At 54.9% G+C, this 117,115-nt stretch overlaps 2 protein-coding genes across 6 annotated transcripts; both read right to left on the minus strand.

Moving 5' to 3' along the window:
- Positions 1-5,704: 5,704 nt before the first annotated feature.
- Klhdc4 (kelch domain containing 4) lies at positions 5,705-46,715 on the minus strand. Of its 5 annotated transcripts, XM_027933241.3 has the most exons (12): positions 46,559-46,715; positions 39,282-39,373; positions 36,553-36,631; positions 35,160-35,258; positions 25,162-25,298; positions 17,424-17,516; positions 15,949-16,108; positions 10,317-10,392; positions 8,531-8,739; positions 6,904-7,303; positions 6,068-6,190; positions 5,705-5,914 (listed from the first exon to the last, which is right to left on the minus strand). In XM_027933241.3, exons 1-12 carry the CDS (start codon positions 46,655-46,657, stop codon positions 5,901-5,903), a joined length of 1,581 nt encoding a protein of 526 aa, XP_027789042.2. In that variant the 5' UTR covers positions 46,658-46,715; the 3' UTR covers positions 5,705-5,900. The 5 variants fall into 5 exon arrangements, with proteins under 5 accessions (XP_027789042.2, XP_027789047.2, XP_027789044.2 ...); XM_027933246.3 differs by lacking the exon at positions 36,553-36,631; XM_027933243.3 differs by lacking the exons at positions 25,162-25,298; positions 36,553-36,631.
- A 34,436-nt stretch (positions 46,716-81,151) lies between these two features.
- On the minus strand, positions 81,152-107,022 carry Slc7a5 (solute carrier family 7 member 5). Its single transcript, XM_027933247.3, has 10 exons — positions 106,471-107,022; positions 96,192-96,317; positions 88,969-89,074; positions 88,441-88,485; positions 87,780-87,903; positions 87,007-87,110; positions 86,560-86,656; positions 85,313-85,462; positions 83,810-83,987; positions 81,152-82,807 (listed from the first exon to the last, which is right to left on the minus strand). Exons 1-10 carry the CDS (start codon positions 107,003-107,005, stop codon positions 82,752-82,754), a joined length of 1,521 nt encoding a protein of 506 aa, XP_027789048.2. The 5' UTR covers positions 107,006-107,022; the 3' UTR covers positions 81,152-82,751.
- Between the last annotated feature and the right edge of the window lie 10,093 nt (positions 107,023-117,115).

Consider the following 117,115-nt stretch of genomic DNA (forward strand, 5'->3'; position numbering starts at 1 on the left):
CCAAGCACCAGGTCCCACACTGGCTCCCAGTGCAGAGAGCCACATCCTAAGAACCATTTTCTTCCTGTCAGCCTCTTGCCTGCTCCAGGAGGGGAAACCAGATGCAGAGAGGAACCTCGTGTGTTTCCCGAGACCCTGCTACTGGGCTGCCAGGAGTGGGAATGACACTGTGTTCCCACAGCTGAGCAGTGTCCTTCATGGAGACTTTGAGGACTCCCTGCACACTGGACTTCTGTCAGTCATGTAACACGCATGGGTCATTCCAGAAAAACGCTCATCCATTCTTTTGGATTCTAGGTTTTGTAACTGCTAGCACACAGGTTCCCCAAAGATAAAGATGAAGCCTGCATCACAGAGCCCGATGTAACTGAAGGGGAAGACAGTGGCACAGGAAGTTCTGCATGGTGCCCCAGGGCAGTGCTCGCTGCCCAGACTCTTCGGGGGTGGGGCCCACAGGGACACAGACTGATGCTCCTTCTACACAGCCCAGTCCATCGCCCAGCCAGTAAACTGCTCTTTTTTGAAACCCTGCTGCACAAGGTGTGAGCAGACACGTACACTCCTCCCTGGATGGCCTGGAGGCACTAAGCCCAGGATTCCTCAGTGAAGTCTCAGGCCAGGCTGCGCTGGCTCCCCCCGCCACCACACCTCCCTCAGGCTGTGGCACTTGGACAGGGTGGCCACACACCCTGGCCCCAACCCTCCCTGCTCCTCTTCACCCGCAAAATGGCTCCAGTTTAGACAGACTACAGGGCACCCCACATGAAGACGGAAGGACGTGGTCCCGAGCCTGCAGGTGCCAAGCCTGAGGTACCTGGGTGCCAAGAAGAGCATCTGGGAGACACAAGAAACATTTCGGCTTTGGGTGCTTGTTTAGCTTGGGTTTGGGGCTGTCCGACACTTTTGAGTGTCGGCACCAGTATTACTTCTCTGGCAGGCCTGTACCCACGTGGACCTGCGGGCTGCAGCGGCCAGGGCTGCCCTCCAGGGCGAACAGCACCACAGGCCAGGACCTCTGATCTGCTCCAAAACATCACGGGATGGTTACTCATGTCACTTCACCTGTGCAATAAAACACTTCACGACAACAGCGCCAGGGGCACCTCTCTCTCCTAGATAAAGCTCAGTTTCTTTAACTCTTCACAGGTCTCGTCTTCCACCCTTCTTGCCTTTGGTCTCAGAAAATCAGCATAAAGGTGCCTACGAGACCCTCCTACATCTCCACAGCTTGTTGTGCTATGTGGCTCCTGGCTTCCCTGCCGACCGGAAGATTCAGCTGTCGCATCTGCGCCTCACAAACCAGAGTGAACAGACTGCTCTCAGGAGGTCCCCTCCACCTTGCGCAGGACGAGGACCGCCTCCTGGACTCCAGGCAGAGGAGGGAGTGAGTCTGAGCTCTGCTGCCCAGGAACTCAGGTGTGCACCCAGCTCTGTCCCCTTGCCCAGGCCTGCCAGGCAGGCAGTGCAGACTGAGAAAACAATCTTGTCCCCAAGTGCCAAGACTTGTCGCCAACTCAGCCTTAAAAGAAGCAAGAAACAGTAAAGTTGCCTTTGTTTCGGAGAAAAAAGCTGATCTGCATTTTCCCAGTGCAGCACCGTGCCTGAGGCACAACTCAGGGACAGAGATGTCTCAAAGGCAGGAAAACAGCCTGCAGCCCCAAGCCCCTGTGCCGGCCCTTCCTGGGGAGCTGCAGGACAATGGCACCTGAAGAGATGCAGGTAGGAGGGAGCAGTGTGTGGCAGGATGGGTATGGCCCCTGGAGGACCCTGGGCGCGATTCTTGGAGGAAGGCTGGAGCACGGGACCCTCAGCCCGGCCAGGTACAAAGGCTGGCTGTGCTGCTCTGTGAAAGCCCGCCGGAGTCCTGAGATGCAGAGAGTAAGCAGCCCACTGGGGCGTAAGCTGCGTGTGGAGCCTGGGTGCTGGGTGCTGGGTGCTGGGAGGGCAGGGCGGGCGGTACCGTCACACTACCTCACTCTGGCCATGCCCGGCCCACACGCCCTTGCCCTGCCCTGGCTCAGGAACCAACATCCCACCTTGGCTGCAGGTTCCAGTGGGCTCCCTCAGGTCTGCACCCAGCGCCACAGGGGGACATGCGCCTCTAGCTGCCACCACTGCTTGGTGACAGTTGCAGCCCAAACCAGGAAAGCCTCCTAGACCCCATGGTGGCTAAGGCAGGGTCTCTGCTGGATGCTGCTCATCTTCCCTGCAGGAGCACCAGGAGCACACCACGTTCTGCCTGCTCTGGTGACCTTGCCTCACCCGGGATGAAGTTCAGATCACACGGAGGCCGGAGGCACGCCCTGCAGCCCTCCGTGTGGCGGGATGTAACAGGTGAAGGCTTTCCACGGGGCACTGTGCTCAACCTCGCCCGCCAATGTCACTCACACCAAAGGGTTGTCTCCCTCTCTAGGATGCCATCCACTTCACACTGTCCAGCCACCCCTCATTCACAAATGACCCTTCCACAGCTGAGTCCATTTAGCGGCTGCTGGTCAGCAAGGAGGGCTGATCTCCACTGCCCAGGGTGGCTCCTCAGATGTGGACTTAGGCTGGAGGGAGGAGACAGGTGTGAAGGCACAGTAGGGTGGTGTGGTATGCAGGGCACCCTCTATCAGTCCCTCCATCTGAGGCCAAGTGCCCAGGAGTCCCCAGCTATTTGCATGCAGGTCCCTGTGTAAGACCCACCCTCTGGAGCATGCCACACCCCAGCAGATGCAGCCTGCATGCCACAGGCTGTGGGCAACCATTGGGGCCAAGTGCTGTCCACCCAGCCTGCAGACAGAAGCTCCCTGGGGGCTGGGAGTGCCTGGCCCTGAAAGGCTATCCCACCTTTCTAGTGAGCTGCCCCTGACCCACATGGCGTGGTGAGCCTTGCGCGGCCACTGACCCTTGCTGCAGATGTGAAACTGCTGGCCGCAGTGTAGATGCCTTTTTGTGAACTCTGACCTAGAACCGTCTTAATCTGCATTTTTTTTATTCAGTTCTTTCCCTGGTGCAGGTAAACCCCTTGCTTACTGCACCCCCACACATATAGCCAAAGGTGACGTCTGCTGGGCACTGGGTTCTCCATGGAGCAGCCAGTTAGAGTGGCCTCTTGTTTTTTAGCTGGAAACGGCCTGGCTAATTACAAAATGGAAACAAACCTTCTCTAATGAATGTACTGTTTAAATCATACCACTGCTATGTATTTTACCACTGAAATCAAGGAGCACTATCAAAATTAAAGGAAAAGTTTGCTCCTTTTAGAAATAAATGTCATTTGAAACTGTGGAAAACTTGTTTCACCTCTTTATAAACTGGTGTCTTTACTGAAGGTCCTTCTATTGCCAAAGGCTGGACAAACACCAATGCCCGTTCAAGGACTGTGCTTCTGTTAGCCAGCAGCCGCGCTCCTTGTGGCTTGGAGGAGCCCTTGTTGAGAGGAGAAGCCTGGGGAGGGCTGGGCTGTGAACACCAACGGCCCACCCTGGCGTTTCCTGTGTCCTCCTCTAGGCAGCGAGCCCGGCTCACCTCTCCATGGGCTGACAAGATGCAGGATGCCCTGGTCTCTGAAGCACCAATAGGTGACATGGCCACAGCATGGGCCACCTCTGTAAGCAGAGGACAAAGCCAACCAGGGCAGGCAGTACCTTGAAACCCTATTTTAACATCACCAAACCTCCACGCGTGTGTCTCTTCAGTTAGAGGCCTGGTGCTCCCAGCTCAGCAGCTCTTCCACGACAACCCTCGTCTTCCTGCTTCCTGCCCCTGTGGCACTGCCAGCCCCTGGGGGGTCTGCAGCCTTGGGGGCTTAGAGGGGCCCTCAGGGCGAAGACAAGAGGACCGATGGGCTCAGCTGGGCTTGGGAAGCCACCACCCTGGTCCCTGCACCAACCATGCCACCTGTTGTACTGCTGGTGCTTCCACTTTCCCCAGTGACTGCTGTGTCCTTGAGGATGCCATAGTCAGACCTCAGTGACCAGGCGCGGCTGGACGAGGACGCCTGCTGAGGCAGAAGTGCCTACGGCAAAAGGTCCTGCGGCACAGACTCAGGTGCAGACTGCAGTGGGGGCCGGCGCCTGACCTCTCCTTCCATGGGAGAGAACAGACATCCCCTCCTCAGGCAAATTCCTCTCATCAAGCCATCACCTGGTTCCAACACCCCATTACAGCACACTTGAGAAGGCTTTCCGTGTGGCTCTCATTTAGTCACCTGAAACTGACAGGAGCTAGCTATTAACCTCAGGGGGGAGGCTTCCAGCCTTTGGTCCCTTAAAGGTTTTCTTATTAATGTTTGCAGTACTAGGGATTGAACTGGGCACTCCACCAATGAGCTGCACCCTCATCCCCTTTTATTTTGAAACAGGGCCTTCTATTATTGAGGCTGGCCTCAAACTTGCAAACCTCCTGCCTCAGTCTCCCAAGTGGTTGGGATTACAGATGTGGCCACCATACTCAGCTCCCTTGAAGTATTTCTAAGGATCAACTACCCAAAGTTCTTGCTTGTACTGATTCAGAGAGGAAAAAAATGTCAAATTGAATAAACACTACTGTCACATCTAAAAAGCCAAATCAAAACCAAACTTTCAGTGATCAGATTTCCAAGCTTAGCTGGTGGTTCCCTTCCGTTTTATTCAATTCAGCCCAACCAACCCCTCAAGCTCATCTTAACAGCATGACCTATATGGCCAGCTCAGCTGCCCTCAGAAGAGAAGAACAAGGAGCCCCACAAACCCGCTGCAGAGTGACCCTGCTATAGACGTGCTGGCTGGAGTACCTCCTCACGGGTGTGAGGTGCCCTGCCCGAAGACCACCCTGATCTCCGTGGTGCAGACTCAGCACGAGCAGACGATGGAAAAGGGGGCTGTTTCCAGCCAAGCTGGGCCCCACCCTTTCCCATCAGAACTCTGTGCTTGAGCCTACCTCTTGGTTAACTCTAGGGTGACAAACGGGTGACAGAGTTATGCCGCACTACAGAAACCACCAGGCCTGCATGTCACCGTGAAGACATTTGGATGAAAGGGAAAAACTGCACCAGTGTGAAGTCAAAGCCCAACTCACAACTCAACCAGACACAGGAAGCCTGGTCTCCAGCCCCAGAGCAGGCACTGGCCACCATGCTGGCCCACAGGCTTCCGGGCCAGGAGGCCCCACCTGCTCCAGGGCAGTGGTGCTGGGCAGGCAGGCCGCAGAGGCATGGAGTCCTTGCTCTTGGCTTCCCTTCCTTGCTGTCACTCTGCAAACAGCCTGCGCCCAGGGAGGAAAGGCACGGGCGGGGGGGGGGTCCCGCCGCCTGCTCCCCGAGAAGGCTGATGGTGGGCCCGCCGGCATCTGGAGCTCTCTCCCAAGACCCATGAGGAGGCTGCGCAGCAGGAAGGACTGGCCTGGCAGCAGGCCCTCCATGCTGAAGGCACTACGACCACATGAGCACCACGGCTGCTTCATCGACTGCCCGGTACTGAAGACTCCAGTGTGACGATATGGGGTCATAGAACATTGGTGTCCCCTTGTGCAGAAGGAAAACCCCCTCAAAGAACACCTAGTCCGGGTTTATTGGAACAGAAACAGGCTGGCTGGGGTCCCTCAAACTCATGTCTCACCCTTTCTGTGTGGCCTCACCCCGCACGCAGGCAGCCACTCCACCCACCTGGTAGAACCCACAGGAAGGCAGAGGCCTGGCCAGACTGCGAGGACGCTCCAGGCTGAAGAACAGGACTGTAGGCCTAGTTCACACTCAATTTATTTTAAATGACACCTGGTGATGCTAAAGGGCCTCAGCTACCCTCAGTTAACCTCCAGCACTTTCTTCTCCAGAGTGTCAGGCCCCAGGTTGTCCCAGGTGAGTTCCAGCCAGTACTGCTCAGTCCCAGGCGGATGGTCCATGCCACTGCTCCATCCAGGAGAAGGGGTGGAAACACTCAGCTGTGGGAGCCTGGGCAAGCAATGCAGAAGACAGCCGTCACGTGCGGCTGCAGAGGCTGCAGCAGTACTGCCCTCAACAGTGAGCTCGAAGCCACACGGGCGCTGTTTACCTGAGGCTTCCTCAAGAGCACAGAACAAAGGCCGATCCCAGGGAGAATCTCACCTTCCTCCTCCTCGCCGGTCTCCTCCCCGCTGTCCTCGTCCTGGTCCTCATCTCGCCCCTCAGCACCCTCAGCCGAGCTGCTATCCTCCTCTGAGTCTGTATCTTCCAGCCATTCCTGAGTTTCTTCAAAAACAAAAAGAACAGAGACTCACTGAAGCCTGGGGTGTCAGGAAAAACTGCACGCAGGAGCTGGCCAACTCACAGGACTCCATTTTCTTATCCACAACTGTGACGTGAAACCCAATTCCCCTGTCCTGGACACCCAGGGCCAGCAGAGAAGAGACAGCATCTCCCTGGACTTCAGAGCAGAGAGACAGGGGACACAGAGGACAAGCAGACACCACTCCCTCCATGGACGTGGCCTGCTGAGTGACAGCTGGTCCTCGGGAGACAGCAGCAGGGTGTGATCTGGTGCTCCCCAGACACGGAGCCCCGCATTCTGTCTCGAGTCTTCGTAAAAATGAGTTGGGTCCCATGGCAGTCTGAGGGGAAACGGGGACCTGAGGACTCAAGGGGCCAAGGCAGTTTGGGTAACAGAGACAGGGCCACAGGCTGAACACTTGGGAGCTCCGGGACACAGGAGGGTCTATTCGGCTGAGTTCCAGCAGAACCACTAGGTGCACCCACAGAAGTTTTGTCCAGGGCTGGTGTCCAGTGCCCTCTGCGGCCCACACCCAGGCAGGCTCTCAGGGTACCCTGGCCAGGGGCGAGAGTCCAAATCCCCACAAGGCTCCTGGCCCAGGGCAGATATGGTGACGGGGGCAGGCGCACTGGAGACAGCCGGCCCAACAGCTGGCGTGTGCACTCCAGGTAAAGACCCCCCCCCTCCAGCTTACCTGCATCCATCTCCACCAAGACCTTCCACTCTTCCATCTTATGGAGGTCGAGGCAATACAGGTCATTTAGAGTCACCTGGCGGTCACCGGCTTCAAACATACCCCCGTAGACATACAGCAGCCCATGCTTAACGGCCAGCATGGCACTGGAGCGTGGACAGGGCTCCACCCTGGGGCCAGCCTCCACAGCCCCATCCTCCTCCTCTGGGGGCGGGCAGCTTGCTGAGCCTGGGGCTGTGAGCACTTGTTTAATGGTGACCACGGTCCCATCTTCGGCCACCACCTCTTTGACCACCTCCAGGGGCTCGGGGGCACTGGCTGCCCCACGCTCCAATTCCCTGGCACCTTCATGGTCCTCTGCTCTGGCCCGCCTTCGCTTCCTCTTCTCCGACTTGGGGCCCTGACAAGGGAATGAGAGCAGAGTGCCTGACCTGAGCAGCAGAGCAGGGGCGGCCCTGCCCCCAACACACCACAAAGGACTTGTAGGGACAAAGTGCAGGACACCACAGACATCCCTGTATTCTCAGGCAGCAGAGACAGTGGGCAGGCAAGAGTGGTATCTTCACAGAAGGCCACCAGGCAGAACCCCGGCAGTGCCCTGGCTCCTAGAGCCCTGAAGGTAGGTAGCCTGGGGAAAGCCCACCAGGGCCAGCAGAGTGATGAGTGGGTCCACAAAACCTGCTGACCGACAGGTGCCACGTGGGAAGCAGAACCTGCAGTCCCAACACTCCCATGCAGCGTTCCTTTGGGCCCTCTTCCGCAGGACGACCATCTGCCCTGCCGCTGGCCTCTTAGACCTCACTGCAGCCTGCCTGCACCCTTTTGCTAAGGGGTGGTGGTCATTTCCTCAGAGAATGCATCCTCCCGAGATGATGTCTGCTGCCATGTTGTGTTCAGAAGTTCCGCACCACTCCCCACAGGCCAAGCCGGGGCAAAGCCACGCTGTAGGTACTCAGCTCACCACAGGGACACTGCTGAGAGTCTCACCCGAGGAGCACCGGGGGCCTGAGACCAAACCGTGAGGACAAGACTAACCAGCCCCGGGGTCTGGGCAGGAAGCTCTCCACCCAGCAGAGGCCCCACGTGCAGAACCGCGTGTGCCACTCACTCCGCCAGGCCCTGTGACAGCAGTGTGCCTCTGTGGCAGGCGGATGCACTGCAGTGGGCATGTGGGGCGAGATGCTGATGTGCTTACGCAGACGGTGGGGCTGCCTGCAAGTCCCCTTCTGGGACTGCCACCACTATTCTGCCAGTCTCGGGCAGCCTTGGGCAGCAGCTGCTCTGATAAGGAGAGCAGAGAGGGTGATGGGAAACCAGGGACAAGCCTGGGCAGCAGACACACAGGCTGTTGCAGAGGACCACAAGTGCCCTCATCAGACGGTGGCCTGGGCAGCTTCTGGCTCTAAATCAAGGCCAGGACAGCAAGGTTGTGCCACTGGGCACCAGGCCAGAGCCCCAAGCCTGGTCAGCTGGGCTGCGTGTGGAAGCAGGATATTCCCTTTGGGAGGGTACACAGGTGCTCTGTGGGGAGGAAGAGGCACTGAGGTGTGAGGGTGGGCTCTGGCCACCACAGCTGCAGCCTGCCTGCCTGCCTGCCTGCCTGGGCGCTCCACGCCAGAGCTCACACCTTCAGCTGTCCCAGGAACCAGCGGCTCCTGGCAGCATCGTAGAAGTACAGGTCGTTGAAGAACATGCCTTCCAGGCTCTCTTCCTCTTCCTTGTCACAGACTCCCCCAAAGAGTAGCACCTGATGATTCGGGGTCATGGCCACCGAAAAGCCAGACCTTGGAGTGGGCTTGACCCCTGAAGGGCTGATCCGGGTCCATGTCCATTTGCCTGTCCATAGAGAACAAAGAAGGTAAGCAGGGCAAGAGACACAGGAGGCTGGGGAGCCCTGGCGCCCAGTGCTGGTCGGTGCAGGCAAATGGCCGGGCCTCACTGTGAGGCTCCCTTTGCAGAAGCAGAACAGGACACAGTTCCACCCTGGGGCTCTGTCCTTCCTCAGGCCCAGCTGTGTGACTCTTCACGGGCCCTCCTCACATTGCCACCTAGTGGCCAGTGCGGGGAGCGTAGGGGCACAGAAGCGGAGCTCAGGAGGGCTGCCCAGGTCCTAGGAGGAAAGTCCACATCCAGCAGGTCCCTGTGGGCAGCTGGGGGGGCACAGCCCCACAAGGGGCCAGACAACACTGAACCTCTGCCTGGAGCACACTAGACCCCAGGTTGGTGCCTCTTCCTGCTGGTGACGTCTGCCTTGCATTGCCTTGGCAGGTGCCTCATGGGTGTGAGCTCTCAAAACCTGGTCTGTGTAAAGTGTGAGGCAAAGTCCACCCCTTCCAGAAAAAAGGGTAGACACTTTCCCCTAAAGAACTAAAAAGTAACAGCAGACATTCCACTGGGTAGTGTTGGACATGGCTGTGGACACACCCCACAAGTGGGACTCTGGGCCCACTACTCGTGGGCCACGGCCAACTCATCACAACCAGAAGGTATAGAGCTACACCACCAGTGCACACGCACAGGCAGGCAGGACTTTCCAGTCTCTCTCACTGGGGTTGAGCAGTGAGCAGAGTCCAGCCTTCAGGTCCAAGTGCCCTGGTATATAAGGAGCTCGCTGGAGGAGCAAACACCCTCACCTGCAAGTGCAGGACACTGTGGCCACCTGAGAAGTATGTGGTGCAGGACAGTCCTGAGACTGAAGAATTCTAGGGCAGGAACAAGTAAAGCTACTGTGCGTGGCAATCCCCTCATTTTTTTCCTCCAAGGAGGTCAGAGGACACTGTCACATGGAGGCAGCCCTGGCACCAGAACCCAGGCCTCAGACCCCACCTAGCTCTCTCCCAAGATGCAGGGCTACGGCCTGGAAGGTGGTCACTCCATCTCTTCTGGAAGATACGGGATTTCCTGCCTCTCAGGAGGGGAATACTTCAGGAGCATTCCAGAACTCCACCTCCCGTTGTCATTCACTTGATCTTGAACAAGAACAAAAGTTCCTTAAAATGCCAAGAAACGACTGCAAAGCAACAGCACCTTTGCCCTGGCCTCTCACCCCACACCTCCTACACACCTGGCTCTGCACCTTCGGGATCCCAAGAATGTATGCACCCAAAACTGCCTAGAAGGTCCATTCATAGTTATCTCAAAGCACCTCAGGTGTCAGGCGTGGAAGGGACATGGGTGACTGAACGGCACTGGGCCCTTGACAGGTGCTCTGACAGGTCCCCACCCAGTCAGACCAGGCACCACAGCCTTCCTGGGCAGGGTGGCCCAGCCCAGCTCTGAGCTGTGTGCGAGGAGCTCACTGCCACCCCTACATCCACAAGAGGGAGGTGGCCTTTGCCTCTGCCCATAGCCCAACAGGGCCTGCCTCTCAAACCACAGTGAAGCCAAGCCAGCTCCTGCGAGCAGAGCAGTACCTTCTCCCCCATCCTCAGGCTTTAGCAGGAACATGTCTGAGTGCTGGGTACCTCTGTCCACATCTTTCTTGACTCTCTGTAAAAGGAAAAGGAATTGGGTGAGGCCACCTACGGCATCGAGTGCAGCCACCACAGCCCTCAAGCTGGGCACACCTCAAACAGTCCCATCACGCTGGCCATAGCAGCTGTCAGTTGTGTGGCTTGTTCCACGAGGGTAGTCTCACAGTACTAGCAAGTAACCAAGCTCTGTAGGAACATGTGAAGTGCTGAACGGCCATCCAGGAAACACAGAGCTCTGGCAGGGCCTGCTTTTCTTGAAGACCAGCCCTTCACAGCAGCTGGGGAAGAAATGGCGCTAAAGCCAGGGAACAGGAACCTGAGTGAGTTTCACAGGCCACCTACCCTGTGCACTCAGCATCAGGGGACGCAGTGGCACCTGAGGGAGAGGCCACAATACTAGTTTACACAGTTCCACTATCTCTGTCATCATCTAGTCTGGCCAAGATAGCAGAGTTCAGATCAGCCGAACCAGGAAGTCAGGGAAAGGAGAAGCTACACATGACACATCCCTAACAGGGCTCCACTGCCCACTGTCCACCTTTGTCTGCAGCCTCAGCTCACTCAGCTGACCACCCCAGGGCCCTTGGACCAGGTCCCTGGAGAGCCATCAAGAGCATCACAACATGGCTGTTGCTAGGGGGAGAAGAGCCACAACACAGCAGGCAGAACACCGTTCCCGGGGACCAGAGTGACGCGGGCTTCCTGGGCTCCACGGAGACAGCCACCACCAAATGTGAGGTGCAAAGCAATGTGAGGAGGGCAAAGGGACGTGCTCCCTGGAGGAACCTGCTTTCCACAGGCCACTTCAGCCAGTCCCAACAGGCACATCAGAACCAGCGGGCCACAGCAGAAAAGGACAAGGTCCAAGACTGAGAAAGCACTAGGGTTCAGGGCCTGATGGGAGAAGAGCTGAGCACGGGACCTACAGGCGGAGCTGGGAAGTACAGCGGACACCAGTGCCTGGACCAGAGGCTGCTGTGTGGCACTGCTGACGACTTGCCCACCATCCAACCACCCCAATCACCATGGGCAGCTACTCCACAAACACCCAGCTCTTTCTGAAGGCAGAGATGCAGCTGCCTTCCAGACCCCGGCCTGCACACCACTGCCATTCTACGACAGTCATCAGAACCTTAACCTGACCCCTGGACTTTCAAAATGCGTGGTAATTTTTTAAAACCAGGCACAATGACAGCAGAGTTTCCTGGGACACGAGTGTGACCTCAACCAGGGCGGCCTGCACAGATGTCTATAGATATAAAACCAAGGAGGCCATTCCTTCTAAGGGCCCCAGCTACCCTTGCAACTGTGGCCTGCTTGTCAGGGCGCCCAAGTGGCTGCTCAATCACCTTCACCAGGCTAGGCAGTTCAGGCCAGTCCCACGTCTCTCTCAGAGGGCCGCACATGTGCAGGCGGCTGAGGCCCCTTAGCAATGAGAGGTGGGCGAGCGAGGCCAAGGGGAGACTCCCAGCTGGTGAGTGAGCGATCACTCTATAGGACTGGGACTGAGGAGCACATGATGAGGGAGGGTGATGATGAGCAGTGGCCTGCCATGTGGACAACTGCCACGCAGGTGCACTGTTTGAAAAGGCTGCTGCCAAAACAGCTTCTTCCCAAACCTGGAAAGCCCAGCTCCATGTCTAGTCAGCAGGACTGAAAGAACATCCAAGAACTCCGTCTCCCAGTTCCATTTTAAATACTGCTTGAGCAAAGACCTGTCCTCCCATCCAGCCAACAGGCTCTCAGGGGACGCCACATTAGGGTGACTTCTGGAGCCAGCATGCACCCACGCCTCCTCTCTGGCAACTCAGTCCCAACCCTTGCAGCTGAGGATCCCTACTGCCCCGCTGTCCACACTAGACAAGGCCTTGTCCTCTTTCCTTCCCACAGGACGGCGTCCTGAGTGCACCTGAGACCATCTCTACGATAGGGACAGGGCCCAGTGACCACATGAGCAATGGAGCCAGAAGGCAGAGATGCTCTTCCCACCTCTTTCCCAGCAAGCACTCCCTGCTTTGCTGCTAAGAACAGGGCAGACAGGTCAGGGCCGTGCAGCTGGGTGTGCCAGGAGGTGATTGGGATCACCTGTGTCCCCTGCAGCACGGGAGCCAGCATCTCCTAGGACAGTGGCAGAGCCCCGTCACCCAGAGCTGGGGGTCACAGGCCTCAGGAAGTCAGGACTTTTCTTGGCTGAGGTCACATGCATCCTCTAGGGTCACACGACCCCAATGCCTGCTTATGACCCCGGCCATCCAGAAACTCCAATACCAGTAACATTTTGGTATCCTGCTGCTCTCTCGAGGGAGATCTTTTCTCCCAAACCCCAGGCAGACACACCTGAGGTCCATATTAGACAAGAAGAAGGGCACTGCCTTCAGCAGGCCTGTCCTTGGCTGTCCACATGTCCATGGAGGCAGATCACGAAGTACCAAAGCTGTTTCCAAGTACCACCGCTACCCTCCCTGTCCAGGGTCTCCTGGCACCTCCTCTTCCAGGCTGCCTCACAGGCTGCAGAGCCTTAGGAAGCCCTCCCAGTCTCTTTAACAGGAAGACCTCCTATGGACCCTCGACCCCAAAGGCACACTAAGGGATGGCTGCTGCTTGCACACTTGTCTGCCTGCTGGGTCTTTATCATCTTAGAAGTTTTATCTCTCGTCAAGACAGATCCTGTCGTGTTAGGAAGGCATTAGGTGGACCCCAACTGACTAACTCACTGCACAGCAAGAAGAGGACTCCAACACCTGTCAAAAGCACCACAAAGACAGAGTGACAGAGACGCACCCTCATGAACACAGACACAAAGATCCTTCACAGGATAGCAGCAAATTCAGGCACATGGGGAGGACAGACACACCTGTACCAGACTGGGCTATGACAGAAACATGAGGCTAGTTTAACAACAGGAAGTTAATCAAGGTGGCCCGTGGACAAATGAACGAAGAACAGGTACATGACCATTAAAACACAGGAAGTTCACTTAACAAAACCAGACACCCACCACGATGAAGGGCCCCAGCAGACAGGAGGCCAGAAGCTGGACCCTGAAGGACATCTGTGAAGACCTCTGGTGCTGTCCCTGCCAGATGAGGACAGTGCTAGGAGGGCCACCACACACACCTCACCCAATGCCACCGGAGGCCCTGCCTCAGACACAAGGGAACGGGTTAGCAGTCAGGAAGAGCAGGACAGCTGTCCCCTGCACATTATGTGAATGTTCACATGATCTCAGTGCATCTGGAACTACTGAAAATAGCGAGTCTGGTGAGTTCTCACATCACGGAATAAGCACACAGAGGATAAGATGTTTTCAGGCACTAACAGAGAACAATTGGGAAGTCTGATTTCAAGATCTCCCATCACAACAGCATCGATAAAGTAACAAAAGACATGTATGACTGAGAACCACAAACGCTGCTGAAATTAAAGAAAACCAAAATAAGCATGGAGACCATCCACATGCAACAGCTGCAGACTCGGAGATGTCAGCATCCCAGATGTCAGCCTCCGGACTAGAGCGACCCTTGTCACCATTCCTAACAGGCGGGCAGGAGGGTGCCTTCTTGCTTTTTAAGTAGAAACTGACAAGCTGATGCTAAAATTCATGTGGACACGCAAAGAACCTAGAACAGCCAAAACGAGTTTGAAAGGACAAGGGCTAGACACCTCAGCTGCCCACGCTAAGATGTGCTAGGCAGGAACAGTCAGGAGGCATGGGTGGCCCCACAGGGCTGACCAAACAATGGAGGAGGAGAAGGGGGTGAGCCCACGGCAGGGGTCCCCAGGCATCCCAAGGGAAAGCCCTCTGGACAGACGGTGTGGAAGAGCTGACCCCCACAGGACACATGTGGACTCAGCACCTTCACACTCCATAGATGGGGCAAGTCAATGGCAGAACAAAACACAACAGCTGAACTACCAAGTTCACGAAACACGAGAGGCTCTCCCTCACTGAAGGTAGACAGGTCTTCTGAGGTACGGAGAGCAAAGAGCTAAAGCACAACAAACTAGACTTCATCAAGGCAGAGCTTCTGCTCCTTGGCAGAACAGGGCCTGCCTCTTAGACCACAGTGAAGCTTCATGGGCACAGGAAGCCCTGGTGGGGAGCCGGTTGCAGGGAAGACACAGGGACACCAACAAGCTCACGAGGGGCACACAGCAGCAGGGTCAGAGGAATGCGGCGAAAACAGAGAGCCATGAGTGCAGAGGACGCTGCGGGACCCACAGGCAAGTGGTGCCGGGAAGGCAGAGCAACAGAACTGTCAGGCGGTTAGGGTATAACCTGCAAGCCCAGCTCCACTCAGGGACCCAGAAGGTTCCCTCCCTGGTACTTCTTAAGAGAAACTAAAACATTGCCAGGCGTGGTGGCGCACACTTATAATCCAGCAGCTTGGGAGGCTGAAGCAGGAGGATCGCCAGTTTCAGGCCAGCCTCAGCACTGAGCAACTCAGTAAGGCCCTAGGCAACTTAGCAAGACCCTGTCACAAAATAGTTTTAAAAAGGGCTGGGGAATGTGATGTGGCTCAGTATTTATGCGTGCCTGGGTTCAATCCCTGGTACAAAAAAAAAAAAAACAAACAAAGATTGCATCGAAGTGCTCATGCAATGTCACACACAGTTGACTGAGAACAGCACAGGAGTCCATCAACACCATGGAAACAGAGGTGTGGGGGCAATGACCTGAACACGGCACAACAGGCACATCTAGCAATGAGAAGAAGCTCAGCACGTGCCTCTGGGGGAGGCAAGGGGTACAGGAGAGCCTGGCAGGATGAGGGTGGGCCATACCACACACACATCTATCACACCCGCAGGTGGCCTTGCGGTCACAAAGCACCAACGATCTCTACTTGATGGTGTGCACTCATCAGCGTTTGCACTTTCCTGTGAATGATGTAGAAGATGACTGATAGGTGGGTACAGAGTGTGAACAGACCCCTGGCCAAACCAGCTCAGTAGAACAGACAGCCCAGGGCCTGTGTGGGCATGCACGTAGTTGCTGTGCAGTCTGCAAGTTCACCGTGCATTTCAGAATCTCCAAAAGCAAAGGACTTAAAACAGCCATGTGATTCACAACCTGTTGAGGCTGGCCCCATGCAGACAAGCAGCAGGGCAGGAGAAACTCTGCTGCTGGCAGAGGACAGCCCACAGCCCCAGGAGCACACGCCACAGACCAGGACTCCAGTGCACATGCCTAAGAACGTGCTGCTGGTGCCGCTTGCAGATATAAGAATAAAAGTCTGTCAGGGGGGGTCCCCAGGAAGATCAACGAGCACCACCTGTTCTATGACAGAATACCACATGGTTGTCAGTCTCTAGGCCTTAGGGAGAAAGACCTCAAACAGAATTAGTCACACTGCAGTGTTCTAGGACGATTCAGACTAGACCATCAAAAGGACTTAAAAATCTCAATGTAGGTAAGACAAAGAGACTGACGTTATGTCTATCCATTTCAAATTCAACAGAGTTGTTTATATTAAACAAATGTCATCCTCTCATTTAGAAGCTTCCATTACTGGTGACATTGACACACAGCAGACCGAAATTCCTCTACTTCCTGCACACCAGGTCTCACCTGCTTCGAATAGCCCCCATAGATGACTATGCTGCCCTGGGGAGTGACGGACATCTGGCAGCCTGACCTGGGCGTGGGCCCGGTTCCTGACGGGGACAGCTTGCTCCACACAAAGGTATCCAGGTTGAAGGAATGCACGTCATTGTAGTAGATGTAATCCCTGGGTGGAACAGAGGAAAGGAACACAGGCCATCACATTGGGACCACGGAGGACACAGGTCACTGAGAAGTGCACCTGATTTAAATTAAAGCTGAACTAAGTTATCTGTCTGCTCCACACGTAAACTCATACGAAGGACTGCAAACATGTGAGTTTGCATTTGGAAACTAGAAATGATGCCAGCCCACAGAAGCAGATTAACTTAACCTGAAAGTCATACCACATTTCCTCTACCCACTGACAAAATGGCAATCTCCCAGATAATTACATTAGGTTATTCTGTGCGACTATAACACCAACACTGAGTTGTGGTGTCTGACTGAATCACGAGGATGGAGCTATCCACAGCTTGGCAAGAACTGGGGCGAGACCCTGGACTGAAAGGGAGGGGTGTGAATGAGGGGGCACAGCATCCCCAGAACTCAAGGACAGAAGCAGAGTCCGGGTCCACAACCTAGGCAAGGCACGAGGAACAGCCTGGGGCCCCACCTGGCTCAATGCCCAGGGACATCGCACCGAAAGACAGCCCATAGACAGAACTTGGAAGGGGAATGAGGAGACTTGCTGTCACTAGGTAACTGTCACAGAACAGGACATTGCTCTCCAGCTCTGCGTGACACAGCATTCAACAAGAGGCAAAGGAGAGGATCTACCCTGGTCAGAAGTAACCATTCTTCCTTGGAATGGAAAGAGCAAGGTGGCTCGAGAACATGTGTAAAGTGACAAATCCTGCATGAGAATGCAGGTGCCAGGCGGGTCACTCCCCTGCACACCACAGCTGTGAGGATGGGCCACGGTCTGCTGGCTGCCACTCAGACTTACGCCTCCCACAGAGGACAGACTACCTACTCATGCTGGGCGCTGTCAGTAATGGACTTCTATGCTGCAGGTCAGCTAAGAGCAAGAGCAATGCTCCCAAGCAAATGCAGAGGGTTGGCATTTGGAAGTCAAACCACATCTCCTAGAGCATCACTGCTTTTCTGTAGGTCTGAAATACATCTTAGATCATTTCAAACAAGATAACATATAGTTTTAAAAAATGTTCTGATTTTAAAATGGATACAAGTTAAAACCACTGCAAAACTTGATTTATAACCTGGAAACAAAAAGGAAGGGCTGGCTAATCTTGCCCTGCACACAGCAGGTAATCAGGGCACTGCCAACTCATTCCCCAGCTGCCCTGCATGGTTGCCAAGCCGTATGTGCCCAGAGAGCTGGCCCTGCTTTCAGAGGGCAGTATTTTCCATGTTTACTCAAAATGGTAAAAGGTCTGCCCCTAAATGCTCCAGGAAAGACTTCTGCTGTTGGTACCAACCTTGTGCTCTCGTGGAATCCACCAAAAAGGATTAACTGTCTTTTCCATGCCACCATCCGATGTCCACTCCGGCCAGAAGGACCCCCAGCTGATCTAAAATAAAGGGGAGGGGGAGTTATTCCAGTTGCTTTTTAAAAAATGACATTTTACATTTTTTTGTTCTAAGTACTTGATGAGTACCATTTAATTTGATCACAAGCTACTAAAACCATCCTGACAGTCTAGCTAGCTATTATATAACTTCCAGTATAAAACAGAAGAAAATCTCTGTGGCCTTGAAGTAGATAAAGATTTATTGGGCAGAACATAGTAAAGTAGGTTCCATCTAATAAAGAATGTCAAAATGCATGCACCACTGAGCCAGGTGTGGTGGTCACACCTGTGGTCACACCAGCAACACAGGAGGCTGAGGTAGGAGGATCAGCAACTTAGTGAGACCCTATCTCAAAATAAAAAATAAAAAGGGCTCAGTGGTTAAGCTCCCTCAGGTTCAATCCCCAGGACCAACGATCAAACAAAACAAAGCAGACACCATGGAAAGAGCAAGGTAGCAACAGACTAAGAAAAACCCTTTCAGATACCACTAGCAGGCGCACACACAATTCCATCTTAATGCTATAATGAATAACCCCATAAAACACTGGCACAACCGGACAGAGGGCATGCACCCTTGATCCCAGCAACTCCCAGGTCGAGGCAGAAGGTCCCAAGCCTGGGACCAGAGCAACTTAGTGAGGCCTTCTCTCAAATTAAAGGGCTGGGAGTGTGGGCTCAGTGGCAGAGTGCTTGCACACCAAGTGTAATCCCTGGCAGAGAAAAAAATCCATAAAACAAAAACGGCAAAAATATGAATAGGAAGTTCATAAGGTATCGGTGGAAAAAAAAGAAAGACGTAAAAATGGTCAATAAAAATACAAAAACGCTCAACATATCATTAGTGGTCAGGGAATGCAAACTAAAGCCACGCAGCTTCCTGCCACCACCATGGAGCACGTGAGAAGAAACGCCACGTGTCCCATCAGCACTGGAGGAGCCTGAGCCCTACAGTCACTCTGAGGGCTTCCTGATCACCAGGAAGAACTGGGTCCCAAAAGGCTAACACACACTCAGAGGCTTTCTCCCAATCGCAGGGTGCAGTGGAAGGTGGACACTCTGGGCAACACACGCACATCTCCAGACACAGCCAGTGCTGACAGAGCTCCAGACCATGCGTGACTCCACTTAGACGAGAGCTTCACAAGATTAACGTGGGACTGATGGCAGCTGCAGGGGACGGGGCTGGGAAGGAACTTGGTGGGGTGGTGGATATGTTCTGCATCTCAGCTGCAGCAGCTGACACTCACCTACCTGTATACCCAGAAGGTATGCATTTTTTTGTAACTATACCTCAATAAAACAAATGTGAAAATACACAGCAATAAAAAAGCAACAGAAAAAAAGAAGTAATTCTTAAGAATATACAAATAATGGAAACCAAAAACATAATCAACCTGTAATTAAAGAACTACAGATCAAAGTAGACAGACCATGCACCTCCATCTGAGCAAGAGTTTTAAAATTCAGATTAAGATATTTCTCGTCACAGGAAGTGCTTGTAAAACAATAATGGAAAAGCAGGTGACTCAACACATCTCTGAACGGGCTTCTAGGGGCTTCGTTTCTCTCCAGCTTCTTGCATTTCCTGAGCCTTCTCCAGTGAGCACAAGCCTGGCTCACACCAAGAGAGGGCGTGGCTGCAGGCTGCAGCACAGCACAGGGAGTCTTGCCTGGAGAGCTAGAACAGCTAACACCAGGGCAGGGTCTTGTCAAGAGCCAGCAAGGCCACCAGGGGACGATCCCAAGACCATGGCAAGGGATGAGCCTCAACCACCTGGCCCTCCCGCTGACCCCGAGATGGCTCAACTCCAGGCTGCAGAGCGGTAGTCACAACCCGAATCACACATGTTGACACCTATTTCTACAATGCATTATTTCTCATTTATTTTTGTGCACGCTATACAGCTGTCCCCAAAATGCACATGTAAAATTCCACAAATGGCATGTGCCCTACAGAATCTCACAGCCTCGCTGTCCACAGAATGTCAGCGGAAGCAAGCACTCCTCCTGACACTGCATCCTACAGGCCTCAGCCCCTCAGGGGGCCTCATCACCTGCTGATGCCTGAGGGGACCACAGTGTAGCAGAACCTTCTTTCTATTCTAAGGGGGCTTTTCAGGCCCAGCTCCTATATCTTACACTTACATAAGTCTTACATGTAAATTCCATGTTGAAAGATTTGGTTCTTTGAAGATGGATTTGGATGCTGAATTTGTTAACCAATTTACCTGCTTTCTGTCCTGGCTTTCTATTACCCACGAATTTAGTAACCAGGTTTTTTGCCAAAATTCACAATCACAAATACAAAATGTGACAAGGCTCAGAAGAGAGGGTCTGGGGCACACTACGACAACACTACAGGAGGCTTGCTGGGAACTATCTGGCTCTCACCACAGCACAGGCCCAGCTCTCAGTGAGCTGCCCCTGTCCCAAGACAAAGGACAGTGCAGACACCTGCCCTCCACACACTGCTAAGGCACATCAGATGGAAGGAACACCACACACTGGGCACAGGGCCACGTTCCTTTCTGAGAAGTGTTCTGATATGTCACTTTATAAGAAGGATCCAGGGAAGAGACTTTCATTCAACTCTAAGCCACTGTGCTCACAGGTACGTCTACTCCACAACAGACACAGAGGAGACCCTAGATGCTTCCAGTGTCCGTCCAGTAATGGGAGCCAAGGCCCATCGGCCAGCTGGTTACCTCTGACGCACAAGAGCCCATGAGACTGGGGACTGATTTCTGCCAGCTTCCTGTACAGAAAGCCCCTGGGTGTCTCAGCCTCCAGCTTTGTCAGGAATGAAGGACTCAGCCCAATGTTTCGTGGCAGCAGTCAAGTGCCACTGTGTAACTAAAAGAATAATCTATTTCTCTTTGGAAAATAAAGCTACCCCTTCCAAAAAAAAAAAAAGAAAAGAAAAGAAGGCCAGGCTTTTCAATTGCTTTCAGTCCTAAATGTAGAGTCCTCACGAATCAGCGTGACCCACTCAGGCAGATGTCTATATACAGTACAAACATAATGCTGTGGGTGCCAGAGCACTCAGCTCATTGGGTGATGTGCACAGAATGGCATTCCCATGGGGCATACTGCCAGCCATTGTCACCAGGCCACCTACTGGGCCACTGTGATGACATTCACAGGAGATGTCTGAGCATCAGACAGCTACACAGGCTCAGCAAGCAAACAGCCGAGCACTCAGCACACGTGATAAAACTCACAGCTGTAAACACACAGTACAGCCCCGAGGCCTTTGATGGGCAAAGGAACAGCTCCTATCATGACCCTGAGATTCGAGGTCACACAGCTGACCCAACAGGGAACGAGGTCCAGTAGTGCACCCTGCAAGCACAGGCCCAGGACAGCCCAAGCAGGACACAGTGCAAGAGCAGGCCCTTCTGTTCCCCAAAGCACTCCTCTGCAGCTCGGCCCTACTTTTCCTGCACCACACCCACCAAACAAGTGAGGGTATTCAATCCCAGCAGGCAGGATCAGTAGCCATCTCTCAGATTCAGGCAGCCTGGACGTATAATGTCCCTGTGTTGCTCAAACCAAGACCACTAACAGTGAAAGCACCACTGGTACAGTGCTCATTCAGGATGGGCACGGTTCTCCTGTGTGCACTTATACCTCATGGTGCACGTATTACCTTTATTCCTGTTTCACAGATGAGAAAATCGAGGCCCACCTATAAGCCAAGAAGCCCAGCAGGCAGTATATGGCAGAGCCAGAACTTAGACCATAACAGTGTGGTGTCAACCACCATCAAGCTCAGGCCTCAGCACCTGCAGATGTGTCAAAAACTGGCTACCCGTCCTAACACATGTTCAACTTCACATATCCCATGCTCTACCCCCTTAGTGTTGCTACAGACTGGTCACACTCTAGCCACAATGAGCCTCCTTACACAGCAGAACAGCTGCAGACATGTAGCAGGCAGTCCACAACCAAGAGACGTGCAGGCCATGAGCTGACCCAGCTCACCTGGGCAGAGGGAAGCATCTGGGTGCCACTGGCAGCTCCACACTGGGATGTGGCACCACTGACTCCAGCAGACGCCTTGATGCCCTCCGCACAGGGCTGAAAAACACCTCCGACTCATTTTGCTAACAAGTCTTTTCTAGGCACTAACATGTTGACACTCAGAGGGTTTAGCTACAGACCAAATGCTGGATCCTTCCTCAAATCAGGAAGAAACAGCACACACACACACATTAACAAAATTTTCTTGCTCCTCTACTAAGCAATTTGATGCATATAAACATGTGGAAACCACCCAAGTGTCCAATAACAGATGGATGGACACCGAGGCAGGGGACTGTCATTCATCCCTAAGGAGGAACAAAGATCTCACACCTGCTACAATATGAGCGACCTCGATGTGTGACACCCAGTGACAGCAAGCACAAGAGAACAGACGTGTACTGCAGGACCCCATTCATGTGCAATTCCCAGAACAGGCAAACCCACGGAGACAGACAGTGGGGAATTGGAAGACCGAAGGAGGCTGCAAGGAAAGGCATGGAGTTTCTCTCAGGTGGTGGGAATGTTCTAAATGACAGTGCTGCCTGCATACTCCGAACATGCTAAAACAACTGAACTGTACATTTTTAAGGAGTCACTTATAGCATGTCACACAGCAAAGCAGCCACAAAAGCCACTGAACAGGTGCTGTTGCGTGATAGCCTCTGTTCAGCAACTTGGCAGCAGGGGAAGGCGCCTCCTGCTGTCCCTGCCTCCTCCCCAGGGGCCAGGCCCTGGCCCCACGGCCCACCTATCTTGTGGAGAGACATCTGCAGAGGCCAGTGGCCAGGCTTTCTGTTGCTGCGGGTCCAGCTGCTCTGCTGGTGAACAGACAGACCTTCTACGCAGCCTCATGCTTGTTCCCGGCCCTCTCCCTGCAGCCCACCACCGAACAGGAGCCCGAGCCCCACCCTGATGACCGTTCCCTCCCCTCACTGGAGACGACAAACATGGCTGGCACACAGAAGCTATGCTGCCGACTCAACCATGGGCCCTTCTCACTCCAGACAGCCTGAAGGAAATCTCCCAACAGCTGCTAAAGCAGTCATATGTGTCTGACATCCTCAGAGGAAGCGGCAGCTGACACTGCACTAGCACTAGGGTTCTCTGATGGGGGTATGACACCAGTGTGCATCACACTCCCAAGCACAAGTGACCACTCACTGTCAAGGTGATGAATAAACACCCACTGGAACAGCAAGAGCATGAGGCTGGAGATGCCACAGGAACGGGTGCTGGTCACATCAGTCAGCACGGAGTCTGGAAGATGCTTGCCCATCACACAAGGGTGCCACAGCACAAAGCATCACCCTGTGCCGCAGCAGACTCACGGCAATGTACACCGTTGTCTATCACCAGACAAGGAAAGGACAGGACCACCTATAAGCACTGCAGCTGTAGCTTTCAGAACATACCAGGCCAAATGCAGGACAAGTGAATGGACCCCGGCCACATGCAAGAGACGAGTCTCTCAAGATTCACATTCATGAGAGAGTGTATTCTGATGAGCCCGTGTAGTGGATGCATGAGCCCAGCAAGACAAACCCAGCATGGCGGGCCACAGTCACAAGTGAGGTGGACGGGAGAGCCTCATTTTCCTGACTTCCAAATTAATACTCAAAATGAGCTCTATCGCTCCAATCCAAGATGCTCACATGTGTCCCTCCTGGACCAGGGATCGCACCCTGGCTACCAAGGCCAGTATCTCTGGATCTGTCCACCTTCCCTGTCTCCCTCATCAGCAAACACTCAAGCCACTCAGAGTCAGAAACTGCCGCAGTCTGGCTGGGCACAAATCACGAGCCACTCAAGCAGGAACAAACTTTATTTCTGAACTCCACCAGCACACTCCACACACGCTCCCCGGGAACTCTCCCGAACGCCACCCAGGCCGCTCCTTCAGGAACACACCACACACCAACCGGAACTCCCTCTCCCGGGCTCTGCGCGCACTCACTCTCGGAACCCCGCGAGGACTCAACGGGAACTCCAAAGTAGCGGGCGTCCGATGCAGCAAGAGCCATCCTATTACCGGACAGTAAAGGTCTAATATACAATTGAATCAATCCAGCATCATCTTAATGGCTCACCTCTCAACCAATACTATTGGCAAAATGCCAGGGGCCATTCCGACTTGGCTGTGGCTCTCAACAAGAAACCATCACCAGCTAGCTCCACACAGAGATCTGTACAGAAAAAATAAAGCACATAAAGTAGCCATCGTCCTGCAGGCTGCCACCAAGGAGCAAAAAATGGCAGCTACATTTAAGGTTTGCACTCTCACCTGAGTAAAAAAAAAAAGGCTTCCCCAGTTTGTGCAATACACTTTAAACCTCTCCTGTTTTCATAATAGGAAGCATCTAAGTAATGAGCTGCTTACTAGCACCACCTCCGGCTTAAGCCAGCTGCCTCCACATCTTGCAGATGCAATCCAGCCCAACTGCTGGAACACACTGAGGTGAGAGAGACAGTGGCAGGGCCACCCCCTGAGTGACCACACCTCAAGAGTGCTCCTGTGTCCTTGGAAGAGAAACGAAACAGCAAAGCCTGCAGACAGGAGAAAATGTTCATGCCACAAATGGCTCAGAGTGTCACCACAGCCATGTCCCACAGCGGTGCCAGCCAACGGTAGACCTGAGGGGAGCTACCAGGTGAAGCGAAAGCTCTTGAGGACCTGCTACCTGTGCCCACTTCAGTTATGGATGGAAACTGCTGAGGCTGATAAAATGCACTAAACATCAAGAATACGTTTTTCAAAAAGGACCCAACAAGCAAATAAGCACAACTGGGTTTTGAAAGGAATAATTAAAGCAAAACAAAAGAGAATAAACATGGTCTGGGTCTACACAAATTTGAGTTAAGGTTCAATATATATGTGGCAAAAACAATTTTTAGTATGAAATAATTTCCTGGTTGTGGTGCCTCCTGAGTAACCTTTCCCAGTGCCGCACAAGAAAGGGAAGTGCAACTGGGCTCCTCAGCCCTGTGCTAATGTCGGCCTGTTGGAAGCCTGGCCCACACGGCTGTGGGCTGTACCAAGCAGACAGAAGCGGCACACCTTTCTCTGTCTGGGGAGGCAGAGGATATATTACCAAAAGAGCCTGGTAGAGCCTCCGTTCTCAGTGGCTGCTGCCAGGCCCAGCTGCCAGGGCTGTGCAAACCACAGAACCAGCCCAGCTTCCTGAGGAGAAACGTACAGGCTGGTCCCTGCGACCTGCGCCACATTCCCACCCCCACCCCACTCAGAATGAGCACTTCCTTTGAGGAAAGCACACCCATGGGATCGGCTTCGTTTCTGGCATGCTTGAGCCTCAGAACTGCCTTCCACCCCACACCTGGGAAAAGACAGAGGGCCCACTGCAAGGAGCACCAGAGGTGACGTGGGAGGAGCACGGAAACAGGCTCGAACACACTGCCAGTGCAGCCCAGGCACCACTGGGCAGACGGAAGCCTTCCTCATCCAGGCCTCCCTGTGCAGGTCCAAAGAGAGCACGAGCCTTTCCTCCACAGCTCAGTCACCACTGGGGCCTATAACCAGGGCCCCACCAGCCCTGCTCCCTCGTGCAGAACATGGCACAAAAGGGCAAGTCCAGGGCTTAGCTCCTGTCCGGGACCTTACCTGACTTGCTCCCAGGTCTTGGTGGCCAAGTGCAGGACCCAGAGGTCCTTGTAATGGTAGAACTGCTCTCCATCGGGAGACGCAAACTCCCCACCGAAGACCCACAGCTGTCCGCCGCCCTGAGGTACCACCACAGTCTGTCAAAAGAAAGGCAACAAGTCAGGCCAGGCAAGAGAAGCTAGCCAGTCCCAGAGGGCCAGAGAGCTTGGGAACCAGCCAACATCTCCTGCCTCTGGGGGAAGAATCCTGAAATCCTCTGCGAGGCACACTGTCCTCAGTCAGAACTCCACTCCACTTTCATGCCCTCCCAGACTGCAAAATGAGCTTCCACTTAAAGGCACACAATGCCATAGCCTGTTAAAATGGAGCATAACAATAGTTATAACACAAGCCAACCCTACTTTCTCTTTATTAAATATCTACAATAAAGCTGTTTCAATCCTCATTACCCTTTCCTAGCACTACACACCTAAAACTACCCCCAGAAATTAAAAAATGCACGTGTAATACAGAAACATCTGTGGAGTGTCACTAACGTTCACTTGTGAAGATGGAAAGGTAAGAGTGGCTATGCTTTGAAAGGCCCTCTCATCCACACGACAGACTGAAAACAGGCTCTCTCTGGTGCTGTGGTCCTAGGGCTCCACCCTCACCAGTGATCAGTGATGGCAGGGGGGCTTTGTCAAAACAGTGGGTTCTCTTGATGCTCAATGCCCTCTGCCATGTTATAACATAGCACCTAGGTGCTCACCGGAGACTGGCACTCAGCATTGAATTTCCTAGCCCCAGAACTGTGAGAAATAAACCTCTGTTCTTAATACAACTACCCAGACTATGATACTGTGTTACAGTACACAAAATGGATCATGACGAGTGAAAGCTGGGGTCTCTGGACCACTACCATGGGAAGCGTTCCCTGGGCTGAACCAGTGCAGAGGACCTGAGGATAGCAGGGGGCAAACCCACAAGGTCTCCAACAGCTACAGCAGGGGCACTCCTCAACAGTCATTAGACACTGCTAACAAAAAGGAGGACACGGGCTCTAGGCGTGAGGCCCACAGGACTTGCTCCTCTGGGGACTCTGGCAGTAGAGTCTCCAGAGAAAGCCAATTCCACTGCTCTGGGCCCAAAGTGAGGCAGCACATCACGGGGAAGGGCCCAGCAGAGGACAGCTCCAAGTTCATGGTGGTCATCAGGAAGCAGAAGGGGGAAGGGTCACGGGGCAGAGAACTCACCTCCGCAGCCACACCTACTTGCCTACAGTTACCACCCAGTCCAGGCAGTCCATTCAAACCAGGATGGACCCATCAGGCCACCGCTCTCACAGTCCACTCAAGACAATACTCACCCTCTGTTGAAAGATGGAAACAGGCCACTTTCACAAAGCCCAGCACCTGACCACACAGTACTAGTAGGAAACTGTGAACCCGGGAAGGAGAAAGCTCAGACCACGGAACTGCCCTAGAAGTGGCTAGTCAGCACAGCTGGTCAAAGTGGCAAAGATGGGAGAACTGGCAGACAAGGACTTTAAAACACACACTATGTTCAAAGATTTAAAAGAAAACAATGTAAGAGAAATAGAAGCTGCGATCAGGAACCACACAAGTGCTAGGGCTTTTCAATACAGACTACAGAATGAAATATGTTTCATCAGTTCACAGAGCACAGACTGATCCTGGAGACAACAAACAGAAACTACACCAAATTAAACAGAAATTTTTAAAAAACCAGAGTGGGAGAGGGAAAGATTATCAGGCTGGATAACATTAAACAGTCTAACATATATGCAACTCAAAGAAAATCAAAGATAGAGCAAAACTGAACTGAAGGAAAAGCAATAATAAAGAGAAATCTTCTAAGCATCCTTGGAAGGAAAGACAGGTATGAAACACACAGGCGAGTTAAGAACGAACGGCCAAATGGGCAGCCTCATACAGGAGACCTAAGGCTGGAGCCCTGGGGTGGGGGTGTCAAAGGTAGAGTTCTGCACAGCAGGCTCAAGGTTTGGGCCCACCCAGCACACACACACACACACACAAACACACAAACACACACACACTAACAACCACGAGCCTCTCAAAAGAAAAAAATATCATAAAACAGGACCTCTCTCAAATGCTCAAAGAAAACTGTTAACAGAATTCCATATCCAGCAAAAACAACCTTCAAAATGAAGACATTTTTCTCTAGCAAAGCTGAAAAAAACTTGTTTGCAGCAGACCTGTTCAAGAAATGACCAGAGACGTTCTTCAGACTGGGGACATTACCAACAGAAAACCTGGATTTACACAAAGGAATGAAGGGTGCTGGAAAAGGTAAATAAGTCAACATAAGATTCTTTCTCCTTTTAAAATTTCTTTAAAAAACAAGTCTAAATCAAAAAGAGTAACACTGCATTGTAAGGTTTATAAAATACACAGAATATATTTGTCAATAATAGCACAAAGAACAGAAGGAAACATGTGGGCCTCCACCATAGTTCTTCCAGTTTATGAGACGTGGCACAGTATCTGAAAACAGACCACCATAAGATGAGCAAGTACACTGCAAACCACAGAGCAATCACTAAAACAAATGGGGAACTGCTGATAAGCCAAGAGGAAAACTAAAATGAAATATTAAAAGGCAAAAGAAGGCAGGAAGAAACACAAAGTATAGAAATACAGAACAGCTGGGACGAAACAGCAGGAACCTGATGACAGAATCAGTAATTACACTGAAGATGAGGGGAATACACACCAATTAAAAAGCAAAGACCATGGAGTTGGGAGCGGATGTGGAACCAACACAGTCATAGCACTGTTTATAAGAAGTGCACTTTAAATAGTCAGGGGTCAAAAAGGTCAAGAGTCAGAGGAAGGGAAAAGTTGTAGCAGGCAATCCTGAGCCTGAGATAAGGAGGCAGCCCAGCGATAAGGAGGCAGCTGTGTAACCGCAGACAAAGGAACCTGAGAACAGCTAAGGTCATCAGGCAGAGTCAGCAAGACCAGGGAAGAACTAGCCACCACCAGCCACCCCACTAACAAGGCGCTATATACAACAGCTAGAGAACACAAGTGCTTCAGCAACCCGCACAGGACAGGCACCCAGACAGGACAATTTAGGCCAAAACGTAAGTCTCAAACATGAAAGGACTGAATCATACAAGGTGCTCTCCACAACAGAATTAGACACGAATAACAACAGGCCTCTTGAAAAATCCCCAAATATTCATAAATTAAACAACACACTTCTAACCTCTGTAACCATGGGTCAGAGAAGACATCTAAAGCGCCTTACTTCAATCAGAGTGACACAAAACACAGCAGGTCCAGTGTACAAGGAGCAGTGAGGCAATGTCCTAGGGACATGCACAGCTTTAAGTGCTGTTAGGAACCATCTGAAAGAAGTCAGGCCTCCACCTTAGAAGCCAAGAAAAAGTAAATCAGACTCAAAGTGAAAGGAAGGAAACAACAAAGTATAGGAATTATTGAAAAGAAAAATTGTAAATAGAAATCAACAAATCCGACATGGCAGTCTGAAGATCCAGAGGAAAGGCCTGCCCCCCACCACAACCACCAGCAGCCTGGAGATCCGGAGAGCCAGCCACCGGTGCTGGGTCCCTTATTCACCAAAGCATGGCTCCACGGCCCAATATCAAGTGCCTATATAGGCTTGAGGCTGCCACTGCCATGTAACTGGGATAGTGCCGCTTCTGTCAAGGGACAACAATCAGGGCTGGGGATGTGGCTCAAGCAGTAGCATGCTCGCCAGGCATGCGTGCAGCCCGGGTTCGATCCTCAGCACCACATACAAACAAAGATGTTGTGTCTGCCGAAAACTAAAAAATAAATAAATATTAAAAATTCTCTCTCTTTCTCTCTCTCTCTCTCCCTTTAAAAAAAAAAGGGACAACAATCAGGACACCTGGTAAGATGTCACCAAGGTCCCTGTGGGCCTGGCTGCACCAGAGGTTTCTCTACTAGGGGTGCTAACAGTTATCCTGTTGTGAGGTGACAGGGAGTCTTGCCGTGGGGTGGCCTCTCTCTTGTTTCTCCTACTAACAGCCACCTTCCTATGATCACCCTCTCACTAGTCATATAATCTAACACTTCCATATTCCACATCCTACCTCATAAACATCACAGCCAACCCTCTAGGCCCCCCTTCCACCATCAGAAACTGTAAACCATGACACAAACCTATTGACTATAAGGTAGAAGATAACCAAACTTATCCTTTCTGATTATAGTGACAAAACTATAAATGTAAAAATAGAAGCTAACTGACATATGGCTGCACGCTGGGCACACTGAGTGCTGTGATATTGATCTCTCCCTTAAAAGTGAGGTATTGGTAACCTATGGGGACACTATAAGACAATAGGGCAGAAGCTGTGATACCTCGGATCTACACTGCAAGAGAGGAAGACACATAGACATCATGAAAAAACAAGGGAGGAAAGTGTCCCAAACAAACTAAGATACCACAACAATAGACTCCATAGATAGAGCAGTAGGTGAAATGTCAGAGAAGGAGTTCAGAACATACATAACTAAAATGACCTGGGAGTTAAAGAATGACCAAAGGGAGCAGATACATGCAAAAACAAAGAGATAAGAGAGCAAACACAGGCTGCAAGAGATTACTTGAAGAAAGAAAGATTACTTGGGGGGAAAAAAAACAAACAGAAATCCTTGAAATGAAAGAAACAATAAGCCAATTAAAAACTCAATAGATAGCATTACCAACAGACTAGACCACTTGGAAGACAGGACCTCAGACAATGAGGATAAAATATACAATCTTGAAAATAAAGTTGACCTCACAGTGAAGATGGTAAGAAACAACAAACAGAACATCCAAGAATTATGGGATACCATCAAAAGACCAAATTTAAGATTCATTGGGATAGAGGAAGGCTCAGAGATTCAAACCAAAGGAATGTACAATCTCTTCAATGAAATATATCAGAAAATTTCCCAAGCATGAGGAATGAACTAGAAAATCAAATACAAGAGGCCTATAGGACACCAAGTGTACAAAATTACAACAGATCTACACCAAGACACATGAAAATGCCCAGTATACAGATTAAGGATAGAATTTTAAAGGCCACAAGAGAGAAAAATCAGATTATTTATAAGGGAAGACCAGTTCGGATCTCAGCAGAATTTTCAACCCAGACCCTGAAATCCAGGAGATCCTGGAACAACATACACCAAGCTCTAAAAGATAATGAATGCCAACCAAGAATCTTACATCCAGCAAAATTAAGCTTCAAATTTGATGATGAAATAAAAACCTTCCATGATAAACAAAAGCTAAAAGAATTTACAGCAAGAAAGCCTGCAGTACAGAACATTTTTGGCAAAATAGTCCACGAGGAGGAAATGAAGAAAACAATGAAAATCTGCAAAGGGAAGAACTACAGTAAAGGAAAAGCCAACCAAAGCAGAAACCAAGTCAAGCTAAATAACAAACAAAAGTGACCGGTAATACAATTCGTGTCTCTCAACCCTTTTTGATAAATTTTTACACATAAAAATTTTAACTACAATGTCATCTGATTTTTCAGGTTTTTGTTTATTTTGTATTTTTTAATTTTCCACTTCTCTTCGCAAAGTTACACAAATTTTTTTTTTAAAGTTTTAGCATCCTATACGTTATATTTTAACATATAATTAATCTGGTATGTGTATATACATTGCCTGTGATATGAGATGAGGTATATCTTACTTTCTTATAATTAAAAAACCATTATTCAAGAGTCAAGGATGAAAGAGATCAATCAGGGTAAAAACTGTTTAATCAGGTATTTATAAAGATAAGGGCAAGGTTGAGGGAAACCAACAAATTTTGTGAAGCACCTTTCCTTCTGTAGCCTTGGAGAGGTAGGAGGTGAAAGAAGAGAGCGCCATTATGAAAACCTTGTAGAGGTGACCTATGAAGCATGAAGAAACCAACTTAACAGTCCAATAGTCTTATGGGAGGAATAAATCACCTCATTCTACTTTTGAATATTCTAAGTTCATCTCTTTGGTGTCCCTTTCTGAAGGAACTCAACAAGACACCACATAACAGGGGACTTATCATGCAGCCTATAGCATATGTCTCACCAAAAGTGAAAGATGGAGAAAAGAGGGAATATGGCAGCCATTGGTTACATGAGGCCATGAGTATTTGAAATGTGTCTCACCTGAATTGAGGTGTGCTATGTGTTAAATAGACATTACATTCCAAAGAATTATTAGGACAAACAAAATGAACATGACATATCTAACAATTATTTTCTTTGCAAATTATATTGATAATCCTTGGGTTAAATGAAAATATATTAAAATTAATTTATTTATTTTAAAAAAAAAGAAAGAAAGGAGAACAAGGTAACATTCTGTATCTTGACTGTAGTACTATATATCCATTATATATGTTGTCATTTTTTAATATTTGTGTTTTCAAAATTCATATAACTATAAAACTAAATAGGACAAATTGTACCAAATATAAATTATATCTCAACAAACATGACTATAAAAAGAAATCTAGTTCATGAAGTGTTTTAACGGTATTGGGCACATACTAGCCACCTGATAAATAATGGTTATTACTATGATTGATTAAAACAACAAACATCAGGGGCTGGGGTTGTGTTCAGTGGTAGAGCAATTGTCTAGCACGTTTGAGGCCCTGGGTTTGATCCTCAGCACCACATAAAAATAAATAAAACTCTAGATAGGGCAAACAGGTGGGAGGGGAAGAGAGAGGGCACGGGGATAGGAAAGACAGTGGAATGAGATGGACATTATTATCCAAAGTACATGTATGAAGACACGAACGGTGTGAATATACTTTATATACAACCAGAGATATGAAAAATTGTTCTCTATATGTGTGATATGAATTATAATGCAATCCTTTGTCATATAAAACAAATCAGAATTTAAAAAAAAAAGAAGAAGAAATTCTTAAAGAAAACACTGTTTCTGTTTGGATGTAATGCTGAGATTTTTAAGTATCCTGGAACCTTTCTACTTTCTTTCAAGAATGCTTTCAGGGCTAAGGTTGTGGCTCAGTGGTAGAGCGCTTGCTTCACATATGTGAGGCACTGAGTTCTATTCTCAGCACCACATATAAATAAATAAAATAAAGTCCATCAACAACTAATAAAAAAAGAATGTTTTCAGAGTTGCAAGATAAAAGGCAATAGAGTCATTATGTCCCCAAAACTTCACAACTTCAGCACCATCTCCTAAAGGTTCTAGTACAGAAAGGACTGTGGTCATCTACGGCCACCCACACAAGCAGAACGGTTGAGCTGAAGAAGCCAAGCTTGCTGTCAAGTGGCCACTAAAGAGCAAAGCCCAGGGACCAGTCTCCACTCACACCAGCATGAGGAGTCCTGCAGAAAGACCCTTACCACGAGCACAGTAAAAGTAAACCATGACAAACTAAATCTGAACTTCTACCAAACTACTTTTTTACTTATTAAGGAAATGCATGATAAAACAAAATCTCTACTTGTCACCCCAAAAGAATTGAGGAATACAGAGCTCCCCCCTCTCACAAAAGAAACATGCACCCATGGGGAGTCTTCTAAAAGCACCAAGGACGCCTGAGCCAAGCACCTGCCCAGATTTCCCACAGAAATCAGTCTGTGTGCGTGTCAAAGACACCAAAGAAGCTATGCTGCTTTCAAAACACACGGTTAATTCTAGTTCAGCAAGACACACACTGAAATTCTAGTTATTTCAAATAATCTGGCCCGTTCAAATATCTTGAACCAACTCTCTCAGGGTAAAGACCATTATATAGACCTGTCAGTCAATAAACAGGAAAAACATGGGGGAAAACTTTTTGGGTAAGAAAAAAAACAGAAGAATGAAATGGCTAACTAGGGCACTAACAATAGGAGCTTATAATTCAAACCCAAAGGTTTCAAGGCTGGAGACGTGGCTGCATGGTAGAACGCATGCCTAGTATGTGTGAGGCCCTGGGAGCCCCAGCACAACAAAGCAGCCTCAAGATTTCAACTGAGGACAAGTTCAATGTTCTTTCCATTTTGAAATTATTAAACAAACAGAATGGACCATTGTCTGGCAGAAGGACCCAATTTCTCAAAGAACTCTTAATAAGCTCACTGCCAGTTAAAACTGACCTAACCACCAGCACACAGTACTCTGAATCATGCTGAGGTAGGAGAAAAAACAATCATTTGCTAAGAGATACCCAGAGGGAGAAATTTATCTTAAAACATAAGAGGTTCAGGGTCAAGAAGGAAGTCTGAGGATTTACTGTAAAAGCACACTAAAACTGCTTCCTCTGATATCCCTCCCAAATGAGGATCAGTGTTTTCCTTTTAGAGGACACAACTTGATGGTCTGGTTGGAACTATCGCGCAGCCCTCAGGACAAACCTGGCCCTTCTGGAGAGACCCAGTGTCCTGGGCTGGAACTGACCACAGTTGGCTCCCTCACCACTGTCTGTTCTCGGCATTGTCCAGCTTACTGATAAGAGTCTACTCCCCAGCTATCATCTGTGTGACCATTGATGTACTTGGTCAGAAGCAAACAAACAGCTTTTTAAACACCACCTTCCAGACGTGTATGTAGCACATAGGTGTCTAACACTCCTGAAGCTCTGCTCAAGCTGACTAACCACACCACTCTCCAGGTCCTGTGGAGGCCAAACACAGCCTCGGAACCAAGCGCCTGGTACAGGCCTCAACAACTCAGGACACAGAGCAAGGCCTTCCCTTCAGCACCCACTTCCTCCTCATCCCATGAGTCTGTGTCCCAGGCATTTGGACCTCCTTGTGGTTTTAACTGGAATAAGTGGAAAACCTGAAGTTCACAACCCTCTTCCCAAAGGCCAGAAGCAGCAACCAATAGACTCCAACATAAAATAGCATGCTGTGAATGGGTTCTACCACCAGCCTGGGATTCTGCTGAGGGACAGCCAAGTCCATCCATCCCCACACCCTCAGGACCAGATGAGGCAAGAAACAGGAACACAGCTAAGGATTGTGGCCACAACCCAGCACCCACAGTAGGGCCTGGCAGATAAAAGCCATTCGGTAACTCTCTTTAGCAAGGACACAGTGGACTCCTACAAGGCCTGCACCGATGAGTGGCAGGAGCTGTCGCTTAGCAGGAGGCCAACAGTTTCTGTGGCTCAATGGACACAGTGAAATTGTACTTATTTCATAAAAGTGTGTACATGGTGACTCTTCCCCATAAATTACCATGTTCGTTCGTATGCCAGGCCCATCTTAACCATCTGGAATTTTTTAATTCTTTCTTTATGGAAAATAAATTTCATTTCAGTGTGTTTTGGTCAGTTTTCTTTGGGGGAACCAACCATCAAGTGACTCAGGAGACCAACTCTCACTCCTAGTTCTCCAGTGCAGCCAGTTATCTGCCGACACAGTCCAGGCAGAAGAGCTGTGCCTCACACCCACTCCCTGCCTTCCTCCTGGGCAGCGAGCGAGCCCCACTGCTCTCAGGGCAAAGCTGCAGCGAGGACCATGGACAGACCCACATACCCATGGAGCCCAGGAACTCCTTCCTAGAGAGGCAAAGAGCAGAAACAGGCTAACTACATGATAACTCCACACTACTTCTTTGTCATGACTCACTTCATTCTAAAATAATTATTTTCCTTCCTCCAGTGCCCTTTTCCTGGGTATCCCATCTCCTCCTATGCAACACCTAGTTCAGATCTTGGGCCTATGGGGTTCTCTTACTTACAAGAGAAGCAAGCCTTTTCCTAGCCTATCATGTGCCAGGCCAGACTGAGTTGTTCACACGTGGGTATTTCACATGATCTTCACCCCACCTCCCCTTCTCACATGTAAAGAACTACAAGCACAAAGAACCTTAGTAAAGAGTTCAGGTTAGAAAACAGCGGAGCCCAAGAAGATCAGCACGAGGTTACCTGCCCTCCACAGACTCTGCAAGTGTCTACCTTTGGCTCCAGCCTGGGAAGAGGGAGGAAGGAGGATGGTCAGTACTGGTTACCTGGTGAGCACAGCGCCTTGGAGGTGGACCAGGGATGTCAACTTTGGTCCAAGTGTCCTTCTTGATGTTGTAGACATAGAGCTCGTTATACAGAAGAGTCTGTGGGAAGGAAGAGGAACCTCAGTATCATGAATGACATGCTCCAAGAAAGTGACAGCATGTGGGGAGGACACTATGACAAATCCCCAGAAAGCTTGTCCCCTCCAACAACGGACTATAAACCAACACAGGCAGGTAGGGCACTGGTCCTGAGATCTGCAGGGACAACAAGACAGCCGCCCCACAACTTGCTGTAGGTTAATTTGCTTGCCACTCTGAGTGAAAAGGCATTTGACACACCCAACCGACCACATATCACAGCTGAGCTAGCCTGCCGTAAGCGTGCCCAGAATACTGACATCTGCCCGCAGCTGAGCAAACCATCTAAAGCACAGCCCATTTCATAACAGAGTGCCGACATCTCATGTCACTGTTGAACACTGCTCTGAAAGTAGAAAACAGAAGGGCTGTGTAGGTGCTCTTTCCCACAAAGTCAGAGGTCCTGCAGACAGAAGCCAAATGCTCACAGTTTACTGCTCTGAGGCACCAGTCGCCTTGGCTGCTCAGCCAGACCCTCACTCTCCAAACCCAAGCCTAAATTTTGGGGACAGATTGACTGATTTGGCACACTGGGGATTGAATCCAGGGCTCTACCACTAAGCTTCATTCCCAATCCTTTTTATTTTTTATTTTGAGACAGGGTCTAAGTTGCTGACGCTGGCCTTGAACTTACAATCCTCCTGCCTCAGCTCCCCAGTCACTGGGATTACAGGCATGTGCCACTGCATCCAGCTCAAATCTAGTTTTTGAACGCACGAAAAGGCAGAGAAGGCTAAGAACTGACAGAACTCCTCACAGGCCAGAGGTAAGTGAACACAGCTTTCTGCTTCATGCACAGGGCTTTCTAGACTACTCAAAAATAAAAGCCCCACAACTTATTAGCATTATTTTTTATTCGGAACCACCTTGAAGGCTGGAAATACAGCTCAGTGGAAGAGAGCTTGCCTGGCGTGCGCAGCCCCGTGGGATCCATTCCCAGCACCGGAAACCAAGGTTGAAGGGTAGGAATGTGAAAAGCCACCACAAGGAAGAGTAGTCCCGGCAACCACCAGAGAACAAGCAGGCCCACCTCTGCAGGCAGTGCTGGGGACAAACACCCTGCAGAACTCTGCCTGCAGTCACTCAGTCCCCAATTGGCCCTGGTGACTGTCAAGGATGCACCAGGCCTGACACCCAGGAAGTAGGATGTAAGAGAGGATCGTGAAGGTGACGCTCATATCACTGCTTTCAGTTAACTATGCTTCAAATGACACCCAAGAAAAGTTGAGAGGAAAAGAAAAAAGGTATACTTTACTTTTTGGCCATTGAAATATTCACCTCCAAAAAGGATTAACTCATCTTTCTCAGGGTGAGCGGACAGGGAGGCATTTAACCTGCAAGAGACATGAGGCAGAGATGAGCACACACAGACCACGCAACGCCATGCTAGGCCAGGCTCCTTTCCATGAGCATGCTTCAGAGACAGCAGGCCCTGGGGCCATCCTGAGGCCACCAGCCAGATACCGGGTTCATGCACCTGAAGAGCCCTCGTCTGGGCCACCTCACTCAGAACTGGCTGAAAACATGAGCAGGCAGGCAGAAGCTCAGACCACTAACCACGCTGCCTCTGCCAGACCTGCCCTGTTTGGGGGTCTAGCTCCTTAAATCATAATCGAAGCTGCTCCTAAAGCCCAGTATGTCCCAGGGGCCTTCTGCCAAGAAAATGTCAATAACTCTCTATTTCCTGAATACACAGGACAAAATAATAGCCACTGGGGAAGCTGCACACACATTCTGACTACTTCAGTAGAAAGCAGGACAAGAGGCCGTGGCTGTGGCAGAATGCCCTGCTCTCAGTATCCTTGACAGTGGAGTCCCCAGGTGGGTCCACACTACTCATTCCAGAAACTGCTTCTCAAAGGGAAAACCATTTCAAAGTCAAGCAACTGGGGAAATCTGAAACCTCTATTTTTCTCTTGGGGATTTATTATGCACAGAAAGATTTCACAGTCTGGGAAATTTCCCAGTAAAGAGACCAGCATTAAAACAGTGCAGCTGCAGGGGAACAGTCTGGCATCCCTCAGAAGCTAAATCCAGAGCTACGTCATGAATCGGCAGCCCCCAGATGGAAACTCCAGGGGACACCTGCAGCCATGTCCACCACAGCACTGCTCACAAGCATCCACCAGCACAAGGTAGGTAAGGCCAAGCCCCAATGCCAACATGGTGTGGTGCCAGCATCTGAACAGCCTCCACAGCCCAGGAGACAACGCGAGCAGGGCAGCAGGACAGGGAGCGGTCTCATACAGGGCAGGATGTGATACTCGGCCATGCAGATGGCTGCACAGCACTGTGAATGCGAGTTACGCCACAGAACTGAAGAAAAGGTTAAAAACGGCAAACTGTGTCACACACACAACCACAATGACACATTTTTAGAAAAGAACAATGCTTCCCACCCACCCCCAGTTTTGTTTTGTTTAGTTTTCTCTTAACATCTCTTAGTTTTCTGTGGCAAAGTGCCTAACACAAGAATCTGTATGAGGCCCAAAGCAGAAAGTAGCAACAAGGCCCCACTGTACCCAGGCACCACCTAGGCGCAGGCAGCAAGAGGCACAGACACCCAGTGAGTGCAGCGTCCTTGGCCCTAGGCCACACCTGGGCCACACTCAGGGCCATGCTTCTTAGGAACCTGTAACTGTCAAGGGTTCCTAATGACAGACAGCTGAGAGGAGGGAGGTCAGAAGTTATGAAGGCTACCAAACAAGGTCTTCATCTCACCATATGTTCCAACACCAGCTCCCTCTGCCTGGCAGGCATGCCCAGCTGGCACAGGGACAGCCAGCACTTTATATACTTGGCATTTAATCTGACTTTTGGGACAAGCTTTTTCTTTAGAAAAAGTTCTAAAACGTCATCAAAACTAATAATAATAACAACCCATGTTCCAAGTAGCTTTCCTCAGGAGCGCCAGTACCCACAAAGAAGCCTTAAAAATATCCAATCTGCTTCAACCACTCAAATGAAAATGTCCATCTACCAAAGAAAACATACCAACTAAAGGAAAAATAAAACCCAGTCCCCAGCAGAATGAACTAAACAACAACAGGATGTGTGCCTGGGGCTGCTCCACCACCAGCACTCTGCTCAGGGGCTCACTGCACCCTGCCATCGGCCCAAGGGCCCAGGGATGCAGGCACAGAGCCAGTCCTGACTTTGCTGAGGCAAAGACCGCACAGCAGAGCCACCTTCCTGAAGGCTGGCCCAGGCTGACACGCCACCAGGCGGGACCTGCAAGCTGCATCTCATTCTGAGGACTGAAGCAGACATTTCTCAAGTGAACAAAACAAGCCTAGGTTACATGTTCGGCAGTTACACATTTCCCTACTCTTCTCATGAGGATGCTGGGCCTCCCTAGGTTAGGAACTAAAGAGCTTGATGCACTCAATGTCCTGCCTCTGCTCTGTGAGTAACCAACAGAGAAGCAGAGGGTCCCAGACAGAAGCAGAAAATAATCAGCACTCAGAAACTAGGAGGAAGCAGCCAGAGGGAAACCAATGCCTGCTCATTTCAGCCCACACCAGCTCTATCCATGGGTGTTTGAAATCCTGCAAGAGACCCGAGATTTCCTTCACCATTTATACGCTCACTTAAAATGGCAATGTATATCTAATAAGCTTCATGTGAGAACTTAAAGGCATCAGAACAAACACCTGTGATGTTTTAAAACACTTTTAAAAACCTTCAGAGCCAAACAATAGCTTGGGGGGGTGATACTCACCCATGGGTGCCACCAACTATAGTGCCTTTAAACCCACTCTAAGAGGAGCAGCCGTGTTGAGCCATACCCCCAGGCCCCTACAGGACAGCAGAGCTCACAGCCTGTCCCCAGCTTTGCAGAGGCAAGTGACCCACAGCAAGTGCTCATGGGAAATGTTCAGAGTGCTCAGTCATTCCTGAGAACATGTATCCATGTCAAGTCACTTTCCAACTTAGGGGAGAGAGGGAAACAGAACTAGAAGGCAGGGAAGCCTGCCTGCTTACCGTGGAGAGGGCGGGGAACACGGTGTCTCGGTGACCTGGGTCTTCCTGGCATCCAGTGTCTGGAAATGGGCTATCAGGGCTTCCAGGTCTTCCTAGGGCACACAAGCAGCAAACATGAGACTCTTTCTAGAACCTGCCATGGAGCCAAAAGCCTGGCCAGCTTTCCTCCAGGGTCACTTGGATCAGACTGGTCCAGTCACATCTGTGAATCACAACCTGCTCTCCCTGGGTTTGAAATGCACAGGGCTGAACACATTCAGAAAACACAGGGCTGGGGACACAGCCCAGTGGTGGAGCACTTGCCCACCTTAACTTCAGCACCCAGGCCCAGGGTGCCCCCGCCTGCCCCCTGTATGACAACAGTACCTGGTCTTTGTCTTGCTCTTGTCTGTCCTGTTCACACCCCCACCTACCCCCATGATAAAATATGAGCTCCAACAGAGAAGCGTTGGAGACAGGTTGGGACAGGGCCTGCACAGAGGCTCAGAGACCCCTACTGACAGCTGTGGCCGCAGACCTAAAGCTGAGGTGCTGATGCACTGGCACAGCTGGGCAGCTCTGGAGGCCAGTCTTCCGCCCTGCCCAGCCCTCACTCCCTGCAGGCACCAAGTACACCCCATCCCCACAGCTGGTGCAAGGCCAGTCATCTGGAAAGCGGCCTGCAGTCTCCTCTCAAACGCACTCCCTCACCTTGTTCGCACTGAGACCTGGGATCTGCCTCTTTCATTCCTCCCGCTCGCACACCTTGTTCCCACATTCTGCAGAGCTGGAAGTTCAGATGTCCTTCTAGCACTTAAGACACTTTCAGAGCAACCTCCCTCTTACCAACCCAACACTGGCCTCTGCACACAGCTCCATGGGCCTCAACAGTTACCCAAACCCCTTTCCTCAGCACAGGTCAGATAAACAGCAACTTTTAAAAAGTCTACTAATAAGCACAAGGAGGACACAGGAAGCTGACACAGGACAACGATCAATGACCTAGTTAACGAAGTGTGCCTTGTTCTCTGGATCATGTCAGCTCAGATTCTTTCTAAGGGACAGCCCAGGAAAGTGAGCACTGCCGATGTCCACCCTGCCCAGCACACTTTACGGAACGTCTTCAATCTCCAGCACCCAAGAAGGTCACACAAATCCCTTAAAATCCAAGCCAATCTCACTCAACCTTCTTAACCTGCAGGCTTTATCTGTTCAGGGAAAACACAATCTTTGAAAGCAGAAACAGTCTCAGGCCAGGAGTGTAGCTCAGAGGTATGCCCTGCCCAGAGCGCACACTAGAGACAGTTCTTGAGGTCAAGGAATGCACAGAGATTTTTCCAAGTTATGGCCCTGAGGGTGCTCTGATGCAAGGGGTCTGTCTTTCCTGCCACCTCCATCTGTCAACTGTCCACTCAGTCTCTCAGCTCTGTTCTCCCTGGGAGCTCCTTTCTGCGCAGTCCCTGTTGTCTCCAAGGCTAGGCTTACTGAACCTCCACCTTTCTGAGCAGTGTCTTTAAAGCATTTCCACACAGTGCTGAGAAACAAAAAGGCAGCAAAACAACCTGAAAAGGGTAGGAAAATTTCAGAAATCTGCCCAAACCTCTTAGTCCTGAATGATCTATGGCTATAACATCTTTGCATCCCAGACGCCTAGCACAATACCAGGCAGGGAAGTTTACTGAATAAGGTAAAACAAAGGAAACAGATAGATGTCACAGAAACCAAGGAAATCCAAAGTTTCAAGAAGTGGGTAGCTGATCACACCAGTTAAGAGGAATCAAGTAACAGGAGGACCAAAGCCACCCTTCTGGGTTTAAGATGAGGTAGACTTTTTTTTTGCCAGGACTAATTATTAGAGAGATGCAGGCAGGTCAAAGTGTGACCAATTAAGAGTTTGATTAAGAGCTGGCTGACTAATGATGGTAAGGCAGGAAGACGCTGTGCACTACTATTTGGGAGCCTGGCTATGGTGGAGACAGGGAGGGTGGTAACTAGAAGAGCACACAGGGAAGTACACACAGGGAGTGTAGGGAATTTTTGGCAGAGAGCCCAAATACTTCCAGGGTGGTCATTTTGATGCCCTTTTAAAAACTACTCCCATCTACAAACCACTCAACCTCAGCATTGTCAAGAGGCCATCTTCTAGGTCTGGTTGACTGCAGTACTGATAATATCACTCGATCTGCTTGGAGAATAGGCTTCAGGCCCAATTTGGGGGTTAGAGCCCTTAAAGCTAAACCCAGCCTTTCACATATGTCACATATGAAAGGACTTCTAAGTTGGGAAGGCCAAGGCAGGGGTGTAACCAGCTGTCTTTACCTGGTCAGACACCCTCTGGCACCTGGAGCCCAGTGGGAAGCTCCGTCTGTCTCTTTCCCATGCTTCATGTACAGGTCTCTCTACTGAGTGAGCCGTCACTAGAGTCCACCCCAGAGGAATGCCTGGCACCGGGGCTCTTCTACCTGAATCTGGCTTCTAGTTAATGAGATGCTTGCTCCTAATCTTTTTAGTAGGTTCTTTCCTAACAAAAGGACAGGACATTCCGGAACATAAAGATAGGAATGGGAGGCAGCTGGAGAGCCATTTTGCAAGTAAGAAGAAAAGTGAAGGGTCTTCACTGAGGTCCACCATCTATTCCTACCATGGAACATCCAGGCTTGAAGACGACCAGCAAGCTGAGGCAGGACAGAAGAGACAGCTCTAGGTGGACAGTGACTTACTTTTCCTACCCGCCACAGTGAGCCTGATCGATGTGGAGCTGCAGCAGCGCTCAGGCCCATCACTCCCCCAGATTCATCTTCCAGCAGTGCCCACAGAGGCCTTGAGCTGGGGTGCCACCCAGGTGTGCCCGATCTGGACGACTAGGGAACTCCCACTGCCTATGGCCTTTCTGGTGTCAGTAAGCACACTGAGTGGGCCCCAGGGGCTATCAATGACTTCCAAACTTCTGAGAGGGCTGTTTCTTAAGGTCGCCTGGAGGGAACTGTAATAGGGCAGCTAAAAGCTGGGGGTTTTGTTTCTTTTTCAGCCAATAACTTACCCCAGTTTGCTTCTGCCCTGTCTCTATTATTAAATACCTTCAAGGCCTCATTAACCAGAGTAGCTACAGGAGTTTGATGTCCCTGTTCTAATTTTTGCAATTTTCTCCTAATATCTGGGGCTGACTGAGAGATTAAAGCCATGACTATCAGGGTCTCTCTCTCTCTGCTGAGTCAGAGGGACAGTGTATTTTCTGAAACCTTCTGTCAGCCCGTTTAAGAATGCAGCTAGGCTGGGGGTTGTGGCTCAGTGGCAGAGTGCTTGCCTCACATGTGTGAGGCACTGGGTTCAATCCTCAGCACCACACAAATAAATAAAGTATTGTGTCCATCTACAACTAAAAAGAAAAAAAAAAAAAAAAGAATGCAACTGGACTCTGTCACAATTCACAGGTTTAACCGTGCATCGCTTCCTGCCCTCTGCAAAGCAGGTGACAGAGTGCTCTGTCTACTCCCTATGGACAGCAAAGCTGTAACACCACTGGTATCCTCACCTAGGATGGCATCGCTGCCTGCCTTACATACGCTGCCACCTGGGGGATGATACATACCCATAAGCCACGCCTATTCCTTAGCATCTAATTCTAGCTTCCCACCTGCAGGGCAACAATGAGCCAGGTCTACCATCACATCTCGCCAGGTAAGCCGAGATGAATTAACTTTATGAACTCATCCCAGAATCTTTCCTCACATAATCCAAATCTGTTAGGAAAAGGACAGACACGCCACTGAGACTTCCTTCTCAATTAGGTACTTCTCTCAGAGTATAAACCCCATTAGCTGGTCCTAATTTTGTCCAAGAATAAAGTTTCCCAGGAAAGGTCAGGGCTGGTTTCTCAGGGTGGAGTGGAGGGACAGGAGGGGACTGGTGCCACTAAGGAGATGGCAATGGAGGGAAGGCATCAGAGGGGCAGAAAGGGCAGACGACCCTGAATTCAGCCTTGATGGGAAAGGACCTGTGAGAGCAGGTCGTTGAGAGTTTGTTTATGACCAAGAGGTCCTAGTCCTTGTGGTGCCACCCAGTTTAGAAAAATAAATAGGATTCCTCTCCCTAGAGAAAGAAAAGTTGAGGAGTCTAGGGCTCTCAAATTCCCCTGCTTCTTACATGCCGGGGGACTCAAACCCCCCTTTTCACGTGGGCCTGCCAACTACTTTGGGGGACCAGACCTGTGTTCTAGTTAGCAGCTGCCAGGGTGTTTAGCCCTGATAAGAGCCTCCTGTGTCAGGGATGCTGACTCCCAGTACCACAGAGGCCTCTGCACACCTGTGCCCTGATGTGAGCAGGGACTGAAAAATAGAATGAGAAAGACACAAAGAGAAAAAGAGAGAAAGCGGGAGAGTGGGGAAGTGAAGAAAACAGATGGGGAGCTATGCCTGCAAGATCAGGAGGGGAGGGGAAGCCCTGCCTGCAGGAAGAAACAAAGTGACTAGGGAAAACTGAGGGCAGATCGCCTGTCAAAGCAACTACTCTGGAAAAAAGACCTGGGCGGCCACACTGTCACAGTAATATTGCATTAGGGAGTTCCATGTTCCTCTCACAGTGTCCTACCAGACACCAAAATGATGCCCAGAGGCAGACACTGGGATCTTTTGGAATCTTTTTTTTTTTTTTTAAGGTACGTGGTACTCAGGGTAGCTCTGCCATTGAGCAACATCCCTAGCTTTTCTATTTGTTCCTAAGACAGTCTTACTAAGTTGCCCAGGCTGGCCTCAAACTCAGGATCCTCATGCCTTAGCCTCCTGAGTAGCTGGGATTACAGGTATGCACCACCACACCTGGCTGGAACTGGGATCTGTTGATGTGATGACCAGAAGTCAATCTGAGTCAGGTGGGAAAGCACACAGGCGACTGGGGGCTGCAGGCAATATTGGGGCTACCATTTAGGAGAGGAGACTGAGCGCCAACAAGATGACGTCAGGTTGGCTCTCTGAACAAGAGAGGTTTCACTGGTGATTTGCAGGGGTGGGAATCGCACTCAACTCAGGTGTTTTTGCCCTGTGCTAAAGACATGAGAATACACACAGGGCACCCTGACATCAACGATGCAAAGCTGATACTGGCGGAGGGTGGCTCACACCAAGCCTCCTGGGCCTGCTGTCAGGCCAGGATCGAAGGCCTGCTGCACCTTTGCCCTCTCTCTGGTGGTCCCTGTCTCCATTTGAGACACTAAAACTATCATTATGATTCAGTCACAGTTTATTTGCCCACCCTTGCGGCAAAGAACAACTCAGATAACATCCTCCCCACCCTTTCTTTGACAAGTACTACTACCATGCCCATTCTCAAGCCCGTCTTCCTGGGGAGAAGGAAGTTTTTCTACAAGAAGTTCTCAGATATGACTGAGAGCTAAGCATTCACTTTCCTGGATACAGACAAATTAGAATCCAAAGGTGGCTCCACCAATCTATGCTCACCAGCAGGCCATGGAAGCACCCATGGTTCTGCTCCTATGTGGCTGTTATCTGCAGCCATCCAAGGACCACCACGTCCCTGACAAAATATACTGCATTCTATACTCAAGACATTTTACTGAACAAATGGAAGTTTATAGAAGACCTGGAAGAAGAAGGGATTACTGGAAGATGAGGAAGGAATGGGCTGCAAAGAGGGCAGTGGGTGGGATAGGGAGTAGCCCTGGTGTGCAGCTGGCACTGTGCCCCACAGACCAAGGCCACGCATGTTAGTAACCCAATCACATAAGGACAAAGGAGTCCCACTGTGCCTCTTGTTAGGAGTCAGGCTTTGTCCGGATTTCCCAGACATAGGAAAATGTGTACAGCTGGGAGGGGCAGTGTCACCAATCATAAGGATAGGGTGGGGCATCTCCCACCACTCCCCAGTTCTCCAGCAGCCCCACCACATGCCTGCATGCTGAACCCTCACCAGCAGCACTTGTTCCTACTACTCTGGCAACACCTCTTAGCCTCCGCTGAGGCTCCTGATTATCAGGAAGGAGCAGGGGCTGGGTGGTACAGATAGTCTAGTCAGTGAGAGTCTCTCCAGGTGATGATGATAAGCTGTAAGACGAAAAAGAGCCAATCATGAGGAATGTGACTCAGGTAGAGGTGAGGAAGGAAAAAAAAAAAACATAATCAGGAAGAACTTGGTGCAATTGAGACATCAAAATAAAGGTGGTAGGGCTGAAGGAGTTAGCCTGGAGAGGAAGTTGGAGAAGTGTCAGAGGCCAGGACAGAGACAAGCTATCAGCCAGGTGGTCAGGCATGTGGGCTCCGCGGCAGAATTCCCAGCTTCCTCCAAGACTTCCCTGCCTTCTTGACGATCTACAGAACTGTGAAATGATGGGACATCACTCCCATAACGAGGTGTTATATGGCACAACTAACTTGAAGACAGGGAGATCATCCTCTGTGGGGTTGGCCTGATCATCTGACCAGTGACCCCAAGGGTTTGTTTTGAGAATGAATCAAGACTGCGTGCAAGGTCCGAGGGCAAGCGCTCTCTTTGTGGAAGATACTGGTATCATCATCTAAGTCCCAGCACAACTGGGAGATGCAAAATGTATAAAGATGAAGTTCTGAGTACCAAGCACTGCTTTCAGAGGTCACACAGATGAACTGATTCTAGGCAGGAAAGTCCTGCTCCTCTGAGGCAGTCCAGCTAGTAGCAGTGGAGAGACCCAACCCAGACCTGCACAGCCTGTGCACCTAATTGGTCAGGAACCTTAGGTGATTAGATATTAAAGCCAGTTGAAAGTTAAAGACCAACCCATTATGTGACAAATGAGCAAATGGAGAGATGAGCATCTTAAGGAGAAAGGTGCGAAGGAGTGGCCAAGAGCTCTGGACTGGATTGGGAGTATCTGGTCAAATCCCAGCTCTCCACCACTTCAAGGGCGTGTGACCTGTTGTCTCCGGCTTCCCAACTGTCCAGGGGAAGAGCCGGTGCTACCTAAGTCAGGCAGCTGTGAGGGTGAAAGCCCAGAGAGCCCAGTCTGCCACGCCACAAACGCGCGCCACACCGCGGCCGTGACAACCACCTCAGTGAGGGAGGCCTTGAGCACAGGTCAACAGAAAGCACCAAGTCTACCCCACGGACCGCACTGAGGTCCCCGGGTGAGGGGAGGGAGGACAGGGAAACAGGGCAGGGGGTGGCCGTCCACTCGGCGGGATGCCGGACATTTCCGGAGGCTGCTCCGGTTACTTGGCCCCACAAGCTCGCTCCTGGGCGCTGGTGCAGGACCTCCTGCCCCTCAGGAGGAGAGGCCCAGGCCCTCCGCTCCCCAGGCTCGGGCCGCTCACCTCCTCCTTCCGCGAGCGCTTGGACGCCTTCTTCTCCATCTTGGCGGCCGTCTTCTCCGCGCCGCGCCCCTTCTTCTCCTTCTTGCCCTTCTTGCCCATGGCGCTGCGGCCACGGAAACCTGCACACCAGGGAAGGAGCGCGGCCGGCCGGAAGCGGGGCTCCGCGCGCGCGGATGGCGTCACTTCCGGTGGGTCGGCCGCTTCCGGCGCGGGGCTGCAGCGCGAGCTCGGGGCGGGGCGCCGTCGTCCGCCCAGGTCCGAGACCCTGCGCGAGGGTTCCTCGGGCCCCGCGGCCTGGCGCCTCCGGAGCGGGCGGCCCTCCTCGCCCCGCGGGCCGGGCCTTGGGCTGCCGCGCTCCTCGGGGACCGGGCCGTCCCGCTGGCCGCGCGGGGCTGGCGCTGTCGCCCTGAGGCCGAGAAGCTGATCAGCCCCCCGCGCTGGGAACCTTCTAGGGTGTGACCCCGAGGAGGTCGGGAATGGCGGTGGGAAGAGCAGAGTTCCACCTGGGTGTCGTCTTTGGGCTGTGATCAAGGAAATGGGGGCGACTTAAGGACAAGGACACGCAAGACAGTTGGCAAAGGGAAAGCGCGAGTCAGGGAATTACCTGGTTTCTTCCTCTGTGGGTGAGCTGCCAAAGGACTCAGCCCTGGATCCAGTCGGCCACTTAACACTGAATAGCCAAGGAAGGGCGGTGAAACCCAGTCCTTCCAGAAGAATATGAGATTTGGGAAAACAATAAGAAGAAAGGGGAAGCTGGACTAAGGCTTCCACGACTCCACGAGTGATGTGGGGCGCTGCGGAGAACTCACAAAACCTGACCTCAGCCGCAATATAATCCCTAAGATGAACTACCGAAGACTTGAGTCCTCACCATTGCCTGGGGGAATAATAGTACATGCATGCCCTCTAGTATGCTGTGACTTGGAGAACACACCTAATCCTTCCATGCTTTCTGAGAATACTGGGTCACCTCAAGGCAATGCACTTGAAGCAAATTAGCCCTTCGGTTACAGCACGTCTGTTGGCAATGCGTTACAGTGGTCCCCTCTTAATAGCTGCAAAAGGAAGAGTGTAGTCTGTATTGAAGATTTAGAAGGGTCTGGATGATGCAGGGTTTAGTACTTTTATTAATTGAAAGAATCTTGAAGCTAAATTGGAAGACTCTTGGATTACACGTCATGATGATTTACGTGAGATTGAAATTCTCATTACTGAGAAAGGAATAGAATGAAACATCTAAAGTGAGATCAGAATCCTGAAATAATAAAAGGATTAAATACAGGCCCCTAATTTAGTGATATTCACATTTTTGACAATGGATTCTCCAGTGTAATATGTTTTTAGACTATCTTTTATGTGGTCAGGCGCCCTCTGCTGCTTCCAAGTAGAAGTTCAGAAAACAAAAGAAATTCTTAATGACAGACTAAATGAAGGACAAATGCCAACTTTTTACCTTCACAATAATCAGCAAGCCTGGAAGAGTCACCCAGGTGTGGGATATATGAGATGGTTCTTCACACATTTTCCACATGGAAAATGAGAATAATAAACCAGCCCCTACCACAAAGAAATCTTGAGAGAATCGAGTGAAATAACAAAACATCAAAAGCAATATACAAACCTTAGAGTCTACATGCTGTTGAGTGAGGTCATGATTCTGACCTGACTGACAATCATTTAACAACATTAGTTGAATACTGCAACACGTGGGACATGTACTAGGCCACATGACACACCAAACACAAGACCCAGCTGCCCCCTTCAGGGAGATTCTGTTCTAGTGAAACAAACATATGAAGATGCTCCCCAAATGCTTTGTAAAATAAAACAAGGAATAAGAAAGGAGGGAAGGAGCCAGGCACAGTGGCACACACCTGTAATCCCAGTGGCTTGGGAGGCTGAGGCAGGAGGGTGGCAAGTTCAAAGCCAGCCTTAGCAACTTAGCCAGACCCTGTCTCTAAATAAAATACAAAAAGAGGGCTGGGGGTGTGGCTCAGTGGTTAAGTGCCCCTGGGGGTGTGGCTCAGTGGTTAAGTGGGTTCAATCCCCCATACCATAAAAAGGGGGGCGGGGAAGAGAAACATAAAATCAAAGCCATTGTTTCATATATTACACCCAGTTTTTCAGTATTTTAAGGGAAAAAGGTAAATTCAGTCTCATTGCTCCATAGTGGCTGAAAGCAAATTCTCACCTTTATGGGGTGTTTTTAATATCTAAATATCTGGGTATCTTTTCGTGTTTTGGTACTTTTTTATTTTTTAGTTGTAGGTGGACACAATATGTTTTATTTATTTATTTTTGTGGTGCTGAGGATCGAACACAGTGCCTCACACATGCAAGACTAGCACTCAACCAGTAAGCTACAACCCTAGCCCCAATTGGTACTTATTTCCAATTAACTTCTTTTGTAATTGAGGAGGGTACACTTCATGATTTCAGTCCTTGTAGATGTACTGAGGCACAGTTCAGAGCCATCCCATGATCCTAGAGCATGTTCCATGTGCTGATGGCTGAGTTTCATTCCTTAACTCTGTGATGAATGGCATTCTGTAAGTGGAGGTTAGGCCCAGTTGATTAATACTGGTTGTTCAAATTATGTATAGCCTTATATATTTTTACTGAATCTTTTCTTCTTGTTTGAATCAGTTCCAGAGTGGGAGATGCTAAAATTTCCAACTATAGGTATCTATCTATCTATCTATCTATCTGTACATCTATTTTTGTGATATTGGGGACTGAATCCAAGGCTCTCTACTATTGAGTAACATCCCAGCCCTTTTTATTTTTTATTTTGAGGGAGGGTCTTGCTAAATTTCCCAGAACTTGTGATATTATGAGAAAATAATTGTGTTTCTTTTATGCCGACATGTGTCATTGTATTGGCCACGGAGCACCTAGTAGAAGTTCAGAAAACAAAAGAAATTCTTAATGACAGACTAAATGAAGGACAAATGCCTCCCAAGTAGCTAGGATTACAGAAATACACCACCGTACCTATCTTATTTTGCCCATTTTTTTTTTGGGGGGGGGGGGTTATTTCCTTTTTGATGAGCTTGAGAGCTATTTAAACATTTTAGATCAATTGCTTCATCAGATATGTAATTTAAGAGTGTATTTATACACTCTTTTATTAAGAGTATATTTCAAGGGCTGGGGTTGTGGCTCAGTGGTAAAGCGTTCGCGTTGCACATATGAGACCCTGGGTTCTAGCCTCAGCACCACAAATAAAATAAATGAATAGAATAAGGTATTGTGTCCAACTACAAGTAAAAAATATTTAAAAAAAAAAAAAGAGTGTATTTCAAGCTGGGTGGGATGGCGCATGCCTGTAATCCCAGCAGCTGGCGAGGCTACGGCAGGAGTATTGCAAGTTCAAAGCCAGCCTCAGCAAATGCGAGGCAATAAGCAACTCAGGGAGAGCCTGTCTCTAAATAAAATACAAAATAGGGCTGGGGATGAGGCTTAGTGGCTGAATGTCCCTGAGTTCAATCCCCAGTACAAAAATTTAAAAAAGTACGTCTTTCAGAGAACAGAAGTTCTTAATTTTGATAAAGTACAATTTATCAACTTAGGCTTTTGGTATCATCTTTAAAAACATTTAACCTGTCATAGGATCCTAATATTTTCCCTTAAATTTTCTAAAAGTTTTATAGTTATTTATTTTATAAATAAATCTGTGATTCCTTTTGAATTAATTCTTGTTTGGGGAACAATGTATGGATGAAAAAGAAATATTTTGGCATGTAGCTTTTCTTCCACCATTTGTTGAAGAGATTGTATTTCCCCAGTAATTGCCTTTTCACCTTTATCAGAAATCAACTGAGCCAGTTGCAGCAGCCCACAGTTGTGATCCCAGTGACTTGGGGGTCTGCGGCAGGAGGATCACAAGTTCAAGACCAGCCTCAGAAACTTAGCAAGGCTCTGTCTCAAAATAAAAAATATAAAGGATTGGGGATATCTCTCAGAGGTAGACTATCTGCCTGACGTGCACGCGGTCTTGGGTTCAATCCCTAGGATTAAAAAACCCCAGGTTAGTTTGTTGTTTTCTGTGCAGTTCCATCCATCTGTCGCTCACCGTCACGCCAATGCCACGCTGTCTTTTTTTACAGTAGCTTTCTGATAAGTCTTAAAATCAGTTTATGTTGGTTCTCCTTTATTCTTCTTTCAGAGTTGTTTGTAGTCATATAGATTCCCTTGTGTTTCTTTATGTAGGCTTATCAATTTCTACAAAAACAACCTCTTGGAATTTCAGGTGGGATTGCATTAAATCTATAGGTCAATTTAGGAAGAACTGATTTCTTAACATTCAGTCCTTCACTTCACACTCATAATATGTTTATTCGGGCCTTTTTGAAACTTCTATGAGGTTCTTTCTTTCCATATGGGTCTTGCACATAATTGTTAGATCTATCACTAGGTGTTTGAGCTTTGGTGCTATTGTGAATGGTCTTAATCACTTCATTTCAATTTCCGTTCATAAAATGTTGCCAATGCGTTGAAGCACAGGGGTCGTTCATATCGACCACGAGTCCAGCAACCTCAGTCACTGATTGCTCAAGCAGCTCTGGGTGGACTCCACGGCCTGCTCCCGTTGGTGAACATGCAGTCTGTGATTAAAGACAACCTGACGTTTTCCTCTCAATCTGGCTACTTTCTTTTTCTTTTCTTTTCTTCCTGCAGGGCTAGAACCTCCACGTTGTGTTGAGTAGACGTAGGAGGGACGTTCTCGCTTTGTCCCCAGTCTTAGGAGGAAAGCATTCTATCTTTGTGGTAGGCAAGATTCAAAGATGCCCCCAACAATTGCTGTCCCATAGTGTCCCAGGACTGTAGATTATGGACATTTCTCACATAGGAAGGGGCTGGCGTGGCACAGTTGACTGTGAGAAAGGGAGATTGCCTGTGGAGCGTCTGACAGGAGGGACTTAAAGGGGGCCCAGCCTTCATGGTGAGGCTCCTGTCAGGAGAGGAATCCCATGTGGATTCTCTGCCCCTGCCTCTGAAAATGGAGGGGCCATGTGGCAAGTAAAGCAGGTGACCTCTGTGGGAAGCCACTCCAAATTCATGCCCCTGATGCACCACGGGGATCTGCTAGATCACTGTAGTCTGGCACCAGGGCCATGACTTGTGACTCAGGCTTTTCCCTCGCTTGGATAATAAGGTGTGACCCTGGGAGTGGCTCTAGGAGTAGGGCACCAGAGGGGTTGAGCCTCACTCGCCTGTTCCCTTGTAATTTTACCCCAGCCTCATTTGAATGTCTTTTTCCCAATAAAGGGTTCAGCATGTGCTCCTCTCTCTTTCTGCGGACCCTTAAGGTCAGAGGAGCTGTCACAGGACCCCAAAGGAAAAGGTATCTCTGTCTCTTGTGTGGTTATTTCGTGCAGCCCAGCTCCCCTGGAGTGACCCTGAGTGTTTTTGTTGCGAGGAACGCGGCAGATCCGGGGCTGACAGCTAGCCAGGGGTGGCAACCTCAGTCCTACAACTTCGAAAGGCAGTTCTTCCACCACCACCACACGAGCTCGGAGGAGGACCTGAGTCATCGTGAGCACAGGGCAGGCAGTGCCTCAGTGCCAGCTTAGTGAGGCCAGGAGCAAGAAGCCCAGCCACCCCCCTGTAGACATCCCGCCTGTCAGCTGTTGAGTGGCATGATAACGACCGTGACCTGGATGAGAAAGTTCTCTGTTATTCCTTATTTTTCAAGAGTTCTTACGAGAAATAGATGTTGGATTTTGTTAAATAGTTTTGCTATAGCAGATACAGAACATGTAGTTGGTATAGGATCAATACCATCCATCTCTAGTTGGTATAGAATCAATGATATCCATCCCATAGTTGGTATAGAATCAATACTACTTCTGCTTGGGTGCTTAGGAGAATTCACCAGTGAAACCAACTTGGCCTGGAGTTTCCTTTGGGGGAAGTTTTCTAACTGCAGATCCATTTTCTTTAACAGATATGGGGCTGCACAGATTGTTTCTTCTTGAGGGAGCTTTAGTAGTTGCTAAATTGTCCATTTCACTTGGGTCATTGAATTCATTGGCAAAATGTTGCCCATAGTCATCCTTTATTATCATTTTTCTGTCTGTAAATCTATAGTAATGTTCCCTCTCTCATTCCTGATATTGGTATCTTTTGCTCTCTCTCTGATACCATTGATTCCCTTCTCTCCCTACACCCCGTTGATCTGTCGAGGTCAAGTTGGAGGTCTATCAACTTCATCAGTCTTCTTGAAGAACTTCGCAGATTTCCCGCTATACTTCTTGTGTTTTCCTTTCTGATCTTTATTATTTCCTTTCTTCAGCTTGCTGTGGGTTTAATCTGATGCCTTTTCTAGTTTCTTAGCCTTGAAGTTAAGTTCATTGTTGGGAGATCTCTGTGTTTCTCCGTTTCCCTTTGAATGTTGCTGCAGGTCTTTCCCAAATTTGATGTGCTAGGCTTTGATTTTCATTCAGTAGAAAATACTCTCTGATCTCCCTTTCTTCTTAGATCCAGGGGCTACCTAGAAGTGTGTATTTGCAGATTTTCCAGAGATCTTCCTGGAAGTAATTTTTTTCTCTGATGCTTTCATGATTATGTCTTTATTATTCTGAGTTTCACTAAAGTATATCTGGATACTGGTTTGTTTTGCTTTATCCCACTTGGCATTGGCTGCTCTTGTGAATCTTGGCTGTATCATGTCTGGGAACTTCTCAATCATTTTCCCTTCAGAGAACCATTGCTCCCTGTCTCCTCCTGTGTGTCGCCCAGCAACCGCACAGTGTCCCCTCCACTCCCTGTCTCCTCCTTGTGTGTCGCCCAGCGACCGCGCAGTGTCCCCTCCACTCCCTGTCTCCTCCTTGTGTGTTGCCCAGCGACCCCGCAGTGCCCCCCTCTCACTTCCTCTTGGGTCTCAGCCTCTCTCCTTCAGGCTCCATGTCTCATCTTCTTGCTGCCTTTTGGTCAGTCTGCTGGGTTCTTGGGTTCTTGTCTTAGCCCCAGCAAGTTAGTCTAACTGTCCACATAATTTCAACCCTGGTTAATGACAGCTGATGATAAAATGGGACAAAGTTGTATTTATTTCTTTCTTGAATCTGGTGGATCCTTTTATAGTTCCGCATTCCCTGTGGATATTTTCAACCTTGTCTTTTATTTTGTCGTTTTGTGGTTCAGTAATTGTACTCATTATCCTTGGAGAACTGTCTATGAGTATGCTTTGAAGGGTTCCAGTCCCTCCAGTGAGGAACCACTTTCACAGGCACTTCCAGTCCAGATTGTGGTGTAAGGCCTTTGGATAATCCAGCTGGGGCTAATTTTGGCTGAAAGTCCCAGGAAGGGTGGCAATGTGGTCAGTGTCTTGGGGATCCCCTCTCCACCGGGCACACAGTGCTGAGTGCCTCCTCGGGGTTCCTGGCCTTTGCCACTCCGGCAGAGCTCTTGAGACCTCAACAGAACCTGGCAGGTCTCCCTGGGATCCCCTTCTCTGGGTCTTGGCTTTGCCTTGCCCTTGGAGGCTGTTAAGACTGGCTCATGTCTATAAGCAAAAGGGGTCTCAGAGCCCAGTGACCTTTCTTCTTTTTCCTGTGGTTTCTTTCTTTTTCTTTTTTTTTTTTTTAGTTGTAGATAGACGCAGTATCTTAATTTATTTTTATGTGGTGATGAGGATCAAACCCAGTGCCTCACACAAGCAAGGCAAGTGCTCTACCACTGAGCTACAACCCCAGCCCACCCAGTGACCTTTCTTGATATCTACTTTCCATGTTCAGGCCTGGTAATTTCTTACTTCCTATTTAGCTTTCTCATGCCTTTAAGAAGACCTGTTTCAGTCTTTATCCCACATTTTTCAATTATTTCAAATGGTAGGAACAGTCCAAATAACCTAGTTGTATTTGTCTATTTTTTTGTTACTATAGTGAAATAATAGGCAAATTACTTTATGAAGAAAAGAGGTTTAGCTCAGAGGATCAAAGTTTAAATATCAGGGTGCCAGCTCTGATAGGAGCCCATGGAGGATGGTGGGACAGAGTGCACACAGGAGGAAGAGATCACATTTTAAAACAGGGAGTCTGAGAGCAACTCAAAGTCAGGCTTCCTTTTCTAACAATGTACTCTCCCAAGAGCTCAAAATCCCACAAAAGCTGGCTTCATCCCGTCTGAGGGCAGCTTCCCAGTGACCTAAGGACTTCCCATGAGGCCTACCTCTTAAAGGTCCCTCCGTCCCTCAGCATCTCCACACTGACAAAGCTCTCCTGAGTCCATGGGGCACCATAGGAGTCCACCCTAACCCTGGAAAGGCAGCTCTACTTCATTTTCAAATGGAGTTTTCCAGTGTGTCATTAATACATTTGCACCTTCAAATTTCAGAAAATGTGAACAGAAACAAAGAGAGACCTCAAAGGCACTTAGAGTCTTCCCTCCCCCCGACCACTGATGACATCTGGGGTAACTTCCTCTGACTGATAGCAAGCCATGATCTCTGTGGCTTCACTCCCTGCTCAGCTCGGGGCAGGGTCTCCCGACTTCTTACCGTTATCACTGGATCTCAAGTGATCACATGAAGATGAGGACGTTTTGTAAGTCATCAGATGCAACGACAGGAAAGAGAGAAACTCCAAAACTAGAAAACAGTGCAGAGACCAGAAAAAAGACAGAAGCCATGCTGGACACCTGGTCACAGCCCGACAAGCAACCTTTGACATGGTATTGAAGGTGAGCATGGTGTCAGGAGGCATGATGCGCTCCCAAAGGCCCGCAGGAGGCTGCAGACTCGGGCCTTCCTGGTCAGTGGGTCCATTACCTACTTTCTGAAAGATAAGCACTGGCTTCTAGGTCCCCATCCACCGCATCGTGACTTCTGCACAGTCCTGGTCACCGAGGGCTGCTCTTCTGTGTATTAATTGAGGGAAGGAGTCAACACACCATTTACATGGAAAGATCCCCCCCACCTCACTAGCCTTTAGTGTTTGGGCATTTTAACAGGCAAGTGACCGTTTTGTTAGTATTGTGATTGGTGTTTCCCCGATAATGGACAGTGGAGAAATGCGCACACTGTGTAAAATCACTAGTCAACTCTCGCTTGTTGCAGAGGGGCCTGTGGGAGACTGGGACACCCGACACACTCGATGGGACTGGAGCAGAGGGAGCATGAGGCCCTCGCAGGGAGGTCACCTGTGCTCTGTTTTGCTGGGGTCACTTCCCACCAGTTTCCTGGAATAACCTAGTCCCTGTTTTCCTTTCAAAGTTGTCAGTGTTTCCAGGACCCAGTGATGAGCGCTTCCCTCTGCTCTGCTCCTCCCTTCTCAGGATGGAACAAAAGGTAAAAAAAAAAAAGGAAAGAAAAATAGACAGAGGTAAGAAATGAGTGAGAGGAGAACTGACTCCAAAGTCTTTAATGGGGATGTTAGAGCCAGAGTGACAGATGTGCAGAGATACTCTCAAGCTCCACAAGGTCAAGACCAAACCCGTGCCTCCCTGAGAATGCAGCCGACCAGCCTCTCGTGCCATCAGCTGTAAGGGCTCTCGCTGATCCTCTGTACCTCTGTCTCCACTCCTTGATTCTTCATTTGCATCTCACCTGAGTGCTGCTATCAAAAGCATGTGGCTCTTGGTCTTGGAGAGGACGTCTCACATACAGATGAAGACAATATTTGACCAGCTCACGTGTTCCCTTCCTCTGACTATGGCAGGGACATATTTTCTGCATGCCTTTCTGGGCCATTTGGGGACTTTCTTCATTTATTAATGATTTATTTACATTTAACGAATGGGGCAATGTTTTTTGTCCTGGGGACACAAAGGCAAGTGACACAAGGCAGGAAGGAGGATGGGGTGAGAGAGGATGGAGCAGTGCCATGAGAGGAAGTGCTGTTACTGGGAACATCTTGGGTTACTTGGAAATCAGAGGCCAGCGATCTGTTTCTGGTTTGTCTATGAAATACTGGACGATAGGTTGCCAAGTCTTGGATCGGGTTTCCTGGTATGAACCCGCCATGCCTTCTGCAGCTGCCTGCCCGGGATTCTGGTGGAGGGCGGCCTCTGCTGCATTCACCTGTCCTCTGTGGATTGCATCATTCACCAGCTGGGCCAAAACCAGCAGGATGTGGTTAGCTCCACGCCGGGATGGAGGTTTCAGAACCAGCTTCCATGAAGGCAACACCTGGCCCCTCCAGATGGCCTGCGGCTGAACAGCAAGAGAAGTGCTCTTCTTGAGAATGGGGAGTCTTGCAGTCGTCTGTAGCCAGACAGCGGCATTTCAAGGCTGCTGCTGTAAGCCCTCAGCATAGGTTGCTGGCTCTGGGGTCACCGGCAGGGAAACTGAGCTGGCTCCTGGGCTGAGCAGGATTACAGTACCAAGTGCTCAAAAGGGTGATGTTGGAGGGATTTTAGAAACTGTGGTGGATTGGGCAGCCATGCCTATAATTCCAGCAATTCAGGAGGCTGAGGCAGGAGGATCACAAGTTCCAGGCCAGCCTGGGTGACTTAGCAAGCCTCTGTCTTAAAATAAAAATAAAAGGGGCCTGGGAGTGTAGTTTAGAGATGAATTGTCTCTGGATTCCATCCCCAATACTGAAAAAAAAAAATTATTTTTTAAATCCAACTCACTGTCAGCACCATCTCCATCTTGCACTGTTGGGCTCAGTATTCTGGCCTTTTTAAGAACACACCTGGAATTAGCAGTTTGCTCTGTCCTGTGTCCAGCATTTCTCTGGTGGCACCTCTGATCACTCCACAGGACAGCAGAGACAGCTGTTTGGGTGGGTTTAGGGGACACACATCTGAAGCAGACATGAGCCTGCCATCTCACGTGGGAGCACACTAGGGTCGCAGTTACCTTGCAGCCTGTTCACTGGCTAGCTGTTGTCATTATGACATTAAAGGACATTAAAATCATTGTTTTCCTGGCTTATGAACCTTGACTTGCTGTGATGCCTCCCCAGCCCCGTCATCCAGTCCTGGAAATTGCGATGCTACGGCCTGCCAGCAGGTGGCAACAGTCACAGCACGTACTAGCATCCACTTTGCTCAGAGGCACACATGAAATATCATACTAATATACGTTGCGTGATAATAGAGAGGTGGAGAGGCATACAAAGAGATGGGGAAGAGAAACCGGCAACAGGTCACGGGGGCTGGCTGTGGCTCAGTGGCAAAGCACTTGCCTAGCTTGGGTGAGGCACTGGGTTCGATCCTTAGCACCACATTAAAAAAAAAAAATTAACAAATAAAATAAAGGCATTCTGTCCATCTACAACTACAAAAACTAAAAAGCAGGTCATGGGTACCATGTAAGCTGAGCATCCTCACCCTGCTCCTGTCTGCCCCTTTCTGAGCCTTGAGGCACCCTGCCCAGAGAATCTGTCACACACTTCACTTGGGGATCACGGTTTTCAGAGGAGAGGGATGTTTTGTTTTCTCTTCCTATCAGATGCTTTGGCCTGAGTCCCAGGCATTTTGGGCCTTTGCCCAGAGACAAGTGACCCTTCCATGGGCTGAAGATGAGCACGGAGAGGACTGAAGCACGAAGGGTCAGCACAGACTCTGGCCTGGGCTCAGCAACAGTGGCAGAGCCCCCTGGGAGGGTTGTTCCTGGCCACCAGTTCCCACCAGCCAGAAGCCATTGCAGGCGGTCAGTCACAGTCCCCGCAGCGCTGAGCAGCTGAGCATCCGAGGCAGACTTACTGAGGTCCCTTGACCCCCCCACCCCCACAAAGCCAGGACCTGTGGGGCCCCAGGGGCTGAAGGGATCTCAGCTTTCTTAGTGGCTCCTTGGCTGATGCAACTCGGCATACAAGTTGGTCAGAAGCTGTCTGCGCCCGGCAATGTCCAGGTCGGCCACCAGAGGTCAGCCCATCAACACGGAAGGGGCCTTAGCTCTGCCAAAACAGGCCGCAAACATTGCATCATCCTCTCCAGGACCAGGAGGGACCCAGGGCCAGCGGGACTGAGCCCATGCGGAGGCTTTGACAGCCTCAGCAGCCTCTCTTGTCACAGCTGTGAGGCTTGCTGCGGCCATCGCAGACCGACTGGTCCCTTGGTGCCGCTGTGCTGGCCAGTCAGGCCGAGGAAGCCAGAGGGGGAGACGGCTCTGAAAAGCAGCTTTTCTGAATCAGCTCCTTCCTCCCAGGCTGAAATGTGGAGGAGCTGCATTTCTGTTCCGTGTGTTTTAAGAGGGGCTTTGTTCCTAGCGCGGTGGCCAGCAGCTTGGGAGGTTGAGAGAGGAGGATCCTGAGTTCAAAACCTCAGTGAGGCCCTGTCTCTAAATAAAACACAGAACAGGGCTGCGCTGTGCCTCAGCGGTCGGTCCAGTGCCCCGGAGTTCAATCCCTGGTACCAAAAAAAAAAAAAAACGGGGGGTGGGGGTGGCTTTGGTGCAGATCTAGTGACCATTTTAAGAATTTATTGAGGAGGAAACAATGCTACCAATTTCCCGCTGGAGCCCAGGGCGGCCAGCAGTTCCTCCCTGCCCGGGGCATGGCTGGACAGACTGTGTGGGGTGGGCCCTCAACTGAGCCAGCTTTTGGCACAGCCGGAACCTTGGGAGCTGACTTTTACCATCCAGGAGGACTGCTGAGGAGGAGGGGACCCATCTGAAACCAGGGACAACTGCCATCCAGAGTCACCAGTGTCTCCTAGGTGCCATGGAGACCAGCGAATCACTGTTCGCGCCTCGTCCTGAAGACAAAAGGAAGCAGCAAGGACCCAGGCGAGCGGGCAGCTGCCGAGGGCTCTGGGCGGCTGTCTGTTTGACTGCGATCCTAATCTTCACCAGCATCATCTTCGTCATCCACACACAGGAAAGGGCAGGCACTGGCTGACCTCTGCCCCCAAAGAGAGCCGCATGTCCTCCTTCGCAGAGTCCCCAGTCGACTCTGCAGTCCCCACACCACCCTTGCCCTCTCCCCCTGGTTCAGCCTCCCACGGTTCTTGCTGTGGCCATTTTGTTTGTCTGTCTGTTTGTTTTGTAGATGGACACAATACCTTTATTCTATTTATTTATTTTTATGTGGTGCTGAGGATCGAATCTAGGGCCTAACTCGTGCCCTACCTACTGAGCTCTAGTCCCAGCCCTTTTTGTGTGTTTTTGATAATTTTTTTTTTCTTTTAGAATAGTTTTAGGTTTGCAGAGAAGTGGCAGCAAGTTCTGAGAGTTCTTCGGGGCTCACCTTTCATGGCCACAGGACAGTGGTTGAATCTAAGAGGACGACACAGGGACGTTGCTGCCAGCCCAACTCTAGCCCCCACTTGGATGTCGCCGGTTCCCAGGAGGAGCTTGTTCTGTTCCCAGCGAGGCCCGAGGAGAAGACAAGGTACATTGACCCCACCACCCGGCAGCTGCCCCCGGTGGAAAGGCTTGAGTGGCACCTGAGTCACCTGCTCAGTGGCCTCTCGGGTGTCTTTGTGGCTGCAAGAGGAGGCCTTCCCTGGCGTTTTCCTGTGGCCCAGACGACCCGCACTGGCCAGTTGTTATCCTCTCTCATTCCTTCTCCCAGACATGCTGGGGTTGCAGAATGACTGGCTTCATTCCGCAAACTCAGGGAACCAGCACAGAGACACTGAGCCCCTGGCTGTGGGGCCAGGCTGCGGCCTCCTCCCAGCCCCCAGCTGCCTCGCTCAGGCTGCTGGGTCGGTCGCATCAGCCCACAGTGTCTCTCCTCAGGCCCAGCCGCCCAGGGAAGGCGTCCTCCCTCGCCGTCGCAGCCCATGCCCACTCCAGCCCTTGGCCTCCTGCCCCTCGCCAGGGCCAGCTCGTGGGGGGTGCGCGGCTGCGCCCCAGCCTTTCCTTTTGTTCTCTGTGGTTTCACCTGCTTCATGTCCCAGAACTTTGGACCAGGAGACTAGGACGGACGCCTTCCTACGCCAGCGTGGAGCCGGGAGAGAGAACAAACTTGTTCTGAAGAGCAGCTAAGGGCTCTGGGTGACCATGACGTGCCTGTGAGGTTCCTGGATCATGACCAACTGGTGTGGGATGTCGGGGGAGGGGGTGTGGGTATGGGGGTAGGACGTGTGGAAACTCTCTGTACTTCCTGCTCAGTTTTGCCATGAACCTAAAACTGCTCTTGAAAAGAAAAGAAAAAAAAAAAAGTCTGTTGAAAGACACAAGCAAGCCCCGTGTGGCTTGGCTATCCTGGGTCGCCCCAGGCTTGCTGGCTCCTGCCCGAGTGGCAGGGTCTGGGCTCTTGCTCCCTGCCCTCTGCCCCACTTTGCAGTCCCCCCTCAGCTGGGGCTGAGACTCTTGCTCAGGCTGCTGAAGGATAGCTGGGCAGTTATTGAGGAGGAAACAATGCTACCAGTTTCCGTGACACAGTCCTGGAGGCTGGGCAGTCCAGGTCAAGGAGCCAACAGGGTTGATCTCCCCTGAGGCCTCTGTCCTTGGCCCCCAGCAGCACCTCCATGGCTGTCCCTTGAGCACACAGGTGTCCCTGGTGTCTCTCGGCCTGTCCAAACTCCCTCTTCTTCTTTTTTTTTTTTTAAATATTTTTATTAGTTATTAATGGACCTTTATTTATCTGTTTGCTTCACATCGTGCTGAGAATTGAGCCCAGTGCCTCACACATGCAGCAAGTGCTCTTCCACTGAGCCATGACCCCATCCCCCAATTCTCTCTTGTTTGAGGACAGCAGTCAGACTGGACTGGGGCCCACCCTAACATCCTCATTGTACCTTAGTCACCTCTTGAAAGGCCTCGTCGCAGAAGCAGTCACATGCCGAGTGGCTGGGTCACAGGCTTCAATGCAGGAATGCCGGGAGAACACAGCTCAGCACAGGACACCCCGCTCTCGTTGACCTTAGTATTGTGAAAGTAGAACACAGATACAGAAAGCCATGCAAAACAAGAATAAATACCCTGATACACACACACACACACACACACACACACACACACACAGAGACCGCTTACCAGGGGTAAGAAAAGAACAAAGAAGCAGCCCTTGTGGCCCACCAGAACCCCCACCGGCCTCACCCCAGTACAAGCCCTCTTCTCTGGGTGCCCATGGGCTTTATCTGGTCATCACCCCTTGCACGCGCTTCCCGGAGGCTCGGGTCCCGTGCGCACCCTGGGGCTGCCCAGGAAGCTCACTGTTTGTTGGCCTGGTGTGGTGAAAGTGTTCTCACCTTTGTGCTCCTCGTCAGCAATCCGTGCTGTGCCCACGCGGTTTAAGCTGAGGAATTTCCCACAGCCTGGGCTTGGCTGGGTATGCGCTCACGGTGCTGGCTGGCACACCACAGCGCGGTCTCCCGCCAGGCTCGCAGCGGTGTCTGCTCCTGGGTTGGACACAGGCACCTGCTGGCACCTTGTTCTGTGATGTCGGGAGCCACGGGGCGTATGAAGTTAATTGACCACTTTATTTTCATCAAATAGTCGGAATAATCTGTGATTTTACAAAGAGGTCTTCTCCCTCGTCTGCTGTTGGATTACAGTGGTGCCCTTCCTACAGCAAAGGAAGACCAGTTCTTACTCTAACTGACCTCATTTTCAAGAGAAAGAATTGCCCCCCGTCACTCTCACGGTGTGACTGATCAGTTCACTTGTTCTCCTCTTTAAATACCGTTGTGGACTCTTTGGGTTTAAACAGATCTGGTGGCTTCAAGTCTGTCGCAGCTCCCGACACCATGGTACTGAGATCCCCCCATCCTGCGGCAGAGAGAACCTCCCCACTCACGCCCGGCCCTGCTCAGGACCCCTCGCAGTCCTCTCGGCTCCCGGCCCCTGAGGCTCCCCCTGTCGACTTTCTGCCAGGCCTGGAAGCGTCCTTTTCCTGGCTCTGGGAGTGGAGACACCAGCTGGAACCCTGCTTGACTTCCTCCATTCTCCACAACACGGTCCCTCTCAAGGACCCGGGGCTCGTTGCTCGCTGGCTGTGTTCTGGTTACACAGACAGTTGTCTCAGGAGAGCATAGTAATGCCACCACCCAGTGTGACTGCTGACAAAGTCACACGGCTTTCAGCAGATGTCCCCCTTGTCCCAATGTCTACATCGCCACACCCACAGCCCTGGCACTTTACCACATCTCGTTTCATGCTGGTACTTCCAAACCTGCCTGTCTTCAGGTCACCAGCCATCCCGGTGTCCATGTCCCCTTGGTCCTTCGGGTGGTCAAAGCCCCTCCCCAGCAGGCTCCTCAGAAGGATCGCGGGGACACGGTTCACAGCACATAGTGTCTCCTCTGTGCTCCTCGCGTCCGAGTGGCCGTTTGGCTGGACAGACTTCAGCTCCGAGGTGCTTTCTGGAGCCTCTGACGTCCTTCCCTCCATGTCCACTGCGGGGAGGTGCCACGGGAAGTGGCTCCTCTCTCCTGAGTCCGCTTGTGGACGGGAAGCCCAGGGGGTGGACGTGGCCAGCCGTGTGTGTCTTGGCCTCCTGGGCTGGAGTTCTGGGGTCCGCTGGCCCTGGCCGTCTTCCTCAGACCCCCGTTATCCGGACGTTGGGCCTCTGCCTAGCTTGGAGCTCTCCCGTCGCTCCTTCTGGGTTTGTTGTGGTTGTTTGAGTTTTGAAGTGTCTCCTCATCACCTTGTGTTTCTCTCAAATGTCCCTGATGGGGTCAGCTACTGCTCTGCCTCCTCTAGGCCAGTCTCCACTGACAGAGGATGTACTTACCTTCCGGCTCACGTCTTGGGTCTGCACCTCGCCTCTGGATTTTACTTGGGCCTTTTCTGTCTCTCTTCCTTCCTTCCTTCCTCCCTTCCTTTCTTTCTTTCTTTTTTTTTTTTAATTTTCTCAGACATTGTAGCTTTTGAAGCAGCAGGTGGCCGTTTTTGACTGTGCCCGTGGCCACATCCTCCTGGACTGCTCCCTGGTCCGCAGTCGTCACTCTGCTCTTTATTCTGGCTTCCCTTAGGGTGCCCTCGCGTGGGAGGTGCTTTGCTGCAGCTTTCTAGGAGAAGTGGTGGCCGTGGTTTGAGAGCAGGCTGGTCACAGGAGCCCCTCTCATCTCACGGATGTCCTTCTGCTGTTTCGTGTGACATCAGCAAGGAGGGCACCTGCCTTGGGGTTTCGTGGTCCAGGATTCTCCCTCACTTTGACCTAAACACTTTCCTTCACTTGCTCCACTGTCTTTGCCCTGGTTCACTCCGACCCACTTCTGCGTCCCTCAGACACACGGGGCCTGCAGGTCCTATTACATCTTCACATAAACAACCTATTTTTAAGTGAAAAGTGACTACAGTTTTGAAAACACGATATGTAGTGAGGACGGTGGCTTGTTTTGTTCCTGCAAATCTCCGTTTGTCCGCATTAACAGAAGAGGCTGGGTTCGTACATCTGCTCCTGCCTTTAATCTTCTGGCCTGTCGCCTGTCACACAGTCCCTGGAAAACCCATCTCCACAGGAGAATCCCTGGGTCCTTATCTTGCCAGAGACTCAGACTCTCTATTTTCATGTGGGGGTTTTGGATTATGCTGCCACTGCCTCTCCCACGAATCCTCCATGAGCTTGTGGTGGGGAGGGGTGAGACCAGGACACAAAGCTGTTCTGTCCTCTTCGCTGTTACCATCTAGGGCTGCTGGACTGGTTGTCTCCATTGAGCAAAGAATTGAAGAACAGGACACGGAGACAGCAAGCAAGCAGCAGGTTTATTGCAAAAGTGACAGGGGACAGACTTCTCCAAAAAGGAGGGGGCTCAGAGCTGGGACTCTGGTGGGGAAGTTTGGGCTTGTTCTTTTTGTGGTCTCCGGCATTTCCTCCCTTCCTTCTGTCCTCCCTTGTCCTTGCACTCTTCACTATTATTGATTGGTGTTCCCTCTGTCCACGTGTCGGTTTTAGTTTTTCTATTGATCCCCTGCTTAGGAGCACAGACTAGAAAAGCATCTGTCTGATTGGGTCCCCCGCCTGTGTCCAGGAGTGCTTTTGTCAAGCAGAAAGTTGACCTTCTTAGAAGATCCTCTCCACGTGGCCCTGGCCCTGATCTCCTCACTTGCCATCTGCCCTGGCTGGCTAAGCCCTTCTATATCTCCCTCATTGCCACATCTATTGACATCATAGAGGAATTAGCCATAGCAATAAGGCAGGAAAAAGAAATAAAGGGTGTAAGGTTTAGGAAAGAGGAATTAAACTGTTGCTATTCAGACACAATACAATGTAGAAAGTTCAAACAACTGACTCACAATCTACCATAATTAATTAGTAACTTTAGCTGAGTTGCTGGATACAAGATCAACATTAAAATTTTGGTTATGTACCAGCAATGAACGAGTAGAAAGTAAACTCTTGAAAGTTACCCTTGCGGGTAGGGATGTGGCCGAGTGATAGAGTGCATGCCAATCGTGCACAAGGCCCTGGCTTCCATCCCCAGCACACAAAAATTGAAATAAAAAAAAAAGCCAAGATTTATAAGAGAAGCAAAAAACACCAAAGACCTAAGAATAAATTGAATAAAAGATGTGCAATACTTCTATGCTGAAAACTGCCAAGTATTGAGAGAAATATAAGGAGGCATAAATAAAAGGAAGGATACCTCTCAATTATTGAGGGGAGACTCAGTATAAAAAGGTGCCAATTATCTCCACATTATCTCTGGATTCAGTGCCATTTTCAACAAATCTCCGATTCTGTGTGTGTGTGTGTGTGTGTGCACCCACAGATAGGAAAGCTGGTTTCATGGACCTTCAAAGGAAAAGAGTCACGGCGGGCTGAGCTTCTCAGGTGTCTAGGAAGGAGGACAGTGGGGAGGTGGACATGTGACTTCACAGGGAGCCAGTGGTGCTCCTGCAATCACAGTTCCTTGGCCCATTCCCAAGTTCTACTCCAGAGCCAAGAGGAAAGCAGGGCATGGCCAGGAGTAGTCCCCCTCTGTGTCACTACTCAGGGTCTATGGGACATTTGCTTTGGGGGGGTCCTGATCCAGCCACCTCCTGCACTCCTGAGACAAACTGGCTGTCATGTCTGCCTTCCCCACAGCCTCCCGGGGGTCACCTGGGTCCTCCAGGGGGATTTGTCCAGTAGCAGGAAGACTCCATGTTGAGGGCAAGGCTTTGTCATTTTTATTAAGAAACGATTGGTGAGATGGGCACAGGGGCGCACGCCTGTCATCCCAGCGTCTCAGGAGGCTGAGGCAGGAGTATCTCAAGTTCAAAGCCAGCTCAGCAACTTAGTGAGACCCTAAGCAACTCAGTGAGACCTTTTCCCTAAATAAAATACAAAAAAAGGTCTGGGAATTGAGCACTCATGGGTTCAATCCCCAGTACCAAAAAAACAAAAAACAAAGAAAACGACTGTGAGTCTTTAGATCAAAGCACAGTGTCAGGAGTTATCAGTGATTTTTGTTTGAGGGCAGCACTGCTGTGACAGCCGTGGCTCTGCAGTGGCAGCTGTATTTCCAGCCCACAATGCATACAGGGCACATGGGCACTACCTTTGGCCAAGTATTGAAAAAATGGCACAAGGAACAAAGGACAGTGTGGGAGTCAGGAGGAGGGAGCAGCTCCCCAGGCTTGTTCTGTCAGGCGGGAGTCGCTAATCCATTGGAATGAGTCCTGGCTGCTCTTGGATCCCTCCGGCTGTTTTATTCCTGGGAGTTCACAGAGGATTCTGAGGGTTTTAACAAGCAAGGCCAGAACTGGGGAACAGGACTTGTCATGAGCTGGCAAAGTCCTGGTGTCGGTGCCAGAGTGGAGGGAACTGTTCCATGTGCACGAGGTGCCAGCCGACCTGCAGGGTCATGGGGTCGGGGGCGCGCAGAAGGCAGTAGAGAGCAAGCTAACCGGGACACAGATGCCTTGCCCAAAACATCTTCGTCTCTGCTGGGAGTCGGGGGCGGGGGCTCCTGACTATGCCTCCTTCCCAAGTCTTCTGAGTTCCCTGCTGGCCCCACAGCACCCCTCAGATGCTCTCCCTAAGCCAGCCAGACCCATGCTGCCTCTGCAGGCCACTCTTCTGGGTCTCCACCGTCCCTGGGGAGATGCTCCTGACAGGAGCAAATGAAAATAAACTCCCACAGTCTGTTCATCCTACTAAACGGGAGCCTGGCACTTCCCTGGCTCTCCATCTACCTGGTTGTGACACACCTTCTAGCCCTGGGTAAAATAATGCCCCATCACATTCCCCAGAGATAATTAACCGTGTTTTGCTGTAATTAGCAGCCACGCCAGAGCCCTCTGAACTTCCTGCCCACCAGATCAGAGACGACAAGCGTGCTGGGGCCTGGCTGGCCTCGGCACTCCCCGTGTCTCTGCCGTCCGTACATCACAGGCTCCCCGAGGTCCTGCTCCCCAAAAGGAGCAGCCTGTGTCCTGCTGCCAAGGCTCAGGTGTCATTCATCCAGTGTGCTCACAAGGCCAACCCCACGCTGGCGCTGGGCCAGGAATGCTATTCTCTGCTGCCAATGGCCGAGGCCAAACTGGGATTGGGAAAGGGCAGGTTAGATAAGTGAGACTCTAAACCCCGGGTGGAGAAGGCCCCGCCAGCGCCCCGTGAGGGCCCTGTCTCCGGGTCAGGAAGGCTCCGTCTGCGGAAGCCCATAATGAGCACTCTGAGGACTCTCACCCGAGGACTCGGCCTGGACCAGCACACAACCCCTTTGTTCTCCCCGACTGTGCCAAACGCTTTGTGTTTCTGAATAGCTGACTGGTCGGCCACTGGACAGTGAGTCTCGCCAAGAAGCGGCAGGGCTGACTTTAACTCTCTAGGGTCTGCCACCAGTGGCCGTCTCCAAGGTCTGCTGCTGCCACCGCGCTGCGGGCACCTCTGCTTGCATGGACCCGCAGGCTGCTGGGGAAGAGGGCAGGAGGGGCAGGCTGATGACCAGGGCCTGAGGAGCTAACTGGACAGAAGACGATTTCCTCTAGGTGACAGGCCCCCACCAGGGGTGGCCATGGGCAGCCATGGGTGTTGGAGATGTTGTGACATGAGGGGGGCCTGTCACTCAGGGGGTGGGCATGGGGAAGGTTCTGGGTTATTCTGAGTGCCACGGGGCTGCTGCAGGGTGGTGAGCAGGCAGTGATGCCAGGGACCCTGTCAGAAAGAGTCAGGCCACTGGAGAGTGATGGGGAGCAGGAGGTAGGGCAGAACGACACCCGAAGTCCCCACGTGCTGGTCCCCAGGAGGAACCTGGGACTGTGACCTTACAGGGCCACAGGGACTCGACTGGTGCAAATGTCAAGGCTCTTGAAAGGGGAGATGGCCCTGGATTGCCCTGTGTGCCACTGGAGAGGCAGAGGTGGAGAGGGCAAGGGCACTGCTGCTGGCTTCCAAGGTGGAGAGTGGGCCCAGGGACAAGGGCAGCCAGCAGCTGCCAGGGGTGGGAAGTGGCCTCTCCCCGGAGACCTGGAGAGCCAGCCCTGCTCACACGGTGACACGGCCATGAGTCGGGGTTTGGGAACCTGCCCCCTGAGCTGTAAGAGGATCTCTGTGTTTAAGGCACTTAGGCTGTGGCCAAGGCCACAAGAGAAGACGGATCTTCCTGGTCCAGGGGAGCTGGCTGCCCAGGTGAGCTGACATTTCCCTCCCCAGCACACTCCCACAGAAAGGGTGCCCCCGAGGGTCAAGCACATGAGGACACTGGGGCTGCTCAGAGCTAGCCGCAGAGCTGGGCCAGCGTGGATTCTGAGTGGCCAGAGGTGGTAGTGGGGTAGTGGGAGGCACTGGCCATCCTGGCCATGCTGCTGACTATGGGCTGTGGACAGTCCCTGACTCTGGTACTCCTCAGCCACCCCCTGTGGCCACCTGTTCCATCTAAGACCCCTGTAGCAGGATTTGAGGAAAACGATAAAGTTTGACAACTGGCAACGATGACCCGCATCCTCACTCTGACCCCCAGAAAAGCCATGAGAGATCTTGAGCAGAGTCTTCTGGACAGTGCCCTGGAGGGAGTGCCAGCAACCTTATTCCACGTCTTGGGTCCCATGGGAAAGCCTGTGCCACCCCAGCTGTGGGCCCTGGGTGAGCGGCCACACTCCCCCGTGTTCTCGTGTGCGGCAGTGGTGGCAGGCTAAGGTGTGCCCACATGGTGTGGCCCCTCAGGTGCAGGATCCTCCCGCCCAGGCCATGTCTCTTGACTCCCCATGGCCCACGGTGCTAGGAACAGAGTCCAGGGCACCCTGACCCTCCCCACCTCCCTGCCTCCCTCCCTCAGCCTCCCAGCCGTCCTGCTCTGCCCCTGGCTGAACCAGCCTCGCCAGGGTGTGAACTGGACGAGGTGACTGCGGTGAACTGGGCTGAGGGATCCGCCCAGGACTTCAGGTCAGGTCCAGGGACAGCCAAGAGGTCCAGCAGTTCTGTCCCCAGGCTCATGACCCACAGAATAGAAAAGAGGTGTGGACAGAACCTGGGCATGGTTGTTGACCACTGCCCACGCACAGGAAGGGTGGAAGCTGGGCAGATGTGCAGCAGGTGTGAACAGGCGGAGGACATGTGCGTCTTCACATGCTGGGGGAGGCCAGCCGCTGAAGGTGGTCCACCCAGCACAGGTGAACCCAAGGCACGGCTCTGAGACCCAACCAGTCACCGACGCCCACCCTGAGCCTCCACGTGGGGAGCCGTGCAGAAGGGGCCGATTCAACGGAACGCAGATTGCCCTCACCAGGGCTGGGGGCACGGGGGTGCTGCCTGAGGGCGTGTGTCTCCTTTTGGGGTGACGAGAATGTTCCAGAACTGGACAGAGGCGATGGTCGCACAACCCTGTGAATGTAGTAGACACCACTGAGTTGTTTAGATTAAAATGGCTAATTCTGTGTTCTGTGAACCTCTCAGTTTCAAAAAACTCCTTTAGAAATTACATAAGAACAACAAGGACAGGGAGGGGCTGAGGTGGCTTGCTGCCTGGGCTGAGCCTTGCCACAGCACCCTGGCCACGGAGGGCCACGGAGGACCAGGGAGTGGACGCCAGGAGGAAGGAAGCCCCAGCACAGGGCGCTGCAGACCTTGGCTCCCCACTCGCTCAGCCCTGTCGGCAGGCCCGGGGCCTGGACCAGCTCCTGGCCGGCATAGCCGCTGCTTCTCACCTGTCCTCAGCCCAGGGAGGCTCATTGGCCGGACTCCATAGGCACAGGTGAGAAACCACGGGCCGAGTCAGAGACCCTCCAGTCCAAACAGGGACACATGTGAAGTCGTCCATTCCCTGGGGACCCGTGAGATCACGCGACCCCGCGCTCACTCCTCCTGGGGCAGAGTCCTGGCCCTGCTGGAATCGTCCGCAGGAGAGGAGGCAGAGTGGAGGCCCAGTGAGGGCGAGGCCAACCACGCTGTGGGTGGACTCCCACAGAGCATTGCCAAGTCGGAGACTAACCCGTGTTTCCTGGAGCATTTGGGACTAAGGCCTGGGGACACCTGCTCAGGCTCTGCTGGCCATAGATGCTGGGCTGTGCCCAGGCCCAGGCTCAGCCCCATGCTCCCCAGTGCACGTGCCCCGGGACCTCCAGTGCGACCATGTTTGGAAAGCGGGTCGCTGCAGGGTTAAGAAGTCAGGAGCAGTCATGCCGGAGTAGGGTGAGCCCTGCATTCGATGACTGATGTCCTGAGGAGAAGGGCACAGAGACACAGGGAAGCAAGCAGGCTGTGTGGCAACAAGGGTAGGTACTGCAGGGGACACCAAGAATGGCCAGCAGCCGCCAGGGGCTGGGCAGTCAGGAGGAGCCTCTGAGGCTGCGGCCCTGCTAGGCCCTGCGTCTTCTGGCCTCCAGACGGTCAGAGGCACAGGGCGTGGGGAGGGGCAGCGTGTGGTCACCAGTCGCAGTGACTCCAGGAAGCACGCAGCCCCACCAGGGACTCCTGGCTGCGCAAGCCCAGGGCACGGGCTTGGCTGGCTCCAAGGTGCCTGCTGCTGGTCACTCCCTGGTGGCATGGCCCGCAGCCTCTCATGCCGTCTCTCCCACTCCCGCTGCCCACATGGCCTCAGCAAGCCGTGGCTCTCTAGCGTGGGCTCCATAGATAAATGGCCGTCTTCCTTTCATATACCACAGGGCACAAGAGCCATGACACCAGGACCCCAAGCCAGCGGGTCCCACTTGGGCCAGTGTCCACACTCTCGGTTTCTGCCAGCCCAGTAGGTTTGGTCCCAGTGCCACTGGGCTCCTCAACTGTGCCCAGCGATGCCAGGCGCATAGCACTCTGTCAGGCAGGTGCGCTGGGCAGCACCTGCCACCCACTGTGACCTTGTGGTCAGCAACCGGCAGCAGCACATCCCGGACGTGTGTCCCTGCAGGGTGTCGTCACGGGGGGACAGGGATCAGGAATGGGAAGGCTCAGGGCAGCACGAGCATGGCACAGGGCACTAGCCTCACTCCAGAGCTGCTGTGGCCAGGGTGGTGGCTTCTCAGGACTGAGGGGACCGTTGTGTTGGTGCCGGAGCCAGAGGACAGAGGGCAGGCCACACCTCTAGGCCGGGGCTCTGCCCTGCCCCCAGCTCCTCGTGGCTGCCGGCTCTGCCTCCATCTGCTCGAGGCCGGCTCTGGGGTCTGTGGCCAAGTCTCCCTCCTACAGGACACCACGGACCGGAGCTCCTGGCACACCAGCGTGACCTGTTATCACTAATTACACCAGCACAGACCCTGTTTCCAAATACGGTCCCCTCCAAGGCGCCAGATCAGGACTGGAGCTCACCTCTGGGAGGCAGGGGCGGCAGGATGCAGACTGTGCCCCTCTCCCCTTTCTAGACTTCCTCCCTGATGCCCTCTGGAGTCCCACACATGGGGCACTGGAGCCAGCTGCAGGGCCTGGACAAGGCAGAGCCACGGGCAGTTACCCTGGTCCTGGTCACCCACGCTGTCCTCCAACACCAGGGCCTCAAGGCTGCTGGATTATGCCCTCCACCTTCACCGTGCACTCGGCCCACTAGAGCGCTCAGTGTGAGGAGATGAGGGGGAAGCCCCTCCTGGAGGAGCTTGTTCCAGGGACACGGGGTGCCTGGCCAGGTGACACTGCCCTGTGGCCAGGTGCCACGGTGGGGTCCGGGTACAGTGGGACATGGTCCTGGAAAGCTCTTCCTGAGCGTGGGACGTGTGCCGGGGAGGGGAGAGGCCAGGCGGGGCAGGGGTGAGGGCCGAGCAGAGCCCAGGCTGGGCCTGACTTACAGGCCCCTGCTGGACAGGTGCGCAGGGCGAGGGTGGGGCAGGGGTGGTGGGTGGCCGGGAGCAGCCGTGCTCCGTGGGGTGTGAGTGGGGCAGGAAGCAGGGCCTGGGGAGCTCAGAGGAATGCTGAGCCTGCTCGTGGGGGCGGAGTGGGGCCCGGCCTTCCCACCCACCCTGTGAGGTGTCTGGGGTGGCAAGTCCCGGCTCGAGGCGGCCCAGACCACAGTTCCCTCCTGGGTCTGCTCTGTCACTTAGTGGACGCTAACCCAGAAGCAGAAGTACTGGAACATCATTTGGGTTGCAGGAGGAGCCCGAGGGCACTTGTAGAGTGTAGCCGTTAGCTGGGGGTGCGTGCCCGCTGTCTGCCACTTCACCTCACAGCCGCCCTCAAGGTCACCTTCACTGGAGGACTGGGAGGCTCTAGAGGTTGGGTGTCTGCAGAGCTGCTGCCGCGCCTTTCCACCTCCCCCAGACCTGCTCCCCACCTGGTCCTGGCCCCTGGGATTCCACACCACGGGCCCAAGGCCATGCAAACTCCCCACAGATGGGACCCAGGAGGCTGCTCGCAGAAGCCAGGCTGGCTGCAGGGTCCTGAGCCTCACTGGCACTGGCCGGGCACCTCCTCGTGCCCTGCAGTGGCCCTGCCCTCTCCAGCCGCGGCCCACTGCTGCTGCAGAATGAATACAGAGAAGCAGAGTCAGAGCAATGAGGCTGCCTCTGCTCCGGCTGGGTGGGGTCAGCAGCATCGTCCCCATGGTGCCCACCACACTGGAGCCTGGGTCCCCTTCAGCAAAGTCTGGGGAGGTCCATCAGGGAGCAGTGGTTCCCTCCAAGGCGCTGGCCTAGCCGGGCAGAGCCATCACAGAGGTCGCATGGGATCACGCTGACCTGGGGCCAGGCACTGTCTGGAGAGCAGGAAGCACCCTTAGCCAGGCCCCTCTGTCTCCCGCTGGGGAGCACCCCCAGGGTCACAGCCGGGCGACTGCTCTGCCACCATTTTGAGACACTAGAGAAGCAGCTGCCTGGCTCCTGCCGCGGACCCTGGCTCCTGCCGCGGACCCTGGCTTCCTGCTCCCTGCCTGCACTCCAAGTCTGTTCTCTCCCCAGACTCTTGGTGCAGTGGAGGTCTCCAGCACCAAGGAACCCCGCCGTCCACCCCGAGCGGGGCAGGAGCGTGGTTCAGTGGGACAGCCCCAGCACAAGACACACCCATGTGCGCAGAGAAGCCCTGATAAAAAGGAGTGGGGAGTCCATGACGGGAGCCTGCACTCACACACGTCTGTGTCAGGCCTCGTCACAGGACCTGGAGGGCACTTGTGTTCAGATAAGCCACTTGCACAAGGACGGTGGCGAGGGCTGTGTCCACTGGTGACAGTATCCATGTAGGGAGCTCCTGGAACAAAGGACTTGGCTCAGAACAACTGGCATGGGCCCCTTCTCTCTGCGTCCCCTTGCCTGGCCCACAGCCAGGTGATGAGGCCACAGGGTGCTGACTCTGCCGCAGGAGGGCAGGGGCCGGCCGGCCTGCAGACTCTTGCTGGCGGCATTGCCAGACAGCTGGCCGAGGTGTAGGCAAGGGTGCAGGGTGCCGGGCACAGGGTGCCCCAGGATGCAAACCCTAATGGGCTGAGGAGGCAGGACTGAAGGTGATGTGGCGTCCTGTGTGGGGTTCTGGGACGGGGACTGGGCGCAAGGAGGAGCCAGAGAGGCCTGTACAAAGTGAGTTTAATTCCTATCATGAACCCATGGGGCTCACGGTGTGACCACTGTCCCTTACAAACAAGGGTGGGTCACATGGGAGCGTCCTATTCACTCTCCAGTTTCCCGTAAATCCAAAGTGGTTCCAAAAAGTCAGGGAGGTGTCACTCCCGGGTGTCCATCCTGCGCCACTGACCGGAGAGGAGCACCTCCTTAGATTTCCTTTCTCTTCTTGTGGTGCTGGAGAGGGGACCCAGGGCTTTGTCACTGAGCACGCCCAGCTGCCCCCTTGTCCCTGCACCACCCCCTCCTCCCCATCTGGAGGCCCTGTTCTTCTCATCAGTGCCACAGAGGAAGGGAAGCAGGTGCAGGGGTCAGAGGCGGGGAGGGGCCCGCTGGTGGCAAGGATGAAACCCAAGAGGCCGTGGGGAACTGGAACTGTGGTGGGCACAGCTTCTGGTCTGGAGCTCTTTTCCATCTGTTCCTACTGTTTGGGCCTTCTAGAATATTCTGTGGAAATCCCACAGATGCCCACAGGTGTGCATGAGCTGGGCCTGGCCAGCACTGGCCACCACTGGCCATCGCTCTGGGAAGTGGGAGCTTGGCCATGGCCCTGTGGGTGTGGCTCCCTGGGGGTCATCTCCCTGAGCCTCAAGAGCAAGGCAGGGGTAGCCGTCTCCACTCCCTGCAGCTGACATGGATGGCCTGTTGCTGGGTCAGCAGGAGCCCCCAGGTCAGGGCCACCACTGAGATGGAGAATCAGCGCATGCCCACCCTGCAGGAGCCCCACAGGAACTCACCTGGCCATCATGTGCCAGGTGAAAGAGCCTCCCCCAGGGCAGGTCTGCCGGGACCTCGACGTGACCTTATTTGGAAATAGGGTCTTGGCAGATGGGTTAGGATGAGGTCGCCCTGGACTGGCAGAAATGGGAGGGGCCACTAGCCAGGGAGGCCTGGGGCTGCAGGAACTCGGGGCCGAAGAGCATCCGTGCTCTGGCTGCCAGGGGCAGAGTGGCCCTGTGGATGCCTTGATCCTAGGCTGACCCCATCCTGACCAGGGTCTGGATGAACCCCAGTGTCCACTCCAGGCCTCCAGGAGGGAATTGATGCAGCCCATCCCAGGACAGCCCAGGACTGCCCTTTGTGAGGCCTCTCTGCAAGGGGAGGTCAGCAAGGCCTCTTCACACTGAGCACGTTCACACTGCCCACGGCAGCTGAGGACGTTCTCGGCACGGAGTGCTCTGTCCCCATGGGACTACTCAGCTCATTCATCTGCCACTGTGACTTGTGGGCAGTTCCCAGGGAGGGCTGCTGTAGCCCCGTGCCCAGGAACGTCCCCACCTTGGCTTGGGCACCTGTGCCGTGCCTTTCACACACTGGGAGGCCACAGGGGGCACTGGATCCAGAAACCCACTGTGCCCTTTCTAGGGGGTGTGGAGTTAGCGGCTCGGCTCACCTGAGACCCCAGGCCTCCGCCTCAACACTGAGCAGCCCTTGAAGCGAAGGGGACGAGGTGGAACTGAGACCCCAGGTGACTTCCAGGGGACTCGACTGGCCAGGATTTTTGCCACCAGCAAGGTTCTGAAAAATATGTAAAGACCTGAGCTAAATCAGCCAGATGGTGGGATCAACAGGCCCCTCCTCTTAGAGGATTAGACACCACGGGTCCACCCAGAACAGGTGTCAGGGTCAGCAGAGCTCGGGATTGAGCACAGGGCCGGGTGGGATTCTAGTCATGACCCCGAGCTGCCCCACGTTGGACCAGGCATGGATTTTCCTCTAGAGGAACCCAAAGAAAGGAAACAGAAGTGGACAGGGCCTGAGGAGCCAGGAGGACAATGTGACCCCATGAGGACTGGACTTGACACTGCATTTCCCCCTGCTGCTGAGCTGGAGGTTAGGGGCCTTGCCCAGGGAAGCAGGCGGGGCCGAGTCTGCGAGGCACGTGGTCACCAGCAGCCTCTGCTGACCCCCAGAAGCTCTGTGGCCGGCACCTCCCCAGATGGCTGTGGCTTGGGGCACAGGGGTTCATGGCTGCGTGTCCACCTGCCACTGGATGCTGGCAGCCAAAAGGGCTTCGTGTGAATGGCCTCCCAGGTGGAAGACCAGTCGGGGGAGCTCAGTCTGAGCCTGTGGAGACCCTGCGAAGTGCGGCCCATCCTGACCGGGGTCTGGGCTGAACCCAGTGTCCACTCCAGGCCTATCTCCCTGAGAGGTTCTTGGAGGGGATGGGAGCTGTCACCGTCACAGCAGGAACACAGCTCAGCTCACAGCTGTGGGGCACCCTGGACACCAGCCTCAGGTCCAAAGCAGTGTGGTCTCTGGGTCCCCAGGGACTCGCCCCGGAGCGGGGGCCTAAGTCAAACGGGAACAGCAAGGACAGGCTGCCACCACAGGCCGGCGCAGGCGGCCTCCCTGCCTTCCTTCCCCAGGCTCTTGCTTCCAGAAGAGGAACTGTCCCTTCCAGGAGCTCCTGTTCCGAAGGCAGAGCTTTCAGAAGGTCCAGCACGTCTCCCCCAGGCCGCGAGAGGAGCAATGGCGCCCCTGCAGCTGCCCACAGCCTTCGGCCTCCCAGAAGTCCCTGGGCTCCAGAGGCTGGTGGATCCCAGACAGAGCAGGTGTCCCGGGAGAGGGCCACGGGAGGGGATGAGGAGGCCACTTCCCTGACCCCACCCGCCCTGTGTGGGGGTCCTCTGGCCACCCCACTTCACAGGAGAGGGGGGACTTGGGAGGTGGAGCTGCCCGCTCAGCCCTCCCCGCTGGGACTCCACACAGAAAACCACCTCCGGGCCCCGGGGTCCAACCCGACAGCGCTCTGCCTGTTCTTCAGCTTCGGTTGAAAGAAGTTTGAGAATCTCCAGCCTCTAAAATATTTTTTGTTTTTGTGCTGGGGGTTGAGCTCCAGGGAGCCTTACCACTGAGCCACACCCCAGCCCTTTTCAGTTATTTTTTAGATGTTGAGACAGTCTCACCAAGTCCCTCAGTCTGGCCTTGGACTTGTGATCCTCCGGCTCCTCCTGCCTCAGCCTCTCATCACTGTCAGTGTTGGTGTGTGTCCCCAGCCCAGCTCCCAGCTGTTCTTACAGAAGGCGCAGATGAGCAAGGCCAGCAGATGACGGAGGCCCTCCCACGGAGCTCAGCGGGCATCTGCGTGGGGCCAGGGCCTGCAGGGAGCAGGGCATGACCCCCGCGAGCCTTCTCGTGACGCTCTCCTCCAAGTTGGCTCTCCCCTGACAGCTCATCCTCCAGAGACCAGCTCCCGGGACTGAGCCAAGTTTAGGAATGACATGGGAGCAGCTTTTATGGAAGAGGCTGGCCGGGCTCCTTTGAGAGCCAGCTCAGGCCGTCCCGTGAGGGCTACAGTCTTGGATAAAGTGTCACAAATGTGGGACAGTAAGCCCAGGGCTTTCTTGGACCCTTGTCCAGAAGGGCAAGCCCCCTGAAATGTTAGGAAATGTCACCAGCAAGCAAAGACACCTGCCCATGTGCACTGTGCCGAGGAGGACCTGCCTGGCGAAGCCTCCTTGGAGACCCGGGGGACGGCAGCCTGTGTGCCAGCCACCCAGCCAAAGTGATCTCGTCTTGAGCTTCCCCAGCCCCTCCCCAACCTGAGTCAGGAGCTGCTGGGATTAGGGGATTCTGACAAGCTGGTGGGACTAACTGGAGCCTCCTACTGAGGACAGATGGCCTCGGGCTGCTGGGCTTCTTGTAGAGAGCTTCGAGGGCGGCTCTGGGCTGGACACCTCGGGAAAGTCTGTGGGCTTTCACTGGAAGGGTAAAAGCCTTCCTGGGGTGAGACCTGGGCCACGTGCCTGCTCACCTCCCACCCTGGCGAATGTCAGCAAGGGAGAGGGGACTTCTGGAACCTTCCATTACCCTATTTGACCCAGAGGATTTGCTCCCTAATGAACAGGTAGAGACGAGTTTGTGAAGGCCCTGTTCACTGGGGGCACGTGTTTGAAGCAGCTGACTGTAATCATGCAGTTGAGCCCCTACTTGCAGAATTTAGTCACTCTTGGCTTCACGGGAAAGAACTGGGTCTTGTTGGGACTGGACCTCAGGAAGTGAGCAGGGCGGGCCTCGGGCGCACGAGAGTCGGGGATTTGGGCTTGGCAGGAGGATGAAGCCTTGGACGGAGCCCAAGATACTTCTGGGGGGAGGATTTGCCTGTTCCCTGGAGACAGGACCAGATGCACGTGGGCTGCAAGATGGGCGCTGAGGCCAGGCCCAGGAAGAGGGTGGGCTGGAGGTGGGGCAGGCCCGCAGGGTGCAGGGCCAGGCGCCTCTCCTGGGGCCGAGGTCTTCCGGTGCCAGGGTGTGGGGCTCCACACTGCGTTCTGTGTCCAACACACATGGGTCCAATCCCACCTCTCAGTCCCTGTTTTCTGGGGTAGGCTAAGGGATGTCTAGGGGCCCCAGTTTCTCCGTAGAGTGGGGCAACATCACCCTCTCCCCTTCTACGACCGCAGGGTCAGTTCACTTTCTCAGGAGCGACCAGTGGGCCCCACAGGTTCTGGCCGAGGTGCTAGAGGGTGGCCTCTCCTGCCCACCCAGCCAGCCGTAGACCTGAGGGAGCCCCTTGGAGCGCTCTGCTGCGGCGCCTCAGCCTGGAAGGGGCAGGGCTTGTGGGACTCTTCCCTGCAGCGCGCCTACAGGAGCTGGAGGGTGCTCTCCACTGTCACCACCCCTGCAGATGTTTTGGAAGCAGGTGGAGGGCTGACAGACTCTTCAGGGGACTGGGAGGCCCTGCCCAAGGCCGGGAGGACCAGAGTAGGTGCTGGTTTCCCTCTCTGGGGTCCTGGGGACAGGGAGGTTCCCGAGTCTCCCCACTTGCTAGAGGTCAGCAGTCCACGCTCTCCACCAGGACCTAGCCCTACTGCCCACCCCCAGCCTCATGCCTGCTGACAGCTCAGGCCTGTGCGGGCTTCGGACAGCACCCCAGGTGGGGGTCTCCCCACTGCAGCCCTGCTACCTGCCCGATGGCTGGGGGTGCACAGGAGAGGCCCGCCCAGCAGCATCCTGTACCTGCTCGGGCAGCCCCATCTCCTGCCCTGCCCATGGGAGCTGAGAGTAGCCCTGAGGCCCTGGTGCAGCAGGCCGGCTCTCTCCACCCACCTCCATCAGCAGCCCTGCCTGGGGGGACAGGCCCAGCTTCTCCAGGTGGCTTTGTGGACAGCGTCCAGACCCTTCACATCAGTGACAGTCAGGGAGCTGGCAGGGTGGTGCCATTCCCGTGCTGTTCCCACCTAGTCAGGGCTCTCTCGCTTCTTGGTGCCTCTCCTGTCACGCTGGTCCTAGCAGCGGCTGGGCTTCCTGTCCACCTGGATTCCGTGGGCTGAGTCCTCAAAGAACAGGGCTTGCTGACACTTGCCGAGGGATGGGCAGGGTGGTGGGGGCCGAGGACACCCTGCTCTCATTTCAGGGGATGCCTGGTAGAAGCCTCATGGGGTACACCGCAAGTCCAGCCCCAAGCCCTGACCCCACTCTTTGGGGAGGAGAGCTGCCCCTGCCTGGCACCAAGGACTCACATCCAAATTCTCCTGGTATCAGGGAGCCAGCTGGAGCTGGGGGTGGGGGGGTGGGGGAAGGACGGTGGAGTGCATGGGCAGGGGTCTACTCAGACCCCCAGCTTCCACTCCTTTGTCTCATCAGTGACACAATGCTCACAATGCTTTTGTGTGTGTGTGTGGTACTGGAAATTGAGCTCAGGGACACTGGACCACTGAGCCACACCCCAGCCTTATTTTGTATTTTATTTAGAGAAAGGGCCTCACTGAGTGTCTCAGCACCTGGTAGTTGCGCTCCTCCTGCCTCAGCCTCCTGCTGGGTTTACAGCAAACTGGTTCAGTTCTTCTCCTTCCCCAGAGCCTGGAACTCGCAGAGCCTGAAGCCGCGGGACCCACTGGCCACAGGAGACGCCTCCCGAGGGCCCTTCACCACACCCCCATTCCTGGCCCCACTCCCTCCCCTGGAACTGGAGACCTCCCAGGCCTCACAGTTTAGGGTGTGGACATGAGGTGTGCCCTAAAGCTCCTGTGTCCCTGCAGGCACATCCAGAGGCGTCTGGTCCCTGGGGCTCCTGAGCTCACCCAGGGTGACTGGAGTGGCGGGTGGCCACTGTTGGCAGGTGGGCATGGCTGGAGCTGGTCGCTGGGGGCAGGCCCTGCAAGGGCACATGTGCCCTGCCGCCCCTTCCCGGGGGCTTCCTGCAGAGAGCTGCTCTCCTCTCCTCCACCAGGCCCTTCCGCCACGAGGGCCCTGGCCGCTGTACCTTGGGCAATGGAGTCGGCCATCTATGGACTGATTCTGTGAGCCACAGTAAACTTTCCCTCCTTTAATTGTTCTTGCGGGGCATTTTGGTCACAGAGAGCTCACACTTGGCTGGAGCAGCGAGCCCCAGTGAGACATCTCCATTCCTTGCGGTAGTTCTGCAGGAAGTCTCTCCTTCGTAAAACCTGTTTCCCTTCTCAAAACCCCTGCCTCGAGCCTACCCAAGCAGCCCGCCCTGCCCCAGGAGGGGGCGACAAGTCCACCAGGCCAGCTCCCACCCAGCTCCTCCAGCCAGGCTGGCCTTCAGGTTCCCCTCCAAGGTCAGCCCACTCCCTCCTGCAGGGTCCTGAGAGGGCGGGGGTCTCCCAGGGCCGGTCATCAAGTCTTGGTGAAGCTCATGAAGAGGAAGCCAGCACTGCCGCCCAGATCTGGGCCCCAGCAGTTGGCACTGGGCCGCAGGGGCACCTGAGGGGTGGGGGGGGGGCCAGTTACCGGTGCCAGGGAGCAGCCAGGCTGCTGGCCGGAGCCCATGTCCTGTCCTGCGAGTGGACAACACAGGCAGGGTGAGTGGCTACCTGCTGACCAGGCTGATGCCAGGCTGAGGAGCGGGGCGAGGGGAGGGGCAGGGCTGTGGGGCAGTGGGGGCTCTCCACTCTGCCACATGGTGCCTGGGGGGATAGCTGGTCCCGGCACAGAAGGCGCTTGAGGGTCTAGGACTGGTCTTGTCCCAGGGAGGCCCTGCCCCTCCCCTAGGTCACCTGGGAAAGGGGCTTTCTCCTAGCCAGCTGCTCCTGAGGACATGGGTGGGGATTGCTCAACCTGGGCCACTGTCCAGGCGCACGGGGTGTTAAGCTCACAGTGGGCGTCATCAGGAAGTGCCGCAGAGCAGGGGGTTTGGCAGCCCCTCAGGAGTGCCCAAGGCGCCAGCCCAGCAGGAGGGGGGTGGCCGCTGCTCGAGGATGGCCACCGGCAGCTGGGGTGGCCAGTTGCCCACTGGGCTGTCACCCAGAGAAGTGGGGCTCGTGGCCAGTCTCCTGCCCCAGGTGGCGCCAGGGCTGGTGTCAGGGTGCCGAGCTGCTGTGTCACCAGCTGCCTGTTTCACTGTGTCAGGGCTGGGGGCCACATAAAAGGTGGACCAGGAACTGCCTGGAGGTGGGCAGCGGGACCGGCGTGGACAGGCCCACTTCTTCATTTCACAAAGTGGAGGGAGGGCACCTGCCCGAGGCCTCTCTGTGCCCATCCTCCCTGCGTGGGAGGCACTTTCAAGTCCCGCTGCATGAGGAGGCACCCAGCTCTGTTACCCTAATGGCAGACTGGGCCTGTGACCCAAGCCCTACACCCTCCCCACACCATTCTGGGACAAGGTCCCCAGGTCCCCAGAGCAGGTCCTGGCCCCATCTGGGTGCACCACACCAGCACTGTGGCCCCCAGGGCGGGTCCCTCCACATCAGGGATCCCTCAGCTGGAGTCCCTGCCCTGCTCCTGCCCTGGCCACCCCGGGGTTCCACTCTTGTAAGGGTCCTGACACCCCCGCACTGTGCGGGGCCACACACACCTGTCCAGACCCTGATGACTGTGAGAGCGAGATTGGGGGGGGACCTGGAACATCCCAATACCCAACGTGGCCTGAAGAAGAACACAGAAGCACCAGCGAATTTTAGAATCTGTCGCATTTCTTTAAAAACAAAAAGACCCCACAAATAGAACTCCCCACCCCACCAGCCCAGTGTAACAGGTTAGCATTAACACAGAACAGAAGATGTACCAGCCACGAGTCACTAGCTCTGTGGACGCCACAGTGGATGGCCAAGGTGGCCGATACAGACGCGGTGACAATACACCACGGCTCCAGCCGGCCACCTGAAATAAATAAACACGGTGCCAACCGTACCTCCACGTTAGTAAGTGTTAGGAGGGGTGGAAAGACAGGGGACAAACAGAGGCTGTCAGGCCAGGGTCTGCTATCCTAGGCCCTGGGGACTGTCGGCCATGCCTGGCTGGACAGCAGAGACTTCCCAGATGGGCCATGGTCCTACTATGCTCCTGGACACTAGGCGGCAAGTCAGAGTCAGCACCATGGACACAGGCCCCAGAACCAGACGGACCCCTCTGACCTGCCTCGCAGGTGGGGGTCCCACGACCTAGCCACACCGCACCCCAGGAACACGCTGCACCCTGCCAAGTGGCTGGCACTGCCCTCCTCCTGGGGGGGTCAGTGGTCTGAAGCTGAGGTTGAGCCCCCAGTGCAAGACAGGAGCCTGCTGAGCTCTTCACAGGCCTCAGAGAACCTTCAGTGTGACCTGAAGAGAGGAACCGCTCTCTGCGGGTGACTTGCAGGGACTTCCTGACAGCTCAGCAACAACAGTGTGGCCAGATGTGCTGGCCAGGCCTCAAGTGCCCCGGGGCACAACAAAGACAAAGCCCACCGGAGGCAGGCAGAGAGAGGAGAGCCCAGGAAGGCTTCTGAGAGTGGGATGGGGCACGTGAGGGGAAGGCGACACCCTGGCCACGGGGGAAGCCAGCCCAAGGCTGCTCAAGGGCTGCTGTGTGGTCAGTGGGAGGCGTGGGAGGCAGAGGCTGGGCTCCCCAGCCGTGCCCTGCCTGCCTTCCTGGCTGTCCCTAGATGCACACAGCCCCATGGTCAACCCCAGGGACAGGCAGGGCTGGCTCTTGCTGCTGAACGTTCGTTCTCTAGGGTTCGCAGGGCAGGAGCCATCGAGACTTTAAGGCGAAGACACAGCCAGGGCTCTTCTCTCTCAGCCCTACACCCGCGCTGGAGGGAGGAGGGCCGGAGCAGCCGGAGGTGCGCCCGCCAGACAGGCACTGCCACGCCAGTGCAGGTCCTCAGTGCTCCTGTGCAGCCCCAGCGTCGGGTCCCTTGGAGGCACAAGGTAGCTAGCACTGTCGAGATGTCTCCCACCTCCTCCTGACCTCTCTAAACAGCAGTCAGTTGGTGGCACTGACCTGACCCCAAATTTAAGTTGAATGCAGATGAACAGGGAAGGGAGAAGGCGGTGGGCCCCACGGGGGAGCCACCAGGCCTGCCTCAGCTCACTGCTGGCACCGTGCCCGGGAGCCACCAGGGACATCCATCTTCCAGGACACCATTCGTACCAGAGTGTTCACAGCTGCTGTGGGTGCCGCCCCGGGCAGGGACGGTGAGGGGACGAGGAAGACCGGGAGCTGCTTTCCTGAGGGCGCGTTGTCTGCGGGTGGCCTTCGCGTGCTCCCTGCCGCAGCGTCTGCCACCAGCTAGGTCTCCTGCGGGACCACCTGCATGAGCTTCTGGCAAAGGACGGTCACGGAGACTGCGGGGAGAGGACACAGAGTGAGCGCAGCCAGGCCACGGGCTGAGGCGAGGACCCACAAGCCCAGCTCCCACCCGACCTGTCCCCACACCGTGCCACGCTGCAGGAGGACAGGAACTCCAAGTTTTGTGTGGCCCTCCAGACCGTGTGGTAAGCACTGGCGCCTCCCCCGGGGCCTCCTGGCCAGCAGCACATTCTGCAACTCTCCGTCATGCCAGACTGCCCGGGCCAGCGGGCGGGGAGTGTGGGAGCAGGTGCAGCTGCCCACCCCAGAGCCCTGTGACTACAGAGCAACCTGGTGGCCTCGCCACTGTGCGTGTGCCTGGCCCACACTGCCCATGTCACCACTGTGCCCTGAGACCGGGCTGCCTGTGAGGGGCCCCTGGCACTGTCTCCTTTTTCTTTGTGCTGCTGGGGACTGAACCCAGGGCCTCACACAAGCCCGGCCAGCGCCCCCCCCAGAGCCACCTCCAGGGCCACCCTGGCACTTTCTACGCAGAGCCTGCCTGGGGAGGGAGACTGGTGGTTTCAGAACAAGGTTTCTGTCCTAAGTCTGCTCTGGGTGTGACCCTGCATGAGATTCCACAGGGACCCGGGCTGGAGGGAGTGTCCTGCTCAAATGATGGGTGGCTCAGCCCTTGGTGTGGGGTCTCCTCGCCTGCACAGGGGCCACCCTAGAATCTTACATCACCCAGCGCTAAGGTGCTGGCAAGGCCGGCCTGTGCGGACTCTCTCAAGCCTGGCCTTCCACACGGTGAGGACAGGGCCCACCACCTTCTCCTGCTCTGCCCAGGAAGGTCAGGCAGTGTGTCAAGGCCGGTGAGTGACAGTGGGCACTTCTCTGGCAACAGCAGCCTGGTTCTCGGGAACCCCTCTTTCTGAGATGAGCTGCTGCCCAGCTCTTGAGCTGGGAGTAGGTGGGTGTCCTCACCACTGACACCCTGCAGTGGCCAAAGGCCTGGCTGGTGCCAGCCCATCTCGGCCAGCAGCCTGGACACTCACAGATGCCCTGGAGGAGCCACTTGGGCTTGTTCTGCCACCAGACCCCGAGGAAGTAGACAGGCAGCCCACTGAGGATGATGGCGAAGCCAATGCCACATTCCACAGGTGTCTTCCAGAAGGACACGGCGATGAGGAACAGGCAGGCCAGGATGAAGAAGACCGGCATGGCCAGGTTCACCTGGGGACAGCACGCAGCAGGGCGTCAGCAGCTGGGCCTGGGCTCCTCCCGACCACCACACCCCGCAGTGACCTCCACCAGCCCACGGAGAGCTCCAGCCCATGTCCTGTGGCCAGCGGCGGGCCACCCTGGAGCCTCCCCGGGATCCGCGCCCGCCCCACCCACAGCCCTGGCCAGTGCCTGTGCTGACAGGGCAGACGCTGACTTGCACCTTCCGCAGGGTCGGCCCCGGGGCACCAACTGAGCCCACGTCCGTAGCACTTCACCCCGGCCCTGGCACAGGCACCAGGCATGGAATCGCCCCAAGTCAGCAGAGGAATGAAAACAAGCAGCCAGGCTCCGGGGGGTGGAGGGGGGCCTGCTGGTTCCCACATCACAGACGCGGAGCCTCTGGCAAGGCCTGGCCACCCACCAGCAAGCACAGAGTCCTGCCTGCCTAGAGGACCCTTTGTGGATGGACCAGGCACTCCTGCCCCAAACCCGCAGCCTGCAGACAGGCTGGGGCAGAAGCCGGGGCACGGAGAAGGCGGGGGCCGTAGAGGCCTGGGCAGCAGAGCCAGGCTTCTCCCCATCTGTGGGCGGTGCCGACAGGCCTGTTCTGAGAGCTCTGCTGTCCTGCACCCACAGGCGGCCAGGCTCAAGGGAACCCACTCCACGACAGTGCCCAGTCCCCTGGGAAAGCGTGCCCGCAGGACCTGGTGCCTGCTCTCCAGGGCCAATGTGGCTAGTGCTGGGGCCTGAAGAAAGCCCTCCTGTGGACACCTGCCCCAGCTATTGGGCTGGTCCCTGTGAAGGGTGGGATGTCTAGCTGGCCACTCCTCCGACAGCCTTCCTGTGGGCCAGCCTTCCTGTGGTGGAACCTTAACCACAAGTTAAAAGGTGCTACACTGGCTACCTGAGCTCCCAGGCCCAGGGCAAGGGGAGACCAGGGCGTCCTGGGCACTGTCACAGGGCTCCCTCCAGAGAGCCAGGCTCTTCCCGTCTCTAAAGACAGCTGGGGTGGGGTGGGGACAGGGCAAGGCCTGTGGCAGGGGCCAGTTATAATGACCTGGTCCCAAAGGGAGCTGGCCAAGTGACAGGAGCTGCTGCCAGTGGCCACCTGTTGCTCCCAGGACTCCCAGTTGCGTGCCCCCTCCACCGCTCACGATCGCGAAGCTGACTGCAGTTCTCAGAAGCCTCCAGAGGGTAGCAATGCCCTTGTGCTGGGGGGAGGTGGAGACTGGGAGGTCCTGCGGGTCCTGCTCCTGCCTCAGGCTCCTCGGGACACTCCAGCCCTGCCTGCTCTCTGCCCGGGGTGCAGGCTGGACCCACCGCCAGGCGCTCACCTTGATGGGCCGCTCCAGCTGAGGCTTCTTGAAGCGGAGCCAGACCATACCGATGATGGCCAGGGCCACACAGAGCCAGTTGAAGAAGCTGAAGAAGTTGATGACGGAGAAGATGTCTTTGGAGAAGGCGTACAGCAGGGTCATGACGCACTGCCAGGAGAAAGGGGCTGGCTGAGCCCTGGGCAGGGACGTGCCCGATACAGGGAGGATGTGACCAGCCTCAGCCTCCAGCACATTGGGGTCGTGTGAGGTGCAGAGAGGCCAGGAGAGCGATGGGCTTCCAGGACAGTGGAGGTGCTGCCCACAGAGCAGGCACAGATGCCTGGACCCAACACTTCTCGCACACCCTGCGTCAAAGCAGCAACCTGGAACTAAACTATGCACCCACCAATGGGGGATCATAATAAGTACAGAGCACTCACACTACACAGATGGCCATTTCAAAACCAAGGTCAAGCTGGCCCTTTTAAGCATGTCCAGAACTTCTGTGATACTTCTCTCTTTAAGAGGTGGAGCCTAACCCTGCTCCCCGAGGAATGGCACTTATGGACTCACTTTAACAAACAGGCCCAGGCAGCAAGGACAGCAGACCCGGCCAGGGCTAGGCCACAAAGCACACGGCCGTCTTGCTCTCTGGATCATATGTGCAGCGGGAGCCAGTGTCCCATCGCGAGGGTGCCCCCAAGCTCCCTGTGGAGAAGCCCGTGTGCCCACAACCTTTGGCCTCCTGTCCACAGCCCCTGCCATGCCCTTGGAGGGCAAAATGCCAATCAATTGCAGACATCAAGCTCTGAGAGACCAAGGTGGGCAGCCCGCGCTGCTGCTGCAGGAATGTGGGAAGGTAAAGGCTTTGTGCTCTGGGCCCCGGATTGGGTGGCTGTCACACAGAAGCAGAGAACTAACAAACAGGTTCAGAGAAGGGGGGAGAAAAGTGCACGGTGGAGTCCTGGGTGCATGCCCCAAGCCACAGAGGTGCCCGGACAGCCACGGCAGTGGGGCTGTCTACACCAGCACGTGAGCAGACTTAAAGTGCCTTCTCGGTGCCCGGGGCCTGGCTGACTAGAGCTCCCAGCCCCTGCAGCATCCCAGTCACAGTCCACGGCTCAGGGACAGTGGCCCTTTCCTGGCTGTCCCAGTCCTGCTCACAAGGTGGCGCTCTGGCTGCTCCAGAGCCCAGAGCGCCACTGTGTACAGCTGGACAACACGGGTGGCAGGGCGGAGGGTGTAGGGCTGTGTGGCAGGCTTACCGTGAACACAAGGGACGGCATGGGTGTCAGGAGCTGTGGGTGGATCATGGACAGGATCGAGGGCAGGTGGCCTTCCCTGGACCCCACAAAGAACAGCCTGTGCAGAAAGCAGTGAGCAGTCAGGCCCACGACCCCACCCGCAGATGGAGGTGCCTACAGACGGCAGAAGGGTGGACCGCACCCAGCAAGTTGGGTCCCAGGGGCAGGGGCAGGAACCCTGGTGGCCTCCCTCCAGCCCTCCTGGTGTTACTCCTGCAGTCCAGGAAGGGGCCTGCAGGACCCAGCAGTCACACCAGCTCCAGGGAGGGAGAAGGCAAAGGTCACACTTCCCGTCTCCCTGCCATCCCAACCTCTACACGCCACAAACAGGACTTCAAAGCACAGGCTGTAAAGAAGATGAGGGGCTGGCAGCCGGGGCGACTCCCTCGACCCCAGGCGGGCACTCACCTGGAGGACGTGAACAGGGACCCGTTGACAGAGCCGAAGCAGGACAGGCCCACAAAGACGGGGATGATCCAGGACATGACTCCCAGGTGGTAGTTCCCAAAGTCCTGCAGGGACACAAGGACGTGAGCCCTGGGACCTCACCAGGGCCGACCCAGGACCCACCTGGCCTAATCCTGGCTTGTGCACACACAGCCATCCCGGAGATGAGTTCTGGACTGTGGGGACAGCTCAGGACAGTGGCCCTTCCCTGGCTGTCCCAGTCCTGCTCACAAGGTGGCGCTCTGGCTGCTCCTGATGGCAGGCCCTCTGGCTGGGCCTCCCTGGGTTGCCTGGCCACGCCCAGCTGGCCTGTCGCCTGACCAAGAGCAGGTGCCGGCCTGGGGACGGGCCTGGGGACGAGGATCTGCCTGCCTCACTTGGGGACTCTCACAGGGCCTGGCACGGGGTCTCTGCAAGCGCGGGATCTAAATCAAGTGAGACTCAGCCACAGCAAGGACGCATGGAAGGGCAAGGGGCAGGAGCCACAGAGGCCAAGGACACAGCCCAGGGGCAGTCTGTCCACCTGACCAGGAGCACCCAGACACGCTGATCATGGTGGTTTCAACGCAGCCAAGGTTGGCCACACCTCTGGCCAGCGTGGGGAGCCCTCCTGTGACACCTTCCATGGAGACTGAGGACAGCCGCACGGCCCTTCCAGGTAGGTGAGAGGCTTACATGCGGGGACAGCCTGGTCTCGGGCTCTTTGACCCCGGGGAGGCGGGCGGCTGTCTTACCACGGCCACAGCCTCGGATGTCAGCATCTGCTCAGTGGTCAGCGTGGTGAAGTAGGCCAGGTTCGTCAGCACGTACACCAGGGTGACGATGGGGAGGGAGATGATGATGGCCAGGGGCAGGTTCCTACAACAGGGAGGGACTGGTTGCTGGAGCACAGCCCTGCGTGTCCCCACGTCTCAGCTGGCTTCTCAGGCAGGGAGGGGCCAGATGCCTGGGCCTGGGGAGCTGGGCCGCCTGGCTAGTGGCTCCATCCGCCTGCCTCGTTGCCCCTGAGGATGGGGTCCTGTCTGAAGGCCCCCAGCCCTGACCAGTCCCCACCCAGGAGACCCTGGAGGCCAGGGCTGAGAGCCACCTCCGGGGGCAGGGGGACCTTCACACACACGCTGGAGTTGTCCAGAGGACAGAGGACCACCCTTTGTGTTCCTGGGGCTGCCGAGGGCATCAAATGCAGGACAGGTGTCCCAGGGGCACATGTGGTCCACTCCCAGGGCAAGGCTTATTCCAGTTCACACAGGTGGACGGGGGCCCAGAAGCCAGCCCCGCCCCGTCACCCTAATTGTGAGCACCTGGCACAGCTCCCCAGAGGCCGAGTCGAGCCCACCAAAGGGTTTAGATGGAACCAGCTTGTCCCTGTGACTTGTCCCTCACCCCTCCACGTACCTGTAGGGGTTGATCATCTCCTCTGTGACAAAGTTCAGGTAATTCCTAGAAATCAGGTTTCATTATGTCACCCCACAACCATTAGGAAAAAGACACAAACCCAGCAGGGAGCCCCATAACCCCTGCACGCCCCCTCGCTCACCCATCAGAGCCAGCCCCGGTGAGCAGGGAAGGCCAGTGCCTGGGTTCCAGGTGGATGGCTCTGCGTCTGCCCAGTTGGGCCTGGGGGCACCTGGCGGTCACTCCCACCTGCTCCTGCTCTCCCGCATCCCTGCCCACCACTCACCTCCCTCTAGCACCTTCCCACCTGCTGGCCCCAGAGCTGCAGGCAGGTCCCAGTTGGGGAGGCTTCCAGCCTCTACCTTGTGCCTGTTCCGAGGACACAGAGAGGGACACAGGAGTCCTCTCCCGCCCTTTAGGGCGGCCTGGGGTGCCCTTGAGAGGGCTTCCAGTGTCTGTCCTTCCTGTCCCCAGCTGCACACTTGAGTGCTGTGAGACCCTGAAGTGGCCAGACGTCCTGGAACCTACCATCCTCCGTAGGCAAAGAGGCCACTGTACAAGGCCAGCACGATGTTGCCCACGTCCAGGTTGGTGCCTTGGAAGGAGAACTCTGGGTTCAGATTAGACACGCCACCTGGCAAAGACCACAGAGGAACACTGGTCAAAGGATGCCAGGCAGGGTCCTGCCGGGAGGAGCGGGGCACGGAGCGGGGCACGGGAACAAGCCGACGGCCGGGCGGGGCCTCTCCCTGCCACCACCTGAACAGCCTGCTGAGCCCCTCCCTGACATGGAGGGGCATGGCCTGGCCAGAGCCTGGGCCACTCCAAGAGAGGACAGGCAGCTCTGCAGACTTGGCCACTGCTGCCCATTCTGGTCAAGGTCACCACTTGGCTCAATGATGGTGACCACCCCATTTGCCAAGGGACCCCAGTAGGTTGACAGGAGAGAACACTGGGTGGACCCACGAAGGGTCCACTTGTCATTCACCCACCTGAAGCCTGTGCTTCAAAGGCAGCACAGGACCTCCTGCAGCTGACACTGCTGGGGCCCCTTGGAGGGTGGACAGCACTCCTGTTCTGGGTCCATGTTCTTACAGCGCTCTGGGCCTGGGAGTCTCCCGTAACTGGGCCGGGAGGCTGAGGACCCACCTGCCACCAGGACTGGCATCCTGAGAAAACCTCACCCAGCCCCCCTCCCCCGGAACAGCCTCCTGCTATCCTGGTTACACTGTGGTCAGGGGCCAGGCTTCAGGACAGGCACTTTCAACAGCGCCTCAGCTGAGCTGCCCACAGCCCCTCTAGGTCCTAACCCACCTGCTCTCCAGTGGAATATTCTGGAGTACCTTACATCTAAGGGCCCAGCCACGTTCCCAGCGCCTGGACCCTCACACTCTGCTGGGAGGGAGGGCATCTGTCCTACAAGTGGGGAAACTAAGGCATGGGCCACGTGCCAGGGGTGAGGGTCTGCCAGCCTGAGTAAGCCCCAGGGACTAGGGACACATGCCTGCCTGCTGGTGAGCAGCACTGGACCAAGCCAGCACACAGGACACTTCGGATCCCTGTCTTACCAACGGGTCACCACCACTGCCCTCCAGACTGGACAACAGCAGCCTCTTACCCACTAAGGACAAGACATGGGGCTGGGGACATGCTGAGGTCTCCTAGTCAGAGCCAGATACCTGCAGCCCAAGACCTTGGTGACTCCAGTGCCCATGTGGCACACCACTCTGGCCACCAGCTCAGGGTGCAATCATCACTCAAGACGGTCCCCAGGGACAGAGTTCCTACTACAGGACAGGACTTCCTGGGACTCGGCTCGACTTGGTGGCCTGAGACGGCCACGCGCACGCTGGCTGCAGATCTCACTGGCTCCTGCGGGAAGCTGGACCAGCTCCTCCCAACCAGCCATGTGGCTCTGTTCCTGGGACAGTGTGGCTGTCCAGGTGCAATGGGACAGTACCCCAGACCACATACCCGTGAGCCCAGCTGCTCAGCCCCAGCTTCCCACCTGCCATCGGGTGGGAGACAGTGGGAGGGCAGGGTCAAGTCCCCCGAGGGGTGAAGCGCTGCCCAAGACTGTTGGTGTGGGCCCCCAACTGACACTGAGGCCCTGGATGCTGGCTGCCCTGCCTGACCAGGGACAGAAGGGAGCATGGGGTGCAACAGGTGTTCAAGGACCTCAGCAAGCAGCAGAGCCCAGGAGTGTGGCCAGCCTCCGTCTACACTGGGTACTGGCCCAGGAGGGAGGCCACAGCTCCGCTGGCCACTTGACCAATCACAGGCTACCTTCTCCCCACAGGTGCCACGGGGTGGTGCTAGGTCTGCTGGTCTGGACCCCGGGCTGTCCCTGGGCTGGGGCTGGCACGGCCTGATGTGGTTTGGGGGTGACCGTACACAGCCAGGGCTCTACCTGCCCCAACTGTGCCGCTCAGCCACAGCTCTGCTCAGGGAGGCTGGTTCCTGCCCTCTCCAGGGCAGCCAGAGGCGGCAAGGCCCCCCACGCAGGGTGGCAGCGGTTCTGTGGGAGGCTGGTGCTGGCCCCAAGGAGAAATGGGAGACATGCACCCTCCTGAGAAGATGACCCCAGAATGGCAGTCCCACCCGCGATGCCTGGACACTTTCCAGGTTGCCACAACTGGGTGACACAGAAGGGTTCAGGTCAGAGTGGCTGCTCAATGTCTGGAAACGCATGGCGCAGCCCCAGGCTGGGTCACACTGGCCTGTCCCCCACTGCCCAGGCCAGGCAGAGGTGACTCCCACAGCCTGCCGGCGGTCAAGTTCCCATGGATGGAAAGGGCTGCGCTGCCAGGTCAGAGAACGGACAGAAAGGAGAAAGTGGGCCTAGCACCAAGCAGCTCCCACCACGCTGAGGTGCTGGGGCCTCACTGCCTCCTCTCCTGCTCTGGCCACCCAGGGGCAGCGACTCCACGCCAGGCAGCCCCTTAAGTCCCTCCCCTGGGCGTCCCCATCCCCACCCATAAAACGCGCCTTCCTGAGGGGCTGGAGGAAGCCGAGCCCAGCAAACCAGAGGCCGCGTGGCCCTGGGAGCTGGTGGGGCCTGAGAACTGGGGCGAGGGTGGGCGTGTGCAGAGACCCAGGAGAGAGGTTTCAGGGAAAGAGTCCAAGTCCCTGTCACACATTGCAGCCATGGGAACCACCCACCCCGGGGGACAGGGAGCTGCCCCTGACAGATGCCAGGAAGGGAGGGTCCTCTGATGGCCAAGTGCATAAGGGAATGGGACTGAGAGTCAGACTCTTCCCACCCGGGACGTGGCCAGCCCTGTGGCCCTGACTCCGGACAGAGCTTCCCCATGGCCACTGTGTCCCCCGAGATCTGCTTGGCCCTTAGTGTCGAGGAAAGCCCTGGCTACAGCTTGCCAGGGCCCAGGCCCGGGAAACCCGTGATCTGGAGATGGCCAGCTCTGAGCTCACCCCTGTGCTCGGAGGCGGGGGGAGCCTCAGAACCCCAGCCCAGCCCAGCCCAGGAACACTTGCTGCAGGGAGGGGACCTCGATCCCCGGCAGCAGGAAGGCCACGCTTCCACTGGGGACAGCTGCCATCCTGTCCCTCACTCTGCCTCTGGGCTCCAGCACGGCGGTCAGGCAGAGGAAGGCGCTGAGCGCGAGGCTTGCCACCTGAGGGCAGGGGGAGCCCTATCTGAAGAGATGGTCTGAGCGGGTGTCCCCACCACGTCTGGCACGGAGAGATGGAGGCAGATCTGGGCCGAAGCAGCCACGGCTCAGGGACGCCTAGAGCCCCCTCCCCCCGCCCCGGGCTGGAACCCTAAACCTAACCCTCCCCAAGGACTCTGGTTTCAATTTTTTTTTCTTTGGACTTGAGACCTCCAGGACGAGGCAGACGGGCATCTGCAGTCCATGGAAGCAGCCCTTTTGCCTTAAGATAAACATCGGCTTTCGCAGCCACCCAGGCTGGGGGATCCTACACACCAACAGGCCAAGGTGCCCCCACTGTGTCTCGGACATGCCACCCTAGTTCTGGGCACTTCCCTATCTGGAAGATGGGCTGACCCTTGGCTGGTGCTAGGTGGACACTGGTGGGGCCTCAGACTCAGGGCCTCCATTGCTCTGTGTGGCTGCTGGCTCAGCGGGCTCAGGAGAAGGCGCAGCGCCGGCCACCCCAGGGCTCCCTCTGCCTGTCCCCTGGCCTGAGTGCAGGCCCACATCACTCTGCCTTCGCCTTAAGTCTGGGAACGTGGACACGGCAGAAACCTGGTTCTGGGGATTACGGCTGGGACCAGATGGCATGTGTCTACCACAGTGAGTGGCACTGGCTTCTGGAAGTCTAGGAGCGGGGACTGTGGCTCAAGGCCACACCCCTTGCCTGGCATCGGCGGCCCTGGCTTTGACTCCCAGCACCACACGTAGGAACCAGCCCCTTCGCCTGGAGAGCAGCTCTGCACAGCAACCCTGAGTAGGAAGGCCCTTCCCAATCCACAGCCAAGGGCAGTGGGCCCCTGCCAGGGCCATGGCAGTGACCGCCCCTCGTCCTGCTCGGGCTCCCCAGCCTGCATCCTGTGCTGACTGGCCCAGGGCACTGGAAGCCCATCTTCCTCTGATCCCACCCTGCTGGCACAAGTGGTACATGTGACTTCCGCGTCCGTCATTCCTGCGATGCAAGGACGCACTTCAGAGCTCTGGAGGAGCACCAGCAGGAGAGCGGCCTCCCTGGGCAGTAGCTTCCTCGACCACAGAGGCCCCATGAGGATGCCACATGGCCTGGCACTCCTGTCTCCAGGGCCTGGGTCACCCGCTGTGGAGGTCTGACCCTGAGTCTGGCATGAATCCAGAGGGTGCCCGGAGGCCATGGGGCAGGCCAACCCCGTTCTGGAGTGACCCAAGTCCACCTGAGCCCCCACGTCAGACCGGCTCCCTGGACCCCTGTAAGGGGGGGCTGGCCTGGGGGGTCCCTCTAAGTTTTGCTTTGGCAGCCTAAGGCTGAGCAGTGGCTGGCTTCTTCTCGGTGAAGCCCCTGGACTATTTAGGATTCACTTTGAGGATCCCACCCCTGCTGGCAGGGGTGGCCCCGAGCGCAGGTCTCAGGAGGACCGAGTCATGCCCCCAGCTCAGACGATAGAGCCCTAAGACTCCTTCAGCTGCGGTTGGAAGTGGGCTTGGGAGAAGTGACTGAAGGCAGAGAGGACAAAGGGCCCGGCCCTGACCCACAGGAAGTGTCCTTATCTGTGGAGACCCCAGGGGGCTCGCTCTCTCCACCAGGTGAAGTGACTGTGGGCAGGTGCCTTCTACAAGCACAGGTGGCCCCTGGCTGGAACCAGCCCTGCCAGAAGCTGCTCTCAGCATCCAGGGCGTAAGGTCCCCACCCTGGCCACCCCAGCTGGACTCCAGGTGCCCTGGCCCCGGTGGGAAGCCAGCAGGAGCCTCGGTGTCAGGTAGAAGGGTGGTGCTGGCTGCTGGCAACCTCTCGGGTCCTTCAGGAACAGACCTGGAGCTGGACTCTCCCGTAAGGCCTCGAGGCCCCAGCACCGTCCCCAGCGGTACTCAAGGACCGGGGACAGGGCTCAGGGCTCGTGACCCTGCATGCCACAGCGGCTGCTCGGGAGCCACAGGACTGCCACTGCACTTCTCTGAGCCTGGGGGACCTTGCCAGCCTAAGAGCTCTGTGAGAACACTCGCTTCACAGACCAGGAGTGCCACACAGACCCTTGTTCCAGCCCTTGGCAGGTGACCCGGGTGGGAGTCTGGGCCCTGGGTGGGCAGCACTCAACCTCCAGGACACCTGGCAGCGAGGGGGTCTGACCAAGACTGCTCCCGGGAGGCGCGTGGAGGAGGAGAAAGGCTTCAGGAATGCCTCTCCCACGCCGTCCACCCAGCCGAACTGCTGAAGAAAGATAAGCAGGTCCCGCCCCGGGTGTCGCGGCCGGTGCAGCCACAATGGCCGCCTTGTCCCTCCCCAGCAGCAGTGCGGGGAGAGGCCCTCCTTCCCACTCCCACTCTGGCCTCAAAAGCCACGTTCCAGCCGCCCACTCGTGTCTGGGAACAGCCTGACCCTGGGCCAAGGCCATCGGGCTGTGTCACGAGTGAGGGCCATCTGACAAGATGGCCGAAGGCAAGTGGCGCCCATGCCCCACACACTCGTCGGCCACCCCCTCCCCGACCTGGTGCCCTGGGCTAACCTGCCCCATGCGCGGACCCCATGCTGACTGCCTGCATCCGAAACGCCCATCTGAGTCGCGTGCGTCCCGAAAGCAGTGGACTAGACCCAGAGGCTACGTGGAACTGCGGCCAGGCAGCACCCGGCCCCCGCCCCCGCCCAGGGGCACCCCTGGTCCTAACACCCACAGAACAGCACTGGTCAGGACGATTCTGCCGTGCAGCCAGTCGCCTGGGGAGAACGGACATTCCAAAGGGTGTTTCTGGGCGCCCCACCTGGCCGTCCAGAGCTTTCCTGCTCACAGGTCATGGGAACACCAGCCCAGGGGGGCAGGGCCATGTCCTCGTGGGCTGGCACATGAGTTGCAGAAGTCCTGTGAGGCCAGTAGGGAGGAGGGGTGGCCAGGCACTCCTGGGTTCGTGACCTTCCCCCAGAGCCAGGAACAGTGACAGGAAAAGGCCAGCGGGACCCCTCTGCCTCCAAGAGCCCGAGGCCAACCTCAGCACTCAGTGTGTGTCTAGGGCCTGTGACCAACCGAAGGAGGACTGTTTGATAAGACCATGCAGGTTCTTAGCTACGGAACATTCCACAGCCTGGAAAGGAAGGGGGCCGGCCCGCAGCAAAGGTGCAGGAGGTGGCAGGCGCGTCTGTGTGTCAGAGCACCCAGGAAGAGGCCCAGCAAGGTGGCCTGTCCATCAACACCTCCAGAGCACACCTGCACAGGACTCCCATTCACTCCTCCCAGGCCGCCGAGAAGGTGGCCAGGGAAAGACTCTGACACCCAGTGACTTGCCTAGAGCCATAAGGTCACCACCAAACCTGGGTCTGTACCTTAACAGAGACGCTCCCAGCGCTGCTGACTTGGCCCCGAATGTTAGAGGCCTCTGTCTGTACATCTGATCTTTTATTTCCATTAAACAGAGGAGGACTGTGTTCATCACCTGCAGGCCCGGTCTCCACACCACTCAGAATATGCCCCCAGCTGGGTCCCCACTAAGGTTCGTGCTATCCCCCTGGGTGACACTCCCTCTCAAGGGGCTCTCAATAATCCTCCAGGGGTTTTTGGTGGGGGAGGGAAGGGGGAGTACTGAGGACTGAACTCATGGGCCCTGACCACCGTGCCACATCCCAGCCCTGTTTTGGATTCTATTCAGAGACAGGACCTCACTGAGTTGCTCAGGCTGGCTGGGAACTCAAGATCCTCCTGAGCAGCTGGGATCAAGGTGTGCGGGCCCAGGGACAAGGCTGCTGCATCTGCCAAGGAACACCCACAAGAGCTCCCTGGAGGCCCTTTCCAGGGCTGCCAATGACAGCCTGCGGTGTGACGAGGAACCCAGCTCAGTCACAGGGCAGCAGGCCACACACAGGACACAAGTGTCCTGGCCCTCCCTAGACGTGGCCTGAAGGTGCCCCGATGGTGAGCACCCACAGCAGAGAACGGAACTCCCGCCCTGCTCCCAGGGCTCCGGGTGCCAGTCTGCGCACACACTTCCTGGGGACCTGGAGGGGCATCAACCTTCCCAGAGGACTCGCCCCATGTGGGAGCATGGTGCCAGGGCAGGGCCCACCTGGCTGGGGCCACGCAGCAGGTGCCTGCACCGCCTCAGGCCAGCGCCACTCACCCTTCCCGATCTGGATGAAGCCGAGCAGGATGATCAGGCCCAGGGCCAGGAGCTTGGCTGCCGCGAAGGCGTCCTGCACGCGGGTGGCAGCTTTCACGCTGTAGCAGTTCACGGCCGTGAGCAGCACTGCGGAGACAGGGCAGGCAAGGTCAGGGTGCCTCGGGCTTGGGGCAGATCCAACAGAAACAGTAGTGTCCCCACCAGCCCCCTCCCCCCAGTTTCAGGTTTTCTGGGACTTGTTTGGATCAACTTCCTGGTTGAAGGTCAAAGGTTGGAAACACCAAACTCTCAAAAGAGCTGGATCCCAGGTGCCCTAGGCTGGGGCAAAGGACTTCCTTTTACTGAGCTGACCTGCCCTGAGGGGCAGAAGTGCCCTCCACCGGCGTCCTACCCAGCCCACCCCTGCGGGGAAGTGCCAGCTTCAGACTCAAATCAAAGAAACTCTGCCCCTGGAAGAGGGATGCATCACCTCTGCCCCCAAGTGAGCTCCTTGGGGTCCCATGAAACAGGGGGCCACCTGACAGGCCAAGAGGGAAACAGGACAAAGTGGACGCAGCCACCATGGGTGGCAGGAGAGGAGCAGGAGCCTGAGGCAGGAGGCCTCCCCACACGGGGCACTCAGGTGGGCTCAGGGGACAGACGCACGCTCCAGTTGCACTGCTCCCCGGCTAGCAGACACCCAGACAGAAATCCACACGGAACCTCCTGCAGACGGGCGCAACTGCACCTGGAAACCCTGAAACCCAGTGCCCTGGAGGGCCAGGCGGGCATACCGCATCTGCAGGAGTCACGGGCTCAAGCCTGCACCCGGTCCTGCCAGCCCCACTGGACATGCAGCCCTGAGCCAGGGTGGGTGGTGGGCATCTCAGTGTGCAGGAGCCACCCGTGAGAGCCGTGGCACAGCCGTCCTACGCGTAGCTGCTGAAATGAGGTCAGCTAAAGGGCCACGGCTCCTCCCTCCTCCCTGGCTGTGGACCTCCTGCGCTCCCAAGGGTCCCCACGCCCAAGACGCCAGCTCTCCCGGCCACATGGAGCCACCCCAGTGTCTACCAGGGAACCCAGGCAGGCCCTTCCTGGGGACTGCTGTAAGGTGGGCAGTACAAGGCCTTGGAAGGCCTGCTGGACTCCACAGGCTGCAGGAAGGTCTGAGAGGCGCTGAGCTGGCCTTTCCTGATCCCCTACGCAGCAGAGCTGCCAGAAGGCCAGGTTAAGACGGGCCTGACAGACAACTGGGGGCTTCTCTGCTAGAGACATTTGCAAAGTTTGAGAAACAGGCTTCAAACCAACAACTCCATGAGGAAGGAGAGCGCAAGCCCCCTGGCAGGCGGGCCCTGGGGCCTCCTGGCCCCCGTCTCCTTCGGAAGCACCTCATTAGCTGGCTCCCTGACTTCTCTGTACTGGGGCTGTTGCAACGCCCGACAGGTCACTCTGCCTTGAGAAGGCATGGTTGACGCGTGCTGAAGGTGGTCATTTTGGCTACTACAAGGACACGTTTGTCCCTGAGCCCCCTCCCTGACACAGCGAAGAGGGTACACGTTGGGGGAGGGGGTGAGCGGGGCAGGCCTTCCCAGGGCTCCCAGCAACACAGCAACGCTTCTAGCCTGGCACCTCTCTGCGAGGCGGGGGGCGGGTCCTGCGTCTGCAGGAGTCTCACATTTCCTGATAGGTGAGTGTGTCACCACGTGGTGACTCAGCCCCTCCTCTGGCTCCCCGCCTTCCGGATGAGGCAAGAGGCCAGCGGATTGCATCACTTACCCATGTGGGTGGGCAGGAGAGTGGCAAGCAGCCCCAGCCCTCATCTCCACAGCCACCTCCAGAGGCCAGGAGCCCAGCAGTGGCTGATTGTGCCGAGTCGCAGCCGGGGACCTCCCCCACCCTCGGAGCCCAGGAAAGAGGGCAACCTGCAGAGGCCACGCTGGACCCCACACCAACACAGCAATCCCTGAGAGGCCCTTGTGGCCACCCCAAAACCCTGCCCTGGAGATCCAAGCCAGCTGTTCCCTGGCTCCAGCTGTTCTGAGCCAGGGCCAAGTGGACAGAGCCAGCAGGTGCCAGACCACGACCACTCTGGGCAGAGCCCTCTCCCGACATTAAAAAAAACGGTCACTGGCAGCCAGGGTGCCCGGGGCAGATCACTCCATGATGCAGGTGAGGCTGTGCTCCCCGTGCCCTTTCTCAAGATCCAAGACGAAAGGCAACCTTAAGTAAATAAATGGCATCTTCTGGACCTTCCCAAGTCCTACAGTCACAGGACACTACCCCGAGGCTGCCTTGAACCTCAGCTGCCCACCCTCAGCTCCCCCAAGGTCAGCTGCTCTGATGCCGGTTCGTATGAACTCACCACCTTACAGCAGGTGACACAGAAAGCAGCTGTGCCACATCAAAGAGGGGGGCACGGGCAGGAGGCTGGCGCCCTCGGGGTACCCTGTGTGGCCCCCGATAAGCGCAGCTGCGTGGGCTCACAGCAACAGCTGGGGCCCGGGAGATAAGGCAGTGCCCTCCACCACGGGTGACCCAGCCAGGCTCACCCCAAGGCCAAGCCCTTCTGGGGCTCACCCCAAGGCCAAGCCCTTCTGGGGCTCACCCCAAGGCCAAGCCCTTCTGGGGCTCACCCCAAGGCCAAGCCCTTCTGGCCCGTCCTCCTCTCCCAACCTCATGTGATGAGATGGCTGCAGGGACTCCCGGGTTCAAAAGTGACAGAGGGTCTCTAGGCAGCAGCAGGCTGGAGGGATCCCTGCCTGGCCAGGCCCCTGCAGTCACCCTCCGATGAGCTCCTGCCCACCTCCTCTCTCCCCGGCTCCAGGTCCCAGCTGCACCCTCCAAACAGCCCCTATCTCCAGGCCCACCTGGGCAGGGCGTCAGGGTGTTCTTAAAGAGCAGGACACACTGCCCCACGCAGGCAGGAACACTTCTGGGGTGTCTGACTGCACCAGGCCGTGTGGCAGGCCCCGCTGGGACATCTGGGACGCAGACTTCTGTCCCTTCCAGACACCACAAAGACAGCGGCGCTGCTGTGACGTCTTCCAGGGCCCAGGAGTTAAAGGCACAGGGACTCTGTGGGTGTCAGGGTCCACCCATCAAAAGGGTCAGTACTCGGGGCTGTGGGGACGGTGCAGCCTCAGGCAGGTGGTCTGTGTTCTGAACTTGCCAGAAGAATGAGACTGTTCTGCCCAGGACTCTGCCCACAGCACCACGCCTCCGGAGGCCCCTGAGACAGCACAGGCGAAGTAGCCAGCAGGATTCACTGGTTCCAGGAAGCAGGGCCAGCCTGGTCCAAGGGCACCAGGCCAAGAACAGAACCAGCTGACCACTGCAACCAGAGCTGGCCAAGACCTGGGCCCAGGCTGCGCAGGGGCTCCCTGCCAGCCCAGCCCAGCCCAGCCCAGCCCAGCCCAGCACCTGCCAAACAGGACGCTGGGCATGGGCCCAGATCTGTCTGGCATACACAGGGACCCCATAGGCTGAGCATCCTCACCCCTGACACATTCCCCAGGGCCCCAGCAGGGACTCACTTCCTGCCTGGCACTCGTATCCCTACGGGTACCAGAGGGTAGGCACCTCATGACCAGTTAACACCTGGCTCACGGGACCAGAGTCCCGAGGGCAGTGGAGAGAACTGGGAGCACAGCTTCGACCAGGCTGGGCCTGGCCAGGGCAGGGGCTCTACCTGGCAGGAGCCCACCTGCATACTTGGAGGGCCTGCCTGTGGTTTCTCCTGGACTCCAGAGAATATGCCTGTGACCCCATGACACCCGTCCTATCCCACGTGGACGAACCAGCTCTGTTCCTGCTGTTTCCCCACCACTGGCCACTGGGAAAGACAGAACCTCAGGGTGGTGGAAAGCCGTTCCAGCAGGGAGCCACTCAGAGGGGACCCCAGGAAGCCTCCCTGCTGCCAGCCAACAGGCTCCCGGGATCCCGCCTGGGCTGCCCACCTCCTGCACTGGCCACCCAACCTTCTGTGGAACAAGGACTGGGGCACACTGTCAAGCTCCCTGTGACTAGCTCGTGAACACAGGGCTTTGTGTTGCTCCCTGCCTTGGAGCAGGCCTTCTGCGTGCCAAGCAGGCTCCTCACCACCCCACGCACCTGGCCCTTCCCATTTCTGACCAGCTGTGTCCTGCACTACCTCGCAGTCCCACCAGCATGGGAGTGGGATGTTAGCGGCTGTCCAGAATGGGGTAGGGACTTTCTTTTTAAAACAGGCCAGAAAGAAGCAGACTTACTACAGTAACGCAGCCACATCAATGTCTATAGCAGCTCAATTCACAATAGCTAAACTGGGGAACCAACCTAGATGCCCTTGGATAAAGAAACTATGGTACATATGCACAATGGAATATTACTCAGCATAAAAAAAGAATGAAATCATGGCATTTGCAAGTAAATGGATGGAGCTGGGGAATATCATGCTAAGTGAAGTAAGCCAATCCCCCAAAACCAAAAGTTCTCTCTGAAAAGTGGATGCTGAGCCATATTGGGGAGCTGGGTGGGGACGGAAGAACTGTGACTGGGAAGAGGGGAGAGGAGAGGGGGCATGGGGGCAGGAAAGATGGTGGAATGCGATGGACATCATTACCCTAGGTACGTGTGTGACTGCACATATGGTACAACCACAGAAAAGAAGAGTCGTGCTGCAATTGTGTGCAATGAATCAAGCGCATTCTGCTGCTGTACGTACCTAATTAGAATAAACCAATTTATTAAAAAATAAAAATAAACTCTTAAACATCTGCAGGCATCCTACGTGTCCCGAGACAAGCAGGGGACCCTTGAAAGGAGACTTCCTTCACCATGTTCTTCAGAAGCAAGCGTCCCGGGGGACAAGGGTTCCTGAGGGTCCCTGGTTCTCTGACTGGCCGGGTGGCTATGGCCTGTTACCTGACAGGTCTCAGCCTGGCCTCTACCCATAACAGGAAGACTCCCTGCTCTCTTTATGGTGAAGCAACATTTGAGCCTCATTTGTGCGGCCCTGTTAAGATCTGACTGGTCACCGCAGTGCCCCTTCAGAGGGCTCAGCACCACTGGCTGAGACAGGGGCTCAGCACCACCAGCCAAGCGCCTGGCCCACAGCCCACCTGCCCTCCCAACCGTGCTCCTCCAGCAGTTAAGCTAACCACGGAAGGAAAAGGAGGGCAGACCTGCTCCAGCTGCAGGGTTGCGTGGAAGACATCTGCAGTACCCCATTTAACACCCTCACTTGAAGGTTGAAGTAATGGAACTCAGAGAGGCTATCCATTTGCCAAAAGTCACACAGTAGTTTCTCCTCAGGAATGATTACACTCAAGTCTCCTAAATCCTATGCCCAGGCCACTGGATAGGGGTCACCCTGGCTGTGTCAGAGAAGCACAGAGCTGTGCAGGATACGCCCTGCTCAGGCTTTCTTGGTGGCCGTGGGTCCCCCCAGCCAACTCAGGCTGACAGGCTCCTAAGAGGGAACCCAGTGAGCAAGTCCAGGAGCCTTCCAGCTCTGCAGCCTGGCCCGGTGGTGCGTCCAGGAGCGTATGAGCAAGGATGCATGAGCAAGGGCGGATCCACACTGGCCTTGGGCGGCTGGTGATAAAGCCCAAGGGCCACACTTGGGCAGCTCACACCAGATGGTCTTAGCAGTGACAGAGGTCAGCCAGCCCAAGGTCAGGGTGACTCAGGGCGGATAGGGTTGCTCACATCCTGCCCCAGGAGCTAATTCTTCACATAGCCCAAGTCCCAGCCCAGAGGTGGGTGGGTCCCACACCGGGCAATGCCCTGCCTGGGGCAGGCCTCATGGAAAGGGGCTGGGGAAGGGGGCATCTCACAGGCCTGAGGTCAGCGGATGGTCAGTGTGGAGGCAGGGGCCACAGCTCTGGGCACCCAGCCTACCCTGGCCTCAGCTTCTCCAGGTTTAAGTGGGGCGATTTCAGAGAGCAGAGACCAGGGTGGCGAGGGCGGAGAGCTCTGTGCGGGCAACACTGTGGGCCGAGGAGCCCCGTGCTCACAGGCTGGCGGGGCAGAGAGCCTGCACCTTCTACAGAACTACCCAAGGGGTCTGTGAACCAGAAAGAAAGGGTCAGGAAGGCTCGCCACATCTCTCGCCTGCCGTGGGGTCACGCGCTCTGTGAGCCACCCCAGCAGGCCTTGGCCCCAGGTCCCGTGATGAGGCGTGACCCGCTCAGGCGGCAGCCACACTTTCATGTCTGCTGGGAAAGCCGGATTTCAGTGCTAATTACAGAGCTGTTGGCTGTGATGCTGGCGCCCACTGGCACCTCGGGAACACCACAGCCTCTGCCTGGCTCAGGCGGGGTCCCAGCTACGATGGCTGGCGAGGGTTCCGCGGGCCTCAAGGGACAGGCCTTTATTGAGAAGCCAGGTCTACAGGGGTGGACACCCTCAGAGTGGAGGAGGCCAGCAGGCAACTCTAAGACTGACTCCTTCCATCCTTTCTGGTCCTCACCCGCGTGCCTTGGTGGCATCAAGTCAGCTGGCCGTGGCTAGTTCCACAGCCTCCAAGTACCCATCTTATGCACCCGGACCTTCTAGGAGGGGCTGAGCAGCCAGGTCTGGCGTTTCTCTAGCCAGATCGCCCAATGCCAGATCATCCAGCACTTGTACTGAGCACGGAGCCCAGAGCTGCAGGAGAAGACGCACCAGTGCTCTCCTCTCCTCCTTTCTCTTTGCTAAAAGGCATGAGTGAGCCCAGCGGCTACTTCAGGTCAGGAGAGAACAGGAGACACTAAGAACCTAATGGCCCACATCCTCACTGATGGCAGGATGGGCCAGGAAACCCTCACAGACAGGAGGCTTGAGGGAAAGTTCTCAAAACTGACCCATGTTGCTCCTGACCTGACACCTGGTGGAGAATGTTGCAGGTCACAAGTCCTAGACACCCACCGGTTAAGAGTGGCCACCAGCCTGGCCCATGCTCATGAGGTGAGGGGTGGCAGTTAGGTAGACTCTGGGATCCTGGCTCTGGGATCCCAGGTGAGCCTGCCCCTTTCAGCTGCCTGAGACCAGAGATTCATGGGGCTGTTGGTTGGCCATGCATAAGTGGGGGTGGCTGTCATAGCAGGTAGTGTCCCATCCCCACCAACCAGGAAAGAGTGGGAGACTGTCTTCAGCATTAGAGAGCCAGTCCCAGACCAGGTCCCCCACACCCACTGGCTTGGTAGGTGACCGTGGTGGCAGAGGGAACAGTGAGCCCCTTTGGATGCCTCCTTAAGAGCTCCCTGGGGGGAAGGCGGCAGCTGCCCTGGCCCAGGGCCTGCCTGGAACTACAGCTGATTCCCCACTGGGAGGCCTGATAACTGCCGGATCTAATCCCCGCCCAGTGAGAATCTCAGCTTGTCTCTGTGACTGTAGCCTATAAGATAAAATCCAGCATCACCTGAGTTCCAAGTGGCGCTGCCTGTCGTCACTGCACAGTAAGGAACCCACAGAACCAACCCTTGTTCCAATTTCACATGCCACCAAGACAGCAGCAGAGGGGACGTCTCTCCCCCTTCAGGACTGACAAATTCAATGTTCTATGACCTGGGGCCCAGGCCAGGCCACAAGAGGAGCTTCTACACTTCACCATTTGCAGGACCCCTCAGCGCATGCGGGCCACACTGTTCCTTTTAACAAGTGGAAAGAAACTTTTGAGGGACAGGATGGAGAGCTAGAGATCAAACAGCAAAAATGAAAGCTTCTCCCCAGCATCTGCGCCTCCCGTGTTGTCAGCAGAAGCCTTGCCAAGGCAGAGTGAGGTGCAAGCACAGGTGAAGACCCAGATGCCAAGGTAAGTGACCACAGTGGAGAGACCCCAGGAAGGAGGGGCACAGAGTGCCCTTGCTCTTCCTAGGGGGAACCTGCAACCCTGCTTTACGGAGCACCAGGACGCACTTCCACAGGGGTGTCAGGCAGGTGCTAGACAAGGCTGTCCTGCAGACCCCTCCCTTTGTCACTAAAAATCCTCCTTCCATCAAACACCAGAGCAACTCACACATACCCGGCATGCAAGTCAAGTGTCGACGGCTGATGGCACATGAGACTGGGCCTACGAGTGGAGGCGTTGCTAACTGACATCAGCCCCCTCTGCACCCCAGAGGGTGCAGGACAAAGGCATTTCCACCAGCTCACCCTAAGGCTTCACCTACTGGGGCCACAGGGACCTGTGAAAGCTATTTAGGATCTATTTCAAAGCCCTGTATCACAAAACACCTCCAGGAACACCTGGCGTGGCAGCTTCCTGGGAAGGCACTGTGGCTATCCATGCCATCTGCTCGGAGCCAGGAAACCCCAAATGCTGAGCACACTTGGTGCAGTCCTATGGTTGCTCTGCAGCTGAAAAGCAGGTGCTGACCCCTGCCTACTGACCTGGAAACCCTGCACTGTCACACCAAACTGAGTTGTGCACAATGATCCAACTGAGATTGAAAGAGTAAGTGACTATGTTTATGGCAGCGAAAGCTCCAGAAATATGCACTGTTAGCCATGGTGTGGTGGGCGGCTGGAGAAGGAATTTGGACCAGCAAGCAGTCTGACTCGCTGCACATTGGTATGGTCAAATTTTTACATGGTCACCTATTCATATATTCACCTTTTATTAGAAAGAAGACTTTAGCAAACCTCCACCCTAACTGCCCACTAGGCCAAAGCAGCCTTTCCCACAACTTGCCAGCACCGTCAACACTTCGACTTGGCTCCCAGGGTCCATCTTCCCAGACAAGAGAGGAGGCCCTTTAACAACATCACCAACCAGGCCTAACCAAGACACACTACCTAGAAATGACATAACCGGGCAATTAAAATCCTCCTACAGACAAAACAGGCAAACAAAGTATTCTATGCTAGAGGCTTGTTCTGTGCGCGCACAGCACACAGTCCAGTGAGTCACCCCAGTGTCTCCTGGCCCACCCAGAAGTCACAAGCTCCCTCAGCTCCCATCCAGTGCACCCTACTGTGGCCTTCCCACCAGGCTCTGGGTGCTGAGCCCCACATTCTGGAGACAACCCTGCACCGCTGCCTGGTCCTCTCTTACACCTCAGGAAGGCTTCAGAGCCTAGAAGCCCGCACAGCCCACTGGGTTTTTGCCTTCTGCATCTTGAGTTTGTGGAGTATGTGACTAGAGAGGAAATGGTCTCCAACTGTCTCTCAGCCCCGAGCTCCCATAGCACTGCCCTTCAAGGGCCACTTCCAGGACGCACACAGACCCCAGAACTTCACGGATACAACCCAGAACTCTCAGCATCACCCTGCCAGCCATGTATGCACCATCGAGGTGCAGGAGAAAAGCCCAAGTGCTTGAGTGTTCAGGGCAGTGCGTCAACTGCAAATGCAGGCTGCTCAAGGCTGGCCATGGGATGAGCATGAGTGGCCCAAAGCCAAAATATACAAGTTGCATATATGTGTGTGTGTATACGGCATTTACTACACAAGATTTTTTCATCCTGAAAATCCCACAAGAATACTGTCTTGAAAAGCAGCAGTCCTCTCTGGCCCACTAGTATAGTGCCCACCAACATGATAAAAATGCCCCGGGGTGGGGATGTGGCTCAAGCAGTAGCGCTCTCGCCGGGCATGCGTGCCTGGGTTCGATCCTCAGCACCACATACAAATAAAAAGATGTTGTGTCCGCCGAAAACTAAAAAAATAAATATTAAAAATTCTCTCTCTTAAAATAAATAAATAAAATGCCCAGTGGCTGTTTCTTGGCAAACTTGGGACCCTCTAAGCCCACCCAACCCCAACACACAGATTTAGTGTCAGGCAACCTTCAGAGGAACTCAACGCTGCTGCTCAGCCTAATGAGAACTCAAGTTCATTACTACTTTTCTATGAGTCAGCCTGTGCACTGATTCCTGACAGGCTGGTTTGGAGGACAAAAATGAATGATTTCTTTTAACTGCAATTTCCCTCTCGACAACCAGTCAGCAACTGACGCTGAAAAGGAAACCAGTGGTTCACTCACTCCACGTGGTGCCCTGAAAGAGGCAGGGCGCACTGCTCTGCGGGGCCCGGGAAGGCTGGCGCTGCTTGAACTGCTCAAGTCCTAACGGATTAGGTGGGGAGACCGAATGCCCGCTGGGGGTCAGCGCGCAGGCCTCGCTGTCAGAGGTCTTCCCGGGCCGCCCCAGAGTGTAAACCAATGAATGAAACGCACGCGGGTTCACGGACCAGCGACTTCGGGGATGGGGGGTGGTCCAGGTTAGGGATACCAGGAGGCGGGACTGGGGAGCAGAGATGCAGCGTTGTAGGAAGCGATCCAGGGGCCCCGGGACGCAGGGGCCCGGCTCGTGCCCGCCCGCCGGGGTCCCGTACTCACGCACGCAGAGGCAGGCCACGAGCTTGGCGGCCTCCTCCGGCACGGGGCAGGTGGGGAAGAGCGGCTTGAGCAAGTAGGTGGCGAAGACGAGCGCCACGATGTACTGCGAGGACGGCCGGATGATGAGCAGCTCGATCCAGAGCTTCAGGAAGGCGGGCAGGGAGCCGTACACCTCCAGCATGTAGGCGTAGTCGCCGCCAGACTTGGAGATGGTGGTGCCCAGCTCGGCGTAGCAGAGCGCGCCCACGATGGAGAAGATGCCGCACACGGCCCACACCACCAGCGCCAGCCCCGGCGAGCCCGCCTCCTTGAGCACGCCCGTGGGCGTCACGAAGATGCCCGAACCGATGATTGTGCCCACGATTATGGCCACGCCGTTGAGCAGCGTGATGTTGCGCTGTAGGGTCACGCCCTCCTCCGCCGGGTCGCCGCCGTCCGCGCGCCGCGCCGCCAGCATCCTCTCCCGCGCCTGCCGCTCCTCCTCCTCGACCGCCGGGCCCGCCACCGCGCGCCGCTTCGCGCCCGCGCCCGCCATGCTCGCCGCGCCGGCCGGCTGGGCCTGGACACGAGGTGCGCGCCGCGGACGAACGAGAAGCCCGCGCGCCCCCGAGCTGCTGCGTCTGCGCCCGCACTACCGGCCGCAGCTTTTTATCCCTGCGCCGGAAGGCCCCGCCCACCGCCGCCGCTACCCTCCCTCCAAGCCCCGCCCACCGCCCTCCGCGGTTGGTCCGCCCCAGTAGGCCCCGCCCCTTATCCAGGGCACGCCCACCGCCCACTGGTCCCGCCCTGCCGAGAACCGCCCCAGCAAGCAGCTTGGAGCACGTGGAGCGTCGCAGACCGGACCGAGCTGGCGGAGTCCGGGGGACCAAGTTCGGGGCTTGCGCGCCGCCCCGTCCCAACTCCCCGGGCGTGCGGGCCGCCTAGGGGCCCTTTGTTTGGCGTTCCCCTCCCCCTTGCAGCCCTCCCCACCTAGCCCAGGCGCGAGCAGGTGGCCTGGGGCCAAGTGCGGGAAGGGTGGGGTTGGGGTGTGGTGTGCTCGCCCACCCCCTGACGGGAACCCGGGCCCAGTTCTGCATGGCCCGAGGTGATGGAACACTCCCCAGCCCCGCCAAGTCTGTGGTCCCAGGCTTCTGGGAGCTGGGGCAGCACGTGGCTCAGCTCAGTCCTGGGGAACTGAGTCACAAGGCTGTGGGTGTGCTTGCCGGAGAGCAGGGGAAAAACCGGCCATTTAGGAGCCCATTTCTGCACTGAGAGAATCCCATTTTATCCCAAGTCGAATCTTGTCAGAAACCTGTGATGTGGGGCACACGCTCTCAGAAACAGGGGCACAGGCTTTGGGAAACCAGGGTCTGCTTATGCTCGATCGGTATTATGAGGTCTTCTCTGAAAGAGCAAGAGTGAGGACCCCCACCCCCAAACCTAAATGGGCTTCCCAGGCAGGCTGCTGTCATTCCTGGGATAGGCCAGAGGCATCTGAGGTAGGAAGGCTGCAAGGTGACGTGGTCAGAAGTCAGAGGAGGGGCTGCTGGGATCCAGGGTCCTAAGCACCTGCTGAGTGCACAGGGAAAACGCAGTCAAGGGTCAGGCCCAGGCAGAGAAGCTCTTGGCACACTCCGTCATTCCCCTTTATTTGTCATAAGGTGTCCTGGGAAAGGCCAGCAGGAGAAGTGGGCATGGGGGGAGGCCTTTGTTCCAGAGGACAGTGCAGCCACCAGGGTGAACACCAGCGTACAAGCCTGGTGTCACAGCAGGACAGTCTGCTGAGCCACAGTGTGCTCCCCAGAACCCTGAGGAGTGGCCATGGTGGAAGGAGGTCAGACCTCTGCCATCTTTGGTCTGCTAACTGCTGCTGGGAAGCTGGCTGTCCTTAGAGCCCCAGCAAGGGGTTATTCGTGGGGAGGCCAACACATATCTTTCTGGACCCCCCCAAGCGAGCTGGTCATCCTTCCAGAGTGATAAAACTGCCTGAATTTTCTGCAGCACAAGAAGCCAGAGCAGAGCAGCCAAAAGGTCACACACACATGAACTTGCGACACTGTATGTTGCCTGAGTTGGTGCCTAGGGAAAGATTAAAAAAAAAAAAACAAAACACTCCCTACTCTGGCTTCTCACACTGTCCTTTCAGAAGGCAGAAAACCATGTGACCAACTTACTGAGCCCTTGCTAAGACTTCAGTATACAACTTCTAATTTAATAAGGCAGGTGCCAATTCTTGGTGGTATTTTATCAATGAGGAGACTGAAGCTTTGCAGCTATGTAATCTCTCTGGCCAGCGAGTGGGCTAGAACCCCATCCTTTGGCCCCCAAACCATTGGATTCTTTTAAGCAATTTGCCTCCACCCTTTACCTGTGGTTTCTTTATCTTTAGATGGTCAGGTTTCTGTTTCTATGATTCACGGATTGTAAGACATCACCATCTCAGTGTGCATTTTGATTTCACAAGTTGGCGGTTGTTTGGCAAAGCCACAGAAGAGGTCCCGAGCACTGTCACACCAGATCCATGCTGCAGTCACCTTCAGGGTAGAGTCTTAGTACAGGCGCATAACTGCAGGTGCTTCCAGAGCTCTGGGCCACAGAGAGGTGGCCAGCACTGGTACGGGGAGTGTAAAATCACACCCCGAATAAGCCAAGGACACTACAAGAGACCCAGAGAGCGGTCACAAGGAGCCACGCATGCCCAAATGGGCTTTCTGGGGAGAGTTCTAGAAATGAGTCCAGCATGAGAATTACCAAGGGAGGTGAAGGGAGCCCCAGGTGCGTGGAAGGGCCCTGGGGCGGTTGATGGAACAGTTGTTGCCTGGGAGTGGGGCTGTGGAAAGCTGTGGCAGATCTTGTTTGGGAAGAGGGCTACCATGTGTGAGTGTCCTCAAGGCCCCACAAGGACTGCCCACGCCCACACCGTTACTTTTCATAGGGGTTTTCACCTGGGCTCCTTCCTGTGAGTTTTGCTTTGGTATGTGGACAACTCACACTTTGCCCCTGCTAGCTGAATTAATCCTGACTCCTTACCAGACACTGAAAACTTAAATCTTTGTAAAGAGTGCCATCTAACGGTCGGAGCAGTGGCAGCGTGTTTTTTTTTTTTTTTTTTTAAGATTTATTTTTTAGTTGTAGTTGGACACAATACCTTTATTTTATTTATTTATTTTTTAGTGGTGCTGAGGATGGAACCCAGGGCCTTGCACATGCCAGGCGAGCGCTCTACTGCTGAGCCACAACCCCAGCCCCGGCAGCGTATTTTTGAAACAGACTCAATTCAGCCCCTGGTCCAAGTGCAACTCTTGAACTGACTTATTAAGTGTTGTGTCATTTGTCCTAGTGCAGGCTGGAGAGAGAACGGCTGGACATTTCTGTAGATAGATATTTGAGGGTTTCTATCAAAATCCTTGAAATTGCCCTTTCCCTTGACCAGTAACTCCACTCTGGGAGGGTCTCTGAGGAGTACAGATGGATGCTGTGTCCTGTCTGCGGCTATTTATTATAGCTCTAAAAAATAACAGCCAGTGCTGAAACAGCATGTCCAGAGATCTGCTCTGGTCACGCCACACGACACAGAGTGCCTGATCATGAAAACTCCTGCTGTGACAGTGTATGCTGAAGTGACAGTGTCCACGATCCTGTCATTCTGCTGGGGACCATTGAGATGCTTTGGCTGAGATGGGACCTCACATGAATTTTTTTAAAAAAATTTTTTAGTTAATCGTGGGCACAATATCTTTATTTTGTTTATTTATTTTTATGTGGTGCTGAGGATCGAACCCAGGGTCTCACAGGAGAGAGGCGAGTGCTCTACCGCTGAGCCATAACCCAGCTCCTCACATGCATTTTTTGAGGTCTGGAAAAGCTGTTCTTTCATAGCAATTTTTCTGTCCTTCAGATGGCAGGTATGGCTTGTCCCAGGGCATCACCTCTTTTCGGGGAAACATTCCCCTGGGCCTCTGGGATCAGGGAGGAATGGCCTTTCAGGAGCTTAACAGCCCTGGAGGACAGTGTATGTATCTGCTTCATTGGGTCAGACAGAGGTGTTTTGAGGTGACAGCCCAGTTTTAGGAAGCCCCTCTCACCTGGACGGGGCTCAGGCTGGGGGCCCTGCAGCCACAGAAAGTGGGCTGGACCTGGACCCACAGACAGAGGTGAGCGTTCCTCCCCCTCCCCTGAGCTCTACATGGTGATTGTCAATGATCTCCGGGTGGCAAAGGGCGGGGGGCGGAGGATTTCATGCCACAGTACAAGCCACAGGTTTGACAGGTGGTTGTCCATCTTGAGCCTCTGGGGCCTCTGGGCAGAGCTGCTGAAGGAACCCAGGTACATCCTAGCTCCTCACTTCAAGCAAGGCTTTTCTGTTTCTGTGGTCTCACCTTCTCTAGCACAGGAGTCCGAACTTACTGCATGTGAGCTAAAGCACACAGAGTGCTTAGAGGAACCCGCTAACCGTGGTGTCCATGGTAGCAACAGCTATCTAGGAAACAACTTGGGGAACTGTGCACCAGGAGGGGATGCAGACACCCAGGCTGGGGCTTGTTGCACACAACTCTTCTCTGCGTTTCTCGGTTGTTTCCAAACTTTCTTCAATGAGCATATTTTCCCCTTACCTTGCTGAGCTGTTGCAAAGTCCCATTTTACAGGTCCACGCCATGGATGAGGATGTAGCCAGTAAGGGCGGGGCGGTCTGTCCCCTTTCCAATCTGCAGTCTCCTCCACACTCCCGCCCTGGGGAAGGCAGGGCTCTGAACTGTGGTGCTTGGCTGCTGTGCTCCTAGCTCTGCAGGGACAAATTTGGATAGTTTTTCAGGGAGCACTCCGTGGCCTCGAACACCTTGGATTTGCTGAAGTGACCTCGACATCTTTTTCGACTGCCGAGGGGTCTCCACCAGGTGTGTGTCCTGTGACGCCAGCCTGTTTCTGCAGTGGGGCGAGGGCTCTACCTGCCCTTGCTGGGTGAGACTTTCAGTACGGGGACGGAGTTTCGTTTTTGAAAGCCATGCTCTCATTACACACAGCAGATAGGTCTTCCTGTGTGCTCCAGGTTGGCCCCTGCCACTTCTGAATCCTGAACACTGACCGTCCAGCTGGGGCCAGGCCTTGAAGGAGCCTTTTTCCATTTAATTTCTGGGACAATCACGATTAGTCTCCAGTAATGCACCCTGCTCACAGCTGCAGAAATAGGTGACCAAGCCTGGCCTCAGACCCAGGCGGCCCTCCCCAACCTGCGATGCTGCAGCCTTGTGCTGTGCCCTTCCCACAGGCCAGAAACCAGCGGCGGATTCTCCTGTGCAGCTGCTCCTGGGAACTACTGTGACTGTCCTTCAGGCCGCCCGCTCCCCTTGCTGGCAAGTTCCCCCAAACCTCTGAGATGCCTGAGGGTGGAGCAGTATGCACAGTTGCAGGGGATCCCGCAGCCTGGACCTGCCGAGGGAGCATTCTAGGGCCACCTCCCCTGCTTGAGTTCAGGTTGGTAAGACAGCACTTGCCTTGTCCCTGGTGACTCCATGGTGTGTGGGACAGCAGTCCTCAGCCTCTGCCTGCCCTGGTGACTCCATGGTGTGTGGAACAGCAGTCCTCAGGCTGCACCTGCCCTAGTGACTCCATGATGTAGAACAGCAGTCCTCAGGCTGCACCTGCCCTGAGTGACTCCATGGTGTGTGGAACAGCAGTCCTCAGGCTGTGCCTGCCCTAGTGACTCCATGGTGTAGAACAGCAGTCCTCAGGCTGCACCTGCCCTAGTGACTCCATGGTGTAGAACAGCAGTCCTCAGGCTGCACCTGCCCTAGTGACTCCATGGTGTGTGGGACAGCAGTGATCAGGCTGCGCCTGCCCTGGTGACTCCATGGTGTGTGGGACAGCAGTGCTCAGGCTGCGCCTGCCCTGGTGACTCCATGGTGTGTAGAACAGCAGTCCTCAGGCTGCACCTGCCCTGGTGACTCCATGGTGTGTAGGACAGCAGTCCTCAGGCTGTGCCTGCCCTAGTGACTCCATGGTGTGTAGGACAGCAGTCCTCAGGCTGCACCCCGCCCTGGTGACTCCATGGTGTGTGGAACAGCAGTCCTCAGGCTGTGCCTGCCCTGGTGACTCCATGGTGTGTGGAACAGCAGTCCTCAGGCTGTGCCTGCCCTAGTGACTCCATGGTGTGTAGGACAGCAGTCCTCAGGCTGTGCCTTCCCTAGTGACTCCATGGTGTGCACGACAGCAATTCCTCAGGCTGAGCCTGCCCTGGTGACTCCATGGTGTGTAGGACAGCAGTCCTCAGGCTGTGCCTGACCAGAGTGACTACATGGTGTGTAGAACAGCAGTCCTCAGGCTGCACCTGCCCTGAGTGACTACATGGTGTGTAGAACAGCAGTCCTCAGGCTGAGCCTGCCCTGGTGACTCCATGGTGTGTAGAACAGCAGTCCTCAGGCTGAGCCTGCCCTGGTGACTCCATGGTGTGTAGGACAGCAGTCCTCAGGCTGTGCCTGCCCTGGTGACTCCATGGTGTGTAGAACAGCAGTCCTCAGACTGCGCCTGCCCTGGTGACTCCATGGTGTGTAGAACAGCAGTCCTCAGGCTGTGCCTGCCCTAGTGACTCCATGGTGTGTAGGACAGCAGTCCTCAGGCTGCACCTGCCCTGGTGACTCCATGGTGTGTGGAACAGCAGTCCTCAGGCTGTGCCTGCCCTGAGTGACTCCATGGTATGTAGGACAGCAGTCCTCAGGCTGTGCCTGCCCTGGTGACTCCATGGTGTGTAGAAGCAGTCCTCAGGCTGTGCCTGCCCTGGTGACTCCATGGTGTGTGGAACAGCAGTCCTCAGACTGCGCCTGCCCTGGTGACTCCATGGTGTGTGGAACAGGAATCCTGAGGCTGCACCTGCCCTGGTGACGCCAGTGTTTTCCCTAGGCTACTCCAGTTTGGGTTTGAGTGCTGAGGTGGACGACCCCACCTTGTTTGTACTTGTGAACCAGCACCACCCGCTGGTAGAACCATTAGCCATAATTGAAAAATAAATTCATCCTGTTAATGAGAATGACCACCGTGAGCTTACCAAATCAATCAGAAGCCATGGATGGTGGGTGATCCAACTTGTGTTGGACTCATGAGCTTTCAGACACCCAGACCTGAATGAAGCAGCGCCCTCACTGGCACCCATAAAGGGTGGCACCCTGCCTGCATCACCTGTCACTCATCACGAGACTTGCCCAGAATAGTCATCTCAGTGACAAACCTCTGAATCTCTGTCTTTGGGCTTGACCGATTGTGACGATCACCAAGCCCCACTTCACACCGACATCTCAACCTGCCTCCACACTGACACTCTGAAGCTGCCATCTATGTGGACCGTGGCTCTGAACAAGCTCTTTGCTGGTTCCTAATCTTGTCCGACCACCTGCAGCGACTCTGTGTCCACATCTGCTCTCTGCCTTTGCCGTTGCTCAGCCTCCTGGACCCTGTGGCTGCCTTGACCCTTCCTTCGCCCTTCTGTAACGAAAAGCTGTGGAGGCAGATGTGTGGCTTGAGTGTTCAGATGTTAGAGAGAAGATCAGAATAAAGGACCTGCCATTGCCGGGCTTCGGACCGCGGGCGGCCACAGTATCCAGAGAGCTGCTGCCGCGGAGCGTCAGTCCTGACCTGTGGGAAGCCATGGGTGTGTCTGTCTAAGTTAATGACACACACTCCTGATGGGGGAGACCCCGAGTCTGGCTCTGGTGCTGGGTGGATGGAAGCACCATTTCCTGTGAGGGGGCCATGGGTGCTGAGCTGGGGACATGGCAGCAAATGCCATAGCCCACTTGGGGGCAGGAGGGGGAGTCAGTGAAGCCCGGTCAGCATGTGCACACACATCCTCGGGCTCAGGGGCCTTCCTGGGGACATGCGGGGACTCGGCAGGGGAGAGGTGGCACCTAGGCCCCTAGGAATGTTCCTGGGCAAAGAGGTCGGGGGTCCTGGATGGCCCAGGGACGGCAATGGGGAGGGGGGGGTAGTGGGCAGTGGGCGCTGTCCTTAGAGGCTGGCCGGGGTGGGGGGCCGCTGGGCGAGGCCTGGCCCCAGCCCACAGCAGCCCGGGCAGGGGAGGCCCAGGCGGGAGCCGCAGCGGTTCTCATACTTTGTGATCTTACAAAGGAGACAGAACATGAAAGCAACGGCAGGAAGCCGTGGGCTCTGCACGTCGGCCAGAAGTTCCCAGGACAATGGCCCCGGGGCTCCTCAGAACGCAGCCCCGGCCACCCCTCCGCTCGGCCAGGCCTGGAGCTGCCCTGTTTGTTTTTGTGCCGGTGCTTTGAGGGCTCCGACCTGCGTCTTTCCTCTGCGTTCCAGGGCTGTGTGTGCAGCCTGGTCCCTTCCCGGGTGCGTCCGCCTCTCTAGGCTGACATCAGCTCTTAAAATAGCCCCCGAGACCACATTTTCAGGAGGCAGAGACTCCGTGTTCTCGGGGGAAAGTCCCTGTCACGGCTGAAATGAAGAAGGCAAACTGCCAGCCCCAGGGGGTGGGCACGACAGCATGGCACAGTCCACGGACCCCCAGCCTGGGTGCCCGGTCCTTCCTCCCTCTGCATGGTGGGCCTTTCACACTCTGTTCCCGGATCCCTGGGAACGGACAGCTTGTGGAGAGTTGGCTGTAGATTCTGTCGCCACCAGAGCTGGACCCCGAGACCCGACCTCCATCTCGCCCCTCCAGAGCCAGCAGGGTGGCACCTCCTGGGGCACGTGGTGGCGCAGGCGCTCCTCTCTGATGGGCCTTCCTTCGACTGCAGTCATGGTGGACGCTGTCCTCTGGGCTTGACGTCCAGGGATTTCTCTCTGCTCTACTCCACGCGTTTCCTTTACTAACCGCACACACTGAAGGGCAGGAGCAATGAGCTGCCCGGCCCCGTGCCTAGGGGAGACCCACAGGCTTCTCAGCCTTGCAAGTGAGACTCGGTTTCCCCACTAGGAAAGGAAGGGCTTCAGGGGACACTGGCAGGACTCCTGACAGCTCTTGTCCCTCCTACGCCACGCAGCCACCTGGAGAGATTTGGAAATGACAGCACTGTGTGCTTCAGGATGAGGGCGGCCTCCCCATTGACCCTGGCCTGCGGTGGTGCGGGAGTGCAGCCCGCTGTGTGCCCAGCCTCTGGTGCCAGCGCGGCCTGCAGCGGGCAGACACTCCTCACTGAAAGGTCCTGAGTGAGGGGCCGGTCACAGGAGCAGGGCAGGAGCACCTGCAGCAGACCTCTACTTTCCCACTTGTGTCTGGACACCCAGGCCAGCATGACCTCTCGGCCAACAGGACACAGACGTGATCTTCTAAAAGCAAAACACTTTCTTTTTTAAACGCAGCCTTGAGCCAACACCTGGGGCCTGGGAGGGGCGGGCCTCCTGGTGACGCTGGTGACCCTGACACTCACTAGTGCCAGAGGCCCTCCGGTCCCATCCCAGGGCTGGTGTCCTGTCTGCAGGGGCCGAGCAACTGCAGGGCCGGGGCCTCCCGAAGGCACCCACGTCCTGACGCCACTCAGTGCAAGATTTGGGGCTTCTGACCTCCAGAACCCTAGGAGCCGACCTGGGCCCACGAGAGGCCACGGAGCCACGAACTCACATTCACACGGAGGGCAGCCCCGTCGCCAGAGGATCAGCAATGGCTGCACTTTCCCAAATGACAAGAAATACTTGGGTGTCCAAAGTACACCGAAGAATACCTCCACCTGTCCCAGAGACCGGATCCAGGGTCGGAACCAGCTCCAGGCCACCCAGGTGTCACCCAGCCCCTGGGAAACAAGGAGAGTTCTGTGGCCTCCTGGTTGGACGTCCAGGGGCGGCCATCGCCGGGCGCAGGCGTTGGTCTCTGCAGGAAGAGATGTGCTCCAGGAAGCTGCTTGCTGCTTTCGGCTGGGGCCAGGCTGCCGGTCACGGCCACCACAGGAAGGCCTGAGACGGAACAGGCCCAGCCTCTGCCAAAGGAAGCTGCAGGTGCAGCGCCCACTTTGATCCCTGAGGCTGTTTGAGGAGCTCAGTGAGGGTTTATCCTGTGTCCCCAGAGCCACAGGGGGCATCACTGGGCTGGACAGACAGCAGCATCTACTTGTTTTTCTGTGCCGTTTCCCGTTGTTTATCTGACAGTGAGCTGACGTTCAGAGAGGGCCATTAGGTTGTTTGCAGAACCCCGTCTCCCCTGAAGGAAGAATTTTAATGCTGTATATAATAAAAATATTATATTGGTGGGGATTTTATCTATGCACATGATCAGGAAAAACACAAAAACTCCTGCTGTGAGGCAGAAGGCAGCTGTTGGCTCACAATTTGCCCAGGTGGAGCAGCGGGCAGTCTGGATCCAGGGCTGGAGCTGCGGCCGGCCGGCTTCCTGGTGGGCCAGTCCCCTCAGTGGAAGGAGCTGCCAGGAGCTCTGAGCTGGCCCTTCATTCACTAACAGATATTCACCGAGCACCCCTCCCCGGCCACGAGCCAGGCTCTGTCCTAGATGGCTCAATTGTCCTTGTCCCAAGGAGCTTAAGTTCCCTGAGGCAGAAGCAGTAAGTACAGAGCACACCTGGCAGCAGGTCCTGGGAGACACAGGGTAAGGCCTGGAGCAGGACGGCGTGGGAGGCTGGTGCAGAGGCCGGGGGACTCCAGGTGGAGGCAGGAGGCAGCAGGACCCAGCCCCATGGGGCAAGGTGAGGGGCTAGGCAGAGGAAGG

Source organism: Marmota flaviventris, chromosome 18, assembly GCF_047511675.1.
Source record: "Marmota flaviventris isolate mMarFla1 chromosome 18, mMarFla1.hap1, whole genome shotgun sequence".
In the NCBI taxonomy this organism is placed as follows: domain Eukaryota; kingdom Metazoa; phylum Chordata; class Mammalia; order Rodentia; family Sciuridae; genus Marmota; species Marmota flaviventris.

Excerpts from the sequence above, each read along its gene's own strand:
- Klhdc4 (XM_027933241.3), bottom strand. The coding sequence starts at position 46,657 with ATGGGCAAGAAGGGCAAGAAGGAGAAGAAGGGGCGCGGCGCGGAGAAG. Across the intron at positions 25,299-35,159 it reads CAAGGCGCTGTGCTCACCAG|ACTGTGGTGGTACCTCAGGG; the intron begins GTAACCAGTACT and ends TTCTTTTGACAG. Across the intron at positions 10,393-15,948 it reads ATGGGGGCTATTCGAAGCAG|AGAGTCAAGAAAGATGTGGA; the intron begins GTGAGACCTGGT and ends TTCCTTTTACAG.
- Slc7a5 (XM_027933247.3), bottom strand. The coding sequence starts at position 107,005 with ATGGCGGGCGCGGGCGCGAAGCGGCGCGCGGTGGCGGGCCCGGCGGTC. Across the intron at positions 96,318-106,470 it reads CGTGGCCTGCCTCTGCGTGC|TGCTGCTCACGGCCGTGAAC; the intron begins GTGAGTACGGGA and ends CTGTCTCCGCAG. Across the intron at positions 86,657-87,006 it reads TCCCTGTTCACGTCCTCCAG|GCTGTTCTTTGTGGGGTCCA; the intron begins GTGAGTGCCCGC and ends CTTTCTGCACAG.